The sequence below is a fragment of the Prionailurus bengalensis genome, chromosome B3 (assembly GCF_016509475.1).
Source record: "Prionailurus bengalensis isolate Pbe53 chromosome B3, Fcat_Pben_1.1_paternal_pri, whole genome shotgun sequence".
Lineage (NCBI taxonomy): Eukaryota > Metazoa > Chordata > Mammalia > Carnivora > Felidae > Prionailurus > Prionailurus bengalensis.
In genome coordinates this window covers 134,293,480-134,415,375 of record NC_057355.1, presented here as the reverse complement: position 1 = coordinate 134,415,375, position 121,896 = coordinate 134,293,480, and the positions used below count along the sequence as shown (strand labels likewise).

At 46.5% G+C, this 121,896-nt stretch overlaps 3 protein-coding genes across 7 annotated transcripts in view; 1 reads left to right on the top strand and 2 right to left on the bottom strand.

The window, feature by feature from the left end:
* The first annotated feature begins 1,344 nt into the window (after positions 1–1,344).
* Positions 1,345–52,855, top strand: NRDE2 (NRDE-2, necessary for RNA interference, domain containing). 5 transcript variants are annotated; one of them, XR_006293468.1, is made up of 15 exons: positions 1,347–1,546; positions 15,594–15,702; positions 18,021–18,251; positions 21,223–21,372; positions 27,193–27,643; positions 28,485–28,890; positions 30,988–31,121; positions 33,500–33,620; positions 39,148–39,323; positions 41,520–41,906; positions 42,641–43,569; positions 44,681–44,819; positions 47,879–47,950; positions 48,403–49,756; positions 50,792–52,855. XR_006293468.1 is itself a non-coding variant. In XM_043556828.1 (14 exons), exons 1-14 carry the CDS (start codon positions 1,483–1,485, stop codon positions 48,526–48,528), a joined length of 3,495 nt encoding a protein of 1,164 aa, XP_043412763.1. In that variant the 5' UTR covers positions 1,347–1,482; the 3' UTR covers positions 48,529–50,449. The 5 variants fall into 5 exon arrangements, 3 of the variants coding, with proteins under 3 accessions (XP_043412762.1, XP_043412764.1, XP_043412763.1); XM_043556828.1 differs by lacking the exon at positions 50,792–52,855 and having other exon boundaries at positions 48,403–50,449; XR_006293469.1 differs by lacking the exon at positions 15,594–15,702 and having other exon boundaries at positions 1,348–1,546.
* Positions 50,173–63,743, bottom strand: PSMC1 (proteasome 26S subunit, ATPase 1). Its single transcript, XM_043556830.1, has 11 exons — positions 63,670–63,743; positions 59,892–59,945; positions 58,541–58,637; positions 56,943–57,067; positions 56,508–56,693; positions 56,235–56,363; positions 55,316–55,412; positions 52,807–52,996; positions 52,164–52,315; positions 51,460–51,614; positions 50,173–50,524 (listed from the first exon to the last, which is right to left on the bottom strand). The coding sequence occupies exons 1-11, from the start codon at positions 63,670–63,672 to the stop codon at positions 50,390–50,392; spliced, it is 1,323 nt and encodes a 440-aa protein (XP_043412765.1). The 5' UTR covers positions 63,673–63,743; the 3' UTR covers positions 50,173–50,389.
* A 54,765-nt stretch (positions 63,744–118,508) lies between these two features.
* Positions 118,509–121,896, bottom strand: part of KCNK13 (potassium two pore domain channel subfamily K member 13) — a 106,764-nt gene continuing 103,376 nt past the window's right edge. The window contains exon 2 of the mRNA XM_043556826.1: positions 118,509–120,279. Coding sequence (XP_043412761.1) covers positions 119,387–120,279 — 893 coding nt within the window. The 3' untranslated portion in view covers positions 118,509–119,386. The remainder of the gene's footprint in view (positions 120,280–121,896) is intronic.

The window sequence follows — 121,896 nt, the reverse complement described above, 5'->3', positions numbered from 1 at the left end:
TGTACACTTTAAAGTGTTTTTTTAGGGGCGCCTGGGTGGCTCAGTTGGTTAAGCATCCAACTCCAGATTTCAGCTCAGGTCGTGATCTCACAGTTTGTGAGTTTGAGCAGTGCAGAGCCTTCTCGGGATCCGTTCTCTCTCCCTCTTCCTGCTCCTGCTCAGCTTCCTCTCTCTCTCTCTTTCTCAGCAAATAAATACCGCCCCCCCCAATTTACATTGTTTTTTAATTTTTTTCATTAATTATTTTGAAAGAGAGAGAACGAGCAGGGGAGAGAGGCAGAAGAAGAAAGAGAGAAGGGGGGGGGAGAATCTTAAGTAGGCTCCAGGCTCAGCATGGACTCTGGGATCATGACCTGTGCCAAAATCAAGAGTCCCGGATGTTCAACCAAGTAATCAACCCAGGCGCCCCTTTAAATTGTTCTTACAAGGGTGCTCTCTTAAGCCCAATTCTCCTATGCATTTGTAGCACCGAAAATATCTAACATGCCCAGATTCCTTCTGATTACAGAAACATTACTATTAAGGTTTGATTTTCCTAAACCTTCCATATAACTTATTTTCCTGGAGTAGAAAGACATGGAGCACTGGGGAGGACCATCAGCATCCCCGCTCTGCAGTCATCTGCTAAGGAGGCAGATGCTGCTCCAACTAATTGAGATAACTTAGAGCCAGAGGTTTTGGTAGAACCTGAGGTGTTTTTTTATTAAAAAAATTTTTTTTTAATGTTTATTTTTTGAGAGAGAGAGAGAGAGAGAGAGAGAGAGAGAGAGAGAGAGAGAACGCAAGCAGGGGAGGGGCAGAGAGAGAGAGACACACAGAATCCGAAGCAGGGTCCAGGCTCTGAGCTGTCAGCACAGGGCCCAGTGTGGGGCTTGAACTCACAAACTGGGAGATCATGACCTGAGCCGAAGTTGGACGCTTAACCCACTGAGCCACCCAGGCACCCTAAGGTATTTTAAATGGTAAACGGAATTCTGGATATCTCACGTGGCTTTAAGTTGGATTTGCAGTCACAACTCACATAATAGCTAACTTTCATCAAGTGCTTTCCATGGGCCAGTCACAATGCCAACCAAGCACCTTATTAAGGCTCATTTAATCTAACGAACATCTTGCAGATGAGGAAACTGAACCTCAGAGTTTGATTAATTTGACCCACTTAGTGACGGTGCGAGTTCAGGGGTCAACCGGAATCCCAGCTCCTACTACTTTCCGCTCTGAACAATTCCACATCCGGTCTCTGCACTTCCGGGTTCTAACACAAGCCTTCCAGTATCAATTACGGCGATGTGGCTCCGCCCCACCCCGCCCCGCCCCGCCCCGCCCCTCCTCGCCCTGCCAGGTCCCCGGGTCAAGCCCCAGGGAGTGCGAGTGGGAAAAACCACACTTCCCAGAGTGCACCGCAACCGCGAAGGCCTCACTACCGCCGTCCGCTCGCCGGCGCCATTTCTGGAGAGGGGGACGGCGGTGCGGCCTGCAGTCATGGCGCTGTTCCCGGCCTTTGCAGGCATTGGTGAGACTTCCGGTAGCGGCAGCGCCAGGAAAGGTAAGGAAACAGAAGGGGTGAAGAAGTCACCCGGCGAGATTACAAAGGAGTTTCTCGGTCTTAGGTCTCGGTCCTTGCCTTGGATTTGTTTATCCCTTTGTATCCCAGAGTTCTCAGCGGCGCTGCAAAGCCTTCTGGGAAGGGCTCCTGGCCTCGTCCTGGCTTCTGGGTTGGAGTTGCGGAGTAATGGATGGAGAAAAAGAGACCCAGGAGAGGCCCTGGAGCTGGGACTTGCATGTTGTCATGCTTTTGGACCTCATTCTTGGGCTCAGCCTCAGTTGCTTCATGTATAAAACGTAGATAATAGTACTCTACATTTCAAGGAGATACCTGATGTAGATGCTGGGTGTTCTTACCACATCTTTCTTCCTTTCCCGTGTTACTGATTTCTGAAATGCTTATTGGGTTCATAGCTTTTGTCAGACTCAGAGCTAGGGATTAGGGCCCAAAGCCTAATCAAAAAAAGCAAGTTCTTTCCGCAAGGGCGCAGGTGCTGGGAGTCAGAACTGTTTATTGAGGGTCTCCTGGGTGCCAGGTGATGGTATTACATATTCGTTCTAAGCCTTAAGCATTCCCAGGAAATCTGCATTATTAACAAATGAGGCACAGTGAATTGTAATGTAGAGTATTTAATCCTAAATCGTACACCCACGTGGCAGAGTCCAATTGTGTCTGGCACCTCTTTTTATATCCTTTCTAGTTCACACGCCTCTTTTTTGGTAATGCTTCTCGTAATTGTGAGTCATTTCTTATATACTTAGTGTAGTTTTTGGCTAGCCTTCGCTAGACCCTAACCTCCATGTGGTCAGGGACAGTGTCTATACAGGATAGCATACTTAGCCCCTAGCACAGGTCCAAAACGTGGTAGGGTATTCAATAAATGTTTGCTGAGTATACAGACCAATAATAGGTATTTCACAAAGTAACAGAAAAGGTAAGATGTTATAGGTGGCACAGGTGAGCTATTGCAACATGGGAATTTCAAAGAAGGCTTTATATAGGAGCTAACTTTTGCGAGGGGTCTTCAAGAAGGTAGGATTTGAACAAATGGAGATAGTGGAAGGGCATTCCAGGGCCTTCAAAGACATGCAGGAAGGAAATCATGGGACCTATGCAGAAAACTGCAAACAGCCCAGTTTGGAAATACAGAGGCATGAAGAGGAGCCTTGGGAAAGGTGATTGAGACTGATGGTGAGGAAGGGTGGTGACTTCAGTAACTGCCAAGGGGTTATCCTTTACTGGGGGAAGGTGAAATAGAAGGTTTAAAGGGGAGTGTTGCTCTTGTCATTTATCTTAAGATATTTATCGAATGTCTTCTGGGGGTCTTCAGCATCAGGATAATGTTTGTAAAAGAGCTTTTTATGAAAAAAAATCTAAGCATCACTTAATGGAATTAAGTGTAATTCTTTAATGTCATCTAATTTCTAGTCTGTTCAGATTTCCCGACTTGTCTTGCAAATGGTCTTTTAACGTTGGTTCAAGTCAGGATCCAAAAAAGATACAACAGTGTATTTTGTAGATATATCTCTTAAGTCTCTTTTTAATATAAAACAGTTTCTCCTTCCCCTCCATTTTCCCTTGTGATTTATTTGTTGAGGACACTGAGTCATCTGTCCTGTGGACATTTCCCACCAAATCCTCCTGGTGTCCTTTAGCATGCTTCTCTATCCCAGTATTTCCTGTGAGCTGGCAATTAGATCTAGAGAGTTAATTAGATTCGGGTATAATTTTTTTAACTGAAAATACTTCGTTGGGGTATTTGCTATTGACCGAGGTGACAATTATTCTATAAACTTCCTGTCAACACTATTGGGATACCCTGAAATACAGTTCAAGCAGGAACGACAATGCTTGATGTGTTCTGTTTGCCAATTTTCAGAAAATGAGTTGGGGTCCTTACAATTTTTAGAGGTGTCCAATTAGGTGTTTCTTTTTTTCCCTGCTTTCGTTACGAACTATTGAATTTTTAACACTTGTATTTCAATCCATTGCAGCTATTTTTTCTATTGCTCACATTGTCCCATCCGTGGCTAATGGGAGTCTAATTAAGTTGGTATGTGTTTTTTTGACATGACCCAGGTGTCTTTAATTGCTTTCTTGCTTTCTGGTCGAAAGGATGCCCAGGGCTCATCACTTATATGTTCCATTATGGCCTGGAACTAGCTGTTTCTCTACAAATCATTGTTTCTTTTAGTGGAAAATGGCTCGGGGAGGTTGAAACCATGTTCGGAGTGCTAGTTGCACTGGGTTGCCATTATTTCTAGGCATTTTGAGTGGTCAAAACCAGGAAGAGAAAAATACATCATGAATTCACAGTGATATTTCCGGGCCAAATTGAAGATCGTGAGATTTTTACTTAATTTCTTTTTATTATATAATATGTAATTTGTATATAAATTTGTAATTTAATATTTATATTTCTTCTTACACTGGAAATCTTAGTTCCTAATGCCATCAATACAATTATGTATGTGTTAAAAATAACACTAGTATTGTGATTAATACTAAATAGTTTGGGGCGCCTGGATGGCTCAGTAGGTTAAGCGTCCACCTCTTGATTTTGGCTCAGGTCATGATCCCTGGTTCGTGGGTTTGAGCCCCACGTCAGCTCCGTGCTGATGGTGCAGAGCCTGCTTGGGTTTCTCCTTCTCTCTCCGTCTCTCTCACCCCTTCCTCATGCATGCTGTCATGCTCTCTCTCTCCCTCTCTCAAGATAAATAAGCTTAAGGGGCGCCTGGGTGGCGCAGTCGGTTAAGCGGCCGACTTCAGCCAGGTCACGATCTCACGGTCCGTGAGTTCGAGCCCCGCGTCGGGCTCTGGGCTGACGGCTCGGAGCCTGGAGCCTGTTTCCGATTCTGTGTCTCCTTCTCTCTCTGCCCCTCCCCCGTTCATGCTCTGTCTCTCTCTGTCCCAAAAATAAATAAACGTTGAAAAAAAATTAAAAAAAAAAAAGATAAATAAGCTTAAAAAATAGTTTAGTATTTCTTTGTGATTCTTTTTGTCCTTAGGACCTATCCTGCAGCAGATGTGTGGTCAAATTACTGTGTTTTAAGATCACTTGAAGTGATTCTCTGTGGTGTTATCAACAGTTTGTTATACAGTTAGGTATATTTTTAATTTTTAGGGATTGCTTTTTCTTCTTTTTGAAGCGATCCTGTTTTATAGTGTTGTGAAACATTTACATGGTTCTGAGGTTGAAAATGTAAACCAGGTATATCCAGAGAAATAAAGGCTTCCATCTTTGTTCCTCCAGCCTGTTACTTTCCTTACTCTGCAAGTTAGAATTTTAATTAGTCAATGATATCCTTCCATTTTTTTTCTCCCTTAATATGAGTGACTATATTCCCTTCTCTTTCTTTAATGCCTACTGGTCTGCATTTTAGCTTGAATCCCAGAGATCACCGTACAGCGTAGTATGAGATCTTCCTCATTTCTTTTGACTGATGCACAGAACATCATCGTGTGATGTCACATGGTTTATTCAAACAACCCTCTATTAAGGGCATTTAGACTGTTTCTGGTCTTCTTTTGTACATAGAAGCACCGGACTTCCTTTTATATTTGGATTTCAGTTGACACACAATGTTACCTTAGTTTCAGATGTACAACATGGTGATTCAACAACTCCATACCTTACGCTATGCTCACTGCAAGTGTAGCCACCATCTGTCACAGTGCAACACTATTACAATCCCATTGACTACATTCTCTATGCTGTGCCTTTTCTTGCTGTGATTTATTCATCCCATAACTGTAAGCCTGTATCTCCCACTCCCCTTCACCCATTTTGCCCATCCTCCCATCACCCCATCCCCCTTTGGCAACATCAGATCTTTGTATTTAGAAGTTTGATTCTGCTTTTTGTTTGTTTTCTTTTTCTTTTTTTTTAAATTTTTAAAAAATGTTTTGTTTAGAGAGAGTGCAAGCAGGGGAGGGGCAGAGAGAGAGAGAGGCAGACAGAGGATCCAAAGCAAGCTCCGTGCTGACAGTAGCGAGCCCGATGTGGGGCTCGAACTCACAAATGGTGAGATCACGACCTGAGCCAAAGTCTGACGCTCCACTGACTGAGCCACACAGGAGCCCCTGCTTTTTGTTTGTTTATTCATTTGTCTTGTAGATTTTACATAGAAGTGAAATTGTGTGGTATTTTTGTTTCTCTGACTTCACTTAGCATGATAGCCCTTTTGGTCCATTTATGTTGTCCCAAATGGCAAGATCTCATCCTTCTTTATGGCCATCCTTTTTTAAGCCTCAGAACCAGGATCTGAGCTCAGGCAGTCTAGCTTCAAAACCCGTGCTCTTTTTTTCTTAATTTATTCTTTTATTTTTGAGAGAGAAAGCGGAAGTGGGGCAGGGGCAGAGAGATGGGGGGACAGAGGATCCGAAGTGGGCTCTGCACTGACAGCAGCGAGCCCGATGCGGGGCTCAAACTCATGAACCGTGAGATCATGGCTTGAGCCACCCAGGCACCCCCAAAACACGTGCTCTTAAGTACTCCTCTTGGCTGCTGATCTTTAGAATCCTGGCTCTGACTTTGTCACTCTTGTTCGGAGCTGTCTACTGTCTGTCTGTGGCTGTTGGGAGAAGCCCAAACTCTGACACCTTTTGAAGGCCCCTAACCTCTCCAGCTTCCTTTTGCCCCACTTGCTCTCCCCCCCAGGGGTCCAGACACAATAGCTTGCTGTTTCCCAGAGCCCTGTGTTTGCACTTCCGGGCCTTTGTAGCAGCCATGTCCTCTGCCCAGACTCTCCCTAGCAGATTACCCTCATCCTTCAGGTCTCGACGGAGCTGTTCTCCCAGGCAGCCTTCTCTGACCCATACCTGGTTGGGACCATGTGCTCTCCTTGTACCCTGTGTATTTTCTCTATCTTGACATTTGTCACGTTGTGTGTGACTGCCAGTGTGTCAGTACCCTGAGAGTCAGGTCGGGTTTGTCTTGTTTGCTTTGTGTTCCTAGCTCCTAGAAATAAAAAATAAAAATAAAATAAAATATGCCGAATGAAAGGAAAGAGAGACTTAGAGATTAAGTACTTTGTTAAGAGTTGCCCAACCAGTAAACGGTAAGGCCAGTATTTGAACACAGGTCCTTCTGACTCAAAAACTTGTGTTGTGAGTCACACTGTGATATTAGAGTGTTGGGGGTTGGGTCGTTTAAACACTACTTTTGGGGGGCGCCTGGGTGGCGCAGTCGGTTAAGCGTCCGACTTCAGCCAGGTCACGATCTCGCGGTCCGTGAGTTCGAGCCCCGCGTCAGGCTCTGGGCTGATGGCGCCTGTTTCTGATTCTGTGTCTCCCTCTCTGCCCCTCCCCCATTCATGCTCTGTCTCTCTCTGTCCCCAAAATAAATAAACGTTGCAAAAAAAAAAAATTTAAACACTACTTTTGGGATCCCTGGTTCTCTTCAAATTGTAGGTTAACTCTGTAGAAGGGCTGACTTTGGTTAGGTTCTCTGTAATCACCTTAAATTCAGTGCTTAGCCATGTTTGCTGGAGCTTTCTGAACAAATGTTTCCTCCCTCAGTTTCCTTGTCAGAAAATAAAGGTTTCGATCAAAATGAAGAGCCTGACTCAGTCTTACTAAAGGGACAATCCCCTTCCCTAATATATATGTTCGTTTGTTATACTCAGCCTTAGAAATGCCTTTTTGAATGATTCCTGGAGGGGTGGTGCTCACCTGAGTTCACTTAAACCAGTGAATCAGTGCTATTTTATTACAATAGAATGGGAAGGGGGTGAACTTGGATATTTCATCCAGTTGTGATTCAAAAAATGTTAAAAAATTTTTAAATCTGTTCGTGGTGATTTCTTCATCCCTGTATCCAGTGGAATTGAATTAAAGCATTTTCACTAGTGATGGAGAGATAGCATTATATAATAAACTTGTGATAAAAAGAATGTCAACTTACTGATGATTCATTATATAATTTTCTGTAAAATTACACATGCTGTGGTTCTTCTAGATACCTGCCTGGGTTTTGTTCGGCAGTAGTTTGGTTTTTTTGTTTGTTTGTTTGTTTATCTGGAGGGAGAGAGTGCGTGCATTTGATTAGGGTAGAGTCACAGAGAGGGAGAGAGAGAGAATCCCAAGCAGGCTCTGTGATGTCAGTGCAGAGCCGGACACGGGGCTCAAACTCACAAACTGTGAGAACATGACCTGAGCTGAAATCAAGAGTCAGATGCTTTACCGACTGAGCCAGCCAGGCTCTAAAGCTCCTAAAGTGGTTTTTTGCCTGATGCTTCCATGCTTCCTTTCTTAGGAGTGTGTGTGTGTGTGTGTGTGTGTGTGTGTGTGTGTGTAGCAGAGTGCTCATTTCCAGGCAGGTTCAACCTATGCTTATTTACTAGCCTGCAGGGACAAAAGGTTTGTCAGCCAGTCAGCTTCTCCATTTAAACCCAAGCATGTTGTATCCTGCTCAACCTGTCCGTAATATGTTACATCCTGCATGGTGTTGATGTAACTATCTAAATACATAATATTTGTTGATATAATTATCTAAATACATATTTGACTTCTGTCAAAGGAACTTGTAAATTGTGAGGATGTAAGTAAATATAGAAAAAGACTGCATTCTGATTAATAAAGCATTGTTTAATCTCAGATAACTTTCTCCAGGATTCCATATAACCAAAATTTAATTTCACAATGCACATGTGTTATGTGAACAGTAAAGTTATGATTAAGTATAAATACCATATGAGCAGAGAGACCTGGCTAGCCTTAGTCACACTCTACCCCGAAAGCCTAGGACTGTGCCTGGCCACTTAGTGGGTATTCAGTACTTTATTCTTTAATGATTCAATTTGCATTTGCAGTGAAGACTGGAAGAATTAAAATGGTTGTACTTTATACCTAGATAATGGCATGCTTTTGACAATCTCAAATTGCTTCACTTCAGTATATTAGGTGCTGGGGATACAAAGATAGGAAGATATGGCTCAGATCCTCACTCATTTTGTTTTTTCAACAAATATTTATTGATCCCAGTTGCTTTGTGCCAAGGCCCTGTGCTAGGGGTTGGGAATACAGGAGTGAGTAGTCATGACCTCTGCCCTCATGTTGCACTTAGCTTGGAAAGGAAGGAATAGGAGGAGGGTGGGAGCTGAAAACTCGGATGTAAGAGTTGGAAACCAATTTCCTTATTTGGCAAAATATTTTTGTCTTTTTCTTTTTTTCATTCTCTGTACTATCACAGGAATCATTACTAATCCAGTCTCTGTAGAGATTTTCTTTAGACAGCCTTTTTTTTTTTTCTTTTAATGTTTGTTTATTTGGGGGGGGGGCGGGAAGAGCAGAGAGAGAGAGGGGGACTAGAGGATTCAAAATGGGCTCAGTGCTGACAGCAGAGAGCGTGTTGCGGGGCTCCAACTTCGAACTGTGAGATCATGACCCGAGCTGGAGTCAGGTGCTTAACCAACTGAGCCACCCAGGCGCCCCTGGTCCCTGTAAGGATTTGAGTTGTGGACCTTAGAATGAAGTGGTAACACGGCCCCGCAGGTAATGAGATCACAGAATGAAAATCGCCACGGTGTATGGTGGAGAGAACTGGGCAGAGTGCAGATCGAGGCTTGGGTGTGTGCCCTTGGCCAGAGGACTGGACTTCTTCGGACCTCCCGTGTTGTTCTGTAAATGAGGGAGTGGTGCCCGGGCTGTGCTCTGGAGAGCCTTCTCAGACCTGCCCCCTCCCTCTGAACCCCAGGAAGCATCCCTGCTTTTGCTGTTCTGCAGGTTGGGCTTCTCGGGAAGATTTTGTTTGAGTGGCATTTTCTTTAGCTAAAAAAAAGTTTTAAAATTCCTCAACTGATTATCTCCAAAATTTCTGCATGTATAACATCCAGTGATGATTACTTCTAATATTCCATGCATGTTCACTGCTAATGTGTTACCAGGACCAAAAAAAAAAAAAAAAAAAAAAAGCAGTAGCAGTAACTTGTCAGGTAGAAATACTATTTGCCCCAACGAAAGGTCATTTGATTGAGATGAAGGTCACAGAGAAGGTCAGTTATGATTTGGGTTAGAACCCAAAGCGTTTTAGTTCTGTAAACATTACTTTTTTTCCCACAGTGGTCTCATTTGGCAAAGCCTTGATTGTTTCCTTAAAAACCCTTTTTCTTATTTTTGGAGGACTTCTGAAGGACTTTGGAGAGTTACACACTTTATGTTGTTTTGACCTCTGTGTTTCTTTACATTTCCTCCACGCTGTCCTCACTATCTCAAATATTTATGTAAAATATGTAATATGTATATGTATGTAAAATATATGTTGAGAGCATCTCTCGTTGCATATTGCTTGTTCCGTCTTTTCTTGCTTTTCCTTTGTTCATGACACAATGCGGTGGTTTTGGCAATAATCATGATCTCAGTGAGCTACAGAAACTTTTCACATACCTCTTGCCAGGGATCAGATCCAGACCACAGAAGGAAAAGGAAACAGTAGGAAAGAGACTGCACGAACAGCTGTGTAGCCCTCAGTGGGTATGACCTTACAAATTACCTAATTCCTTTGAGCTTTAGTTTCCTTCTGTACAATATAGATTGTAATACCTCCCAAAGAAGATTGTTTTGATGCTTAAAAGGTATAACAAGAATGTAAAGTGCTTTACCTGGTGTTTAGCCTACAGTAGGCACTTAAAGAGTTACAATCCTTCTCTTTCCCTTTTGTTTTAATGTCCCTTTCCTCCTTAGGAATTTTCCTCCCTCCCTCCCTGTCTCCCCTGTTTTCCACAAATATTTATTAAACGCCTCCTGATGTTATGCGAGGCATTGCTCATGGTCCCATGGATACAGCAGTTGAGTAAAACAAAGTACCTGTCATCACGGGGCACACATTCTGTTCCTTCCTCCTAAGATGCAGTAACCATCAGGGACTAGAACAAAGAATATGTAAAGCACTCTTCCAACCCAATACTAAAAAGACAACCCGATTAAAAAATGGGCAAAGTATTTGACTATCTCTGTTCAAATATTAGCCAGTAAACACATGAAAAGATGCTTAACATCATTAGTCACCAGAGAAATGGAAACCAGCAGCACAATGAGAAAAGACATCACACCTACTAGGATGACTATAATCTAAAACACAGACGGTAACAAGTTGCCAAGGATTTGGAGAAATTAGAATCCTTCTACGTTGTTAATGGGAACGTAAACTGGTGCAGCCAATTTGGAAACCAGTCTGGCATTTCCTTAAAATGCTAAGCATGAGTTACCACATGACCCGGCAATTCTGGCTGTCTAGCCAAGAGAAATGAAAACATATGTCCATATAAAAACTTGTACATGAATGTTTATAGCTGCATTGTCCATAATAACCAAAAAAGGGAAATAACCCAAGCGTCCATTAGCTGATCAGTGGACAAAATGTGATCTACCCATAAAATGGAATATTATTTGGCAATAAAAAGGAATGGCTACTAATACATGCTACAGTATGGATGAACCTTGAAAACATTATGCAAAGTAGAAGAAGCCAGTTACAAAAGACTGTATGCTGTATGATCTCATATTAAATGTCCTGGGGGCACCTGGGTGACTCAGTCAGTTAAGCATCTGACTCTTAATTTCAGCTTGGGTCATGATCTCGTAGTCATGAGATCAAGCCCTGTGTTGGACTCTGTGCTGAGTGTGGAGTCTGCTTAAGATTCTCTCCCTCCCTCTCCCCCTCTGTTTGTCTCAAATTAAAAAAAAAAAAATCATATTGTCCCAAACAGGCAAATTTGTAGAGACAGATTAGTGGTTGCCTGGGGGTGGGAGAGCCAGAGATGAGTGATGGTGACTGCCAGTAGGTCTGGGGTTTCTTTTTGGGATGATGAAAATGTTCTAAAATTATGGTGATAATTGAACAATTATATATATATATATATATATATACACACACACACACACACACATACACACATATATATATACGTGTATATACATGTATATATATGTGTGTGTGTACCTACATATATACATAATACATATCTATATCTACGTACATATATATGCATATACATATATACACACACAAGCATATATATATATATAATCTAAAACAGATATTTTTTACTTAAAATATATATATTTTTAAAAAAAAATTTTTTTTTCAACGTTTATTTATTTTTGGGACAGAGAGAGACAGAGCATGAACGGGGGAGGGGCAGAGAGAGAAGGAGACACAGAATCAGAAACAGGCTCCAGGCTCTGAGCCATCAGCCCAGAGCCTGACGCGGGGCTCGAACTCATGGACCGCGAGATCGTGACCTGGCTGAAGTCGGACGCTTAACCGACTGCGCCACCCAGGCGCCCCTAAAATATATATATTTTTAAGTAAACCTTATTATGCCCAACACGGAGCTGGAATTCATGACCCTGGGATTAAGAGTTGCACACTCCAGGGGCACCTGGGCGGCTCAGTCAGTTAAGTGTCTGACTTCGGCTCAGGTCATGATCTCACGGTTTGTGAGTTTGAGCCCCGCGTTGGACTCTGTGCTGACAGCTCAGAGCCTGGAGCCTGCTTCGGATTCTGTGTCTCCCCCTCTCTTTGTCTCTCCCATGCTCATGCTCTGTCTCCCTCTGTCTCTCAATAATAAATAAATGTTAAAATTTTTTTTTAATGTTTTGTTTTTTTTTTTCAACGCTTATTTATTTTTGGGACAGAGAGAGACAGAGCATGAACAGGGGAGGGGCAGAGAGAGAGGGAGACACAGAATCGGAAACAGGCTCCAGGCTCCGAGCCATCAGCCCAGAGCCTGACGCGGGGCTCGAACTCACGGACTGCGAGATCGTGACCTGGCTGAAGTCGGACGCTTAACCGACTGCACCACCCAGGCGCCCCTAAAATTTTTTTTTTAAAAAAGAGTTGCACACTCCACCGACTCAGCCAGCTAGGTGCCCTGCACAGTTCTAAATATAGTAAAACCTTGGTTTGCAAGTATAATTTGTTCCGGAAACATGGTTGTAATCCAAAGCACTTGTGTAGCAAAGTGAATCTCTTCATGAGAAATCATGGAAACTCAGATGATTCCACAACCCCAAAATATTCACATAAATGATACAGTACCATAATATAATACAAAATAATAAAGAAAACATATAAAGAAAAATAAATTAACCTGTACTTACCTTTGAAAACCCTCGTGGCTGGTGTGAGGGAGGCGAGAGAGGAGGATTATTGTGTAGGACGACATTCACTCTCACTAATGGAATCACTGCTGTCTGTTGGCTCAGTGGAATCTTTTTCTGCATGGGGCCATTTTATACGCTCACACGGAAGTTGACTACAGTATTAATGAACTCTTGTCATATACTGTATTTAATGTAACTGGCAATAAGGCAGCAGAGGAAAGCGTCTATATCTGCAAGGAGCCTGACCTAGAATGAAACTAAGCATTCCTAACCTTACTCTTGAATGGAAAAGCAGAGGACTGTCCATAGGTGCTTTGAAGTGACAAAAAATACACTAGTACCAGTCGTGGGCACCTTCCAGCGTTCTGAAAAATCACTGATTTCTTCCAGACACCACGGCCTGAGACCGAGCATGGGAGATCACCCACAATCCCTCAGTGAGAGAGAGAGAGAAGAGAGAGAGAGAGAGAGGAACCATTGGCTCAGTTGTGATCATGTGACATTCTGAATCACGTACTACTTGTATTGCAAGACACTGTTTGTTTATCAGGTTAAAATTTGCTAGAAATGTTTGCTTGTAGGAAACAACCAACAAAACTAAAAGGCAACCAACGGAATGGGAAAAGATATTTGCAAATGACATATCGGACAATGGGCTAGTATCCAAAATCTATAAAGCGCTCACCAAACTCCACACCCGAGAAACAGATAATCCAATGAAGAAATGGGCAGAAACCATGAACAGACACTTCTCTAAAGAAGACATCCAGATGGCTAACAGGCACATGAAAAGATGCTCAACGTTGCTCCTCATCAGGGAAATACAAATCAAAACCACACTCAGATATCACCTCATGCCAGAGTGGCCAAAATGAACAAATCAGGAGACTATAGATGCTGGCGAGGATGTGGAGAAACGGGAACCCTCTTGCACTGTTGGTGGGAATGCAAATTGGTGCAGCCACTCTGGAAAACGGTGTGGAGGTTCCTCAGAAAATTAAAAATAGACCTACCCTATGACCCAGCAGTAGCACTGCTAGGAATTTACCCAAGGGATACAGGAGTGCTGATGCAGAGGGGCACTTGTACCCCAATGTTCATAGCAGCACTCTCAACAATAGCCAAATTGTGGAAAGAGCCTAAATGTCCATCAACTGATGAATGGATAAAGAAATTGTGGTTTATATACACAATGGAGTACTACGTAGCAATGAGAGAGAACGAAATACGGCCCTTTGTAGCAACGTGGATGGAACTGGAGAGTGTTATGCTAAGTGAAGTAAGTCATACAGAGAAAGACAGATACCATATGGTTTCACTCTTATGTGGATCCTGAGAAAGTTAACAGAAACCCATGGGGGAGGGGAAGGAAAAAAAAAAAAGGTTAGAGTGGGAGAGAGCCAAAGCATAAGAGACTCTTAAAAACAGAACAAACTGAGGGCTGATGGGGGGTGGGAGGGAGGGGAGGGTAGGTGATGGGTATCGAGGAGGGCACCTTTTGGGATGAGCACTGGGTGTTGTATGGAAACCAATTTGACAATAAATTTCAAAAAAAAATGTTTGCTTGTCTTGCGGAACACTCACAGAACAAGTAACTTGCAATCCAATATTTTACTGTATACTAAAAACCATTGAATTGTACATTTAAAAAGAATGTTTATTTTGAGAGAGAGAATGTGAGCTGGGGGAGGGGCAGAGAGACAGAACCCCAAGCAAGCTCCCCACTGTCAGCGCAGAGCCCGACACAGGGCTTGGATCCATGAACCATGAGATCATGACCTGAGCCGAAATCAAGAATCAGACGCTTAACTGACCGAGCCACCCAGGCGCCCCTTGCATTGTACATTTTAAATGGGTGACCCTTATGGTATATAGATGATATCCCAGTATGACTGTTAGGAAGTGCATCTCCTCACTTAGCCATCTCACGGGTTCTTTCTCCTGAGCTCATGAACATGCTCTGGCCTCGTCCTAGAACAAAACAGGACAAAATATACCCCCCCCCCCCAGGAGCCCCCTTGCTGCCACCACCCCAGGGTTTGTTTTTTTTTTTGTCCTTCACAGCTAAGGCTCCTAAAAGGTTAGAAAATTAGTAATTAAGAAATAGTTCATTCCAGAGGACTTCAAAATTAATGGAGGAAAAATTTTGGACATTTAATCTCACCACCCCCAGAGATAATCATTGTTAACATTTTATTTAATTTTAGCATTGGAAAAGTTGACAGCTTGTGTTTTTATTTTCAAAGAGGAGTACTGTTTTTTTGTTTTGTTTTTGTTTTTTAAATGTTTATTTTTGAGAGAGGGACAGAGAGAGTGTGAGCAGGGAAGGGGCAGAGAGAGAGGGGGACACAGAATCCAAAGCAGGCTTCAGGCTCCCAGCTGTCAGCACAGAGCCCGATGCGGGGCTCGAACCCACGAGCAGTGAGATCATGACCTGAGCCGAAGTCAGATGCTTAACCGACTGAGCCACCCAGGTGCCCCCAAAACAGAATGTTTTTTAAAGAAAAATATCTTAATCTCCTGTAACAGTATCAAGCATGGCAGGCTTTTGTGCATGCTTTGATTTTTAAACTTTTTGGAATTGTCTGAATCAAATGCGAGGTCATTAAAACCCAGTGCTTTGGAAGCGTTCCTGCTCATTGAAGTGTGGATGGAATCCATAAAGCCTTGTTGCTTTTTAAGCCACGCTTGTTATGTGGCTTTTGCTTAAGCCACAGCCTGCTATCACAAGAGGATTTCAGTCTTAAATATTTTAGAGTGTGTTAAAGCCCCATGCCCCAGGAAATAAAAATTTCATGGATTCCCTTCGGCTTCTGAGGACTGTTCACGACGTGTGGCTGACACTGGCTGTGAATTAGGACGTCAGCTGGTAAGATGGATTGCCTGCTCTAGAAATCCCATCGAGCTCACTTCATTGATCTTTTTTCTTTCGCCTGTGCAGAATTAGACTGGCTGAGCAACCCAAGCTTTTGTGCTGGAGCCATAACCTCTCTGAGCCAACAAACTGAAGGGGCCACAGCCCTGGTTTCTGAAGGGTCACTTCTGACAAGGTAGGTTTTTATGAAAGATGGATTTTCAGTTTTTGTCAGTGTGTAGTCTGTAGCTTAGTTTGAATAATGCTTCTCCGTAAACCCTGTGATAAAAGAGCGAATTAGAACTCTTTTCACTTCAAGCAATGAGGTGATCTTTGACTGTTTTTCCTTACCTCATTCCTAAATTCTTTCTATTTTTCCCCCTGCGTTACAGTGGCAAGTGCGAGACACAGTTACTGCCAATAATTAAGCCCCAAGGGAAATGGCATCATTGTGATTCTTTAAGTAACTTGACTAACCTCATTAGTAACCTTTAGAATATTGTCACTCAGATATCTCTTCAGTTGCATTTTTAGCAGTTTTGGAAAAACAGAAGATGCTGGTGTGATAGAATGTAGGATAACATCTCCTGGAAACTTTGGGGAAAGCAGAATGGCACATATCTGGACTAAGCTTTGAAAGAAGTTGTTGGGGTGCCTGGGTGGCTCAGTCGGTTAAGCGTCCGACTTCAGCTGAGGTAATGATCTTACAGTTTGTGGGTTCGAGTCCCGCATCGGACTCTGTGCTGACAGCTCAGAGCCTGGAGCCTGCTTTGGATTCTCTCTCTGTCTCTCTCTGTGTCTCTCTCTCTCTCTCTCTCTTTCTGCCCCTCCCCCGTTTGCTCGTGCTCCTTCTCTCTCTCTCTCTCTCTCTCCCCCTCAAAAATAAACATTAAAAAAAGTTTTAAATTAAAAAAAAAAGAAAGACATTGTTGTAGATCATTGAATTGAGAAATGAGTTCTCTTGCAAATACGGACTAGATGGTCTCATTAATTAAGATGATGAACCCTGGGAAGCCAGGACTCTAAAAGTACAAGAAGCCTTTGGAAATTGAGAAGAGTTGATGCATGAGGCAGTTGTTTGTAGGTGTTTCAGTAATGCAGAAGAGCTCCTTGGAGCTTTTATTTATTTATTTATTTTTATTTTTTTATTTTTTAACATTTTTATTTATTTTTGGGACAGAGAGAGAGAGAGAGCATGAACGGGGGAGGGGCAGAGAGAGAGGGAGACACAGAATCAGAAACAGGCTCCAGGCTCCGAGCCATTAGCCCAGAGCCAGACGCGGGGCTCGAACTCACGGACCGCGAGATCGTGACCTGGCTGAAGTCGGATGTTTAACCGACTGCGCCACCCAGGCGCCCCTCCTTGGAGCTTTTAAACGCAAGGACCAGAATGAAGTCTTTTCTTTGGCATTAAGTGATGAAGTTTTGGGGTGATGGTGGGGTGGTCTGGAGCTGACAGCCAAGAACGAACTCTTGAAGACATCTTTGGTGCATAAAGCTGATTTTATTAAAGCATGGGGACAGGACCCATGGGCAGGAAGAGCTGCACTGGGGTCCTGATGGGGAGCTCATTATATACCCTCGGGTTGGGAGGGGGTCAGGGATAGAGTAAGTCTCTAAGGAATGTTGGAAGCAAGGTTTCCAGGACCTTGAGGGGCTGGCTGTTGCTAGGGAAATGCCGCTTACTACCGCTTAATAAAACCTCAGTCACGAGACCCTTCAGATGTATGGGGGGTGGGGCACAAGCTTGGAGTAGGATTGCCAGCATATATCTCGGGGCAGGTGGGATGAGGGAAGTCGACTTACAGGATCCTCAAGGTTGGGATAATGTTAAGCCAAGGTTGTCTTTTGCCCCCAGCAAAGCGTCATCCTGGAGGCAGCTGAGCTCCTAGAGGGAGGTCACCCTGCCTGTTTCAAGGACTTGTCAATGGGTTGTAGGCAGTAAGGGAATTTCAGTTTTCATTTGCCTTAGTGTCCCACATCACCATGGCAAGCACTTAAACACTTTCTCTGTTCTTGGGTAGCCAGGCGTGTCCCAGGCACATCACACATATCCCACGTTGGGGGGCGGGGTGCCAGCCCGTATTTTGCCCTCAGCTTGCCCCACCCTCCCTCATCATTAAGGACATATTGCCTTAATATGTAGGACTGAAAATAAACCTTTTATAATGTTATTTAAAAAAATACTGTATTTGATAAAATGACTGGTAGATTACTTTCCTTCAAAAATGTATAGATGTGGGGCACCTGGGTGGCTCCATCAGTTGAGCGTCCAGCTTCGGCTCAGGTCATGATCTTGCGGTTCATGAGTTTGAGCCCCACATCTAGGTTTAGAAACTGTTGAAATTAGGATTTCTTCACCTACTGTTGTTTTAGGTCCAACTCTTAAGTCCTTGAGGGGAGTTGTGACCCAGGAAGGCACTGCAGAGTTCCCTTTTACATATTTGCTTATTTACATAGTCTTCTTTCTAATTCTCTTTTGAAAATTACTCTGATGTTGATTTTCCCCAACAGGAGCCCTCTGAAATCAGAGCCTTCGGATGAAAGTGACACTAACAAAAAGCCCAAACAAACAAGCAGAAAAAAGAAGAAAGAGAAAAAGAAGAAAAGGAAGCATCACCACAAGAAAACCAGGAGAAAACATGGGCGGTCCAGTAGCAGTGGGTCTGAGCCAGATAGTGATTCTGAAAAGGATAAAGCTTCCAGAAGCATTAGAGACAGTAAAAAGGAATCCGAGAAACCAAAGTAGGTTTTCTGTTCGTAAATACCTATGACTTCAAAGTTTGAATTTTTCCCTCAGTTGTTGCCACAAATTAGACGTTTGAATGCCTGGTTAGCCACTTAGTCAACTGGAGTCCAAAAGACTCCAAAGAGAGCTCTACCATTAGGTTAGCATTTAGAAGAAAAGTTTCATTACAAAAAATTAGAGTCATGATTTTATTTGAGAAAAGTTATTGAGACACAGTAATGGTTGTGTCAAAATCTGATTCAGACAAAAAGTCTTTGGGGTTTTTGAAAGATGGCGGATGGGCCACGCACAGCCTGGGAATATGGGCCACTTTCCTGCGTCGTGTAGGGTCCCATCTGGGAGGGGCTGTTGGCCCCCACACTTCCGATCGCTTGCATCACCCCCACGTGTGCACATGCACGCGCGCGCGCGCACACACACACACACACACACACACACACACACTCTTTGGTTGAGGTTAATGTAGCACTCCATCGCTGCCTTTGTCCTTTTCTCCGCATTTATTTAGAACCCCTGTTGAAAGCGTGGACCAGCTCGTGACCACAGTGTCTCCTTTCCTGGGGGCTTTACTCTTCCACATTTTGCTCCACTGTCTGCCGTGAGCGTGTTGCCCACATTGTCCCACAGCGCGGCGGCTGCACAGGTGCTCACAGCTCCTCTCTGCCTCGTCTCCTGGCCTCCCACACAGGGAGGCACTTTTCCCTGTGGTGCCTGCGACAGGTGGCGTGTGGTGAAATTACCTGAGTGATTTCTCACTTCACTTTTTTCTTTCCTTTGTTCATATGGGCTAGAAGAGAGAAAATTTAAGACATACTTAAAAAAAAAAATGCAGTGCTCTTAAGAAGTTTTGACTCTTAGGGATGATTTGCTTTCATCGTATGCTTAGAAGTCTCACTGATGGTCAGTGAGAGCTCTGTGTTGGAGTAAGTCTGGACTCTGGCCCATAGAGTTGCCATCAGACAGGCAGACGCTGCTGTCTTCCTGGGTCCTGCCATCAGACCGTGGAGAACGTTGCAGGCCTCCATGGCTCAGAAGACACAGATTGATTTAGCTCTCTCTCTGTGTCTCAGGTGTTATACCTGTAACCCACGTTTGCTCTAGGAGGGGAGAATAAGGGAATCCAGCAAAAGGGCTCTGAATTTGACTGAATTTCTGTGGGCAGGAATCACTCCCGTCTTGCTTGCCATTGTGTTCTCTCAGTGCTTGGCACAGGGCCTGGTACATAGTAAGCGCTCAATACAGTTTTGTTACGTGAATGAGTGAATTACTGCTATTTTTGCTTTCAGTATGTCTTCAAAGAAAAATACATTAATCATCGTTTCTTCTGAAAACTCACCGTTAGCTACCTGTCCTTTTTTTCCCTACCGTCGAGGAAAGTGAATTTTAAAGGATTTCTTGAACCCACACAGGAACTACCGTTCGAACTTGAAAGGTAGTTATTTTCAGCCTGTGCTTAATCACATCGGAGGTGATCTTTACAGCCTCTTGATACTTCTGTGATCCAAATGGCATTTTTAAGTTCACTGATACTTTGCAGAATATCCCCATTAAGATCAAAATCGATTGTTGCTCTCTTATTTTCTCGATCTGAACTTCTGTAGCCTCTCCCTGGGAAGATGGCCTGGAGGAATTGTTTCCATAGAGACAAGGACTAAGATACTGATGCGTTGTGAGAGTACTTCCAGGATGTGGGGAAAGTAGGTTCTCAGGGGTATAGTCTACCCCACGGGACTCTATTTCAGGGTGATCAAGGGGCCACTTCCCCCAAGGCGACAGCTTCGCCTGGACCTTTGTTTCCTAGGGCGACCTCTTCATCTTCAGGTGAGGCAGACCCTTCCCTGCTCACAGCCCAGACCTCATCCTCCTTCTTGACCTCAGTACCTGGTAGGGGACGGATCAGACCTTGCCTCCTCCCCGGGAGTGGTCTGCAGCCGCCCCCCCCCACCCCCACCCCCGCCCCTGCCCCCGCCACAGGCTTTCCATTTCTTTCTGGAATGCATCCACCTCATTCCTTCCCTTTGCTGCCCCTTCCGGTGTTTGTCAACAGAAAACCCTCCGGGTGTTCCAGAGGGGACTATGTTAAAAATCGCTGTGTGTTGTGACCCGAGATGCTGTCATTCAGCAAATACTGATTGAAACCTACTCTGTGTCCCCGAAATGCCATTCCTTTGTATTCCCAGCCAAGAATGATTTAGAAGCCTCTAGAGTCGTTATTTCTCTCTGGGCAGAGCCAGACAGCAAAGAGAGCAAAGGTAATGCTGTTGCGACTCTGCCCTGGCAGCCTCTTGTGTGTCAGCAGCATTATGAGCTGATCTTGAGAGCAGGGAGGATGTTAGATGCCAGAAAGACTTGCCTTCACTCTCATTTGACTCCTGGGAAGTGATTCCATGCGCATCTTGGCAGGAAGTCTGCCCAATCTCTAGTTGGTTCTGGGGGTACCGAAGAGTCTTGTCTCATAGTGGACTCTCTCTGCCCTTTTGCAAGGGGGGTCAGCACACAAGGCTGAGGCACCGTCCACAGAGCCCAGCTGTCCAAACAAGACTCAGCCCGAGCCTCAGTGATGTCTGAGGCTGACCCATTCAGAGCTGCAGCTTTGCTGTTGTTGCCAAGATTCGGCTGGAATAACCGGAGCGCTTTTGGATGAGTTAGGCTAAGCAAGGGCAGCCCACTTGTTTACCACATATGCTCGAAATTCTAGTTACAGTCATTTAATGGAATACTTGAACAGCTATATCAGGTTAATTTCTGAGGTAGGCTGACTTCTTGGTAAGATGCCACTTAGCGTTGACAGTTTTTGCTTTATATTTTAAAGTTTTTTCCATCTTTGTGACACATGCACCTTTCATTTTATGCATTTAAGCACTTTGATGCCGTGCGGCGTTTGAAATGTTTACCTTCCGTACTTCCGAAAAGGTGGGCTGTGTAACTAGATGTCCCTTTTGTGCTTCACCTTCCTCTGCCCCACAGCCGAGAAGGGAACGCCGTCGCTGATACTGGGCACCGCTGCGTCTGGCTTGAGGACGTTCAGGCTCTCACAGGGGAAACCTTCAGAACAGATAAGAAACCGGATCCTGCAAACTGGGAGTACAAGTCTCTCTACCGAGGAGATATAGCAAGGTATCCGTCATGGTGTCTTTCCTGATTTTCACTGGTGGGAAGTAACTTGTCTCCCCCCGCCCCCCTTGAGCCCTCTCTGCATCGTCTCTGTCTGCTCCCATCCCTTCTAGATTCCGGGGGGTGGCCCCCATTGCCGAGGTGTTGACATATGTGTCTTATCTCTCACATTCTGAAATGAAAGCTTAAACCTTGAGGTTAGGATCCAGGTCTCCTTTGTAATAGGTTTTTAGTAAATATTTGTTGAACGAGTTACTCTAAAAATACCTTGAAGTAAGTAATTGTGACAAACTATCCAGAAACCATTTGGTCTGATCTGTATGCCATTTTTTTTTTTTAAATGTTTGTTTTTGAGAGAACGAGAGACAGAGGGTGAGCAGGGGAGGGGCAGAGAGAGAGGGAGACACAATCCGAAGCAGGCTCCAGGCTCTGAGCTGTCAGCACAGAGCCCGACGCGGGGCTCGGACCCACAAACCATGAGATCATGACCTGAGCTGAAATTGGACTCTGAACTGATTGAGCCACCCAGGTGCCCCTGATCTATAAGTTATGGAGACTGTTATTTCTCTCTCCCCCACGTAAGCCGTTTAAAAAAAAAGACATTAAATAGTAACGACTTTTTCAAAATGTTTCCAGTGTACATCACCAGATAAAAAATGGGTGATGGTATTTGCTTCAGTAATTAGTTCGTTAAACTTTTCTCTTCTAGCCTGCCAATCAAAAATATTTAAATGCTTCTTAAATCCCTTAGACACTTAGTAGTTGTAGGACACTGTCGGGACACAAAGAACAGTGACACCCAATCTCTGTTCCCAAACAGCTTACAGGTAATGAAAATTGAAGGTAGAGAATATTGGAATATAAAGCCAAGGGGAGACCATTATCGTTCTTTATAAGCTGATTACTTTTTAAACTAAATGTCAGTTTCCATTACTTTGCTGCACCTCCCAATTTTCATGGTTGCCATTCATCATGACGTTATTCCTCACCACATAAGTGATTCCAACAAAGATTTCCTTTACGATGTGTTTATATCCATAAGATTTTAGTGCGTATTTATAGCTGCGTACTGTCACGTCTGAGAGGCATGACTGTTCAAGTGTATTCATATATTTTTGAGTTATTTTCCTGCTCCTCAAAGTCTCGTTAGATTTTCCACGCCACAGACGTGGGAGGACCCAGCCAAAGATGGGGAGGCCAGCACACGCCGGCCCAGCCTGCTCTTTCACTCCCGTTAGCCTGTCTGACTCTCCAGCTGCTGTGTGAGGAGGGCCACACTCTTCTTTTCCAAACGAGGAAAGCAACCTCAGACAGGTTACGTAGCCTCCGGAGATCATACTGCCTGGAAGCAGCTTTTTTGGGAATCTGTGTTCCTCGAACCAGTAATGTTCTTTTGCTGTCCCCAAGTAAAGATGGGCCTGGTTGTCTGGTAGGCTGTGTTCTAGATTGGGAAATGGACTTTGCCGTTTACTAATAATGGAATCCCAGGTGAATCCCTTACCCTGTCTGAGCCTCTGTTTCTTCATTTGTTAACTCCTGCTGGGTCTTGCACTCAGATATCAGAAATAATGGATATGAATTAGAAATCGGTTTGCAAAAATAAAGAGGCATTATTTATTAATAGATGAAAAGGGAAAAGTATTCACAGTGAGTGGCTCTTAAATCTGTGCTAATGAACGGCCCAGATCTTAGGAAGAGAGTAATGAGACAAGTTTATTCATTTGAATTGCAAAGATACTATGGGAAGGGCTTGGGCATTGGTGTTATTTTCCAGTTAATTCCTAAAGTTTAGGGGAGATAAGTCTTGATCGGATTAATGGCTGTACAGCTGTTAAATGTCCAGATCTCGGAAGGTATTGATCCCACAGCATTGTGAGTTGGTCAGAGAACAGGGGGTGTTTTGTCAGGCTGTGAATTTTCACACTTAGGGGCAGTGACAACTCAGGAGCATTGAGAGGACTTGGCTAGCACTGTCCTGTGAGGACCAGATGAGGGCTTGTGGGTATTTGGCTTGTGACAGCAGCATGGTCACTGTCTTTTAAGCTTTGCTGGACCGTCTTTGGAAGGTGGGTTGGCAAGGTTCTGTGTGACTTGGGAAGGCAGAGCCAGGACCAATGAGTGGAAGTTCCAGAAAGATTGGGCTCGGTATCAGAGCAAATGTTCTCATCGTGGGAGCATCCCAGCAGTGACCTGGTGTGTGTTAGAGTATTGTAGTGAACGGGACCTAGGGTTTGTGTATAAGAGTCAGAATTACCTTCGGAAAATGCCTTAGGACTAACATCCTGGCTGTCAGTGAAGTTCAGCTCAGTTTTAATCCATTTTTGGAATGGATTGTTTCTTTGGCTGTATACCAGATGAAATAGTTGGCTTATGTTTAAGAGCCAAGTCTTATAAAATAATAATAACTTAAACTTATCTAGTCCTTATTATATGGCGAAGGACTTCAAATTTATAAACTTTTTTGATCGTCCCTGTGTTCTATGACATGGGTACCATTATTTCCGTTTCACAGATGAGGAAACTGAGGCACAGACAGGTTTTTGGTTTTTGTTTGAAATAGCTTGGTCAGGGTCATCTTGTTAGTAAATGATGGGGTTGGAATGTGGACCCAGGTGACTGCCACCATGAGAGCCATGTGTGAATTTAAGTCACTGAAAGAAAGGCAAATTTATTATTGCACAGCTCACTCTGGGACTCAGAGCCACTCAGTGGATTCAGGGCAGAATTATATGCTTGATTTAAATATATTCTTTTCCCATACCCTGTCCCTTTTTCTTTTCTTTCTTCCCTTCTCTTCCCCTCCCATCCCTTCCCTTTTCCTTATAGCTGAATTCATTTAAATTAAATGTCCATTGATATCCTTCACTGAATCTCCAATAATTCCTTCTGGAATTATTCAGGTAAGACCAGCTGACTATTTGATAAGGATTTTACAGGAAACATGCCTTCCTTTGGAGGAATATTGCATTAAATTACATCCTAGGTTTTGCCCAATTAAGATTCTATGACAAGTGATAAATTAGATAAAACCCAAATAGAAGGACGTTAACTTAAATGAGGGCTTACCCCTCCAGTGGGCCAATTTAAAGCTTTACAATAAAAATGATATTTGCTAAAACTAATGGTGTGGCAAAGTGCTTAAAGTAGGGAGGAAAGCCTGAAGCCATAATATTAACTATTTTTAACATTTATTTATTTTTGAGAGACAGAGCATGAGCAGGGGAGGGGCAGAGAGAGAAGACGACACAGAATCCGAACCAGGCTCCAGGCTCTGAGCTGTCAGCACAGAGCCCTACACAGGCCTCGAACCCACGAGCCTTGAGATGATGACCTGAGCCGAAGTCGGACGCTTAACTGACTGAGCCTCCCAGATGCCCCTAATATCAACTATTTTTTTTATAAATTATTATTATTATTATTATTTTTACATTTATTTTGTTTTTGAGAGACAGAGACAGAATGTGAGCAGGGGAGGGGCAGAGAGAGAGGGAGACACAGAATCAGAAGCAGGCTCCAGGCTCCAAGCTGTCAGCACAGAGCCCGATGCGGGGCTCGAACCCACAAACTGTGAGATCATGACCTGAGCCAAAGTCGGACGCTTAACCGACGGAGCCTCCCAGATGCCCCTAACATCAACTATTTTTAAAACTACTTTCACATATCTGAAAGTAGGCACTTGATATATATCAGTAAGATTCTTTTTTTTCTCCTTTATTCTTTTCATCTGTTATAAAGTGCAGCTCTTGAAATCGGTTTTACAAAATGCACTTTAACGTCAGAAAACTCTGTAAGCATTTTATAAGAGATTATGTGAATGTCATAATACCGTTCGTTTTTAGTGAAAACAAAATAGTCATGAAGGGGAGACCTTAAAATTGTTTTGACCACTCTATGGACTAGGCTGGGGAGAGACCGTCAGGAAGTAACCTAGGAGGAGCCAGGGGAGACGATAAAGAGAACGGGTGTGTGTGAGTGGTGAGGGAGGCTTCTCAGGCACCTGTTGACTATGGGGAGGCAAAGGAGCTGCTGGGCCTCCACCAGGAGATGGTGGAGACAGATTTTTCTGGAAGAGGACAGTAGACAGCGGCAGCTCTCTCCTCCTCATGCTGCTCCCCACAGCATTAGGTTAACGAAAATTAAAAAAAAAAAAAAAAAAAAATACAGCACCAGTTGAAAGAAGCTCGTATTCCCACCCTCTACGTTCTGCCATTAACATCTTGCTGCCCTCGCCTGATCACATATTTATCTGTTCGTCCGTCCTCTAACCCACCTTGTTCATTTGATGCCAGCATCAGTATGCTGCCCCCTCCATGCTTCAGAATGCATGTCATTAACTAGCATTCAAGATTTGTTTCATTTTTTTCTTTTGACTTAAAATTTGCATACAGTGTAACACACAAATCTTCATGATACACCTGTATAATCCAGCCCCCTATGAAAATATAGAACATTAACGTGACCCCGGAACGTCTCCTCACGCTCTTTTCCATTCAGTCCACTCCCCATCTCCCCAGGGGCAGTTGCTGTTCTGATTTTTTCCCCATCATTAACTAGCGTTGCCTGTTTTGGAATTCCGTCTAAATGAAATCATGGAGTCTACACCCTTTCGTGTCTGGCTCCTTTCACTCAGTGTGATGTTTTGGAGATTCAGCCACATTGTGGCATTTATCGGTACTTCGTTGCTTTTCGCTGCCGGTCGTCTTCTATTGTGTGGCCATACCGTTGTTTATCTGTTCTTTCATTGCTGAGCGTCTGGACTCTGCAGTATTTGGCTGTTATGAATAGAGCTACTGAGAATATTTGAGCACAAGTCTTTGTGTAGAAATGCAGTTTCCTTTTTCTTGGGTGAATACCTAAAATAGAATCGCTGGGTCACAGTTGGTAAGTCTAAGTTTAGTTTACAGACCTTTCCCCGAAGTGATTGTACCAACTCACATTCTCACTAACAGCACATGAGAGTCAGTGTTTAATTTTAGCAGTTCTGGTGGGTATGCCGTGTATCTCGTAGTTTTAACTTGCGTTTCCGTCATGACTAATGGTGTTGAGCAGTTCTGCGTGTGCTTATTGGCCATTCATGTCCTCTTTGGTGTGAATTCCTTCCAGATCTTTTGCCCATTTTTTACTTGACTGTTTGTATAACATGCGTACAGAAAAGTGCACACTTTCCCTTAGCTTTTGTGCAGATACTCGGTGGTCCTGTGTTTGTAATTCTGGGGACATCTACATGTCCCATAAAAGCATTTTAGAACCCAGACTCTTTTCCCCTAGAGTAGAAACTAGCCAAATGTAATTTTGTCCAACATACTTTTGTTTCAGGACTAAAACTACAATTTTAGCCCTCTCCGTTTCCTTCTTAAGTGGAGATGCAGGACCACATTGAAGAAAAGGGACTGGTCTAGGAGACAGATGACACATTACCACCCAGGGTTTCAGTGTCCTTAGCAATAGTGTGAAAGGGGATGAGGATTTCTCCCTTGCCTGGGTATGTATGATTGTGATGATCGATGACAAAACGTGTGGGGCAGTACTTTACAAAGCTCCAGGAAAATAGAAATTACTAGAATCTGGAGGACAGGCATGATCTTAAATTCATGAGATGTTAACAAAGAATTGAAGTGTTTAGGGGAATAAGTCAAACACAGAAAAAGTTAATTGCTAATTCTCATATTTCTCTAAATAGAAACAGTTTGAAGGTGAGGTGAATTTGAATACATGCAGTTAACTTGTCTAACGAGAGCTGAGGTCTGCTGAGCTGAGCCTTCGCCTGTGCAGAGGCCGTGCACATAACGCCCTCGGTGTCTTCTTTTCTTTTGCAAATATAAGATACAAGAGGAAAGGAGACTCCTGCCTTGGCATTAACCCTAAGAAGCAGTGCATATCCTGGGAGGGGGCTGCCACAGAAAAGAAGCACTCACACAAGCATGTCGAGCGCTATTTCACGAAGAAGAGCGTGGGACTGATGAACATTGACGGAGTCGCCGTTGGCGGTAAAACCGAACCTCCCTCATCTGAGCCGGTCTCATTTATCCCAGTGAAGGGCTCGGATGATGTGGTTCCTCCTGTTACGACCTGGTTGAACCCTCTGGGGATTTACGATCAGTCCACCACGCAGTGGTTACAAGGACAGGGTCCTTCAGAGCAAGAATCAAAGCAGCCAGACTCACAGACAGACCGAGAGCATGCCCTGCTCAAGGCCAAAGTGGAGGAGTTTAACAGGAGAGTTCGGGAGAATCCCCGGGATATTCAGCTGTGGATGGCATTTGTTGCTTTTCAGGTAAGTGTCGCCGTCCCAGTTCTCTTACTGGAGTGACTGTCCTAGTTTGGGGAAAACAGATTTGCTGTGCCGCGGTTTTCGAGCCCCTGGGAGGAACCCTGGCACTAGGCGTTTGAGGATGATTAGACTGGAGCCCTCGCCCTGAACTTGGTCAGACTGAATAAACGCAGTGTGGGGTAGCGCGTGCTTCCGTGCAGAACTTGGGGGTGGGATGAGGGAGTGACCTGCTACTTGGGAGTGAGAAAGGGCTTCCAGAAGAAGGTGAAATCTGACCCGAATCTGGAAAGAAGAGTAGACGTTCACCAGGCAGGGAGATGTACCCGTGAGGTATAGACAGCGTGCAAAACACGCAGAATCCAGGGGAGAAGGTGGTGTTCACACCATTCCCTGGTCAGAGCTGTGCTGCTCCCGTCCCAAAGTACGTGGCTTTGTCTTCGTCCTGCTTCTCTGTTGCTGAACCACGTGTACCATTATCCTATTTTGCCTCACATTTGGCTGTTTTATTGGTAAAGTTGGCTCTTGGGAAGCAGTTTCCGAGATACTGCACCCTGGCTATGGATACGTGATCGAAGTTTGAAATGCCGGAGCGTAGGCAGGGAAATAAACGCAAGATCAAACATATCAGGTGACACAGGTGCCCCAGTAGCAGAGTTTCCACTCAAAAACAAAACCAAAACAGAACCCTGATAAATGCTTATCAAGAAAGCAGGACTAACGATTGATTCTGAGAGGTGACGGGCGGTGCGGCCCGGAAGGGCTGTGAGCATCTCTGTCCGGGCGGTGAGCGTTTGGGGCTCCCCTACTGCCGTTCGCATTTGTAACTTGATGTTTTCGTCTGGAGGACGAGGTCATGAAGAGCCCTGGCCTGTATGCCATCGAGGAAGGAGAGCAGGAAAAGCGGAAGCGGTCTCTGAGGCTCATTCTGGAGAAGAAGCTGGCCATCCTGGAGCGGGCCATCGAAAGCAACCAGAGCAGCGTGGACCTGAAACTCGCCAAGCTGAAGCTCTGCTCCGAGTTCTGGGAGCCCTCCGCCCTGGCCAAAGAGTGGCAGAAACTGATCTTTCTGCATCCCAACGATACAGCCCTGTGGCAGAAATACCTTTTATTTTGCCAGAGCCAGTTTAGCACCTTCACGGTGTCAAAAATTCACAGTCTGTACGGCAAGTGCTTGAGCACCTTGTCTGCCGTGAAGGACGGCAGCATCTTATCGCACCCCGCCCTGCCGGGCACCGAGGACGCCATGTTTGGTAAGAAGCCGAGGACCAGATCCCTTTGTCTGGGGGGAGCTCTCCTTTCTTTCGGCTTTCGTCAGAAATGAACACTGAGTTTTGCTTTACTTTAGAAGTGTCGACATGGATAAAACTGATTTAAACAAAAAAGTATTGGAATTCCTTGTGATTACCACAGATGTTCCCCTTTCCAGCTTCTTGATCGGGGGGCGGGGGGTGGTGGGGTGGGCATTAGAGCCAGTAAAGTTAGAGAAGTGTCACTGGTCTGGAAGTTCCAGCCTTTATGCTTGTTAACCGAGGAAACCTAGAGAAGTCTGGAATGTTCTGGCTGTCCGTGACCTTCTCTGTGGAGGTGCTTGTCTGGCCGTCTCCCCCGTTCTAGGATCTCAGGCTTTGGTGTTCAGGGGGAAACCCCAGCTGACTGGAGGTCGTTGTGTAGATGCAGTTCTTTTTCTTTTTTTCTTTTCTTTTTTTTTTATCTTTATTTGAGAGAGAGAGAGAGAGGAACAGAGGGAGAGGGAGACACAGAATCTGAAGCAGGCTCCAGGCTCTGAGCTGTCAGCACAGAGCCCGACGCGAGGCTCAAACCCAAGAACTGCCGAGTTCATGGAATTCATGACCTGAGCTGAAGTTGGATGCTTAACCGACTGAGCCACCCAGGCGCTCCCCTCTTTTTAATGTTTATTTTTGAGAGAGAGACAGAGCGTGAGCGGGTGGAGGGGCGGGGTGGGGGGTGGGGGGAGACAGAATCGGAAGCAGGCTCCAGGCTCCGAGCTGTCAGCCCAGAGCCCAACACAGGGCTTGAACCCACAAACCGCGAGATCATGACCTGAGCCGAAGTCAGACGCTTAAACCGACTGAGCCACCCAGGTGCCCCTGCATAGCAGCAGCTCTTATTTTGCTGTTAACAGTTCTGGTGGGTCCCAAAGGAGGCTAGAACATAAACTGTGTCCAGTAGTGAGCTACCGAAGGCAGCATGTGAAGCAGGAGCTGGAGAATATCACTCTTGACTCGAACCCTGGGTTTGCCCTTCCCTGGTAACCTTGCCTGTTCCTGAACCTGGTTGAGTGCCAGTTTCTCCCTCAGCACCAGTGGCATAGTACTTGTTTTGGAGGGTTATTGAGCACATTACCTGCACATTACCTGAGACAGCTCAGTGTGTGGCACACAGCAGGCATTTATTTGATCAAAACCTTGCTATTTCTCTTACCTTCTAAAGATAGAAATATATTGCTCCAGAAATAATAAGCACTTGCCACGCTGACGTAGAGTCTCATGTTTGATACTGTTCGCGGTATGCTCATACAGCTTAGTAGTATTTAGTAAATGGAATTGTACCACAGTTGAGACAAACCAACGTCTTCGAGCATGGAACCCTGATTTGCTTACAGCCGACTCTGAAGAGATGATGAAAGCTGCCGATGGTTACTGCCATCTAGCTTTCGGCACACTGCTCTGCTTTCTGATGAAAATCTACGTCATCCTTTCCCGAGAATTTTTCATGGCATAATGAGCTTTGAATATTTGATTAACTGGTCAGACCAACCTTTTGCCTTCTTTTCCTATAACATATGTAGTCTTTGTATTTGTATTCCACGATGATTTCATATAAAAATTGGGATAAATGTACATCATTTTATTACAGTACCATTGTGAATCCTTTTAATAAGGACATGTGTTATTACAGCTTTGAAATTACCACAGTAACTAAATTTGGAGAAAAGATATTCTCAGTGTGGAAATGCACATTTTTGTTTATTTTTTTTATTTATTTTTAGAAAGTGTGAGTGAGTGTGCACAAGGAGGGTAGGGGGTAGGGGGCAGGGGGAGAGGGGGAGGGGGAAGGGCAGAGGGTGACGAGAGAGAGAGAGAGAGAGAGAGAGAGAGAGGGAGGGAGGGAGGGAAGGAGAGAATATCTCAAGCAGGTTCCATGCTGAGCACAGAGCCCGATGTGGGGCCCGATCCCATGACCCTGGGATCATGACCTGAGCCAAAATCAAGAGTCAGAGACAACCGACTGAGCTACCCAGGAGCCCCAGAATGCATGCTTTAGAAGCTGTGTTCTTTCCCTTTGATGCTGTTAACCAGGAGTCTCCCTTCTCTCCCCGTTTTCAGGTCTCTTTCTTCAGCAGTGCCACTTCCTGCGGCAGGCTGGTCACTCTGAGAAGGCGGTCTCTCTGTTCCAGGCCATGGTCGACTTCACCTTCTTCAAACCCGACAGTGTGAAAGACCTGCCCACCAAAGGACAGGTGGGGGTTCTGGTTGCGTGGCCCACCTCCCTCTCTCCTCCCTGTCCCGTTCTTCTCTCTTCTGGGGGCAAGTGTGGATCCTGGGAGATGGTGCTGGTATTTTTCAAATAGCCTGTCCTCCTTTGTATCAGTCTTGCTGAGAATTGTTTCTCAGAGTGTTGTGGTGATCCAAGGAAAATTCCATAATGAAGGTGGTGAAACATGGAGAGATGAAGGATTCCCCCCTTCCCCATATAAAGACTCACTATGTCCCCCCTTTTTTCTTAGGAGCTTTGTTTCAGTGCTCATTGTCCTCACCAGGCGGAGAAACAATTGTTACGCCTCTGAAGTCACATCTTACTCTGTCCTACCTTCGTGCCTTTGAAATTCGGTCTTCCGTCATTTCCCCAGTTAACATTTCCACCACCTAAGATCTTCGTGAGAATTGCAAACACTGTTACTTGGTGGTGGTTTGTCAACACACGTCCTAACGGGGGATCTGTTGTCATTTAGGTGACACATGAACATTGCCCATCTTTGTGATGTGGAAGCAGTAAAAACATCCTACCACAGAGCCGTATAAGAAAGCCTTCCTTTCCCTTTTTCCTTGGAAGAAATCTCAGTTTCCTGCTTTGCGAAGGGGCTCTGGTGGAAGATGGGTAGGATAGCTGAATTTATGGTGAACTTAAACAGAGGTCTTGAGAGGCTGAGGTCTCCATCTTGTGGAATGTCCGTGAATTGCATTTGAAGACTATTTTTATCATCATTATTTTGATCTGTTTTTTCCTAGGCAAAATTGGGTTAAAGAATATTGGTTAATATTAGTATAACTGGTTAGCAGTATGATAAGCCAGATAACAACATTATTTTAAGACGTGCTTTGCTAGTTTAGGAATATGCCGTGCCGTAGACATGAGTCTTAGCTGACTGCGGGGCACAGGGTGTGTGCTTGTGGGGGCAGGATCGGAATGGCCCTCATCGCCGCCCTTTGCCGACACTCGCTGTCTGTGATGAGGACAACGACTTGTGGGGAGGGCACTGCCCGGGACTGTGAAGCGTCAAGAGCCACTCACCCGGAGTGTCCACTGTTGCACACTCTGGAGATTTTAAATATTAGTAGCACATGTAGTCTCAAAGCACTTGCAAGGCAACTTTGAAATAAGGCTTTTTCTTTGATGACGTACCATATCTTTATAACTGAGAGACATCGTTACCATACACAGCATAACATCAAAGAAGCAGAGTCTGGTCTGTTTCAATGGGATGAATAAATTGGTTATCACCGTCACACTAAAAAAAAAAAGATACACTTCTTTTTCTTGAGTGACTTTCTTCGATCCCTCCTGTAACAAGACCTGTGGAGAGGGGGGTGGTCTTCCCAGCTCCCCTTCCCGAGGCGGCTGACGGGCCCTCGGTGCGGGGACCCAGCCCTCTTCCCGGTGTGTGTGGTGCTCCTCCAGGCTCAGGCTGGACGGTCCTGCGGCTCCTGGGCCGTGGGCCACCTCGTCCTCTTCAAAACGTTTCTTATAAAAGCTTCCATTGAGCAAGTCGTTGGTTCACTTTTAAAGTCCTTATTGTCAGCTGATGAGATGATTGCTCTCCTGTTCGTGGCTGTGATCACTTCTCTTCCACGGGGAATTACTGCACTGAACTGGGGTCCACACACAGCGGACCTAATGCCCCAAACGCATGAGAGCTGAGGTGTGATCCCAGGGCCTGGCTTTAACACGCAGGCCATTTTCTTCACCGGATGCCTGCCATGTGCCTTTCTCTGCCGACAAGCGTTTATTGAGTCCCTACCATGTATTGGGCACTGTGCCAGTTAGGAACACAGCGTTGAGAGGTCATGCCATCAGGAGCTCCCAGGCTGTCCTGTTGAAACTTTGAATCAACCCCCTTCCCCGCAGAAGGTCTGGAGAGCAACATGATTTCAGGTATTCAGGGGCCCAGTGGCTTTAAGGGAACTGGCAGTGTCACTGTTCCCAGTTAGACTGTTCTACAGCAGGGTCAGAGCTGGGAAACCGTTCCTCTCCCACTCAGCTGGAGGCACTTCTCGGTGACCACGGCTGGTCTTTTTGTCACTGGTTCTCAGAAGTGGTAGCTTGTCACTTTTTGCCGTATTGTGTTCGTTGTAAGTCACTGGGTCCAGCCCTCGCTCAGGGGTGTGAAAGCCACAGAGGAGGGGTCAGGGTCCTGGGGGGCTATTTTGGAGGCTGCCCACCACACTACGTAATTAGTTTTTTCTATTTTGGGGATGTACCCCATATCTACTAGGAAGACTGATGGCGAGCAAGATTTCTGCCATGAGCCCCTCTTAACGCCAGTCAGAACGCACTCTGCTCAGTGACTCAGCAGTTTTGTACAACTTAGGCTAACCTCCATATTTTCAACCTGAACAGGTGGAATTCTTTGAGCCCTTCTGGGACAGTGGGGAGCCCCGGGTTGGCGAGAAGGGCGCCCGAGGCTGGAGAGCGTGGATGCACCAGCAGGAGCGGGGCGGCTGGGTGGTCATCAGTCCAGGTAAGGCGCCTCTCAGGATGCGTATGCCTCCGCCTTTTTCTTCTGGAATGTGTTTTCATATCTTCGTGATTATTTCTTTATATGTGTAAGCTGTTTATTAGTCCTGAAGAACATTGAATGTCAAAAATACGTTAAGTGGTTGCATTTGGAGAATAGACTGTCCCTCACCCTTAGGGTCTTTCACCCCTGGGTCAACCCCCCAGGCCTTTGGAGGGTTCGAGTTTCTTTCCAAGGGCAGTAATTTTCATTTTTCCTTTTATAAGGTTGCTCCTGAAATCCCCCCTCTCCCTGCCCCATTTAGTGTGTACTTAAGTCAGTCTTTCTGTTTCCTTGGCAGTGGACAGACCAACAAATCCTTTGACAAACACTTGCCTGTTTAGGAATACTGTGAAATATTAACTAGCATTTGTGTAACTCATTCTAAGTGACCCCAAAGCACGTTCCAGATTTACACCCTAAGACACCACTGTCCAATAGAAACATAATTCAAGCCACAAAAATAACTTTACATTTTCTAGGAGCCACATTGAAAAGGTAAAATGGTGGGGCGCCTGTGTGGCTCAGTCGGTTAAGCGTCCAACTTTTGCTTTCGGCTCAGGTCATGGCCTCATGGTTTCGTGGGTTTGAGCCCCTCATCGGGCTCCATGCTGACAGTGCGAAGCCTGCTTGGGATTTCTCTCTCCCTCCCCCTCTCTCAAAAAAATAAATAAATAAACATAAAAAACTAAAAATAATAATAAAAAGGTAAAATGGTGAAATTAATGGGAATATATTTTGTTTAACCCAGTGTGTCAAAACCTTAATATTTCAACATGTAACTAATAATTTAAACATTGAGATAGTTTGCATTTTTTTTTTCATACAAGCTCTTTGAAGTCTGGTGTGTATCTTACACTTTCTAGCACATTTCAGTTCAGACTTGCCACTTCCAAGGGCCCCGTAGCCGCATGTGCACGGCTGTCGTACTGGCCAGCGCAGCTCTCAGCTCCTTGGGATTTCACACCCTGGTTTTGTTGAAAGTGCAAGGGGGTCCCTCCTCACACACGTCACCCTTCTGGCTGCGGCGTCTTCACCTGAGGCACGAAAACTCTGGATTAGCCGCGGTCAGTGTGTCTGTGCCGCGCTCCAGGCCGGGTGGCCTCTCTGGCCCTTCAGGTGCCCGGAGCAGCTTTGCTGGGGGCAGCGCCATCAGCGAAGGTCACGCTCGCTTGGCTCAGCTACTTTGACTCTCCCGGAGTGTTCTCTCCCAAAGAGAACTGGAACCTTCTTCAGGCTCACCAGGGGTTCCTATATGAAGAAAAATGACCTGCAGGGCAAAATGCTTGTAGGTGTTACCCTCTTAAGCCAGTGAGTCTGCAAGACCCATGAAGGACCAGAAAATGGAAGTCTTTCTGGTGGTAACTTCTCTTTGAGTTACCAGCTCAGCATGCCTCTCTGTGTTTTGGCTGCTTTTTTGTTTTTGTTTTAATGGGCAAGACTCTTAAAGTGCATGGAATTTATGTTCTAAGGTTTACCATGTTCTGTGAGAAGAAAGTAGAATTCTCCTAGCAGTTTCCAGGGACCAAGTTAACATTACTTCTCCGAAAAGTGCTCAAAGGCCCAATAGTTACTCATAATCAGATGTGAAGTTTGTTTTCCCAGAAAGTGGCAAAACCTTGATTTTTAATGTCAAGTTACGGACATAAGTTGGCGTTTCCGTTACGGAGAATCTTCTATTAAGTTAAGTGAATTTAGTGGGATCCTTCCAGAAAACCAGCAGGATCAGAAGAAAGGCTGACCGTTTCTTGTTTCCAGAAAAATGAAATGATAACTATTCTTTGTTTTTGCTTTATTTTTAAGTTTTCTTGTCCATCTTGACAAGGTCAGCATTTAGAGTGTAGTTGGTATTTATCATTGATTCTGAGGTGTTTCTTCTTCATACATCACAGCTTATTTCTTCTCTCTCACCCTCACTTTCTGTTAGTCTGTGTTGTTACATATTTATATATGTCTTTCCAAAACCATGTAATCTTTTGAATTTCTAATGTAATAAGTTCAGGTATCTAAGTCTGATGTGTGACTCACAGGTGATTTCTCTTAATGGTGAGAAGTTTTCAGTGTGGTTAAAGGGTTACCTTAAATGTAACTCTTTAGAAGGTGATAAATAGTTAAATTTTACCTTTCTTTGATAACTCAGAAGAGTGTTTAGATAGAATATTGAGTTTATTTTATTTATTTATTAAAAAAATTTTTTTAAACATTTTTATTTCTGAGAGACAGAGAGCATGAGTGGGGGAGGGACAGAGAGAGAGGGAGACACAGAATCCCAAGCAGGCTCCAGGCTCCGAGCTGTCAGCACAGAGCCCAATGCGGGGCTCGAACCCACAAACTGTGAGATCATGACCTGAGCCAAAGTCGGACACTCAACCGACTGAGCCATAGATAGAATATTGAGTTTATTTATTTATTTATTTTTTTTTTTTTAATTTTTTTTTTCAACGTTTATTTATTTTTGGGACAGAGAGAGACAGAGCATGAATGGGGGAGGGGCAGAGAGAGAGGGAGACACAGAATCGGAAACAGGCTCCAGGCTCTGAGCCATCAGCCCAGAGCCTGACGCGGGGCTCGAACTCACGGACCGCGAGATCGTGACCTGGCTGAAGTCGGACGCTTAACCGACTGCGCCACCCAGGCGCCCCAGAATATTGAGTTTAAAATGCAAATGTACAGGGGCGCCTGGGTGCTTAGTTGGTTGAGCATCTGACTTGGGCTCAGGTCATGATCTCATGGTTTGTGAGTTCAAGCCCCACATTGGGCTCTGTGCTGATAGTGTAGAGCCTGTTTGGGATTCTCTCTCTTTCTCTCTCTCTCCCCATCCTCCACTCGCACTCTTTCTCTCAGAATAAATAAATAAACTTTAAAATGCTAATATACACATCATGCCTTTAAATTCTCTGGAGTTCTTGTTACTCATTTATTTTGAAATAGAGATTCACAGGAAGTTGGAAAATACACAGGGAGGTTTTGTGCCCCCTCCCCCCGCCCCAGGGCCCACCAGCGACTGTGCAGTTGCACAGCCTGGAAGTGACCCTGGGGCGGTCCCCTGTGTGCGCGCGCGTGCGTGTGTGAGTGCGCGTGTGCACCCGCGCATCTCATGGCTTGACGAGCTCTCATTTGCTTGCGTGTTTGGTGCTGTGCAGCCTAATCGCAGGCATGGCTTCCTGTAGCCACCCCCGCTGTCGGAGAACGATTCGTCACCACCGGGCTCCCTGATGCTGTGCCTGATAGCCATGTCCGCCCCCACGCCCACCGCAGAGGACCACTGATCTGCCCTCCACCCCTGTTATTATGTTGTCACGTTATTTTACACGTTAGATACGTGGAATCATAGGGCGTGTGACTTTTTAAAACAATTTCCTGTTGTAAAATACACACAAAATGTACCACTTAAAAAACATTTTTAAATATATGGCTCAGTGGCATTAACTACATGCACACTCTTGTGCAACTGTCTTCACCTCTGTCCATCTCCTCAACCTCCTCATCTTGCCCAGCTGGCACTCTGTACCCATTAGGCAGTAACTCCCCATTCCTCTCCCCACCCTACCCCACCCCGGCTGACGGCCACCATGCTACTTCCTGTCTCTGAGTTTGACCATTTTAGGAACCTCAGATAAGTGGGATCAGACAGTACTTGTGTTGTGACTGGCTTATTCCACTTAGCATAATGTCTTGCAGGTTTGTCCAACGTGTAGCATGTGTTAGTGCCTCCTTTTTTTTTTTTTTTTTATTAAATTTTTTTTTTACTGTTTTTGAGAGAGACAGGACATGAGCAGGGAGGGGCAGAGAGAGAGGGAGACACCGAACTCAAAGCAGGCTCCAGGCTCAGAGCTGTCAGCACAGAGACTGATGAGGGGCTCGAACTCACAAACCGTGAGATCATGACCTGAGCTGAAGTCAGACGCTCAACCGACTGAGCCACCCAGGTGGCCCTCAGTACCCCCTTTTTAAGTCTGAATGACATCCGCATTTTACTTATCCGTTCACCTGTCCACGGACACTTGGGTTGCTTCACCTTTTGCAGCTCTGAACATGGAGCACGTGTCTCTGAGAACCTGCTTAGAGTTCTTCTGCACGTGTGCCCAGAAGCGGCAATGCTGGATCACGCGGTAGTTTTAAAAACTTCTCCGAGGCACCGCTATGTTGTTCTCCAGAGCACTGTACCATCTTCTGTTCTCCCCAACCTGTGCACAAGGGTTCCAGTTTCTTCACATCCTCACCAACATTTGTGTTCTGTGTGACTTCTTAAGATTGACTTTTTTTTTCACCTAGCATCATTCCCCTGAGATCCGTCTGAATTGTTGCACGCGTCCATAGTGTATTCACATTTACTGTGAATAGTAGGTGTAGACGAATCAGCTCGTTTCACCTACTACTGCGGGACATTTGGAGTGTTTGCAGGGCTTGGCCACTATGGATAAAGCTGCCGTGGGTGTTAGTGTGCAGGTGTTAGTGTGTACGTAGGTTTTCATTTTTCTGGGATCAGCACCAAAGACTGTATTTGCCAGGTCTTTGAATAAGTGCGTGTCTAGTTTTATAAGAAACTGCCAACTGTTTTCTGCGTGGCTGTACCAATGTATATATCCTGTTTGTTTATTTTTAAATATTGAACTTTTCTCCTCTTCCATTCTGCATGTTCAGAATTAGGAAACAAAATGAAAGTACAGGATAATCTTGAATTGCCTTTTTTTGAGAAGTGGACACCAGTTGTAGTCATAAGGCCACTGGCTGAAAATTCTGGTGGCTTTAGAAAGGCTGAACCAGTGCTGTCATTAAATATCATTTAGCGTTCTGGAACTGTGTTGTCCAAATACGTAGGCACTAGCCACATGTGATCATTTTATTTTAAGTTTATTTATTCTGAGAGAGAGCGAGCGAGCAGGGAAGGGGCAGAGAGAGAGAGAGAGAGAGAGTGGAAAAAGGGAGAAGCCCAAGCAGGTTCCACGCTGTCAGCGGCAGAACCTGATATAGGGCTCAAACCCATGAACCGTGAGATCATGACCTGAACCGAAACCAAGAGCCAGATGGTTCCAGACACGTAACCGACTGAGCCACCCAGGCGCCCCCACATGTGGCCATTTTAATTAAAATGAAATAAAAAATTTAGTTCTGGTATCAGCTACATTTCAGGGGCCCAGTAAGTCACATGGCTGGTTGCTACCGTATTAGACACATGGGTACATATTATGTCATTATCACAGAAAGTCCTCTTGGGCAGTGCTGTTCTGTAATGTGCGTATTCCCATTTAAATTGCTGTGATAGCATTAAAAATCATCTGATTTCATTGGCTGATCTTCCAGGGAGTTTTGGGGATTTGATGGATGATAGCAGAGTCCCTCGGTGCCTCTGAGTCCCTGAGTGTCCCAGAAGGCTGGGCCTGGGTCTTACTCATCATGGCATTCCAGGGCCCCCCACAGCAGCTGGCGTAGCAGAGCGGTTGGGTGTCCATGGCTGGTGAGGGGGGCTAAAAGTCCCGTTCTTGTCTAGATGATGATGATGATGAGCCAGAAGATGAGGACCAGGAAATAAAAGAGAAGAGTCTGCCCAGGTGGCAGATCTGGCTTGCCACCGAGCGGTCCCGAGACCAGAGGCACTGGCGGCCGTGGCGCCCTGATAAGACCAAGAAGCAAACCGAGGAAGACTGTGAGGATCCAGAGAGACAGGCAGGTCCCCCGGCCCAGGAGGGAGGCCGGCCTTGGGGTCTCTGCCTTCTCCCCGTTCCCCTGGGGTCTGGTCACCTGAAAGAAGCTTGCTGAGCTCACTGAGCACTCGCCTGGCTTGGGAGATGTTAGCTTTTGCTCCTGTTTCTGTCTGTGGGAACTTCCTGGGCCACTGGTGGCGTGGGAGCTTGGAGGAACTTGACCAGGTAGTTCCTGTCCCCAGGTAAGGAGGGCAGGCTTCCCCGGAGATTGTCTTCCAGGTTATTCAGTTACTTTTTCACACAGAAGCCTGAGGACTCAGGGTTTTAAAACGTGGTATCGCCGTCCTAGATTCTTTAACCGCGTCCACTTTCCCCGCAGCACTCTGGGATCCTCAGAGGTACAGCAGATAGGTTTGATTCTAGAAGACAAGAGGACCTGGATGGAGAGGTCGTGTCGGGACAGTCAGTGTACCGCTTGTCTTGCTGGGGAGGGAAGTAGCATTTACCGAGTCCTGGCTTACGTCTTGACTTACCGAGTCCTTGACTTACGTCTCACGTTATCTCACTTACTATCATCGAATGCCTTGGTCTGTGCTGCGCTGTGTCTAGTGACCAGCAGCTCTGACGATTTACATTAAAGGAAGAGATTCTATTTTGAGACCTGAAACTGACCCAGTTTCGTAAGACACCAACTATACTGCGTGGCTCACAGCATGTTCTAGGTACAGACCGGGGGGGTGTTTGCAGTGGCGAGGCTTGTTGGCTTCGGCCTGGTTTGTGGTCTGTGACCCTCACAACCTACCTGCCTTGAGGGTGGGGATTTTTGCCTGCTGCCGGGTCATAGTGCGTGGACGGTGCTTTTCTTGGGGCGAGTGCTAAAGCTAATGTTCCTGGATGGTGAGTGAATATTTGAAGCCAGATCTGCTCCAGGCAGAGGAGTCAGCATGGGTGCCTGGAATGTTTGGGGTGTGGCGAATGGGGTGGCCAGACTGCAGTTAAGATCAGGAAAGTGGGGAGCTCTGCGCAGGAAGGAGGGGCTGACTTCAGGGAAACCTCCACTCCACTCTCGGATGTTTGGTGAATGGCCCATCGCCAGGCGAGTCCCTTTTCCGGCTGAAGCTGATTGTGTCAGGAGGAGTAGGGTCTTGGTGTTTGGGTTTTATGGCGCTCGGGGTCACCCTTCCAGAAGTTCGTTCTCAAGGCTCAGAATTCCAGCCATTTTCTGGAAGTTCGTCTCTGGACCAAACTGCTGCTGTGAGCCGTTCCTTGTCCCTTAGCTTTTCCTCCAGTCAGAGCCTGGAGTAGAACAGCTTTCTGATTAACTGACGGTTCTGACGAGTAGAACCCCAGGGCGTCCAGTTTTATTATGCTCGTGCTTTGGTTTCCTCTTTGCTGAGAACCACAGGGACCAAGCAGGTCAGCAGCGCCCTCAGACAAAGGCTGGTCTCCGTGGCCTTACCTTTTCAAGTTACTGCATGAAATCATCTGTGGACATTTGCAGTTAGCGTTCTCTCTTCTTTTTTTTTTTTAATTTTTTTTTTCAACGTTTTTTATTTATTTTTGAGACAGAGACAGAGCATGAACGGGGGAGGGGCAGAGAGAGAGGGAGACACAGAATCGGAAACAGGCTCCAGGCTCCGAGCCATCAGCCCAGAGCCTGACACGGGGCTCGAACTCACGGACCGCGAGATCGTGATCTGGCTGAAGTCGGAGCGTTCTCTCTTCTAATTGCTCTTACCTCATGGTCCATGGCTGCTGCCTTTCCTTCCTGCCTTGCTACTTTTTATCTCCTTTTGGGCATAGTTTTCATTTCCGAAAACAATTTTGTACAAGGAAATCACCAAATAGTAAAATTATTTTCTATCTTAATAAACAGTGTTAACTATCGTTAACTTAGAGTAACCACAAAAGCAAATATGTGTGCTTTCAGAAGTGAGTATGATTCTAGATTTTCTGTGAATCCGTTAGGCTCCTTTGGAAGGTTTTGGCTTAAGCCTGCCAACAGTTCCCTCCAGCTCTCTGGAGCCCTGTGAGGCCTCTGACTTTTTTGTATCTTTCAGGAAACCTAGCTCTTGTCCGTTTAAAATTTAATTTGAATAATATCGAGTCATTAGCACATCGACGTAAAAAGAGCTGTGGGGAAAGTCATGAAGCCCTGTTTGTCACAGTAGACAACCCGAGCTCCCGAGCAGGCCCCTTCATCTCGTCTCTCTTGCAGGTGCTGTTTGATGACATCGCACAGTCTATGATCCGTCTTTCCAGCCAGGATCTTCAGTTTCAGCTGGTTGCGGCCTTTCTGCAGTTCCTGGGCGTGCCTTCTGGCCTCAGCCCTCCAGCCTCCTGCCTCTACCTGGCCATGGATGAGAACAGCATCTTCGATGACGGGCTTCATGACGAAATGCCACTGACTTTTCTCAACCTTTCCTTTTCCGGTGTCAGCTGTGTTGGCTGCTCAGACCCGCTGGGCCGCCGGCGCTGGACCCGGGGTCACAATCGAGAGGGCGAGGAGTTCATCCGCAACATCTTTCACCTTGTGATGCCTTTGTTTTCAGGCCGGGAGAGGTCTCAGCTCTGCTTCTCTTGGTTACGGTACGAGATCGAGAAGGTAACTCTGGCCTCCTCCACCCCACGTGGGGGCTTCGTACATGATCACGGGGCTCTTGGTGTTCCTCGGAGCACTGGGCCACACCACCTCCTTGTTCAGGGACCCCAGAGGCCCCTGGTGTGTGGCTGCCCCTGCTGAGGGGCCGCGGGGGTGGGCAGGAGGAAGGAGGGTGCAGCTTGCCAGTGACTGGGGCTGTTTGTGTTCGCACTTCTGCTGCCAGATGTCTGGGATTATAGAGCAGTTAGTGTGAACAGCCAGGCCTAAGCGTAAGCAGGGGTTAGAGGATTTCGGGGTTTATTAAAATAGATAAAATAAGCTACTTGACCCTGCTCCTCATATCCGTTTGCTAGAAATTTGTCTAGGGTGAGCTCTTCTGCCCTCTGCCGGTCACCAGTCAGTGGTGAATCTTAACACCCACGGTTCTGACGCCTGAGCTGCCGATCCACACACCAGGTTGTATCTGTCTGATAAGATGTGGTGGCCACCTCTCACGGGAGGAGACTACTCGGGCTGTACGAGCCTTGTTTATAGAGGTTCGGATGCAGTCGTGTGGGGGCGCCTGTGGCCTCGGTACAATCCTGAATTGTTTCCCAGCTCAGGGAGCCTCAGGGTTTACCAAACACGTGAGAAAGGCGGGAAGTGGCGACACCTGTGTGGCTTTCTAACACTGACGGTACAGGGGGGTTGCCATAAAATCCCAGGGCACTCGGGAGTCCTTTTCTTTTTACTTCTAGGTCATTTGGTGTCTGCACACTAAAAACAAGAAGAGGCTAAAGTCACAGGGAAAGAACTGCAAGAAACTAGCCAAAAATCTCCTGAAGGAGCCAGAAAACCGCAACAATTTTTGCCTCTGGAAGCAGTACGCACATCTGGAGTGGCTGCTTGGCAACACCGAGGACGCCAGGAAGGTGTTCGATGCGGCGCTCAGCATGGCGGGGGGCAGAGACCTGAGGGACCGTGAGCTGTGTGAGCTCGGCCTCCTCTACGCCGGGCTGGAGGCGGAGCTGTTGCAGGACCCGAGAGGGGCCGCCACGGCGCGAGCCGTTCACGTACTGACCAGGCTGACGGAGCAGGGGCCCTGCGGGCCCTACTCCGGACAGGCGCTGGCCGTTCACATCTTGAAAGCTCGGAAGGCATACGAACACGCGCTGCAGGACTGTTTGGGCGACAGCTGTGTCTCCGCTCCGGCTCCCAGCGACTCCTTCGACCGCCTGACTAGCCTGGTGAAATGCTTCATGCTCTTTCAGTACTTGACCGTAGGGATCGACGCGGCCGTGCGGGTGTACGACCAGGTGCTTGCAAAACTGAAGGGCTCTGTTCCTCCAGGGGCCTCCGGCCCGGAGGACGGTGCCCGCGCCCAGGGCCCCCACGGCGCGCTGGAGGCCGTGACGCTGATGCACACGAGCCTGCTCAGGTTCCACACGAAAGTCAGCCTTTACCCCCTGGCTCCTCTGCGACAGGCTCTCTCCGAGGCGTTAAGGTTGTACCCAGGCAACCAGGTGCTTTGGCGGGCATACGTGCAGATTCAGAGCAGGTCCCACACAGCCAGTGAGACCAGAAGATTTTTCGACGCGGTCACCAGGTCTACCAAACTCTTGGAGCCTTGGTTGTTTGCGATCGAGGCCGAGAAAATGAGGAAGAGACTGGTGGAAAGTGTTCAGAGGTGAGTACAGACATCTTGTTCGTGTGTCCACAGACCTTTGGGGCACGCCTGCCGGGTCTCCACTGCCCTGCTGGGCCCCAGGGATCCGGAAGTGAGTATGGGCCGGTGCTGGAGCGCCCGCCGTGGATGTTCCGGGTGATGGCGGATGACCTGTGGAAAGAGGAGTAAGAGCCTTGCAAGTGGCCACAGCTTTCATTAGGGGCCTTCGTGGCTGCCTCCCTAGGCCGTGCTTTTTGGGATCCTGAACCTTGCTTATGGCCTGTGGGTGGTGACGGTCAGGCTTTCGGCTGTCCGAGGAGCTGTGCTAAGAGCACATGGACCAAGAGCCCGGGCCTGGAGTAGGACTCTGGATCCAGATCCCAATTCCTCCGCTCACCAGCCGTGTGGCCTTGGGCAAGTCCAGTCACCTCTAACGGGCTCCCCTTTTGTAACGTGGGAACAGTTGAGAGCCTGCCTCTTAGGGCTGCTCAGAGGGGCCGCTGAGGTGAGTGCTGAGCCCAGAGGGAGCGGGAAAGAATTAACAGTGTCTGTTGTTGTTCCAGATGGTAATAGTATCAGGCTTAACTTACCTCTTGATACAGTGTCTGTGACTGAAGGTCGGGCGGTGGTCTTGGGGACACCTTAGCTTAGGCATTATTGTTCCTTCCAGATCTTTGCTGTCGCTTCACCCTGACCTCGTAGAAGCTGGCTACTCAGAGTTGCCTCTGAACGGTGTTTCACTTCGTTTTTTATTTCTTCCGTTGGGATTTTAGTCACTCTGTTTTCCTTAAATGGAAAGGACTTTCCTCCCCATAAGGTAGAATTTGCATTCCGCTGATCAGAGGGTAGGCTTTCTTTAGAAAACAGAGAGCAAGGAGTTTGCGGGTGACGTCTAGGCAGACTCTGGTGTAGAAAACACACAACCCTGGACGCTGCCTTCCTCTGGCCTCGGAGGGGCCACATCATGTCTGTACTCTGCACCCCTAGCGCCCCCACACCTGGGACAGCACCATCCCTGACACACTCTGGTCCTGCCGATGCTGCTGTCTGCCGTCACTAACGTACCTCTTCTTCCTGTGGCGCCGTGGGTGCGAGAAGTGGCCTCGGAGTCATGTGAGCCTGTGTCTTGCAGGGTAGATGGTAGAGAGGTCCACGCCACAATTCCCGAGACCGGCTTGACACATCGCATCAGAGCCCTGTTTGAAAATGCGTTGCGGAGCGACAACGGCAGCCAGTGCCCCTTACTGTGGAGGATGTACCTGAATTTTTTGGTAAGAGAATATGTAGAGTTTTTGTCTTTATGCCGAGCTTTGCTTCGTCACAAGTGAGAAGTTAGAGGCGTCCGGTCGCCACCTCCTGGCAAAGCTGGCAGGGGCTTGCTTTTGCCCTCACGCCTCCGTGGCCTCGCTTAATCCTCACGGGAACCCCAGTGACTAACGTCTGGTGTCTCAGGACTGGGCAAGAGGTCGCGGGTTGTGGATCTCTTGGAGTTGACTTTGTTGAGTCAGCAACTTGGAAGTGGTCTGAGCTTTCATTGGAAAGAGACCTTAGTTCTTTGCCATCTGTTCATAAGAGTTCCCAGATCCTGATTCTGTTCTGTCGCGAAAGGTAAGAGTCACCCTAGAATGTCGCTTTTACAACGACCTCTCCAGAGAAGCTTTGTCTCACTGAAAAGTACCGTGGTGATTGAACATGGTGCAGTGCCCTTTAATTTTGCTGCTGTGCGTGTGGGGGCTGCTGGGTGGGTCCTGGGCTTCAAGCGTCTGTGAGTCAACTTTGCCTTTGGTTCGGGACCTAGCCTCGGAACGGGCCTCATTTGCCACAACACGTCTACTGCCACGTTGCATGGCAGTTTAGAAACCTAGGCTTCTAGGCCACTTCAGTGTTTGAGCTGAAGGCTACTAAACCATGTGATCTGTAACGAACGTCGTAGCTTTCAGAAGCCAGGAGTGATCTTCTTTATCTGTTTCCACTGGGTAACTTAAGACAAAGTTTGTGGACTTTTCCACTTGACAAAGGACAGAGTCGGGTGTAAAGAGCAAGTAAGTTACGGATTAGGAGAGCTCTGGGCCTCCCCCCATCTTTGCAGATCTCAGAATTCATGTGGGTGTGCCCCCCCTCTCCCCCCGACCTCTGAAAGGCCCGAGTGGCAGGGAGGACGCGTGATCCCGGGACAGCCGCCTACTGGCCCACCGGGGACAAATAGGCACTTCCTTGTGGGCGGAAGTCGGCATCAAGATGAATTACCGCAAAAGTTTGTGTGTTTTTGTGACATTTAAAAAACCCCAGAGCTCAGATTTGGTCTTTTGACGCCCGTGTGTGACGTGGAAACCTTCAGAAGTCCAGGTGCTGGTGTGGTGTTCACGGCACACTCGTGGTGGCGGCCTGTTAACCGGGGGTGCAGCCAAGGCAGCGGCCAGAACGGGTTCCAGGCGCACCTCCGCTCCCGTGGGTGGAGCCACAGGAGCCACTCAGCTGAAGGAGATGAGACGCTCCCTAACATTTCCAGCGCCGTTACCACGCGAGCCTTGGTCAGCAAGTGAAAGACCTTGAAGCGTAAGAAGCGATGGCTCACGCGTCTGCCAGTTCTAACGTCTCCCGTCTTGGTCGGTAGAGATGGGTGGTGCGAGGTGGACCGGGTGTATTTTTTACAAAGATCTTCCATGAGCCAGATTCGGATTTTGGACAAAAAAACTCTTGTTGACTTGGGAGAAAAGAATGGGGGCCCTTGTGGGATTTCTCCTTCTAGAAAGGTTAGCACTGGACTGAGGGGGAGTTAGAGCCGAGTTAGAGCAGGACTTCTTCTCACAGCTCCTGAGGCATCCGGGTCGGTTCCCAGGGCTCTGATAACCCGGGAGAAAAATCAGAATAGGGCCAGAATGCTGGGGTGCAGGCCGCGTGTGCAGGGAGAGGCCGAAGGGAGCCGGCTCCATAAGGAGGGCTGGTGCTTTGGCTGGTTGTGTCTTTGTGCCTTTCCGGGTGCGTGTGCGCACGTGCGGATTTACTCCCTTATTTTCTTTGGGAGAACGATGGAAACAATTACAGTTTGTTGTTGGCCGTGGCGAGTACGGGAGAAGAAAGGAATTGGGGAAACAGTTAACTTTTCCCACTGAGGTTTGGACTTAGGTTAAAACCTGTTTGGGGGGCGCTTCCAAATGTGCTGTTCTCCCTACACAGTAACCAGCGCTTTCCCACGGAACCTTGTTGTTGTGGATAAAATTACAGTTCTTTTTTTTTTTTTTAAGTTTATCCATTTATTTGGAGAGAGCGAGGGAGCACAAGTTGGGGAGGGATAGAGAATCCCAAGCAGGCTCTGTATTAGCATGCAGAGCCTGACGTAGGACTTGAATTCACAAACTGTGGGAGATCAAGACCTGAGCTGAAGTCAGACACTTAACCAACTGAGCCACCCAGGCACCCCTCGTTCTTTTTTAAAAATTTTTAAGGGGCGCCTGGGTGGCGCAGTCGGTTAAGCGTCCGACTTCAGCCTGGTCACGATCTCGCGGTCTGCGGGTTCGAGCCCCGCGTCAGGCTCTGGGCTGATGGCTCAGAGCCTGGAGCCTGTTTCCGATTCTGTGTCTCCCTCTCTCTCTGCCCCTCCCCCGTTCATGCTCTGTCTCTCTCTGTCCCAAAAATAAATAAACTTTGAAAAAAAAAAATTAAAAAAAAATTTTTTTTTTTTAAGTGAATTCTACTCCCAACATGGTGCTCAAACTCACAGCCCCAAGATCAAGAGACACACACGCCATCGACTTAGCCAGCCAGGCGCCCCGAGATTGCCATCGTTTTCAAGATTCTTCGGGTGTTTTGATCACATACCTGCACAATCGGGAAAGAAACTAGAGTGTATAAAGCGGTCCGCTGGTGCCGTGGGCTCGATGAAGTCAGTCTTACTAACAGAAAAGGGAGCAGGGGCACCCAAGCCGGTGGTCACCGGATTGCATTTTACCCTCCGCTGCCATTTCTTCTTTCCCATTGACCACTAGCAGAAGTTAGAACATATTGAGGCCAGCATGTACGAGAGCCTCTTTGGTTCACCGCGCTGGTGCTGAGTACGTAAGCCTCCGGAGGGACCCTCGGAATCCCGGATCCACCCGAGCACCACACCCCTGCCCTCTGCTCCTCCACCAGCCGTGTCCTCTACAGTTCTGTGCTTGTCCTGTCCTGGTGCTGCGGGTCACGGAACACACGCCATAGTGGCGGTACCAGCCCTTCCCCACGGGCTGGCCCACTGCAGCCGAGCCCCCAGGTGGATTAGTACAGGGTAGTTTCTGTAGCCCTAGACTCTCTGCTTCAAGTAATCATTTCTGTGATTTGCCCCCTGCCTCAGGTTTCCTTAGGAAACAAAGAAAGGAGCAAAGGCGTGTTCTACAAAGCACTTCAGAATTGTCCCTGGGCGAAGGTAAGTTCCAGAGCCCCCGAGATCCGCACATTCCCAGGGACCTTCCCGCCAAGCCTCGGTGCCCGCCCCTCTCTCGTGTCCTTGTGGACAGGGCCCATGCCAGACCCTTTCATCGTGCAGCTGTCCCCCGTGGAGCCTCAGCTGATGGGCGATTGTTTCCTTTCCTTGCGCGTTGCTGTGGGCAAGGGGGTCCGTCATTTGCCCAAAGCTCAGCCCAGATGCTGAAAGCATTGGGGTCTGTGTCCCAAAGCCCGGTCAGGAGGTGTCAAACACAGGGACAGAGATGTCCACCTAGTCCTGACCCCACTTCGGGAAGAGAAGGCTTTGCTGGAGTTCACCCCTTCCACCCCACTTCTGTGAGTTGGGTGTCCTGCCCAGTGAGGCCGAAGGGGAGCGCAGGCTGTGGGGGGCGGCGTGGGGGCAGCTGGCTAGCGCTGGACCCCTGGCCCTAGGTGCTGTACCTGGACGCCGTGGAGCACTTCCCCGAAGAGATGCAAGAGGTCCTGGACCTGATGACGGAGAAGGAGCTCCGGGTGCGCCTGCCCGTCGAGGAGCTGGCGCTTCTGCTGGAGGACTAGACCAGGAGGGAACGGGCCCTGCCTTCCGGGCCTCTCGCCCGCCCCGCCCCCGACCCCCCCACCGGAGCCAGGATGCGCAGGACTGGGACGCATGTGTGTGAGCATGTGTCACGAGACCTCCGCTTTTCAAGTTTCTTAATTCTTAGTAATTTGGGTCTGGGTTATCAGTCTTTTACCTCTTGCACATTGTTTGGATGTGTGAAGGACACAAAACCATTGCTTACATATTGTATATGTGAATGTGTGTACGTAGGGAACAATCCTGCCAAGTGAAAACTAAACCCGTCGTGGCTGGTGTGCGGGAGGTCTGTTCCACTCTGCCCGGCCGTGAACGTTCCCCACTGGCACCCTTGGTGGTCCTGCCATCGTGGTAGGAAAGGTCTGGTTTCTGAGCACTCGGACCTCTCCCCGCAGCTGGTGAGGAGAGCAGCTTTTGCCCTTAAGAGCCGTTTAAAACTTGGTGTTCTGGCCTCGCTCCCATTTTAAAAGTTTCTCATTATTTGCTAGGCTCTTGATGCCACCTCCCTTCTGTGGACCAGGAGCATCACCTGGGGGCTTGTTAGAGATGCAGCCTCCGGGCCCACCTCAGCCCTTCTGAGTCAGGGCCTGCACTTGAACAGGACCCCCTGGGGACTCAGGTGCACCAAGTGTGGGGGGCACCGCCCAAAGGACCCCTGCGGCAGGGGAGTGTGCAGGCGGCCATCTGAGAAGGGCAGAGTGGAGCCAGCGCCTTCCCACCAAACCCACCCCTGCCTGGGGGCTGTGACACAGAGGCCCAGACCCAGACCTGCCAGGCCACATTCTTGTTTTGATTTCTGAGGGTATGAATGGAACGAAACGTAAATATCCACATTCAGACCACTTTCTTCTGAAAAGGACACGCCTTGCAGTCATTATTAAGGACACTGAACTGGGAGGAAATTGCTCTATCTTCCCTGAGGTCCTGCTCTAAGAGAAACGCGGACAGCTGCTGACTCTATCGTGATCTCTAGAATGGCTGAAGTTGTATTTCTTTGGCATCTCATCCAGAGAAGCCCGTGTCGTGGAAGAGAATCTTGCCTAGAAACCAGCGGACACTGGTTGGGGAGAAGGGCGGCGGGTCAGGGCACCCAAGGAAGGTGGCTGGCCAGCCAAGTGGACGCTTGCCTCAATCTGCCCCGCTTCCTTCGCGGCTTCAAGACTGAACTGTTCAAGAGAGGGGAGAAGTGCCGGAAATGGATGAAGAAAGGTAAGGGGGAGCTCTAACAGGTTTTGAGAACCCTTGAGGGGGGTGAGGTTTCTGAACCTAGGAACGAGCAGGCAGGGCAGATTCCTGTTGGGAACTTTGCTTAGCAACGCCAATACCTTCCTGCCCAAAGGATGCTAGAACCCTCATGCTCCACAGACCTTCCAGAAGGGAAAGCTGAGTTTCCTTCTGAAGCCAGAACCACACAGTCGGCCTCTGTTGCTTAAACAGCAGACACCGCTGGCTTTGCGGCTGCTGTTGTCCAGCCCTGCTGCCGGCTCTGGGGAGGAGAGCAGGGCAGGAGGTGTTCAGGTCTACACTCCTGGCCGTCGCCCAGAAGCCTCCCTAACGCCTTGGTCCACCTAATGCCGGACCGGCTGCTGAGCGGCTGGCGTGGAGGCTCCAGAAACGGGACAAACTGAGGAGGCGCTCACTTTATTGGGGGGAGAGCACTGCATGTGGCCAACACATGAAGGCAGCCTGGCGGGCACCCTACACACCGCGCTCAAAAAGGGACACGGGAGGTTTTGCTAAGAAAGACCAACGGGAACGTGGGTTCCTCTGGGCGGCTTCCCAGCCTCATCCCTTGGAGGAGTCGGGACACCCCGACCGTTTCCTTGAAGGCAGATGTGGTCGCTACAAGTAGAGCCCTTCAGGGGTGCCTTCTTGTTTTTTATAAAGAACGTTTTCTTTCGATTTTTTGAAGTCTTCATTTGTTACTTTCATTCTGCGTTCTCTCAAGGCCATCAGACCAGCTTCTGTACAGATAGCCTGTGAGAAAGAACAAACAGTATGTTCAGAAAATGAAATACTTTGTGTTCTAATGATTCCGAGAGCTACTTTGAAATAAGGTGTAAGACGCCCACACTAAAACTGCCTCAACCATTTGGGAAAAGATGAGATCTTGTGAATGTCTGAAGCCTTCTAATGATTTTCTCAGGGGATCTGAGGTGGCTTTGAGGAGGAGGACTGGCTCGGGGTCTACCCAGCGGAGTGGCTTGGGAGGGAAGCTGTACCAACGCCCCACTGTCGTTACAGGGAGCCACGTTCCCGGGCCACAGATGCCGTTACACCTGGAAACTTCGCGGCAACAGAGCACACGTCCAGTTCACCTACCTACACTGAGGAGAGAGCATGCGTTCTGGCTAAATGGTTGTCTCGCAACACTTGCCAAAAGTAAAACAACCCACACAACATGATGTGGTAAAACCACAATCTCAGCACTAAGTTTCTATCTGGTTGTGACCCTCAGGATATTTCAAATGGTTCAGCGAAAAAGAAAGTGAACAGAATGATAAAGCAAAGAGGTAAAACGGTAACACTTGGTGAACCGAGGTGATGGGTATGTGGGCATTCACTATTGTTGCAACTTTTCTGAAGACTTCAAATTTCCTAAAATACAAAGTTCATGCAAAATTTAAAAACTCTCTTTAAGTTGAAGTTGCCGACAAAGACCCTAACCTAGTTCTACAGATGCCAACGATACGCAGTTCAGTGCAGGCACCGGCGTGAAAAGGCCCCACACGCGCCGTCCCTACCTGACGGTGGCACTTACCCCTACCTGACAGAAACCCAGGTCCTCACATACAGAGCAGGCTGGCCCCACACTCAGTGCTGCCGAGCCTCGCCCTAATTCTGGACATCTGGGAAGAAACGTCCTCACGCGCACACACAACCAAGAGGTACAGTCCAGCCCAGGTTCTCACCTTGATGTCGGCCCCAGAGAGGTCATCTTTAGCCATGATCAAGTCGTCCAGGGTCACATCATCGGCCAGCGTCATCCTGCTTGTGTGGATCTGAAAGATGCGCCTCTTGGTCTTTTCATCGGGCAGGGGGAACTCAATTTTCCTGTCAATGCGGCCTGCGGGTATAAAAGGTTTCCAGTCACACCCCTGTGGCTCCCCCCAGGCTCCGCTGTGGCTCGGGAGGCCTGTCTCCTCACACCTGCAGCTTCAGAGGGAAACTTCCCTTGTGGGAAGGGTCCAAATCTTGAAAAGTGAACACTGCTCTTTGTAAATACCCACGTTTGAATTCATCCCGTTTAAAAGAAATCCTCTCTCCTCTGGTACCTTCAGAAACACACAAACTAGCTACTGCTGCTTTTGGTGCTACCCGAATGCGAAATTAACTGGAGCTACCAGAGGAGCTATTTCTTCAGAAAAAAGAGTATTCATTACGGGAAAGAGAAACGGTCACGACTTAAGACTGCGATGACAAGGGCCACACTACACCTACTACATCATGCTCTTAGCCATTACCTCAGTGGAACGCAGCTTTTGGGAAGTCATTCTACACTTCAATAATGTACTTGCCTTGACGTGTATCACTTTTAAATCCCCCGAAAGTGCACTTAAACACAAACACATATAAACACACTCACTCTCCGTGATGGGACAAAAGCAAATCTGACCTGGTCTGATAAGTGCTGGATCCAAAGTTTCTATCCGGTTTGTGGCCATGATAACTTTCACGTCACCCCTTGAATCAAATCCATCCAACTGGTTCAACAGTTCCAACATTGTTCGCTGGATTTCTCTTTCACCACCGGAATTTGAATCGTATCTTTGAAAAAGAAGAGAAGGGATGAAAACCGAACTGATCTCCTGCTGAAGGGGAATTATAAAAACACCTCTGATGCCCTCAATTCTAGCAACAAAATCAGCACAGCCTCCCAACCACCACATAATCTTAAACTGTAGATGTTTTGTGCCTGAGATGGCATCATTAATTCAGATTGCACGTTTGGTATCTGAGCCCCCGACCCAACCATGAGCTCCTGGAAAGCCTTGTGACAATGGCTGCGTCCCCAGAGTGCAGATGATGCCTGGCTCAGAGTGGAAACTCAAGGCATGGCTGCACACTAATCTCCAGACGGTCACGACTCCCGGGTGGTTGTCACCTGGCACCCCGGAGCAGAGCCTAAAGCGTCCACAGCCACGTACAGAAGGAGCCAAGGCAAACCCATGTGCGGGCCACGCAGGCAGTGCTCCGTGATCATTCTCAGACGAGCTACAAGGTCTTTACCTCTAAATGACACAAAGAGAAAAATGTACCTTTTTGTTCCAATGGCATCAATTTCATCGATAAACACGATGGATGGCGCGTGTTCTTCTGCAACTCGAAATAACTCCCGAACGAGTTTGGGCCCATCACCTAGGTACTTCTGAATAAGTTCAGAGCCAACCACTCTGAGGAAAGTGGCTGAGGTTTGGTTTGCTACTGCTTTGGCTAATAAGGTTTTACCTATTTTAGGTTAGGAAAAGAAAGACAAAGTGAAAAAACCCTCAAGTGCTGTCTTAACTTGAAAACCCTGTCACTACCACCTAAAACGGGCATAAAAAACGGGCAGATCCCTCCGATGAAAAGGCATGCCACCATTCCAGTGTCTTGACATTATGTTCTCCAAGGCAGATAAGAGGAAATTCAGAACGTTCTGATTATTTTTAACCATCTTCCTAAAGTCATCATCATAGTGTCAGAAAATACACTTTACTGGGTTATTCGAACTTGCATAGAAGTTGCAAGTTATTAACCCGACGCATGCCACCAGGGTTTGAGATCCAAACTCTACTCTGTGAAACAATCAGTGATGGAAAACGGCCTGAGAACCCTAGGTCTGACCTAAGGAAACACTCTTTAGCACCAGGCCTGCAGCCCCCGGGGCCACCAGAGGAGTCGTGGCTGTGCTGGCTGGGCTTCCCCGAGGCTCAGCTGAGACAGGGCCAGCTCCCAGTGAAACCCACAAATGATAGCTCTTCAGACTTTTCTCAGTCTCTGTTGTGTCCTTGTGAGGAACTTCCTCTCACCAATCTCAGGGAAGATCTCAAACATTTCCAGTCCTACCCCGTTCCTTGAGATTTCTATTTCAGGGCAAAACCAAGAGATCTGGCAGCCATTTTGTGAACTTTAGGGCTGGAAGACCTTGGCCCCTTTGATGGTGAGTGAGGACAGGGGCACAGGGCCAAGCACGAGCATCAGGACACAGTGGCAGTTAGAGCAGGGCCGGTAAAGGACCAACCTTAGGCCCGCGGGGGAAGGGGAGGAGGCTGCCGGGGAGTAACACGGAAGACTTAGTTCAAGTGGGAAGAAGGACGAGGCTACAAGATGTGGCCACGACATCCTTGTGGTGAGACAGACAGAGGGCTGGGTGTGAAGGCTTAAAGTGCGGAGACTCCCCGAGAGAACCGACTAGGGCTGGTGAACAGAAGACAAAAAGGACCTAAGTGGGTGGCATCTGTCAGTCCAGAAGCGGCCAAGGCCAGCTGCTGTGGCACTGCAGTAGCCAGAGGGCTCACCGAACCGGCTCCTTCCTCCTCCTGTCAGGCCCACCACCCTGTGCTTCACCCCAGCTCCTCAGATTGGTCCCCAGCAGTGCACATGCACCAAAGGAGGCCTCTCTTCCAGCCTCAGCCCTGTTGCCAGCTCACTCCCAGAGCGACCGCGGCCTTGGGCTAGTGGTCACTGGCCTGACACTTCATTTCCTGGGCTGTAAGAGGACAGGCTGCAGAAGCTCCATGCCTTCGGAGCTCGTCTCCACTTGTGTCCCAGTCCCTCCACTGTGGGCAGTCCCCAGTCCTCTCAGGATCCTCCTGGGAACGTGGTTTCAATTCACTCAAATAAATGTGCTTCCTCTGGAATTTACACAGCGATGTACTAAGTCCTGGACTGTACAACTTACTCAGGTCAACTAGTCGCACGGTGAACCAAATATATGTGTTTTTTATCTTCATCTATGTATACAGTATTATATTCATTCAGTACCAATGGACCAGAGAATGAACCTAATCTGAACAGCACAGAATAGGTTTTAAATCAGCGGTTCTCCACCATGGTTCTGATGTCTGGCCACACACTCCAGATGCAGATCCGGATTTTCAGGGTGGGACCAAATACTGGTATTTTTTAAAGCTCCAGGGTCTGGGCTGATGGCTCAGAGCCTGGAGCCTGTTTCCGATTCTGTGTCTCCCTCTCTCTCTGCCCCTCTCCCGTTCATGCTCTGTCTCTCTCTGTCCCAAAAATAAAAATAAACGTTGGATAAAGAAAATAAAGCTCCAGGGTGATCCTAGTGTACAGCCAAGGTTGAGCATCCTGGTTTATTTCCTGTCTTCTAAAGTATATTTAATAGACTCACACTAATCTTGAATCATGAATACTTGAAAGCCTTATGTTTTACAGCATGTAAATGAGGTATACAAGAGGAGTTCTAAGAAACTGTAAATGCATTCACACTGAGCAGGCATTTGGGGTGGGGGCTGCCTACTGGTGTTAGTTTTTTGTTGCAATTCCTACTACTGTTTTTAACACATTAAGTCTGTTAAGTCTACAATTTCAAGTCTAAGATAATTCAGTTTCTAGGCATCTACTATACAGATAAATATACTTTTGTGTAATAGGTATGTTTCCGTATTTATTCCAAAAACGTCCAAAATGCCGCTTAGAGAACTTTGTTTTAAACTAAGGAATTGTGGCATCATTACTCAAGAATTAATTATAACAAGCTAATACTGCAGCTCAGGAGATCAGCTGAGTGCCCAGAGAGTGTCAAACACGGAGCATACGTACCTGTGCCAGGTGGTCCATAGAGAATGACCCCTTTTGGGGGCTTTATACCCATCTCTTCATAATATTCAGGATGAGTGAGAGGAAGCTCCACAGATTCCTACAGAAAACAAACACTGGTAAAAATAAAACGCTTTCCTACTAAAATTACCAGATCCATTAACCGGCGTCAGGAATACAGCTCACTTTCAACAAAAATAAGCTAAAACCTCACTTACTACTGTTAGAGACACTGTGGGTGACTTCCTCTAGCAGCAAGGACACATTGAAGAGGACCTCTGTCCCGCCTGAGCTGCCGCCCCCTGCCTATTGCTCCCAATTTCCCTCTAACTTTCCAGAAGCCAGCCTTGAGCAACATTTAATAAGCTCTTCCTGAGCAAAAGAACTTCAAGTGAAAATACACCCTTTCCATTTAAACTACAGACAGGAGCTGGGATGATTTTCTGATTGCTGTTACACTGACGGACACGCTGGCTAGAGATCGAGCTGTCTGAGAGGTGCCGAGTGGAGACTGGGGACAGCTGTGCATGACCTCCCTACAGACGAGACGCCGTGCAGGTGGCTGGCCCACAGCCAACCTGAATGACCACTGCACTTCCCCGGACTCACACTGTCCCCACATCACTGGAGGTTTCCAGATGGCCACAGCTGAAGTTAACACAGATGGAAACATTATATATTCACACACACAATAAACACTGCATATAAAAAGGATTAAGCTGCAGCTGCTGAAGCAACAATCACCCAATTTATTTCCATTACCTAACTCGGTATTAACAACTACAAAAGAGCACACTGGCAAGCTCTGTTACTGTTTGATCAGTACAGAAAAAACAATATGCAAAATAACTCTAAGCACCCTAAATGAGGCAGCAGTAAGAAATCTAAAGTCTAAAAACCCAGAGCCGGTGCCTAGACCTACCTTAATTTCCTGGATTTGGTTGTCCAACCCCCCAATATCAGCATAGGTTTCCTGGGGGGCCTTTTCTACTTTCATCACCGTGACCAAGGGATCCGTGTCATCCATGAGCACCCCTATGACGGCATGTACCTACAGAGAACGTTAAGTTTTACTGCAGGGACGTGAGGTTTACACAATCCATTTACAACAGTGCAATGCCAGTCACCAGAATAGGCGGATCTGAAAGGAAGGAGAAAGCATCCCTAATTCGGGGCTTCGAGACCGGCAACTTGCCTTGTGGTTGAGCAGGACCGAACAGCCTGGCTCCAGCAGGTCCTTGTCTACAAAGGAGAGAATGCTGACGTAGTGTTCTGAGCCCACAGACGTGGACACGATGGCGTGATTGTCATCAATGATCTCTTCCAACGTTCCTACCGACATCGGGGTCCCCCTCAGATCATCCACCTTTGATCTCTCCTCCTATGTAAGAGTATGCCACGAAGGAAAAGCGGGTTAGACCTAAAAAGTAGACAATGCTGACAGTTTTACTAGAGTTACTAGATTTTACTACGTTTACAAAGCAGGTGGTGCTTTTAAAAGGCAGCTAATTTATGATTCACAAGAGGCTGCACAGGTCAACTGCTTGAATTTCACTTATTCACTGAATTCTATTTAATAACTAAAACCGTCAATTTGTAAAATCACAGTTACAGTAATTTCTCAGTTTACCTCTTGCTTTTCTTCTAAAGGCTTCATTTGTTCCTGATTTCTAATGAATTCTTCCTCCATGAGAAGATAGTCTTTAATTCTCTCTAACTTCAGTAATTTTAAGCGGCACTGAGTGTGAGGTGTCACTGTAATTAAAAAGGTTTTATTGTATGTGGAGCTTGACGTTCGCAATGAATTAAGTCCATCCATAAGAAAAAAAGGTTAAGACTTAAAATAAGCCAATAAGCAGGTGCCTAAATGCAAAGGGAAGAGAGACTTTGGCAGTTCTAAGTAAGCAGGTAAAAACGGGACGAGTTCTATGACCAGACAGCTAATACAAAATGACATACACTAAGTGAACTGTCTTTATATATAAGAAAAAAAGAACTCAAGGACCCAAAAGACAGTTTGCTTCGGTGTTTTATTCCCCATAGGTGCTAATAAAAGTAGCTACAAGTGCTGTTCAGTCAGAATACATGCTGCATGCTAGCTAGAACAAAAGCATCCACTTGTAGGAGGACCGTGAGATATCAGTGGTATTAACATAGGCAGCAAACATTTTTTCCACACTCTTCTGCGTTCTTTTGGCTTGAAGTCCCCTGCTGCACAGGAATTTTAGCATATATAGACAAAAATGCCAATCTTTTCTTTTGTGGTTCCTAGGTTTCTTCAAAATGTCTCTCCTTCCCTGAGGTTAAATATATTCCTGAATTTTTGTTCATTTACATATTTTCACGTCTGTACTACATCTGGCAAAAAGGGATCTAATTTCATTTTCCCTCAACAGCAAATAACATATGCCAGCCATTTATGTTAAATACTTCGTCCTCTTCCCACAGAACTCAGACATCACCTTACCATATAGTAATGACCCATGTAACCTGACTTCCTATGCTCTTCTGGCAATCTGAGGACCTAGTCTTTACAGATACCACATTGACTCATTATTCATTTTTTCAAATTGTCGGATTCCTTTCATTCTTAACCAACCAACATTTATTGAAATTATTTCATCTAAGCAGGAAGAGACTTGTTTAGATGGGGATGGGAGGGTTATGTAAGACGAAGTGATGAGAAGAAGGCAGCCATGGGAAGGAGTGGGGGAAGAACGTTTTTAAGCAAAGGGCAAAAGCCCTAATGTGGATAAGAGTCAAAGAACACAAGGCAGGGCCATGTGAATGACAGCAAGGGGAGTGACGGGCTGAGGACAGAGAGGTGGGCTGGGTCAGGTCACCTGCTCTGAATCTCAGTCTATGTTCAGTATGAAGCCACTGAAACAGCTGGTGTTCAGGAATCCCAAGACGGACGTTCCAACACAGTGGCGTTCCATTTCTTCGGGGAATAAGCTTGTTTTCTAAGTTATTGAAGCTCAATCTGACTTTTCTAATCTCAAACTACACTCTTCCATACCTCAGAGGAGCTGGCTGTTTAAGCGAGACATGGTTGTATACCGTCTGCACACTGCTAACACCAAAACACAGCTTTTACCGCAGCCCGGAGGAGGGCCACACCTGCGAGCAGAGCTGCAGCCACCCCGTTTCCTAACTCCACATTCCGACCTCTACGCTACACACACAGACGGCTCTCGTGGAACCGACACAGCAGGGAGGAACCATTACCCAGTGGCAGCTTGCTGGCAGCATCCGGTCCCTTTGTTTTCTTCTTCTTTTTCCCCACTCTGGTTGGTACAGGAGGTTCGTACTTCTTTTTCTTGTCCTTGAATTTTTAGAACAGCAGGAAAAAACAAAAACCACACCAATCATATCAAAACACAAACTTCTGTAGGGCCATCATCTATTTCTCAGGGCTGTAATTTTCCTTATCTTTCAGAATGCTATTAAAAACTCCTTTTACAAATAAAGCTAGGTTTACACTTCTGCAATTGGTGAATGTAACTGATCTTTTAATTTTTTTATTTTTAAAAGTTTATTTATTTTGAGGGAGTCTGTATCAGAGGCAGAGAGAGGGACAGAGAGAGAGAGAGAGAGAGAGAGAGAGAGAGAGAGAGAGAACCCCAAGCAGGCTCTCTACTGTGAGGGCGGAGCCTGATGTAGGGTTCAATCTCATGGACTGTGAGATCATGACCCGAGCTGAAATCAAGAGTCAGACGCTTAACTGACACCTCTTGATCTTTCTTTTTACAATACACAATGATAGACTATTCAATAAGGACTAGAGGTCAGAATTCAGAATTATATACCAAAAGTTTGAGCTGAAATAATGAGACAATTCTTCACATCTGAGGATATTAAACACTAATTTACTGGCAATCTATTTTAACACTCTGTAGTGTTATTTTACACATTTAAAAATCATTAATTCAGGGTGGGGGGCCTGAGTAGTTCAGTTGGTTAAACAAGCATTCGACTCTTGGTTTCGGCTCAGGTCACGATCTCACGGTTTGCGGGTTTGAGGCCTGTGTCATGCTCTATGCTGCTGGTGCGAAGCCTGCCTGGGATTCTATCTCCCTTTCTCTCTGCCTGTCCTACAACCACACTCCCTCTCAAAATAAATTAAAAAAAAAAATCATTAGTTCAGGGCACCTGGGTGGCTCAGTCATTTGAGCATCTGACTCTTGATTTCGGCTCAGATAATGATCCCAGTGTTGTGGGATCAAGTCCTGTGTCAGGCTCTGTACCGAGTGTGGAGCCTGCTTAAGATTCTCATTCTCATTCTCATTCTCTCTCTCTCCCCTCACCTCCCCTCTCCTCCCACTCACCCCCTTTCTCTCTCTAAAACGAAAATAAAAAAATAAAAATCATTAATTCATAATTACTTACTTGACAGGTCAATAATCTTCTACAACATGAAACAGATACTGTATGTGAGGCCAGGCTGGTTAAAAAACTACAGGATTACTTATTTTGCATTTTGACACTCACGAGTCCCCAAAGGACTTCTCAGCTGAGAGCCAAGATATGTTGCACAAGATATGTTTACTCACATCACAGACACATCTGGCTTATTTACCTTGTCATCCTTCTTGCCACCTCCAGGGCCATGACCACCACTCTGACTTTGACCCTGAAAAAAGAAATCAGAGGTATAAATTCGGAATGTGATCACTTCAAAAGAACATCCTTATATTCCCATGATTCCATGACACCATTTAACATTTCTGGACTTAAGATGTACCTTGCAGTCAACATGTACATTTAGCATCGTAGAAATTTCTTTTCTTCCTGAAAAGCTGTTAGTGGATCAATGGTGTGCCCTGCAACTGTTTGCATCTTAAATCAAGGACAAGTCTACTAAGAAACTGATGTATTGTAATGAGGTTGGGATTCTAAGACCACCCCTTTTTTGAGGGGAAGTAGAGCTTGACATTCTTTAATATAAAACTACTTGAGTGAGTATATTTCATGAAATTAGGCCATCAAAGCTAAGTCATTTTACCTATTTAACAATCATTTACCAATCGTTTACTCCTTACTACGATCACACCGAGACCCAGGAGACTTTCCTTTCAAAGGCAACTTACATACCTCCCATCTCTAAAGCCTGGGGCTCTCAGGCAGGTCTTTCTTCCCAACCTGAAAAGCTAAATCACCTTAAGGTATCAAGAACTCAAGTGTATTAATACACTCGTGGGATTTGGGGATTTTAAAACAGACCCCTCGGCTACAAGGGATGGCTTAATAAAGAACAGTATCTCAAAGCTGGTGGCATTTTAAACAATAGTGAACTTACTTGAATAGAGGAGCCCTCAGTCCCCTCAAATCACTTCCACGTAAGCACCTCTAAATTAATACACCACCAGTTTAATTATCAAGACAGAACAATGTATCATTGTTACCTAGAAGAGTTAGGGTCAAATATAGTTCCCCACCTGCAGGATTCTTAAAATTCTGTGCTTTATTCTGAAGAAGGTAATTGCAGGCTCTGAAACACTGTGGTTCACAGAGTTAGCTCTACCGCAGTAGGCTGTCCAAAGTACAGGCCTTTAATACTTACACCTCCTAAAGAAATATGCTGTTGGCTGGGGCAGCTAATGTTTGTGGGGTGCTTACTATGTGCCTAAGTCTCTGCCAGACATTTTCCTTTACTACTTCATTAATTCCACACCACCCTTCAAGGTAGGGTTTATCATTCCCACTTTTTAGACGAGGAACTGCGATGAGCCTAAGAACACGGGCTATGGAATCAGATGCATCTAGCTTTAAACTCCATCACGCAGGTCACCTCCCTGAGCCTCAGCATTCTTAACCAGAAAGTGGGGATGATTCTAGCTCCCCTTACTGAAGATGAGGTAGGGCACAGAAACCACTCAGCATGTGCATGACTCACAGTAACTCCTCAGCAATACAATATCACCAGTGAACAAGAAAACATTAGGGTCAGGATTTTAATGACCAGCCTGGTTACAAAACCTGGGCTCTGAAATAAATCTATCTGGTTCAGTTCTTCACTCTCATTTAACCCATCTCTGTTTTTATCCAGAACTCTGACCTCCCCCTCACCCTCCCACAGCATTTTCTCCCCTCACCAATCCAGCTGTTCCTTTGTAAAAGGAACTGATCCTTTAATTTTCCTCAACAACCTTCAGCTGCTCCCCAGCATTTATGGTGTCATGTCCACACTCTAGAGTGGCAGACGTGGCCCCTGCCACACTGGCTGCAGCTAACCTTTCCCAGGTTCGTCTACCACTCGCGATCCCGCAAGTCTGGCCCCACAGGACGGCATCTTCCTGTACAGGTCATAAACCTCTTCGTTTCTGGGGCATTTTACAAGATGTTTCTCAGTCTCAAATAACAATAACAAATATACCCATTTCAAGCCCTTACTCTATGCCAAACAGTGTGCATTCTCAGGGTATCATCTAGTTTACTTCTTACAGACCCTATGAAATTGGCACAATCATAACCCCTGGTTTACAGATACGGAAACCAAGGCCCAGAGATGTTAAGTGACTTGCCTATTATCACAAAGCTTGTCAGAGATGTAGCCAGGAATCACGGTCTATTGGACACCAATATCTTCCTGCATGGCCTCTAGCAAAGACTGGCAGGGTTTGTGTAATAGCACAGCCACTTAATGTGTCTCTGTTTCCTCCTTGGTAAAGTGAGGATGATAATAATTACCGTAAGGATAAGAAGAAAATGCTGGAATATAACCCTATGTCTATTGCAGCATTATTTACAGTAGCCAAGATATGGAAGCAAGCTAAGGGTCCATCAATAAATGAATGGATAAAGATGGTGAGGCGTGTAAATGCACACAAACACCATGGACATTACTCAGCCATTAAAAAAAAAAAAAAAGATCTTTCCATCTGTGACATTAACGGACCCAAAGGGTATTAAGTTAAATGAAGTCAGAGAAAGACAAATACAACACGATTTCACTTGTATGTGGCATCAAAAAACAAAGCAGAAACAGATCCATAAACACAGAGAACTGGTGGCTGCCAGAGGAAAGGGACAGTGGGTGGTGGGGAATGGAAGGCACAGGCTTCCAGTTATAAAAGGTATAAATCCCGGGGATAAAAGGTAAAAGGTACGGCACATAAAGCACATAAATATACAGACAGTGGCACTGGGATAGCACTGCACTGTAAAGGGACAGATGGCACCTACAGTGAGAGCACAGCAGAGAACAGACTCGTCCAATCACTGGGTTGTCCACCTGAAACTAATTTAACACTGCGCCAGCTCTACTTCAATAACAATAACAGTGACAAGGAGAATAACGCTGGAAAAGTACCTAGCCCATGCTTAGAACATTACCCCCGAAGTCCTTACAAGACCTAGAAGACTATGTGGTCGGCATTCTTGATGTCCAGGATACAGGCTAAACACACTGCCATCTCAGGCCCTTTGCGCTTACCTGTTCCTTCTGCCTGGAGCCCCTTCCCCTCAGATGTCTGCATAGGCTACTCTCATTTTGTTTAGACCCCTGCTCAAATCTCACCTCCTCAGAGGGGCCTTTGCTAACACCCTATGTAAAATAGCCATCCCATCCCTTTCTATAAACAACCATATAGCACTGGCCACCCACCCATCTCTCTCCCGTTCCCTGCCATCGTATTGCAAGTCTGCTTTTCGATGTGTGTGTGTGTGTGTGTGTTCGCCTTGTCTAGAATGTAAGCTCCTTGAAGGCAGAGACTTCGCCAATCACGCTCACCTCTTGCGCCCTCACCGCTTAGAGCAGAACTTGGCCAAAAAAAAAAAAGTTGCAGGTGCTCAATAAACACCTGCCTACTGAACTAACGAACAACTGCTAGCGGGAGGCTCCCCTCCGAGGTGCACCAGTCACAAAGACGTCAGTCTTGAATGCCTGCCCCAAGTGCCCCCACTCCCCGCGGCCGTCCACCGCCGCGCTCTCCCCTCCTCGGCCGGAACGAATCCCTCCCTCTTCTGCGGTCGCGCAGCCCTTCACCTGAGCGGCTCAGAAAGCACTGGTCCCAGGTGCTCAGGGAGGCTCCCGCCGGAACTCCCCGCGCCGGTCAGCGGGGCCCCGGGCGACGGCGGAGCAAAGCCGGGCGCCCTGACCCGCTCCGCCGCCCCACTAGCAGCCCTCCCGGGGGACCCTGCGCGCCAGGGGCCCCAGGAACCCCGGTCCGGGCCCGCTGGTCGGCCCCGGCGGACCTCAGCACTGTCTCCGGGAGCCCCCGACCCCCGAGGAGAGCGGGCCGGCGGGCAGGAAGGCGGGCGGGTCGAGTGCCTCGGGGAGCCGCCTCGCCCTCTCGTCTCGGGTCGCTTCGACCCCGTCGCACCGCCACCACCGGCCGAAACCCTTAGTCACTCACCATCTTGCTCCGGCCGCTTGAACCACCGCTACCGGATATGCATCTGCCAAGGCGGCCGACAGAAGCGGAAGTTGCCTAGTGACGCTACGGAAGCCGAGAGGAGCCAAATCCCTCCCTGACGGAGTCGCTCTCCGAAGGCTTGGTGGGGCAACGAAATATCTTAGGAGCAAAACGTGAATGTTGTAAAATATTTTACTTGAAAAAGAATTTTATTTTTTATTATTTTTTTTTCCAAAAGCGTTTATTTATTTTTGGGACAGAGAGAGACAGAACATGAACGGGGGAGGGGCAGAGAGAGGGAGACACAGAATCGGAAACAGGTTCCAGGCTCCGAGCCATCGGCCCAGAGCCTGACGCGGGGCTCGAACTCACGGACCGCGAGATCGTGACCTGGCTGAAGTCGGACGCTTAACCGACTGCGCCACCCAGGCGCCCCTGAAAAAGAATTTTAAATCGAAGTTGTTAGGCTGTTGTCAACAGTTTAAGAGGACGACGTAGACTTTGAAAGAAGTAAGACAATTGTGAAGATATAAAATATTTAAAATCTGCAAAAATCTTAACTGAGAAGAATTTCACGTGTTGCTCTAAGAACTGGAATGGAATTATAACGGCGAAGGTGACATAAACTTTTGGATCAACATTTAAGCTATTATTTGGGCTCTGGAATAGACGTGATCATCTGAGAGTATTTCCTTGTCTAATGAGTTACCTGGATGCGTTTTCTTTTTTCCTTTGATGCTTTGTGGCTTGTGATGATGTCACATGTTGTCTTAAAATAACTAGTCTTGCACCTGGTTGGTAACGTTGATCATTTATTACACCCACCAGGACATTAGAAAGATAGCAAGCATCCCTTTGGCCTCTGGAAACTTCCACAACTGGTGCTCAAAATGTTGCCTGTTGCTGAACTGGAGAGATGGAATTCATTCTTGTTTTTTGTTTTTTTCTCTGCTCCTGATTAGTTTAGGCATTTTAGTTGTGAAATGCTAAAAACATTTCACTAACACCCAACAGGTACAAAAATAGGAAATCACTCTTTCCTTTTCATCATCATCGATACAAACTATGTCTTGCCAACTGTTGATCTCTGCTAACAAATCTGGCATCTGCATGATATGTGAAACAGTATGATAGGTGAGGGGCAAGACAACTCCCCCTTCACGAATGCTGAGAGAAACGCCAGAGTTGTATGGAATGTCTAAGCAATCTGTGTATAACCCAAAGAAGTGTAGAGGTCCTGAGGTGGTGTCACATTCAAAGAAGCACAGACTGATAATACTTGAGAAAACAAATTCTGGAGGACTTGCATTAAGAAGCCCCTTAATGCACAGAAAACACATTCATTTCTTTTCTCCCTCCTGCTGGCCCCGTCACTATTCTCCACTCCAATGACAGCCAGCTCTGTAACCCCAACTCTTGCAGCTTCCAACCTCCCCAAGCACCACGTGCTCCAGTCTTTCCACCCCCTCCCTGCTTCTTAGCTATTCATTTTGTAGATAAATGTAACTACTCTCCTTAGTGTTAGCTCCCTTTTTCCAATTTCTTGGACTTCCCCTGAAAAGGGGGCACAGAAACTGACCCGGTCAGGGAATATCCATTTGCCTTAGGGGAAAAAAAAAAGGGTGGGGCTGGGAAGAAGATGAGAGATTATGAAGAATCACATTAGTGACTTTTGCCTTGCTCACAGAAGTAATATTTTGTTTGTAGTTAGCCTAGGCTGTGTTTAGGACATCCAGGAGTTGAAACACGATACTGAATATCACAATAGCGTATACATATAAATGTGTACAGTTGTATATGGACTTATACTTCTGCTTGTGTTTGAGTAGGTGTGCGTATCTATTGTCTTCTCTGTATCTCTGCACACACACATGCACACACACACACACACACACACACACACACACGTTGATGCCCTGCAAGTATCCAAGGCCAAACTTAGCGTCTTCCCCTAGGACCTCACATATATTTTATCCCGGCTAATGACACCATTCAGAGACCTAAGCCGGAAGCCTCCCCTCCAACCTCTCCCATTCCCCGGCCACCTCAGTGGTCAAGTCTTATAGCTTTGCTTCTGTCATGTTTCATCATCTCGTCCCTCTTTCCATCCCCACCTTGTCACCCCATCTCACAATTCATTCAGCAAATAATTACGGAGCACACCATGTGCCAGGCTCTCCTCTACGGTCTGAGGATACTGCGGTGAACAAACAGACAAAAATCCTTTTCCTAATGGATTTCACAATAAACAAGTAAATGAGTATATAGCATGCTACACGAAGATAAATGCTTTGGGGGAAATCAAATAGGAAGGAAGACTAGAGATCGTGCAGCAGTGGCGGTAGGTGCTTCTGACTTTAAATAGGATGTTATCTGAACAAAAACTTAAGGAATTAGAGAGTTAGCTATTCAGGTATCTGGAGGAAAGCTTTCCAGGCAAGGAATAGCAAGTGCAAAGGCCCTGAGGTGAGAGCGGCAAGTGATAGGGACTGGAGACACCATGTGGTGAAGAACTGAAAAACGGACACATAAGTCCCAATGGAGGCTTAAGGGGGGTTAGAGTCAAAGCAATATAACCCAATAGGGAATTAATAATAAAGTTTAATCATTAATACATTTATTATTAATACATTATTACCCAATAGGGAAGAGAGCAACGGATTTTGGCATCAGAACACTTGGGTCTGAAACTGGGCTCCATCGCTTACTGCTGTCTCGGCTTCCGATCGTTGCTCTAAGAAACTACTGCGAATTTAGTGTAGTCTTTTCTGGAAACTCGAGGGAGAATCCATTTCCTTGCCTTTTTCAGCTTCAAGAGGCCACCTGCATTCCTTGGCTTGTAGCCCTTCTTCTGTCCTAAAGCTGGTAACATTGCCCCTGCTTCTGCCCTCACATCTCTCTCTGACTCCACATCTGCCTCCCTCTTTCACTTTTAAGGACTTTGGCAATCACATCAGGCCCACCCAGGTAGTCCAGGATAATCTCCCTATCTTTAGATCAATTGATTAGTACCCATCATTCCATGCGTGACCCACCCCCTGGAGCGAGTTTACCACTTAACTTACCTTATTCACAGGTTACAGAGGTTAGGATGTGGACATCTTTGGGGAGTCCTTACTCCCCATGGGCATGTCACTTCCCTGTCTGTGCCTCAGTTTCCCCATATGTTCAAGAGGATAATATTAGTACCTCAGATCCATTCCTTTCCCTCTCCGGGCCACCGTATCAGCCAGGTCACGTCAATGAGCACAGCTCCAGTGGGAGACTGGAAGGGAGTAGACGGAGGAGTCAGAAATGTCTCTCTCTCTCTCTCTCTTTCAGCCTCCAGTGGCGGGGGCAGCGGCTGCCTGGCCACGGTGGCTTCAGTGCTCACCTGTCAGGACAACCATAGCTCCGGCTCCCACAGAGTGACAGGGCCCTGGGCCTGAAGTTCCCTTTGTCCTTCCGCCCCAGTGCCCACAGGGACTTCCTGCTGTTGCTAATTTCCAAGATACCTCCTTATCTGTGTTGGTTATTTTACAGAAAGAGAGCATGTGGGAACGGGGGCGGGGGCAGAGAGAGAGAAAGAGAGACAGAGAGAGGGAGAGGGAGATGGAGAGAGAGAGAGAGAGAGAGAGAGAGAGAGAGAGAGAGAGAGTCTTAAGCAGGCTTCACGCTCAGTGCAGAGCCCGAAGAGGGGCTCGATCCCACAACCCTGGGAGCATGACCTGAGCCAAAATCAAGAGTGAGGCAGTCAACCAACTGAGCCACCCAGGTGTCCCTAAACTTCTTAATATGTAACGCAGGGATATTCTTTGCAAAAACTGCTGAGATATGAATTATAGACTGTATCTGGTAAGAAGTGATCATAGGCAGTTAACATCAATTTGGAACAATTAATGTGTCCATTTTTTCACAATTTGTCTTGTTTCAAAACAAGGTAAATTAATCTTTGTTTCTCTTTGATTTTCAATAATGCAATGTAACAGAGCTAAAACTAAAAGTTCTCTGTGAAGCAAGGATTATGAGAAAATGTATGGCATTCCTTTGGTAAACGTGTGTATGTGTGCATTTTTCAAATTTTCTGGCACATAGAATTTCAGAAATAGGAAGCAGAAAATAGAAAACATTTTAAAAGAAGGTGAGGCTTGACTATGACTATAGTCAGAATCAATATTTCATATGACTAGATAAATTGGTTTCCATAACCTCATAAAAGAACATCCACTGAATCTGAAAGAAACCATGTTAAAATTCGATCTGTGGGTTTTTGTTTTTATCTAAAGTATCTTGCAATATTGAGTAGTCTCAGAAAACATTGTAACTACACTGAAAAGAGAGTCATAAACCAATCTTACTTTAGCTGTTCTAAATTATGTTTCATCCTAGGAGCAAGTATTGAGATTAACTGGAAAAAATTGCTAATATTTAAACACATTTTAAAGAGCTGTTTTCAGCTTCGGCATCTCTTACCACTGTTGGTTTGCTTTATTCTCCAGGGACACTCTGTCAGGAGTGATACATTTTATGTCTAACGTGTTTTATGACAGGGGACAGGCCATCAAATGAGACTTCTCCTCACTCCCACTTGGCCACCATCCCTGATGGTCTGCGGGGCCTCCTTCCCAATGCCAAACTTCACCCCCTGCAGAAATAGGTATATGATGGGGAAACCCTAAGCCCCAAGTATTTATGGTGCTTTGATTTTAGTCATCAAAGGAGCTTTCCCCAAAGCCATGTTCTCAGTCATTTCTGTGTGGGTCCCCCTGCCCAAGACATGGCAAGATACAGGTGGGTGAATGGGGTGGGCTTCCTTCTGTTAGGAGGGAGAAGAACTTTGGGAATGCAGGTTCAGCCTCGGAGAGAGCAGATTTTACCATGGAGAAAACATGGCCACTAGGGAACAAGAAACAGATTCCCAAATCCTAGCGGTCTGCATACCTCGCTTTGAAGACCTCTGCATGTGTATATAATAAATGCATGAATGGGGATTTGTTTACAAAAATAAATAAATACACAAATAGGACTTGATGCTCAACTCTTTTTCAAAAATCTTTACTGATGGCCGAGCCAGCAAGAAAGTTTGGAGAGGTGGCCTGCAGAAGAGAGGACATAGGTGCAGCATCTAAGGCAGCGACACCACCAGCCTCCATATTTGTTTCTCTACCCACCTCTCCTCTTCCCTCCAGGCCCCTTGGCCTCCCTCTCCTCCCCTCTGCCCTCTCCTTTCTTCCATGCCTGCATTTGCTGAGTGCCTGGGGCACTGTGCTAGGCACTGAGGCTGCAAAGATGGGCGCGTTTCCTGCAGGGTTTCCTTCTGGGTGAAGTCCACTTCGTGGACTGAGAACACCTGTCAGCCACACTGGCTGCCTTTGCTCTTGGTTCACGCGGCTCCCCCTGGAGGTGGCGCGGTGGGATAACAGTCTGGAAACCGTTCTTGAGTTTTACGAGCAAGCTTCAAGGGGTCAGGAAAGATCTTAGGATATAGAACGTAGATTTGGAAATGCAGCGAGCAAGATAGAGTCACTTGTCAAGCAGGCAGCCAAGGGTGTTGCCCCTAAGACCTGATCCCTGATGCATTTCTGTACCTGCCGGGGCTCTCGTGTTGGCTCCGTCAGCGCACGCGCGGAGTAATCGGTCTACATCAGACAGACTTTGTTGACAGAAATCTGCCCTAGGTTTTTGAAGCTCAGCACAAGTATATTCTCCATCTTCTGTTACTTTGCGGGTTAACCTTGACTGTGATTAAATTGAACACTCTTTCTTGTGATAATAGGTCTGCTTTGATAATCCTCCCGGCCAAACCCCTCCCTGGGTTACTATATAGTTTCCTGGATCCTCAGGATGGAAGGTCCCAAGGGTGTTTTGTCCTTTACATTTGAATTATTCATTGATTGGAACGTCCTCATTCCTCTATTAGTAAGAGAGTATTAATTTTTGCCCCTTTGTTGGTCCTGGTCTGGCTGTAAGATGGTTTTTGGGTTGTTGTTGTTGTTTTTTAGAGAGAGAGCAGAGGAGAGGGGCGGAGGGAGAGAAAGAGAATCCCAAGCAGGCTCCATCCACGCTGAGCGTGGAGCCCACCTCAGGGCTCGATCCCACAGCCCTGGGGTCATGACCTGAGCCAAAATCAAGAATCGGCTGCTCAACCGACTGAGCCACCCCAGCGCTCCTGCCAGATGGCTTTCACTGGTAAGATGGTGAAGTCTGCAGTAGACGCTTTATGTTTATGCAGTAGGGCTTTATGTTTTTAGGATCCCGGGGTCCTGGTAGTGAGTTTCTTTCTGACTTCTAACTCTGTGGGTACCACGGGTCTTCTACACCAAGTATGGTGTCCAGCATCTGGGCCCTTCCCGCTTTTGTAAGGCATTTACCTAGTGCCCGCACATTCCTTCCATTTTTGTACCCTCGCAGCTGCGATACACAATTTCCTAACTATGTAGAGCTCTATGCCCCACTTATACCTGGGATATGTGTACATATTTTTCCACGGTTTTTGTTCACGTCTTTCTGCCAAGCTATAGATTATTTTGGCCACTAGTGGCATGTATTTCTGCAATGTTTCCAAACGGCTTCATTTTTCTTAACCCTCTAACTGCCCTTCTGAAGTGGTGTCTCTTGGGTTCAGCTTTGGCTAGTTCCGCCTCCCGCCCTGCTTGCAAAGGGGTAAAGCCCAGGATAAGCTTTCACTGCCGGCTGCTCCCTGCATAGAACCGGTTTTGGTTTCCTCTGCCTTTGCTGATACCTTAGGATCTCACCCCAAGCAAGATGCCTGGAAAGTCTATATTCACACAAATCTACTCCCCAATTTATTATTGATTACTTCTGCTAGAGTCAATTCAAGCAATACTCAAGGAGCCTTTTCTGATTCTTCTAAATTGTCTAACACGCAGTGAGTCAATGGCACAGAATCCTGCCTACTGTGCAAACTGTCGTGAGCACGCTACGAGGGCGCACACACGAGTGTGTCTTTCCACAATGTCAAGTTGATTCCATCCTAAACCAAGGCTGCCATACTTGTAAAGCGGGTCCAGGATTCCAAATTCAATGACATTTCACTATGCATTTAAGTTGACGTCATATGTGTCACACAAAGCAAAGCACAAGACAAAGTCACATAGCACACAAGATACAAGAGGTAAGAAGTTAATGAACCCAATGCGCTCAGTCTGCGAGCACGCGGTTGTTGGGGTGAGGCCTCCGTCCGGCCCAGGGCCGCTCTTTGGCCCCCGCTGCTTTTTATGTCGAAGCAGTGGAGGATCTCCGGGTTCAGAGATCAATGGACAGGGCCTTTGGTGGCCGTCGTCTTTTTGATGTGGTCAGATGTGAAAACTCACCCTCTGGAGAGTCTGACAGTTTGCTCCAAAGTCTTCTCTTTTAAATGACGTTTAATTTGTCTTGAGCCTTTCCAGGTCTTCTCTGGTTCTGCTGGTCATCACTTCTGGCTGTTGTCACCTGTGCTGGTCTGGGCGCTATCTGGTCTCAGCTGCAACGCCTGTGGCTGCAGACGTCACTGCTTGACGTGAGCGAGACCATCTTGGTCTCTGCAGGAGCGTGATGGTTAAGGGCACAGACTGAAGTCAGGTCGCTCGGATTTGACCCCAGCTTGCCACTCACATAAGACATCAGTGTGTGGCCCCAGGCATGACTTTTCCCATCTGTAAAATGGGTGTACTAACACACCCTATCCACAGAACGACTTGACATTTGTAAAGTATTTACAACAGTGCCTGCCCCATGTGTTAAGTACGACATATGTTCGTTAAATACTTTTTTAAATGAAGCGTTTGGGCAAAATGACCTGAGGTTTGATCATCTGTCACCAAAAACGCCCCCCAGCTTTAGTGCCCAGGCTGCTTGTCACCGTGGGTATGTCTTCTGTGCTTGGTCACTGAAGGAGAAATGAACAGCGGCCAGTTGACTGACAGGCCCGTGGGTGCATGCAGCTCAGAGAGTCGCCGGCAGATGGAGCCATGCAACCAAATTCTGCACAGCGGCCAGTTTCTTCTGTCCGGACTAGAAATTCCTTCGGGACAGGTGCTGGGCTTCCAAATGACCCTGGGCGCTCCCCCCCTGCACCCTCTATTCACTCACTCTCTCCCCCTCCGCCCCCTGGGCTGGCCAAGTCCTCTTTCCTACGATGGCCTTTTTGGCCTGGCTGGGAAGCCTGCTAATTGGCCTCTATCTGGCTAAACCCTGGCCCCTGAAGGGGAGCAGAATTTGTCACCCTGAAACATGCCCCTCTGGCACAAGAATTATTTAAAGCTGGTTAATTTAAAAAACGTTAAAGTTTATTTATATTTATTTTGAGAGACAGGGAGGGAGAGCACAAGGTGGGGAGGAACAGAGAGAGGGAATCCGAAGCAGGCTCCACACTGTCAGTGCAAAGCCCGCCGTGGGGCTCAAACTCACAAACTGTGAGATCGTGACCTGAGCCGAAATCAAGAGTCAGACACTTAACAGCTTAACGGACTGAGCCACCCGGGAGCCCCCAAAGCTGGTTATTTTTAAGAAACCGCAGACACAGGAGCAACTCTGATAAGTGGGTAGAAGTTACCCTTTTGTAAGAGATGTTTACAAATACAAGGGAAATCTCCATTCGTAAGGGCATCTCCCTCATACCCAGAAGAGCTACAGAGCAAATCTCTAGGAACTCTTGTCAAACGAGAAGGCAAAGACTTAGATCTGCATAACAAGCATGCCCTTGCGTTCTGTGTTTCCCTGCTAACTTCCCATTTTGTCTTTAGCTGAAGATGATATCTAAGGGGGTGGCTTGGGCCACTTCAGCGAGATACTCGGTTTTCTCCCCAGTATATAGGAGGTACACATGTTATTAAACTTTTGTTTATTTTTCTCCTGTTAATCAGTCTTTTTATTACAGGGTGTCTCAGCCAAGAACCTAGAAGGGTATAGGGAAAATTATTTTCTCTCCCCCACACCCTTTAGGCACTTCTGGAATCTACTTCAGTGGCATCACTGTGCCACTCTCTGTCCCTCTCTGTTCAGGCTCCATCAGGCTGACCCCCCCATGCCAGAGGAAGGCCTGCCTGAGCTCCTCTTGGTGTTAGAACCAAGTCACCACATTGTCACTGGACCCCCGGTCCCACCCCTCCCCCCCTCCTCAACTTCATTTCTGTCTTGAGCTCTGGATCATCGGAGATGAACTAAAGCTGAAGACTTCAGATTCCACCTGCACTTTTACTGGGTGCCCAGTGGCTCCCATCTTAGACTTGTGCCCAGATGATGCACAGCAATGCTTTGACTTCCATGTGTTACCGAAACAGGACTCAGTTGTTGCCTTAACTACCTTCATTTTGACCTCAGTCTGTGTTTTCTAACTGTTTAAGTTCTTCCCAGCTTACCTTTTAACTCAGGCAGAAGACCAGGCGGGCAAAGCATCCCATGGTAGGAACCGAAACTACCCCCTCCGGCAATAACAACTGTCCTCACACCAGCAAGACCCCGCGTGATTGACCCCAACACAATGACCAACCTGACCTCTGCTGCCCAGCTGCATGGACCCACCGACCTTGGCCCCACAGTTTTCTTACATAACCCAACAAGTATTTCCAGCACTCTGGAGACATTGGGACACTAGTCCACTGTCTTCCCAGTGTCGGCCTCACCGAAATCAATCCCTTTCTTGTTTTGCCACCGTTTGTCTCTCTGCTTCTGGACTTTATCCTCGGCAAGTGGATGAACCTGGTCTGTTTGGGCCCCACTAACAACACTGCACTCAGTTGTACAAGTGCAAGTTACCACTGGCAGAAGCTGGCAAAGCACCTGCAAGGTCTCTCGGTTTGATTTCTAACAGTTGCACGTGAATTCCTAATTATTTCAAAATTAAAAGTTTAATTTTTAGAAAAGTAGATCACTACCACTGATCAAGTCATTACTATGTGAACCCACTTTGCACACTTCCATCTCAAGTCTGAGATCTGAGGAAAAGGTATCATCACCCCTATTTTATGAGGACACTGAGGTTCAGAGAAGTTAGGCAGACTTGCCTAGGAAGTGGAGTGGGTCGAGATTGGAATTGCTCAAAAGCCCAAGCACCTCCCTAGGTGGGTTCAGTGGGTAGGAGAAAGAACCCACGTATTTAAAGAAAGATGAATAGAAACAAACAATCCAGAGGACAGGAAAGAGTGAAAAAATAAAAGGAACAGAGCCTCAGAGGCCTGGGATAGAATCTAGTGTTACAACATACACAGAAATGCAGTCCTACAAGGAAAGGGGAATAAAAGAGGCCAAAAAATTGTGGAAATGAATTGTCAATAACACCTCCAGTTTGGCGAAAAACATTAACTCAGAGATCCAAGAAGTTCGATGAACTCCAGGTAAGATGGTCACAAATTGAGAGAGAAGGTGGAAGCGGCCGTGGATGTGTCTTCACAGAGGTGCTGGCCGCAGTCACGGGACCTTCCAAGGCGGGGGACGTGGAGGAAGGAGCCAGTCAGCCCAGGACTGACTCTGGGGAATGGCTATCAGTAGAGAGGAGTCAGGGGGGCATGAGGAGGGGCAGCGAGAGGGCAAGAGGGGAGTCCTGGTAGTGTATATGTCAAGGAAGCGATGGGAAGAGAATTCTCAAGGGGGTCAATGGTGTCAGGTGCACAGAGCAGCATTGAGGAATAGGACAGGGAACCCAAAGGCCACCGGATATGGCCCTTAAGGAGATCCCTGGGGCACGGTCCACCAATGCCTCCGACCCTACCAATGGGAGTGTCACCTTCCTTGGGGCAATGTGGCAATATGTCAATGTTTTACAAATGCTAACTTCGACCCACCTCATTCTAATTCTAGGAGTTTATCCTGCAAAAATTACTGAGCATGGGCACATGGATTTCTGTTCCTTTGTTGCAATAAAAATAACAGCTGACTTGTGTTAAGTGATTACCAGGTGCTGAGTGCTTTGCAGGCAGTGCTAGTTTTACACCCATTTTACAGATGAGGAAACTGACACAGGAAGAGGTTAAGTAACTTATCAAAGGCACAAAGGTAAAGCTCAGATCTTTCTGATACAGAACCCCTGCTCCTGAATGTGAAAGCAGCATAAAGTCCAAAAATAAAGGCTCGTATACATAATGGCATATCTAACAACCAAAATATCACCTTGTCATAGCTTTTTTCCCTCCCGAAGTTCAGCTCCATGAGAGTGGAGACTTCATCTGACTTGTTTTAGTGCCTAAAACAGTGCTTGGCACATAATAGATGTTCAGTAAATACTCGTTGGATGAGGGAAGTAAACCTATATAATAGAATGTTATAGATTATGAAAATTCATCTCTTTCAGAGAATAGTTAATGACATGAGAAAAATATTCATGATCAATGATTGTGATACTATTTTACATAGAGAAGGAAAATATAACATTAAATATATTGTATGGTCTCAATTTTGCTCACTTACTTATTATACATTAAAAAAAAAGAAAAGCTTGGGGCACCTGGGTGGGTCAGTCGGTTGAGCGTCTGGGTTGAGCATCTGACTTCGGCTCGGGTCATGACCTCGCGGTTTGTGAGTTCGAGCCCCGCATCAGGCTCTGTGCTGACAGCTTGGAGCCTGGAGCCGGCTTTGGATTCTGTGTCTCCCTCTCTCTCTGCCCCTCCCCTGCTCATGCTCTGTCTCTCTCTGTCTCAAAAATACATAAAACATTAAAAAAAATTTTTATATATATAAAAAAAAGCTTAAAAAAACACACCAAACTTTTAACTGGGGTTGTATCTATCTGGTGGTAGAAAAATGACATGCTTATATTTTCTTCGTTATATATTTTTTCTCTACTTTTTAATTTCCTATAATGAACATGTTACTTTCAGAAGTAGAAAAAAAGAAACATTATGTATGATGAGCAGGGATAGGAGAATGGAGGGCATGGAAGTCACAGCAGGATGGGACGTTCTGGAGAAGTAAAGTCTGGGGACGTGGAGTAGTGGCTGATTCAGCAGTCCTGCTGCAAAAATGAGATGAGTCAGACAGGAACAGAAACCGAAGCTGGGTCAGATGATGAGGCTTTTTCAAGGTGATGAGGATCCTGTGAACCTAAGAGTAAGAGGGAAAGAAGCCTGAAGAGCCAAGTTTGAAAACACTGGAGGGGTGTGGAAGTGATTGCAGTTTAGATGTGTCTGCACTTGGCCAGACACAGTGGAGAACAGCAGAGCTGTTCACAGCTGAGCAGGACACCCCACTCCTTCAACCAGTAAACAGGGAAGCCCCAGCAGGCACCTGAGGCAGGGATGCAGTGATACAGGGATACAGGGGGTGAGTAGTAGATGTGGCAACCAAAAGACAGTGTCTGGGCATTATAAACCTCTGTCCCCAATAATAACCATCTAACTCTTGTGGGATAAGCGCTCAGAGAATAGGGTGAATAGATATGGCCAGGGTAGAGATCAGATATGAGGGTCAGGGACAAGATGTCCTGGGGTGGATGCTGTTGTGGGAGAGGAAGAACTTTTCCTCTACCCTCTTAGATTCAGTCGGTGGGGGCATGCAAATTAAACTGCCATAGTAACAGGAGACAAAAGGCTTATTTGTATGCATACCAAAAGGAGCTAACAAAAGAAATAGGTAGCTCAATAAATATGTAAAGTTAGAGGCTTATAGACCTAACTTAGTGGGACAAAAGTGGGGGGAGAACAAACAGATTTCTTTGGGAAAGACAAATGGATTTTTAGGAAAACAAATGGGAGATGATGTTTCTATACAGGTATGTGTAGTCTTTCCATCTTCTTCAGGACTGTGAAACTCCCCCCGCACCCCCCCCCCCAGAGGGGTTTAGTGTAGGTTTATCTTCGGTCTCTCTCCTGGAAGTAGACTTGTCCCAAAGAGGGAATTCATGGAAGCCTCATTTCCTAGAAGTTGCTGCTGTTCATCAGATAAGGGAGGCTGAGAAGGCTTCTTTCTGCCATCTGTTGAATGTCAAATGTTTTCAGCTTAAAATAATCTTTACCCTAACTCTGGGGTTCTGAGTGGGGCCCGATAGTGTTTTTAAGACAAGATTTGAAAGTAGGTGGGAGCCAGGCAGAGATGTCTCCAAGCAAAAGTGGTGGGGTCCCCAGCAGCTAGTGAGGTGCACAACAGCTGGATGGAAAGTTGTAGAATGTGGACTTAGGGTGCATCCCAACCCAAAGGCTCTCTGAATTTTCTGGGGATAAAAAGGCAAAGAAAATACAGGTTGGGAGCCAGAATGTCTAAGTTGGACTGACTGCCCATCAGCTGTATGGTTTCTGAGCCCCAATTTCTCTCATCTTTAGTTGGGGGTGATTTACCAAAGACCAAGAGCACCTGGGTCCAGGGGTCCCAAACAGACCAGGTTTGGTCACTTGCCCTAGTAAATCTAGAGGCAGAGGGACAGAAAGAGAGGGAGAGAGAGAGAGAGAGAGAGAGAGAGAGGTTAGGGGCAGTGGTAAAACAAGACAGGGGTTTATTTCAGTGGGTCCATCATGTGGAAGACAGTGGACTAGTGTCCTAAAGCATGTCTCCAGAGTGCTGAAAATACTTGTTAGGTTATGTAAGAAAACTGTGGGGCCAAGGTCAGTGGGTCCATGCAGCTGGGCAGTAGAGGTCAGGTTGGTCATTGTCTTGGGGTCAATCATGCAGGGTCTTTCTTGATGGCATGAAGACAGTTGTTATTGCTAGAGGGGGTAGTTATGGTTCCCACCATGGGATGCTTTGCCCGCCTGGTCTTCTGCCCGAGTTAAAAGATAAACTGGGATGTAATCAGTTCAAAAGTATAGACTGAGGTCAAGACGGAGGTCTTTCAGTATCACGACCAGGATACTGGCATTGATGGAGGCGACACACAGGACATGCCCATCACCACCAGCATCCTGTTTACAGCCACACTCATTTTGCGTTCAGCCCCACCCCCTCCTCAGCCCCTAGCAATCACGAATCTGTTCTGATTTCCATAATTTTGTCATTTCAAGAGTGCTAATAGAATTATACAGACTGTGACCTTGGGGATTTTTTTTTCACTCAGCATATGATTAGCTTCCTAGGACTACTGTGGAAACCAGGTACCACAAACTGGGTGGCTTAACATACCAGAAATGTACTGCCTCACAATTTTGAAGGTGAGAAGTCCAAACTCAAGGTGTTGGAGGGACCTCACTCTCAGGAAAGCTTTGGGAGAATCTGTTCCATGCCCGCCACCCCTCCCCCCGCCCCATCGTCCTCTGGTGTGTCTCTTGGCTGTGGCTACACAACTTCTGTCTCTGTGTCTCTGTCTTCCTGGGGCCATCTTTTTATAAGGACACCAGTCATATTGGATTAGAGGCCCACCCTAGTCCGGCATGACCTCATTTTAATTATATCTGCAATGACTATTTCCAAGTAAGACCACATCCCAAGGTACTGGGAGTTAAGGCTTAAACATATCTTTTATGGAAGGGAACACAATTCAACCTGTAACAACATAATTCCCTAGAGACTCATTATTAGCTTATCTTAAAAAAAGAAACAACTCCCCGCCCCTGCCAATATAGAATTATCTGTCCATACATGTCTTTCTTCTAACACATTGTGAGCTATAGGTCTTTCCTGTCTCTGTGCCCCAGCACTATTTCTGGTATACAGTAGGCACTCAGTAAATATCTGTGGATGAGGCATGGCTGAGGCCCCCCAGATCTATCATGTCTGTCTCATGCCCACCAAGCTCGGTAATGCCCTTCATCAGCTGCCAATCCCAATGTCACTGCTGGTGGTGGCATTAGCGATGTGTGCAGGTGTGAGCTCCTTTGTCCCTCCCTCCTTCTTTCCATTTCCCCTTTGACTGCCTCCAGGCGTCTGTCTTTCCTCTCCTCTCCAGTCTGACCAGTCTCTGAAAGCAAGGACTGGAATGGAATAGACAGTAGAAAGAAAAAAAAAATATGGGCAAGAATCCATTTTTTAGAAATATAATGAATAATTATGAAAATGATCAGAAATTTACGGCAAAATGGCATTCTGCACCCGTTTTACAAGTGAAGCAAGCATGAATCTGATGTTGATTGTTTGGAGGTGTCTCCTTCGAGTAATTACTGTGGCAGGCTATACGAGAGTTTGATACTAAATCTCTCACTTCTCAGTTGGTTTTCATGGCACAATCAGGTCATTCTTGTCAAAGCTCTGGCCCTGGGGTGTTCGCTGGGCACATCCTCAGCACATCCTCCAGGGGCCAGGCATTTGCAGGAGGTGTGAGCAGCTCCCTGGAGCCCTGGTCATCAACTTCCCAAAGTCCTGCACTGTTGGCACGATTTGCGGTTCTGCTGGTGCCTCTGGATGGCAGCATCTGACAATCAGACATCAGCAAGAGACTGAGGACAGACCTAATGACCCAACATACCAGGAAGAGGCCACAGGGGAACAATGGTTGAGTGGGGACTGGTTCTATAAGGGCTGAACTCATTAGTAAAATGGTAGCATGACTTCCTGCAGCCTGGGACTGGTGGCTGCTGGGATAACAAACATGGGCATAATGAGGACCCCTCTGAGCCCATCCTCAGGGCTTTGTGGTCCAGGCTGCTGGCAGGATGGATCTTCCCGGGACTTCACTCAATGAGACCAGAGGTTCAGAGCATGGCATTCCTGAGCCACCTTGGTTCACAGCCCAGCCCCTCGACCTCACAGCTGGGTGAACTTGGGCAAGTCCCCTGACCTCTTTGGGCTTCAATTTCCTTCTCTGTAAAATTAGGTTTTAACCGAGATGACGTATTGGAAGCCCATACTGTAGAGTTTAGCACATAAACGTCACTTACTACACATATTCCAGGATTCCACCTGACTCATTTACTCTCATCTACTCTACATACAACCTGATTTCTGGGCTCAGAGATCTACTTACTGTTTCCCAAAGAACTGTGCTTGTTCATTCGTTTGTAAAGGGAAGTGGAAAAAGATATTAGTAGCAGTTCCAGAAGTTGGGAGAAACCCTAAAATGGAAGGTAGATGAGTTCTTCCACCTGCTAAGAGAGATGTCAGATACATCCCTTAGGGCTCAATCCTCTAAACTCCCACCAGCAGCCATAATGGCAGCTATCATGGAAGAGTAGACATTGGAAAGAGGAGGGCACCCATGGAAGCAGGAAGCACTCTAGATTTTCCCTTCTACCTTCCAAGTGAAGTGAGCAAAACTCAAGTAGATAGAGACAGGTGGTTCCTGTGAAAACAGGGACTGTGTCTTATTCCCTGGCCACAGGTCTGCTAAATTGCAGACATGTCTGCAGGTTGTAACATGGGAGAGAGTAATTTTGGTGGGAACTTGACATGTGTGCCTGGAGATGGGGAACCCACATGGGAGCATGACTGGGGCAGCTCACTATGGCAATTGGAAAGAGATGACAGTCACGGGTAGCCTGTATACCTCTTGCTCGTCACAGCACAAGTGGCTGCGACAGAAAGTAGCTGGCTTGATCCTTCAGTGGATCCTGACCAAGAAGCTGTGTGCCAGCATGAGGAAGCCCTGGCAGGGACAGTCTTCATGGCAGACTCCCAGGGGGGTCGTGAGAGGTCAGCTGGAGAATGCAAAGCCAAAGTCAGGGGACAGGGCATGGTGGAGGTATCCACAGGGAGCCTCAGCAGAAGTCCAGTGTGCTTCATGGAATAGCTGGCATTTTGACCAGTGAATGTCAGCCAAAAGAGGATGACAAATAGCCCCAGCTAAGGCTCACTTCTCAAAATAAGATAATATCACTCCCTAGGGGAGCATCTGTAAGCATGAAGATGCTTACAGTCATTGTCACAATGACTGGGTGGGGTTGCCCTGGAATTTAGTGGGCAGGGATTCTGGACATCTTGTGTGGCATGACACAGTCCAGCTTAAAGAAGGATGGCCCTTCTAAAATGCAGCACACTCTGGAACCACAAAAGACCCCAAAGAGCCGAAACAATCATGGGAAAGAGGGACACAGCTGGAGGGAATCACTCTTTCTGATTTCAAAGTATATTACAAAGCTATACTATTTAAAACAGTATGGTGTTGGCATAAAAGCAGACACATGGGTCAATGGAGCAGAATAGAAAGCCCAGGAATTAACCCACACATATATGGTCTATTAGCTTTGATTTGGAAAAGCAACCAGGAATACACAATGGGGAAAGACAATCTCTTTAATAAATGGTGTTGGGAAAACTGGACAGTCACATGCAAAAGAAAATTCACTAAAAATGGAGTAAAGATTTGAATGCAAAAGAAAAACAAAAAGGACTTGAATGCAAGACCTGAAACCTGAAACTCCTAGAAGAAATGATTGAGGGTAAGCCCCTTGAAACTGGTCTTAGAGATGATTATTTGGATTTGGTACCAAAAACAAAGGCCATAGAGCAAAACTAAGCAAGTAAAAGGACTACATCAAACAAAAAAGTTTCTGCACAGTGAAGAAAACCATCAGCAAAATGAAAAGGCAGCCTACTGAATGGGAGAAAATATTTGCAAACAATCTCTGATTAAAAGGTTAATATCTAAAATATATAAAGAACTTACACAACTCAGTAGCAAAACAAAACAAAACCAAACAAAAACAAGCAATCCGATTAAAAATGAGCAAATTATCTGAACAGACATTTTTCCAAAGAAGACACCCAGAGGGCCACAAACAGATGCTCAACATCACGCACCATCAGGGAAATGAAAATCAAAACCACAATGAGGTATCACTGCTAAAAGGGATAGTATCAAAAAGACAAGAGGTAACAAATGCTGGTGAGGATGTGGAGAAAAGGGAAGCCTCGTGCACCGCTGGTGGGAACATAAACTGGTGCAGCCGCTATAGAGAACAGCACAGAGGTTCCTCAAAAATTTAAAAATAGAGCTACCATATGATCTGGCAATCCTATTTCTGGGTATTTGTCTGAAGGAAATGAAACCACTAACTTAAAAAGATATCTGCCCCCCTCCAAGCCAAGACACAGAAGCAACCTAAGTGTCCGTTGATGGATGAGGGGGTAAAGAAAATGTGTTTATAGTATGATGTGCGCGCACACACACACACACACACACGGGAATATTATTCAGCCATAAAAAAGAAGGAACTCTTGCCATTTGGAATAACATGGACAGACTTGGAGGGTATTATGCTGAGTGAAATAAGTCAGACAGAAAGAGACAAATGCAATATGCTCTCACTTATATGTGGAATCTTAAAAATAAGAAACCACCTGAACCCATACATACAGAGAAAAGCTTGGGGGTTGCCAGAGGCAGGGGGTGGGTAAGGAAGGCTGTGAAAAGGGTGAAGGGGGTCAAAGGTCCAAACTTCCGTTATAAAATAAGTAAGTCCTAAGGAGGGAATGCACAGCATGGTGATTCTAGTCAACAATACCGTATTTATATCGGAAAGTTGCTAAGAGAGTAGATCCTAAAAGTTCTCATCACAAGAAAACAATTTTGTCTTTACTGTGTGATCATTTCATAATATATACAAATAGAGACTCATTATGTTGCACACATGAAACTGATGTTATATGCCAACTCTGTCTCCATAAAAGAATAATATGCAACACACGCCCTTGAGGAGCTCAGATTTGATAACAGACTTTTGCGGCATCCCTGTAATCCCCCCTCCCAGGTGGTGTCAGCAGCAGAATGGGAGGAGGGACGGCAAAAAAGGAAAGGCCCTGCCCCTTCCCACTGCTGCGGGGGAGGGGTCTTGAGCTGTGAACTGGGTCTGAGTTAGGGGAATGGGGGGTGCTTTAGACTGGAGCAGGCTTTTTAATCAGAGTGACTCTTCCGAAAATAGGACTGTTCTTAATACTAGAAATGACCAAAAATGCTGGGATCTGCCTAAGATATCCAGGGGTGGGAAGGAGGCTTTTTCAAGGCATGGGCCAAAGCACAGGTTTGGAGGAAATTAAAACCATTTCTGGTTTGAACTCTCCCTGAATTTTAGTAAACTAGCTGTTCATTCACTCACTCATTCGGTATGCACTGAGCAATTACTATGGGCTGGACACTGGGCCTGGGGATGGGTGGACACAGTTCCTATTCTTGTGGAACATACGTTCTAGTTGATTTGCTTTTCATTCCTCTGTGCCTTTGCACAGGCTGTTCCCTCTGCCCAGAGTTCCTGGCTCTTTTCATCCGGATGCTCCCGATGAGATTCTTCCAGACTCAGGTCAGGCTTCACTGCCAGAGTGGCATCAGGAGCCCCTCCTTCCCATTCCCTCAGGACAAGTACCAGCTGCTCCAGTCACTGGCTCATGTGTCAGCTCCTCTCCCAGCCTCGTTACCCCCAGCACCTCAATGAAAACGCGTTCTGGATGATGGAAGAAAACTCTGCAATGACTGTAAGGTCATTGGGAAAAATCTGCCTCCCTTTAGTTGCTAAGCATGCCATTCTCTACTTCGAAACCCTGGGCCTCACCTTTCCCATCTGTGAAGTGGGTTTACAACCCTTGCGTTCTCAGGTGCAGTGAGGATGGAAGGAATGGGACTGGCTGGATGGGCAGCCCGTTCTGGGGGCTAGGCTGCTGGGTGCTTCACCCCAGGGGGTGCAGGATGCAAGGGCCTTGACGGGCCCTTCCTAAACAATGATGATGGCTTCTGAATTATCCATCACATTGCAAACTCAGGACTCTGATGAGCTTGTAGGCATTTTCTAGAGCTTGCAGATTTCTGGAGTGACTCCTCAGAGGGGATTATTATCATTATTACTATTTATCACCTCGCTAGTTGCTTCTGCCATAATTTCCTGCTTTTCAGCCAAATTGGACCAGTTCTTGTTTCTTGTACCTGCCCTGGGCTTCTCACCTCCTTGACTTTACTCATACTTCTAACTCCGCCACTAGCTGTTGAACTCTTACTCAACCTGCAAGACCCACTAGATGCCACCTGCCAATAAAGCTTTTCCTGATACCCTCCCCCTGCCCCCAAAGCTGTGCTCCTGTGCTCCTCTCTTAGGACTTTTTTATTCGTTGACTTAATTAGGGAGGTTGTACATGTCACATCTCTTTTCTGCGCCTGGAAGCTCCTGGAGTAGGGACCATAACTGTTTTGTGTGTGTGTCCTGCGACCTGTACCTGACTCAGTGGCTTGTGTACAGGGGAAATTTGCACTTTTCAGAGAATGAAGCTGAGATCATGGGGGACACGGGTGAGTCCTGGGGCAGAAGCCAAGCTGACCACTGCCCCAAGTCTGCTTGGGTCTGGCTTTACCTGAACTTACGCACATCATGGCAGCAAAGCCACCCACCAATGCATGCCCATCCATTCCCATAGGCTCCCCCACAACTCGCGGGAGAAATCAGCTGTGTGCCTGGGGAAGCCCTCGTGGAGGTAAGATTAGCTACAATTTGTTAACAAGAGCGTTCCCCCAAATGTCAAAACTGGGCTTTCTCTGTCTCAGCAAAGCCTTCTTGACAGAGCAAAGTCCCTGGGAAGGCAGCAGTCCCTGCGGCTTTGCAACAGCTGAAAAGCCAGCTGCTGGAAAAACTCCAGCCAAACGGCTGCCAGCAGCGGATTGACTAATTCGTGGAATCCAATTTGCAATATTAATGGTAAACATCCTTCCCCAGGTGTGTCGGTTCAACCCACTAGACAGAGAGCAGTGGAATTAGGAGCTGATTTCAAAGACAGCTGAGAGGCTGGGAGCCAGCTTGCAGGGTGGAGGTGGAGGTGGAGGCGGGGGGGGGGGGGGGGGGGGGGCGCTGTTCCGGCAGGGGGCTCGGGCTCCAGGCCCTCCAGGTTCCATCTCCTTTCATCCTGGAGTGGTCACAGGGCTCCACGGCTTGGTTTGTGCCCACTGGATTTCAAGTTGTTGTCATGGAGCATTTATTGGGCACCTACTGTATGCATGGCACACTGGCTCAGGAATTAAAGAACCTGGCTCTGCCATGTATGAGATGGCAACCAATTTTGCCTGTCTGGACTTTGTTTCCCTCACTGTAAAGTGGGGATGATGGTGACAGTGACATGAAAGCTTCTGTTTGATGAGCACTTTTAATGTGCCAGGCTCTGTGCCAAAAGCTTTCCGGCTATACCTTACCCAGTCCTCCTAAGATAGAACCCACTAACAGCGCCATTTTATAGATAGAAAAGAAAAAACAAGGCTTTGAGTGTGGACTGGTTTGGGTAGTGTCTCCTCTGTCCCCCACCCCCCATTCATGTCCTTCCTGGAACTTCAGAACATGACCTTATTTGGTTATTTGGAAATAGGTGCTTTGCACATGTCATTAGTTAAATTGGGTGTGTTAATACTGGAGTTTATATTGGAGTAAGGTTGGCCCTTACTCCAGTATGACTAGTGTCCTTATAAAAAGAGGATTTTCAGCCTCACAGATCTGGAGGTTAGATTTTGGTTGTTTTAAGCCATCCAGTTTGTGGTAATTTGTTATGGCATCTTTAGGAAACCAACACAGAGATGCAGAGAGGTTAAATAAGTTGCCCAAGGGCACACAGCTGGGAAACAGAAACCCTGGGATTCCATAGCAGACTCTGATTCCAGAGCCCCTGTGAGAAGCAATGAGTCTTTCTTAAATGAGTCAGTTGTGTAAATCTGCTCCTGGAATACAGCAAGAGCTAAGGAAATTTTAGTTGTTATTAGAGTTGTTGCTATTAGTTATAAGTTATCATGGGCTCTTTCCCTCCTCTGCACACTTCACGGGGTTGAGGGAGGGTCAGGAAGATAATGAACGCTTGGAAATCTTCAAGATCCAGACAACTGTAAATTATATTATTGTTTTGTTTTGTTTTTAGTTCTGTTTGTAATTTTTTAAATATGAAATTTATTGTCAAATTGGTTTCCATACAACACCCAGTGCTCATCCCAAAAGGTGCCCTCCTCAATACCCATCACCCACCCTCCTCTCCCTCCCACCCCCCATCAACCCTCAGTTTGTTCTCAGTTTTTAAGAGTCTCTTATGTTTTGGCTCCCTCCCTCTCTAACCTTTTTTTTATCCTTCCCCTCTCCCATGATCTTCTGTTAAGTTTCTCAGGATCCACATAAGAGTGAAAACATATGGTATCTGTCTTTCCTGTATGACTTATTTCACTTAGCATAACACTCTCCAGTTCTATCCACGTTGCTACAAAAGGCCATATTTCATTCTTTCTCATTGCCATGTAGTATTCCATTGTGTATATAAACCACAATTTCTTTATCCATTCACCAGTTGATGGACATTTAGGCTCTTTCCATAATTTGGCTATTGTTGAAAGTGCCGCTATAAACATTGGGGTACAAGTGCCCCTATGCATCAGCACTCCTGTATCCCTTGGGTAAATTTCTAGCAGTGCTGTTGCTGGGTCATAGGGTAGATCTATTTTTAATTTTTCAAGCAACCTCCACACTGTTTTCCAGAGTGGCTGCACCAGTTTGCATTCCCACCAACAGTGCAAGAGGGTTTCCGTTTCTCCACATCCTCGCCCGCATCTATAGTTTCCTAATTTGTTCATTTTAGCCACTCCGACTGGCGTGAGGTGGTATCTCAGTGTGGTTTTGATTTGTATTTTCCTGATGAGGAGCGACGTTGAGCATCTTTTCATGTGCCTGTTGGCCATCCGGATGTCTTCTTTAGAGAAATGTCTATTCGTGTTTTCTGCCCATTTCTTCACTGGATTATTTGTTTTTCGGGTATGGAGTTTGGTGAGCTCTTTATAGATTTTGGATACTAGCCCTTTGTCTGATATGTCATTTGCAAATATCTTTTCCTATTCCATTGGTTGCCTTTTAGTTTTGTTGATTGTTTCCTTTGCAGTGCAGAAGCTTTTTATCTTCATGAGGTCCCAATAGTTCATTTTTGCTTTTAATTCCCTTGCCTTTGGAGATGTGTCAAGTAAGAAATTGCTGCGGCTGAAGTCAGAGAGGTTTTATCCTGCTTTCTCCTCTAGGGTTTTGATGGTTTCCTGTCTCACATTCAGGCCCTTTATCCATTTTGAGTTTATTTTTGTGAATGGTGTAAGAAAGTGGTCTAGTTTCATTCTTCTGCATGTTGCTGCCCAGTTCTCCCAGCACCATTTGTTAAAGAGACTGTTTTTTTTTTTCCATTGGATATTCTTTCCTGCTTTGTCAAAGATGAGTTGGCCATACTTTTGTGGGTCTAGTTCTGGGGTTTCTATTCTATTCCATTGGTCTATGTGTCTGTTTTTGTGCCAATACCATGCTGTCTTGATGATTACAGCTTTGTAGTAGAGGCTAAAGTCTGGGATTGTGATGCCTCCTGCTTTGGTCTTCTTCAAAATTACTTTGGCTATTCGGGGCCTTTTGTGGTTCCATATGAATTTTAGGATTGCTTGTTCTAGCTTCGAGAAGAATACTGGTGCAATTTTGATTGAGATTGCATTGAATGTGTAGATAGCTTTGGGTAGTATCGACATTTTGACAATATTCTTCCAATCCATGAGCACAGAATGTTTTTCCTTTTCTTTATATCTTCTTCAATTTCCTTCATAAGCTTTCTATAGTTTTCAGCATACAGATCTTTTACATCTTTGGTTAGGTTTATTCCTAGGTATTTTATGCTTCTTGGTGCAATTGTGAATGGGATCAGTTTATTTGTTTTTCTGTTGCTTCATTATTCGTGTATAAGAATGCAACTGATTTCTGTACATTGATTTTGTCTCCTGCAACCTTGCTGAATTCATGTATCAGTTCTAGCAGACTTTTGGTGGAGTCTATCGGGTTTTCCATGTATAATATCATGTCATCTGCAAAAAAGGAAAGCTTGACTTCATCTTTGCCAATTTTGATGCCTTTGATTTCCTTTTGTTGTCTGATGGCACACTTCCAACACTATGTTAAACAACAGTGGTGAGAGTGGACATCCCTGTCGTGTTCCTGATCTCAGGGGGAAAGCTCTCAGTTTTTCCCCATTGAGGTATATTATTGTTAATATTATCAGAGACAACGAGGTCCAGAAATTCACAGCCCACCCAAGCATGTTTCGTCAAAGCGACACCAGTCCGTTGCAATGGGAGGGAGGTGGGCGACAAACCACACACTGTTGTCTTCTAGAGAGAACTTGAGCTTCTCCTCATCTATGTGCCTAAATGCTGCCACCTACAGGGACAGAGGGGGAGGGAATGGCTCCCCAAGGCCACCCCTTCTGCCACATGACCATGCAGTTCTTCTCACCTCCGTGGGTGGTGCATGCTTCCCTGGCCTTTGGGTTGGGGTGTCACTTGCTACCCAGTGGAATGAGACAGAAATGACGGTGTGCTGAATCTTTCGCATTTCTACCTGCTCGCTTGTGCCTCTGTCATCAGCACAGGAAGAGTGTCCTGGGGAAGCTTGCTGATTCCAGGAGGACAATGAGAGACACCTGGAGCACAGCCACTGCCAGGGAGCACAGCCTGGCTCAGCCAACCCCCAGCCGTGCACGCCTGAGGGAAATCAGTGCTCATCCTTGTACGCCATTGAAGTTTTGAGGTTGTTTGTTATGTAGCGTTATTACAGCCAAAGCAAACTGATACAACCTCCCATCCCCCCGGGGACTTCCTCCTTTACAAATCTAGGTGTGCAAATGATGGTCACCTGGAGCTTTGACACACGGTGAGACTCAGATAGCAGTGATGGTGTGCCCTTGAGCTTCCCTGGGGATTTGAGGATTAACAATGTGGTCACGTGAATGACACCTAATGATTGTATGACCTTAGCTTCCTTAAACTCCCTGACTCAGATTTCCATCTGTAAAATGGCAACGGAAGTCTGTAGGATTGCTTGGAGTATTAAATGAAATAGAATAGGGATAGCGCAGCACCTGACACACAGTAGGTCTCAGTAGTTCTGTAGAAAGTGAAATGGTTAGAGACCTCACACTGATTAGGCTTCAGTACGGGGGTGTGGACGTGTGTCTGTCTGTCTGTCTGTCTGCCAGCTGCCTGCCGCAACTGCACAAGGGCTCGGGGCCTGAGGGAGGCTTATTTGCCTATGAACCTGGACGCCCTTCATTCATGTCCTTGGAGAGTCTGGGCCCTTCCCCTTGCCCATGCTTCATGATGCAGCTTGTTCTGTGTGACACTGAGAGGTTAAAGAACAGTTAGGTTGGGGCGCCTGGGTGGCGCAGTCGGTTAAGCGTCCGACTTCAGCCAGGTCACAATCTCGCGGTCCGTGAGTTCGAGCCCCGCGTCGGGCTCTGGGCTGATGGCTCGGAGCCTGGAGCCTGTTTCCGATTCTGTGTCTCCCTCTCTCTCTGCCCCTCCCCCGTTCATGCTCTGTCTCTCTCTGTCCCAAAAATAAATAAACGTTGAAAAAAAAATTAAAAAAAAATAAAGAACAGTTAGGTTTTGGGGGTGGGGGCTGGATTTGAGACCCTGATGCAGCACCGGGGAAAGGCATGATCTCAGGCAAGTTAAACTCTTAGGGCCTCTGTTTCCTCATCTGGGAAGTATAGGCCATTATTCCTGCCACACCGTTCAGTACAGGGGAGGGTCAGACGTCCTCATGTCCTCACCTGTGGCAGTGTTTAGGACGGCGCCTCCTATCACTAACATCTGTGGGCTAGGCCAGACCAGGCGCTCTCATCCTGGGGTCTTACCTGAAACCCTTACCTGAACTCACCTGCTGGTCCCACCCACAGAAGCACATCCCTCTGGTGGCTCCATGTGGCAAGAAGGAAGAGGGAGTGTGAACCACGTTTTGCTTCAAACACCCACCCCCCTCAACAGAGGGTTCTCTCTGAAATGCCTCTGGCACAGAAACAGCCCATCACCATCTCCGTTCTCTCCCGTTCGTGCCTCCCTCCCTCCCTCCGCACACTGACCCTATGACCCCTGTTGGGATTCATCTAGAGTTGATTCCAGAGCTCAGCGTCTGACCTCAAAACTCACAATGAAATAGAGGGAATTAGGTGCAAACACAGAAATAAGAAATTATAAGAAATAAGAAATAAGAAAACAGTTGTCTGACTGCCATTTTACCAAACACTATGGGCCTGACATCAGGCTAAGCAATTTCTCTGCTTCATCTCACTGAATCCCCCCCAACAGCCCATGAGACGGGGACATGGGTGGTGTCATATCTACTTCTACAGATGAGGAAACAGAGGCTCTGTGCAAAGCCCTCCAGAGGACTGACGGAAGCGGGGAGGGAGCAGAGGGGAGGAGGGTCGCTTCTGGTAGATGGTGGTAGTGGTGGGGCTGGGAAGCCCTCAGAAAGAGAGCATGCTTAAAGTGCCTTTGAGGATGACGAGTTAGGAGGGGCGGAAGAGAGAAACAGGGAGACAGAGACAGACAGAGAGATACAGAGGTACAGACAGAGAGATGAGAGACAGAGAGACAGATGGAGAGAGACAGAGAGGGGACCAGGAAAAAGCAGAATGGCACACAGATGATTCTCACAGGCCACAGCCCTAAGTGGCTTTCCATCTGAAGGGGAATTTAGCAGCTGAGGTAGGAGCAGTTGTCTTTATGACATTCAGTTCAAACAAGAGATTCTTTGGGGCTGTAGTAATAATGATAACAGTTCATAAAGTGCCTTTTTATTATTAATGACATGATAATTTTAACGGTAGTAATAACAGCAGCCACCTCTGCTGGGTGCCCGCTTCATGCCAGGCACTGTGTCAGGTGCTCTCATTATGTTCAGTGCTCACAGCAATTTAGAGGGTAGGTCTTTTCACCCCCTGCCCACCCCGGCCACAAATGAGGAAATTGAAGCCTAGATGGTCATACAAATGGCCTAAGTGACACAGCAATGAGTGGCAGAATCAGGACTTGAGCACAGGTTTCCTAATGCTCAGAAAAGGGTGACAAAGGGTAGTCAGAGTTTGAGCAGGTGCAGAGACCATGCCCCCCACCTCCGCTGCTTCCCACTCCTCCTTGGGGCTCCAGGTCAGGGCTGGCGGGCTGCCTGGGCCAGGGACTGGGGCTGGCAGTGATCCCCTTGAAGGTCCAGCTGACTCTGCACTTGTGTTCAGGATCTGGCTATGTTCCGTCTCTGCCCACTTCTCCCACCCACCTCCCAGGGCTCCCACCTGCCTCCTCCCGGCTCCATCCTCCAGGGACCACTACTGGGAGCCTTTATTGAACCTTTAACAGCATCTCGAATGGGGCCATACTCATAGCTCTGCTCTGAGTTCTCCCTGCAATGGGCCTGTGATTTTCCCCAACCATCCATCCATCCAACCATCCATCCATCCATCCATCCAACCATCCATCCATCCTCCATCCATCCATCCATCCATCCAACCATCCATCCATCCATCAATCCAACCATCCATCCATCCATCCAACCATCCATCCATCCATCCATCCAACCATCCATCCATCCATCCAACCATCCATCCATCCATCCATCCAACCATTCATCCATCCATCCAACCATCCATCCATCCATCCATCCATCCATCCATCCATCTAACCATCCATCCATCTATCCATCCATCCATCCATCCATCCATCCATCCATCCTACCATGCATCCATCCATCCAACCATCCATCCATCCATCCATCCATCCGCCCTAAATATGTTTATGGAGTACATACTGTGTGTCAGGTGCTCTGCTAGATACTGGCTTCACTGCAGTGAACAAGACAAAGAGCCCACCCTCACCAGACCTCATGTTCTAGTGGGGAGACATGATGGAGAGGTAAGCCCATTGATAAATACCGTTAGTGTATGTGCAGGGCCAGATATGATCAGTTGGCTCTCAGCGCCATTCTCTTACTTCCTCTTCCCAGTAATGACAGAAAGAATAAGGATGATGACAGCAGAAATAATAGGGGCGCCTGGGTGGCTCAGTCGGTTAAGCGGCCGACTTCGGCTCAGGTCATGGTCTCACAGTCCGTGAGTTCGAGCCCCACGTTGGGCTCTGTGTTGACAGCTCAGAGCCTGGAGCCTGCTTCGAATTCTGTGTCTCCCTCTCTCTCTGACCCTCCCCCGTTCATGCTCTGTCTCTCTCTGTCTCAAAAATAAATAAACATTAAAAAAAATTAAAAAAAAAAAGAAATAATAGCTACCACTTACTGATGGCTCATGGTGTGCTGGGCATTTCGCATGCCTTAGCTCATTGTACCATCATGACAGCCGTACATGGTGGTGCTGTTATTATCCCCATTTTATAGTTGCAGAGAAGCTTTATAACTAGTCCAGTATCACACTGTTGGCAAGTCAAGGATGGGAAGAAATTCAAACTCAGGGTCTTTGGACCCCCAAAACCTTCCAACACATCCTCTCCCCAACCTTTGTGTGACTCATCCCTCCAACATATTTTTATACATACCCTCAAATTCCTTTTTTTTTGAGGGGGGCTGGGGGGAAGGGCAGAGGGAGAGGGAGAGGGAGAGGGAGAGAGAAAATCTTAAGAAGGCTCCATGCACAGGGCGGAGTCCCACATGGGGTTCAATCTTACGACTGTGAGACCACAACCTGAGCCGAAATCAAGAGTTGGACATTAACTGATGAGCCACCCAGGCATCCCATATACCCTCAACTTCTAATGCACCCACTATTTACAAGAAGCCTAGTGAGTGCTGGGCAGCTCCTGGATAGTATATGTACCAAGGATGTCTCGTGTTAGATATCTTATAGGCAGGGGAGCTGAGTCTCAGAGGCTAAATAACTTGTCTCTGGTTACACTAATAGTAAAGAATGGAGCTGGGATTTTAGCTTTGGTCTTCTTGGCTCCAAAACCCTTGCTCTTTCACCATTTCACAGTGTCACCCAGCAAGCTCCTACACATCCATCAAGACCCAGTCTAAGTGTAAGCTCTTTGTGAAATCATTCTTGACTCTCTGAGGCATGGTTTTTCCACTGTGTATTCTCATAATCCCTTTAATGTAATGTTAGTTTGTGGTTATTTGTTTACTTCTGTGTCTTTTTCCCTAGGCAGGGGGCTCCCCAAAGGTATGGCATGCCTGGCTGTGCTCCATTAACAATAATCTTGCCTCTTCCTCCAGAGACTGGGGCTCTGTGCATTTAATTTCACTTCTGATTTTAAACTAATTTAACCTGTTAGCTAATTGTCTATTTGTTTCTGCCATTTACCACTGATCTGGTTAGTGTGGAACAGGAATTCAGTCCCAGTGGAGCTAATGGAACAAGCGTTCTCAAGGTCAAGCCCAGCCCTTAGCAGTATTGTGGACTCTGCCTTTAATTGCTCCTTCTCCCCTTCTCTGTGGGCACCTCAGTCTCTCTGGCTGTATCTTTCCCTTCTTATTAGAGACACTGGCTGATAAACATTCACCCCAAGTTAAAGTCCCTGGAACTCTGTTCTTCAGGGGCCTGCATTCAATCCAGGGATACCAAAGAGTGGAATTTCACTTGCCTGCACTTGGAGTAGCATTGCGACATGACTTTTGGGACCTCTCCTCTGTAAAACATATTAAAAATTATATTTTATGCGGTGCCTGGGTGGCTCAGTCAGTTAAGCATCTGACTTTGGCTCAGGTCATGATTGCACAGTTCATGAATTTGAGCCCTACATCGGGCTCTCTGCTGTCAGCACAGAGCCCACTTCGGATCCTCTGTCTCCCTCTCTCTCTGCCCCTCCTCTGCTCACTCTCTGTCTCTCAAAAATAAATAAACATTAAAGTTTTTCAAAAAATTATATGGTATAAAGTCAAATATAGTCCAGGGTGATTTATATTTTTTTCCTTCCCTCCCTCTTTCCTTCTTCCCTCCCTTCCCCCCTCCCTCCCTCCCTTCCCCCCCTTCCTTCCATCCTTCCTGCCTTCCTGCCTCCCTCCCTCCCTTCCTTTTTTTTTTTTTTTTTTGACACGAGATGCATCCTTATTGTAGAAGATCTGAGTTGGCAGAAGTCTCTAACCAGAATGTTTGGCCTCTCTCTCTCTTCTTTTTTAATGTTTACTTATTTTTGAGACAGAGAGAGACAGAGCATGAACAGGGGAGGGACAGAGAGAGAGGGAGACACAGAACCTGAAGCAGGCTCCAGGCTCCGAGCTGTCTGCACGGAGCCTGACATGGGGCTCAAACTCACGGACCGTGAGATCATGACCTGAGCCAAAGCCGGATGCTTAACCGACTGAGCCACCAGGCGCCCCTGGCCTATTTACTCCGTGTGTACAGGGGCTGTGGTTTCCCACATACAGCTAGCCATGTCCCCCCTCAGCCTCAGACATATGTATCTCCTTCAGCAATGACCCACTCCTTCCTCTGGCCCTGGGACTGCCACTGGCCACAAAACAGACACAGGTCTTCAGGATGACATCCCATCATGTAGTTCCTGGGCACTGTCTCCTAATCCCCCCAGGCTCCCTTCCCAGTCTGTGGCTCCTGCAGAGCCCTCTGGGGGTCCGCCCGCTTGGTGGAGGTGTTACTGGGACACCTCAGACATTGACTATTCCCCCAAACCCACAACCTCTGTCTAATTGTGACAAAACACCAGACAAGCCCAGGCTGACGGACATTCTGCAAAATACCTGACCAGTATTCTTCAAAATGGTCAAGGACATAAAAAGCAAGGAAAGACTGGGAGACTGTCATAGATCAGAGCAGACTAGGGAGACACAATGACCACAGGCAGTGTTGTTTCCTGGACTGGATTCTGGAACAGAGAAAGAACATCAGGGGAAAAACTAGTGAAACCCGAATAGGATGGTTTAGTTAACAGTAAAGTACCAATGTTAATGTCTTAGTTTTGACACTTGTACCAGGGTTGGGTAAGAGGTTGCCATTCAAGGAAGCTGGCTGAGGGGTATATGGGAACTCTGAACTATCTGGGCAACTTTTCTTTTCTTTTTTTTTTTTTTAATTTTTTTAACGTTTATTTACCTTTGAGACATAGAGAGACAGAGCATGAACGGCGGAGGGTCAGAGAGAGAGGGAGACACAGAATCTGAAACAGGCTCCAGGCTCTGAGCAGTCAGCACAGAGCCCGACATGGGGCTCGAAGCCACGGACAGTGAGATCGTGACCTGAGCCGAAGTCGGATGCTCAACCGGCTGAGCCACCCAGGCGCCCCTCTGGGCAACTTTTTTTTCTTTCTTTCTTTTTAAAAATTTTTAAAATGTTTATTTATTTATTTTGAGAGAGTCAGAGCGTGAGCAGGGGAGGGACAGAGAGAGAGGGAGACACAGAATCCGAAGCAGGCTCCAGGCTCTGAGCTGTCAGCACAGAGCCCGACGCGGGGCTCGAACCCATGAACTACGAGATCATGACCTGAGCTGAAGTTGGACGCTTAACTGACTGAGCCACCCAGGCGCCCCTGGGCAACTTATCTATAAATCTAAAATTATTCCAAAGTAGAACATTTATTTTTAAAAATATCACAAAACATCCACAGGTAGGACATTTTTTTTTGACCTTGGATTCTATCCTTTCCAAAGGGAGTATTGTATACCAAAAGCTAATCTTGTATTCATTGAATGTCAGGTCCTTTTGATGACTCTGGGCAGCTTGTGGTGTTTGGGGGCAGGGAGGAGCCCTATGACCCCATTCACACAACCCCTATGGGGGGTATGTGATCATGAAAGCAAGTCTCACGCCAAATTCTGCCAAGCATGCAGGCCTTTATTAGTAAACTACCTAGATCGTCTCACAAATGTTTGGAATTTCAGGAAAGGTGTCTCTTTTTCAGGGACACAGATCTACCCCAGACACAAAAACTTTGAGCAACAAATATGCTTATGGCAGGGTAGGCAAGCCCTGTGGTCAAACCAGAGGTCCAGAGGTTTCCTGATCATAAGGGCTGGCCAGCGTTCACCCTTTAATCACCCAAGGGGTCCCGATACCTCACCTATAACTCCATTAACCAAAGTACGCTTCTGTCATCGCTTATGCAAATCAGGTAACCCTAAGGAGTTGTTACAGGTTTGGATGAACTTGTGGATGTAGCCTTGTCCACTACACTTCTCATCCTATAGCGTTTACAATATTACAGGGAGACAGTGTCTGCATAGAAAGCATCCCTGGGGAGCCTGGGTGGCTGAGTAGGTTAAGCCTCTGACTTCGGCTTAGGTCTCTGTCTCTGTCTCTCTCTCTCTCAACAATACATAAACAAACAAACAAAAATTTTTTAATGTCTCTTAAAAAAAAAAGAAAAAGAAAACATCCCTTACTTACACAGGTTCAAACCTACTTTGCTTCTTTTTTTTTCCACAACCCTGAGGACAAGTTAATAATATCAACGGAGCTCTAGAGTTCCGCAGAGCAGAAGTGAAAGCCACTTGGGTGCATGTGAGCAAATCCTGGAGTATGTTTACAGGATGGATGAGAAAAAGGTGTCTTGAGGAGGCACCATGCCCAGAGAAGTAGGGACAAAATGGCAGACACAATCTCAGGGAGCCTGGGGCCCACAGAATCGATACTTCCAGGAGACGGAGTAAGTTCTGTGCAGAAGCGTCCCTCAGATCTGGTGATATGGAGGCTGTTGGTGAGCATATCTCATTGGTGACTACAGTGGTGTGCCGGAGGCAAAGCCTAAGCGTGGTAGGATGGGAGGGGATGGGTAGAGAAAGGAATGGCCACGCCAGACCTTGTTTGGGCAAGAGTGGCTCTGAAGGGAAGGAGAGAGACGTGGTGGCCAATCAAAAGGATTTCTTTTGTTTCTTGCTTCTTGTTTACTTTGTTTTATGGGGACTGGACTTGCATGTGGTGCAGGTTAAATACAGTGTGTGGTTAAGTGTTTAAAGCTTTGGACTCAGCCAGACCTACCTCTTCGTTCCTCTCACTTTGGCACCTTTATTTCTGTAACCTGGCACACGTCACCCCTCTGAGTCACCCCAACTGAGTTCCTTGGTTGTAAAACAGGAATCCTAAGTGTCTCTATGGCACATGCCCCCAGTGTTTACAGCAGCGCTATCAACAACAGCCAAAGTATGGCAAGAGCCCAAATGTCCATCGGCTGAAGAATGGATAAAGAAGGTGTGCTATATAGATACAATGGAATATTACTCAGCAATCAAAAAGAATGAACTTGCCATTTGCAACAACATGGATGGAGCTAGAATGTATGATGCTAAGCAAAATAAGTCAGCCAGAGAAAGACAAATACCATATGATTTCACTCACATGTGGAATTTAAGAAACAAAACAGATGAACACGGGGAATGGAAGGGGAAAAAAAAGATAAAAACAAAGAGGGAGGCAAACCATAAGAGACTATTCAATACAGAGAACAAACTGAGGGCTGCTGGAGGGGTGTTAGGTCGGGGAATAGGCTAAATGGGAGATGGGCATTAAGAAGGGCACTTGTTGGGATGAGCAGTGGCCGTTATAGGTAAGTGGTGAATCACTAAGTTTGACTCCTGAAACCATTATTACACCATATGGTAACTAACTTGGATTTAAATGAAATAAGAAAAAAACAGTTCCCAAGTCATATGGTTATTATGGAGACTGCATAAAATGATGTACATAATACACTTAGCACAATGCCTGGCACACAGCAAGAACTCAGTGTCGGCGGTCATCCCAGACAGAGCCAATCAAAGAAACCAAATGTGCACGAGAGAAAGGGATAACGATGAAGCCCAGTCCTCAGCCAAGCCCCTAGACAGCCTCGCGTCTAACACAGAGGGCCTGACTACCTCGTGCTGACTGTTGGTCTATCTGTCTTGTTGAATGTTTGATGAGGAGTGTGGTCAGAGAATGTGAAGGGCAGAAGCTGGGACTTCATCGAGCTCACGGAACAGGCAGGTTTGGGACCGGCACACTACTAAGTAGTTATTCAATAAATGTCTATTTGTAGGGTGGGCATCTGGTCTAAGAGAGGTGGAAAGGTTATAACATCTGCCAGTCAATCTCTTCCTTTACTTGGCAGTGGAGTCAAAGGGCGCTTTGTGGCGGAAATGCCCCCAACCGACTGCACTAACAGTGACACTGGGAACTGCCCTGCAGTGAGCCTGTCAATGCTGCTTAGGCTAAGACACTTATCAAGTAACTGGATTATGATTGTCCAGTGAGTGGCATCCACTCCCCACCCCAGCCCACCCATTATAGCTTCTACTCATGGAATAATTGAGGGCTCTAAGAGTCCTTTTATGTAAGGCTTTAAAGATGGAACTGGTTGGGGGAACGTTTCTTAAATTTTTCCTTGAGAGCTTCTGGGTAAGAGGCGATTTCTGTAGAAATGAAGAACAATTGTCTCTACAACTTTCGGCACAGAGAATGGATACTTGAAACGTCCAACAAGAAGCTGTCTGTCACTTTACACAAGGGGTTGTGAATCAACTCCCACCACTAATCTGAGAAGAAAGTAAAATAGGAAATAGGAAATTTTTAAAAAATGTTTATTTATTTTGAGACAGAGAGCGTGCAGAAGTGGGAGAGAGGGAAAGAGAGAGAGAGAGTCCCAAGCAGGCTCCACACTCAGCAGAATCCAATGCGGGGCTTGACCTCATGACCTCGGGATCACGACCTGAGCTGAAATCAAGAGTCAGACGCTCAACTGACTGAGCCACCCAGGTGCCCCAAGGAAATGTTTTGAATCAACACACGTGGTTGTAACTGGATATTCCCACCCCCAATAACTCCGTATTTGAGAAATGTCTTTGACTTTTAATATATAATGGCATCCTTACTAGGAGTAATTTGAAGAACTCTTTTCCTTTGTGAAGCTAACTAGAGATATTTATTAGATTCAGCGATGGTGGGAGGGAGGGGAGGGTGGGTGATGGGTATCGAAGAGGGCATCTTTTGGGAAGAGCCCTGGGTGTTGTATGGAAACCAATTTGACAATAAATGTCATATATTTAAAAAAAATAGATTCAGCGATAGGCTGAGTCTCATTGAAGGGGTATCGTTCAAAAGGGAAGGACAAGGAAGAAAACCTTGGGTTGTAAGTAACTTGTTCTGTGAGTGTTCTGCAAGACAAGCAAACATTTCTCTTTTTTTACAATTTTTAAAATATTTTATTTATTTTTGAGAGAGCGAGCGAGCAGGGGAGGATCAGAGAGAGAGGGAGACGCAGAATTGGAAGCGGGCTCCAGTCTCCGAGCTGTCAGCACAGAGCCCGACGCAGGGCTTGAACCCACGAACCGTGAGATCAGGACCTGAGCCAAAGCTGGACGCTTAACCGACTGAGCCACCCAGGCACCCCAAAGAGGAAACATTTCTCATACATTTTAACTTGATAAACAAGTGATGTCTTGCCATACACGTAGTACGAAACGCTGAATGTCACACGATCACAACTGAGCCAATGGTTCTTGAAGTTCACTTTGATACACAAGTGCTTTGGGTTACAAGCATGTTTCCGGAATGAATTATGCTTGCAAATTTTTGTAAGGTTTTACTGTACTACAATTCACAAAATTTACAATTTTACTGTGTTACATTTCACAGAAGGTTAGAGGAACTGATAGTTCCCCAGAATAATCCAGGAGAGGATGAGAATATGAGGTGGGAAGGTGTATTAGTCAGGGTGTCCAGAGAAACAGAGCCCATAGGAGATAGATGGATGAATGATAGATAGACATAATACAAAGAGATTTAGTATGAGGAACTGACACATGTGATTCTGGAGGCTGAGAAGTCCCCCAGCCTGTCATCTGCAAGCTGGAGAACCAGCTAGAAGGCTAGAGAACCAGAGACTCTGAGGGGAGGAGACCGACGCCCCAGCTCCAGTAGCCAGGCAGACAGCAAATTCCACCTTCCTCCACCTTTTTGTTCTACTGGGACCTTCAAGGGATAGGATGATGCCCACCCACACGCGGGAGGTCAATCTGCTTTACTCAGTCTGTGGATTCAAATGCTAACCTCTTCCAGGAACACCCTCACAGACACACCCGGAAAGGTTGTTTAACCAGATATCGGGGCATCCGGTGGCCCCATCAAGCTGACACATAAAATTAACCATCACAGAAGGCAGGAGGGAGAGAGAAGACAGAAAAAATAGTATTATGTGCTTTTGGGTGGGGGGGACACATATCAGGAATCACAAACGCATTCATTCACACAGGAAGGCATTTAAGGACCCATTAAAAAAAAAAGAGAATTCTGGGGCACCTGGGTGTCTCAGTCAGCTGAGTGTCCGACCCTTGATTTTGGCTCAGATCATGATCCCAGGGTCATGGGGTTGAACCCTACGTTGGGCTCCACGCTGAGCATGGAACCTGCTTAAGATTCTCCCTCTCTCTCCTTTTCTCTCTCCACCCCCCTTCTCCCCTGCTTGTGCTCTCTCCCTCTAAAAAAAGAAGATGAAAAAGAAAGAGAGAGAATGCTAATTAGATTACTAAGAATCTCAGAACCAGATGACTACAAACATTAGTCCCTCTAGAATTCACAGCAACCTTGGGAGTAAGGAGGGGAGAGCTTTGAACTGATCTCATCTAGATCTTAAGAGGCCAGAGGAATTCACATTAACATTGATCTAAGCATCTGAGGCCAAGTTTTTGACAAGTTCCATAGTGTAGAATAAAGTCTAAAGTCCACGAATCTCAAAAGAGTGGACTACGCCTCATTCATCTTTCTACTTCTAATGCCCAGGACAGTAGCTGACACGTGGTAGAACTCACTAAATGTTTTCTAAATGAGAGAGTGATTGCATGAACACAGCATTGCACAGATCCGGCGCGAAAATGCTTGGATGAGCCGCCATAAAACCCCAACAGTAAAGCTGGCATCCCTGTTTAGAGCCTCTTTCAGTTCCATTAACTCATATTTAATAAATAATTTAAAATACACTGGATACCCTGGATACTTGGAGAGGCATCCATTTTAGGAGCACTAATTAGGAGAGGCAGTGGAGAGTGGCTGGTCCAATAGGTAGAGTGACAGCTCAGAAAGTTTCCAGGGGCGCCTGGGTGGCTCAGTCGGTTAAGCGTCTGACTCTTGATTTCGGCTCAAGTCATGATCTCACAGTTTGTGAGTTTGAGCCCCACGTCAGGCTTGGGATTCTCTCTCTCTCCCTCTCTCTCTGCCCCTCCCCTGCTCCTTCTCTCTCTCCCTCAAAATAAATGAATAAAACTTAAAAAAAGAGAGAGAGAGAGAGACAGAGAGCTTTCAGGATGACTGTTAAGGCAAGAGGGAGACAGTCAAATGTCCATAAACACAGCATGGAGTCTTCAAGAACAGAGCAAAAGTTAATCCTTTCATTGTGTGCTTACTCCGAGTCAGGAATTTCTGGTCATATTACAGTCTTTAAGCTGCGTGGCTCAGCTGTAAGGTTAGGTTCATTATTCTGTTTCACTGATGGGGACGCTAAAAGTCAGGGAAATTAACAGACTTGCCAATATTCAAATCCGAATCTGTCTGATTTTTCCACCCCTTAGTACTGAACCTGTTTTATTTTATATTTTTATTTTAATTGTTGGATATTTAAAACCAACAGATAACTACAAAGAAGCAACTGAGAGTGAACCATATTGCAACTCAGAATTAATTACCGTTAGCATCGTAGTATATTTGTTTCCAGGGATGGTTGGTCTGTTTGTTTGTGTTTTGGTCTCTTAAGAAAAATCCCTCTACTGGATTTATAAAAATGAGCCGTTAGCATTCACCAGCTTTGTATCTAATTTTTTTTTCAACGTTTATTTATTTTTTGGGACAGAGAGAGACAGAGCATGAACGGGGGAGGGGCAGAGAGAGAGGGAGACACAGAATCGGAAACAGGCTCCAGGCTCTGAGCCATCAGCCCAGAGCCCGACTCGGGGCTCGAACTCCCGGACCGCGAGATCGTGACCGGGCTGAAGTCGGACGCTTAACCGACTGCGCCACCCAGGCTCCCCGTCACCAGCTTTGTATCTAATTTAGCAATCTTGTTCTGGCAGCCTTTCCTTCTCGGTGTGTGTGAGTGTGTGTGTGTGTGTGTGCGTGTGTGTGTGTGTGTGTGTGTGTGTATGTATACACGCACGATATATCTCCTATTGTCTCTTCAGGCAGGTTTGTTGTCCCCCATTGTCTGTCTCCTCTTGTTTGTTTTCACTGAGTTAAAGACATCTTTGGGGAGCCTGGTGGCTCAGTCAGTTAAGCGACCGACTCTTGATTTCGGCTCAGGTCAGGATCTCACGGTTCGTGGGTTCAAGCCCCGCACCGGGCTCTGCGCTGTCAGCACGGAACCTGCTTGGGATTCTCTCTCTTCCTCTCTTTCTACCTCTCCCTCTCGCTTTCTGTCTCAAAAAATAAACTAAAAAAAAAAAAGAAATCTAATATTTTTGCGCACTGTATGTTTGTAGGAGACATAGGATTTTCCTGTTTCGAAAATTATGTTTCAACACATGGGCCACACCAAGAAGAGCGTGTAGGAGACAATGTAGGAGCTGCGGTAGGAGACAATGGACGGGTGTCTGATCTGAATCTTGTACTCACACTGTTCCCTCTAGGCGGGGAGGACAAATCCACCTCTCTCCTCAGCCAGGCTAAAATTTTCCAAACCAATCTTGCAAAATATAGTAGCTCAGGGTAAATTTAAAAATATATAAAAAACACACTATATAGTAAGTTATTATAGAGGATATGTGTAGAGCTTCATGAAAATCTCTCTTGTAACAATTATGGAAGCTGTTAAAAAATACTCATGACCGAGTGTCATCCGAGACCAACTGAGCCAGAATCTCTGGAGACAGGAATGGGGCATCATGTTCTTTTAAAGCTCTCAAATGATTCTGGAGAATGCCCTGTTCCAGGGGAAACACTGGATGGGGGAGCTGTAGACAGCAGCTTCCCTCTCCACAGAGGACAGAGTTTTCTCTCTTCTTTCCTTCCCCTCAGCCTCCCCCCTCAGGCTGTGTTAGGGAAGGGAAGGATCAGAGGCCATCTCCTTAGGGCTCTCCTCCGATTTACTTGGCGTCCATTTGGAGACAGAAACCACACTGGCAGTTTGAACTGGGAAAACTGAACAGAAATCATTGTTACGTGATGAAAGGTGGTTACTCAAGGCAGGGAAAGAGGGCTCTCGGGTGTGGAGGCCGTGGATGAACCCCTAGAGCTGAGGGGGTGGTCAAGGGAGGTCCCTGGAAACTGGGAGGAGTGCTCATCCCTCCCTCAAAGCTGACATTGAGTCCTCCCAAGCGAGAGTATGCCATTTGGTGAGCCCAAAGTAGAGAGGGATTTCAGGGCTTAGGATGGTTTCTGATTTTTTTTTCTTTAGGCTCTGAGGGGTTTAATGCATGAGATGATTAATTTAGTGTGTGAACTTGGCCAGGCCAAGGTACCCCAATATTTGGTCAAACACCAGTCTGGATGTTTCTATGAAAGTATTTTAAAGAGGAGATTAACATTTATTTATTTATTTATTTATTTATTTTTATTTTTTTATTTTTGAATGTTTATTTTATTTTGAGAAAGAGTGTGAGTGGGGTAAGAGCAGAGAGGGAGAGAGGGAGAGAGGAAGAGAGAGAAAATCCTAAGCAGGCTTCATGCTGTCAGCATAGAGCCTGACACAGGACTCTATCTCAAGAACCATCAGATCATGACCTGAGCCGAAATCAAGAGTTGGGTCCTTAACCGACTGAGTCATCCAGGTGCCCCAATGAGATGAACATTTAAATGGGTGGACTTTGAGTAAAGCAGATTTCCCTCTAGGGTGTGGGTGGGCCTCATCTAATCAGTTGAAGACACAGAGAAAGTAACTGGTGTCACTGGAGGAAGAGGCAATTCTGTCTCTGGACTGTCTTCGGACAAGAGCTCCAACATCATCTCCTCCCTGGGTCTCTAGACTGCTGGTCTAACCCTGCAGATCTGAACGTGTCAGCCCCCACAATTGCGTGAGCCAATTCCTTAAGATAAATCTCTGTCTTGTGTATCTACCATGCCACTGGTTCCTTCTCTGCAGATCCCTGGCTGACACAATGGGCCGCTGCCTGTCCATCTTGCCCAGGTTGGTGCCTCTCAGCTCAGCACTCCTCTGTCCCACTCTTTCTCCTCTGGCAGTATGAGGCATTGATGCTGGTTACTGCTCTCTACCCCACTAGGTACAGCGTAAGTAGCTCCGTGGAAGTTTAAAGAGCCCTTGCAGTTCGTGAATATCCCGGAGGGGCCAGGGTAACCGGGAAGAAAAGAGCCAGAGACTCCAGTAAAGGGAGAAGAGTGGGAGCAGATGGTCCTTAGAGGAGGGAGAATTAGGAACAAGCAGTTTTCCCCTAGCTCTTGCCTCTCACTCCTGACTTCCTTGCACAGAGGGAGATGCTCACAAACAGTCTCTCTCCTTGGAATCCTTGATCTCCCTTCTTCCTTTCTTACCTCCTTATGCCTTCAGCAGAGAGCTTTTTGCTTCTTGTATCCATTCTCCCAGTCCTAGCCCTCATCTACCTCTTCCATGCAGACCTCCCTGACTTTCCCAGTCTACATGGACTCCCACCCCTTCCTGATCACCCTGGGAATTTGTTTTTATAGTTTGTTTCAGCCCTTAGTTATGTAATGTGTTCTCGCAGTGTTCACTGTGTTCCTGAAGTCAGGGACTGCCCTGGGATTTGTTCCGCACTTTCAAACAGCGCACACAGGGCAGGCTTTGATATTTATTGAATATTGAACTGACTTAAAGAGCGTGTGAGACAGCAGGGGTGAATGCTGGGACAAGTGGGTGGGGTGGTGCCCAAGTTCACACACGGGTCAGAGAATGCCAGGAATCAATCATGGGGACAGATGCACCATGCAGGTTTTCGGGCATCTCAGTGGCCATCAGCCTAACCAGCCTGGATGCAAAAATCTCTGCTGTAGTTATCTCCGGTGTCCATAAATCCTTCTCACCACATCTGAGGCTGGTCCTGTATCCTCTTTAAGTCTATACCTTTCTTCAGCCCCCTCCCCCCATCCCCCAAAGCAGTGGTTCTCAAATGTTAATATGCAGAAAAACTGATTTTCATTGGGGGAAGGCAGGAAATGCATATTAAAAATGCAGATTCCCTGGCCTATAGAGATTCTGATTGAGAAGGTCTGGGAATAGCCTGAAAATCTGCATTAAAAAAAATCTCCCATGGCGATTCTGAGGATTTTGAGGAAGGTGGTACATATTGGATGGACAGCTTCTGCTGCTGGTAGGTCATTCTGTAATGACTTAAATCCAAGGGCAGCTTCTGGGAAGACTAAACAAAATTCATTCATCAAATGCCCTAGGAATACACAGAAATCTACCAAGGACAGCTATGAGGTGATTACAAAAAAATCCCTTAAAAAAAGTGCTACCTTCTGCATAATTCCGGGATGCTAAATCATTACCTTCATCTAATAGCTTACTGGAAGCATAGTTTTCAGCGTAGTTATTTTGCATCCGGGCAATTCAAAATAATTAGAAATGGCTCTGAGATGCAGAAAAGAGATTCAGGGCTGGGAGGCATTGGGATCTGGCCACAGAGGCATAGCCTGAGGGGGATACAGGCAGGATGGGGGGGGGGGGGGAGTCTCCTACCCGTCCTTCCGAGCTCATGCTCAGGACAGCACTCTTCACTGGAAAAAAACTGCCTGGAGGACTTGTTAAAACACAGATGGCCTGGCCCTACCCTCAGAGCTTCTGATCCCTGAAGTTGGGTGGAGGCCTGAGAATCTGCATTTCCAACAACTTCCCAGGTGCAGGGGCTGCTGGTGCCCTTGAGGGGGCACTCTCAGAACCACTGATTTACTTTTACAAACTTGTTTTTAATGCTTATTTATTTTTGAGAGAGACAGAGCTGAGCAGGGGAAGGGCAGAGAGAGAGGGAGACACAGAATCCGAAGCAGGCTCCAGGCTCTGGGCTGCCAGCACAGAGCCTGACTCGGGGCTGGAACTCACATACCATGAGATCATGACCTGAGCCGAAGCTTAACCGGCTGAGTGACCCAGGTGCCCCAGAGAGAGAGAGAGAATCTTATGCAGGTTCGACACTCAGCATGGAGTCCAATGTGAGGCCTGAACTAACGACCTTGAGATCATGACCTGAGCAGAAATCAAGAGTCGGACGCTTAACCAACTGAGCCACCCGGGCGTCCCTTGTTTTGTTTCTTTTTAACTTTTTACTTTGAGATAATTTTACACTTCCAGTCCAGTTGTAAAAATAGTACAAGGGTTTCCATATATACCTTTCACCCAACTTCTCCTGTTAACTTCGTAACCACAGGACCATTGTCAATACTAAGACGTTCACCTTAGTACAATACTATGAACTAGACTACAAAATTTACTGGGTTCCACAAATGTCCTTGTCAGGTGCTAGAATCTGGGGTCCTATTTAGTTGTCATGACTCCTTACGCTTCCCTGTAATCTGTAACAGTTCTTTTTTACTTCTCTTTCATGAGCTTCAGACTTTTGAAGAATTCTCGTCCCTGTTTTGTAGAACGTCCCTCGGTTTGGGTCTGTCTGATGTTTTCTTTCGATTAGACTGCAGTTGGTGTGACGGATGCCTCAGAGATGCCGTGCCCTTCACGATGCATCATTTCCGTGGCACATGGCGTTGGTATGTACTATTGTGGTTGCTCATTCTGTTCACTTGATTCATCTGGTGTCTGCCAGAATTCTCCACTGCAAAGTTCCTGTTGCTTCTTTTTGTAATTGCTAAATATTTGGTGGAGATCCTTTTAGACTATGAATATCCTGATTCTGCTTCAACTCTAACCTTATTAATTTTAGCATCAACAGTCGATCTTGTCTGTGGCAGTGCTTACTTTCATGTTCTTTATTTTAGGTCTTTTTAAAAAGTTTTTATTTATTTTTGAGAGAGAGAGAGAGCATGAGCAGGGGAGGGACAAACAGAGAGGGAGACAGGGGATCTGAAGCGGGCTCTGTGCTGACAGCAGACAGCCTGATGCGGGGCTCGAACTCACAAACCGCGAGATCATGACCCAAGCCGAAGTCAGATGCTTAGCCGACTGAGCTACCCAGGTGCCCCTCTCCTTCATTTTTGAAAGATAAGTTTGATGGATATAGAACTCTGGATTGAAAGACTTCCTTTTTTAAATTTCAGCATTTTCAAGCTGTCACACTATAGTCTTATGACTTGCATGGTTTCTGATGAGAGATCTGCTACAATTCTTACGTTGTTCTTGTGAGCATAATGTCCTTTTTTTCTCCAGGTGTGCTTTTTTACTTTCTTTTCCTCTTGTTTCTGTAATTTGAGTGTGGTGTGTGTGTGTGGGGGGGTATATTTACATAAATCACCTGCTAGACATTCTGGGAGTGTCTTGGATCTTAGTTTCTGTCATTAATTTGGGGGAAATTCTCAGCTATTATTTCTTTGCATATTTCTTCTGCTCTGTTCTCTTTTCTCCTTCTTGGATTCCTTGTGTGCAAGTCCATTTTTTTTTAATTAAAAATTTTTTTAAAAAAATATTTATTTATATTTGAAAGAGAGAGAGAGAGTGGGGGAGGGGTACTGAGAGAAGGACACAGAAACTGAAGCAGGCTCCAGGCTGTGAGCCATCAGCACAGAACCCAATGCGGGGCTCGAACTCACGAACTATGAGGTCATGACCTGAGCCGAAGTCAGACGCTCAACCGACTGAGCCACCCGAACACCCCAGTCATAGTTATTTAAGATTTCCTACCAGGGTGTTTCCAACATCTGTTTCAAGTCTGAGTCTGGGTCCAATTATTGCTTTGTTTCTAGAGAATGTTTTTGAATTGTGTGCCTCATAATTTTTTGTCGTTGAAAGCTGACATCTTGCCAGCAGAGACTGGGGTAAAGAGTCTGTATGCCTACATATGAGCATGCCTTTCCTACTAATAAACAGTGTGGATATTCGAATTCATCTACTCAGGACTTGGGACGGATTTGAGGTTTATTCATGCTGTAGTTACCCTCTGTGCTTCATGTTCCTGCAGCTATATCTTTTTTTTTTTTAAGTTTACTTAATTATTTTGAGAGAGAGAGAGAGAGAGAGAGAGAAAGAGTGCAGGAGCAGGGGAGGGGCAGAGAGAGAGAGAGAGAGAGAAAGAACCCTGAGCAGGCCCCAGGCTGACAGTCTTGGGCCCGATGCAGAACTTGAACCCAAGAACCATGAGATCATGACCTGAGCCAAATCAACAGTCAGACACCTAACTGTCAGAGCCACCCAGGTGCCACCCACCCCCCCGCCCCCAGCAGCAATGTCTTAGGCGTGGGTGTAACTGAATTTGCCAAAGCCATGTCCGTTGGTGTGAGCTTTAGGTCTTGCACTGTGTCTCAGAGAGGGTTTCTCTCATCTTCTCAGCTGTATTCTGTTAATTGTTTCAGTTTTGTTTGTTTGTTTTTGTTTTTGAGAGAGAACACAAGTGGGGGAGAGGGGCCGACAGAGAGAGAATCTTAAGTAGGCTTCATGCTCAGCTCAGAGCCCATCTCGGGGCTTGATCCCATGATCCTGGGATCATGACCTGAGCTGCAATCAAGGGTTGAACACTCAACCCACTGAGCCACCCCGCTGTTAATTGTTAATTGTTACCTGCACTGGTTAGCTCGGTAGAGAGGATGCTGGGAGTGTTTCTGTGGTCCTGCTTCAGCCTCAGTTTTAGGTGGACACTGTGTCCTTGGCTGTCAGGGGTGTGGTCTTCTCCCCTCTCCTGCCTGTTCCCTGGCTGTAGCTGTTGGTGCTGCATAGTCCTGCCTTTCCCCCCAGGAGTAGGGATTCTTGACCCCTGCCTCAGTGATTTTTCACCAGTGCCCAAAATAAGCAGATCTCGTTGCCCTCCCTTCCCCTCATTGATGTTTTTGTTCCTTAGAAAAGACATGAGAGCAAAGTCCTGGTAGACTTTCTTCTCCCACATGGCTGCCGTGCCCCTCCCCCAGGATTGCACCATCGTGGACATTTTCTTGGAGCTCAGGCTGGACTTTGCTGTGAGCACCCCGTGAAGTCTAGGAGGAGAAGACCTACAAGAAATGGTGTGTTCCCAATTTCTGTGGCTGTCAGAGGCTTCACGCTGCCTCCCCCCCCCCCCCACCAGGCTGCATTCATCAATTCACAATTATCCACAATTCATACTTGCTCTAAACTCTTCCGCCCCAGGTAAGTGAGCCCTTGTGATTCCTCCCTCTCTGTAGATGCCTGTTTCTCCTCGTACTTTGGGCCTGCCGGTTGCCCTGCAACCTCAGCTCACTGATGGCTTCCCCCAAAGATGGTGAATGTGAAACTAATACAGCTCTTTTTCATTGTTTGTCCAGGAGTGACGCTCCCTCTAGCTCTCCCCATCTAGGAACAGAGGGAGCACAAGTCATCAAGCCATTACATTTTCCCGAGCCTCGCTCTCCTCACCAGCAAAATGGAAATGGTGATGCCTCCTTCACAGGACTGTTGTCACAATTAACAGACTCATGGAACACATGGAAAGTCTTCACGAAGTATGAAAGATTATGTCAGGTAAAGTACTGTTCTCATTAGATCCTCATTATTAATAAGATATAGTAATTTCTTGAGCCTGAGATAATAAGCTCCCACGTGGGGGGGTCTCAACCTTGGCTGCACATCAAAATCACTAATGAAAATTGTGCAAAGTATACTTCTGGGGTTCCAGTGTCAGAATATTTTTCGGTTAGGTCTGGGATAGGACCTGGGGATCTGTCATGTTAATAGAGGTCCCCACATGATGCTGATGTTCTCAGGGGTGAGAACTCCCATCTCATCTGGCATGCTTCCTTCCCACATCATTAGCAACCAGTGTGTACCCAGGAAGCAGTAGCTAAATGTTTTTGAGAAGATGCCAAGATAATCTATCAAAGTAATTGGGTCACTTTTCTGTATCAGAAAACTGAATATTCCAGTACACTCTTCTGTTTAAATGAGGGGTGGGAATGTCCTTGTTGTGCCCCATGTGTTAGGTACATGGCTACAGATAACGCCATTCCTGTGGGATCACGGGGAGTATGGCTTGTTTTGGAGGAAACTCCAAGAGGGCTGATCTTCAGTTGTAGTGGGGAGTCTGAGAAAATAAGGGAAAAGTCCACGTCCTGTGCTAAGCCTTTCCAGAGAAACGTTCTTGTCCAACCATGCTAGCCCAGGAATGGAGACTTCTGTTGCAGGCAGCCTGGATCCACTGATCCCTGAGAGAGGGGCCAGACCTGTAAATCAGAAGAAATGATGTGACTCCAAGGGCAATGTTCTCTGGCCTCCTCCTTTTAACGTTCAAAATTCATCTGGAAATGGGTGGAGGTTTAAGATTGGGTGTTCTTTCTTCAGGTCTAGAATCAAGAGCCTGAAATGCAGAAGAGGTAGGCTGTAATCTTCCTTCCACTATGTCCCGGTGTGATTTTGAGATCACTTAATAAAAACAAGAACCACGCCTGGGTGGCGTAGTCGGTTAAGCGTCCGACTTCAGCCAGGTCACGATCTCGCGGTCCGGGAGTTCGAGCCCCGCGTCGGGCTCTGGGCTGATGGCTCAGAGCCTGGAGCCTGTTTCCGATTCTGTGTCTCCCTCTCTCTCTGCCCCTCCCCCGTTCATGCTCTGTCTCTCTCTGTCCCAAAAATAAATAAACTTTGAAAAAAAAAACAAAAACAAAAACAAAAAAAAACAAGAACCACCATAGGGAGCCATTCACTGTGGCTCAGGGAGTATCTTAAGCCCTTTATTTATAAGGGTGCCTCTCACATATTTCCATCAAAGTACCCTAAGGTGGGAAAACAGTAGATTAACTTCCAGGAGACTGGCAGTTCAGCCCAATGCAGCCTTAAAATTTCCTAGAGGTCTTCTGTTTTATCATAAAAATTAACGTGAATTACATATTTTGTTCTGTATTTTTTTAATGTTTTAGCAAAAAAATGTCCTAGCTTTACGAGATACAACTGATGTATAACATTGTGTGAGTTTAAGGCGTACAACGTGATCATTTGCTCCATGTATATATTATGAACTGATCACTGCAATAGAATTAGTTAACTCCTCCACCCCCTCACATAGTTACCATCCTTTTTTGTGTGGTGAAAACATTTAAGATCTCCTGTTTTAACAACTTTTAAGTATATAACACTTGTAAACTATAGTCACCGTGCTGTACGTCAGATCCCCAGAACTTATCCACCTTATTCTTGGAAGTTTGCCCTTTAACCAACATCCTTCTATTCCCCCCACCCCTCAGCCTCTGGAAACCACCAATCTACTTTTCTGTTTTTGAGTTTGGCTTTTTCGGGTTCCACCTGTAAGTGGAATCATATAATATTTGTCTTTCTCTGATGTATTTCACTAGTTTAATGTCCACCCACACTGTCACAAACGGAGGGATTTCCTTCTTTCTCATGGCTGAATAATATTCCATTTATCAATAGATCTAATATATATAAACTATATATATATATAAACTATATATATATATGCTATATATAAGGTAGTTATTGTAAATAATGCTGCAATGAACATGGGCTTCAGACATCTCTTCATGAAAATGACTTTGTTTCCTTTGGATATATATAATCAGAAATAGAATTGTTGGATCCCATGGTAATTCTATTTTAAAATTTTTTGAGGAACCTCTGTACCGTTTTCCATAGTGGCTGTACCAATTTATATTCACACCAGCAGTGCATAAGGGTTTCCCTTTCTCCACATCCTGTCCAGCATTTGTTATCTCTTGTCTTTTTGATAATAGATATTGTAGCAGGTAGGATATCTCATTGTGGTTTTGAGTTGCATTTCCCTAGTGATTAGTGATGGTGAGCACCTTCCCATATGTTGGCCATCTGTATGTCTTCTTTGAAAACATGTTTTCTCATGGTCCTTTGCCCACTTTTATTTTTTTAAGTAACCTTTACACCCAACATGGGGCTCAAACCATGATCAAGAGTCGCATGCTGCACCAACCGAGCCAGCCAAGTGCCCCCCTTTGCCCATTTTTAAGTCAGATTGTTTGCCTCTTTGCTAGTGAGTTGTATGAATTCCTTATATTTTTGGGGTAGATGGATGGCAAATGTTTTTTCCCATTATGCATGTTGCCTTTTCATTTCGTTGTTTCCTTTGCTGTGCAGAAGCTTTTTAGTTTGACGTAGTCCCACTTGTTTATTTGTAGTTTTGTGGCTTGTCCTGTTGGTGTCATACCCCCCAAAATTGTTGCCAAGACCAATGTCAAGGAGCTTTTCCCCTATGTCTCCTTCTGGGAGTTTTGTGGGTTCAGGTCTTACATTTAAGCTTTTCATCCCTTTTGAGTTGATTTTTGTGAGTGGTGTAAGACAGGAATCTAATTTCATTCTTTTACATGTGAATATCTAATTGTCCCAGTGTCATTTAAAGACTGTCCTTTCTCCCTTGAGTATTCTTTGCACGTTATCAAAGGATTATATATGCACAGGTTTATTTCTGGGCTCCCTATTCTGCTCCATTGTTCTATGTGTTTGTTTTAATGCCATTAGCATACTGTTGATTACTATAACTTTGTAATATAGTTTGAACTCAGAAATGTGATGCCTTCAGCTTTGCTCTTCTTTCTCAGGATTGCTTTGGCTATTTGGAATCTTTTGTGGTTTCCTACAAATTTTAGGGTTGTTATTTTCTATTTCAGTGAAAAATGCCATTAGAAATTCAACAGGGGAGCATTGAATCTATAGGCAGCTTTGGGTAGTAAGGACATTTTTAGCAGTATTAATTCTTCTATTCCATCAACACAGAATATTTTTCCATTTGTGTCTTATTCAATTTCTATCATCAGAGTCTCATAGTTTCCAGTGCACAGATCTTTCACCTCTTTGGCTAAATTCATTCCTAAGTATTTTATTGTTTTTGATGTTCTTGTAAATGGAATTTTATTTCTTTTTCAGACATTTCATTGTTTACGTACAGAAACACAGTTGATTTCTATGTTAATTTTGTATCCTGCAGCCTTAGTGAATTCACTGACTAGTTGTGTGTGTGTGTGTGTGTGTGTGTGGTCTTGGATTTTCTACATATAAGATCGTATAATTTTCCATCTTCCTTTCTGATTGGGATGCTTTTTTTGTCTTGCCGGATTGTTCTGGCTAAGACTTCCAGGATTATGTCAAATAACAACAGTGAGAATGGGCATCCTTGTCTTGCTTCTGGTCTTAGAGGATTAGCTTTCAACCTTTCACTGTTGAGTACGATGTTAGCTGAGGGTTTATCATATGTGGCCTTTATTATGTTGAGGTATATTTCTTCCAGTCCCAATTTGTTAAGGTGTTTTTACAAGGAAAGGATGCTGTGTTTTGTCAGGTGTTTTTCCTACAGCTATTGGGAAGATCTTTTGATTTTTATCTTTTATTCTCTTAATAGGGTGTATCACATTTATTGATTTGCGAATGCTGAACCATCCTTGCATCTCAGGGATAAATGCCACTTGATCATAAAAGAATGTATTAAATTAATTAAAATAAGCTTCCTTTTCTTCTCAAATCTTGGAATAAAATGGGCTCTTCTAGAAGCCAATCTTGTTTATTCTTTGGCTTCCGGAGTGCCGTAATACATCACCTTCACCTTCAGGGACTTAGGTACCACACGAGAGCCCAGACCCAGATCATGCCATTTATCTGCTGATGCTGTAATGCACATACAACTATTCCCACACTGCACATGAAGAGAGACTAGGCTTTGAAACACGACGCTACTTTAAAGTTCTTAGAGCTGAAACTCAAACCCAGTCTGTGTAATTTTAAAGCTTATTCTCCAATCTACTGTCAATCTGAACCTCAGTTACTTTTTATGTAAAGTGTGATTATTTATTACTCTTATTTCAGAAAAGGCTAACGGTCGTTTGAAGATAAGTGCCCTGCCTACTTCACAACGTGATAATGAAGGTAAAAATATTACCATTGTAGATGGATAAGCCTTAAAAGCCATGAAGTTCTAGCAATATACAAGATATTATAGCTTTCCCCAAACATTTTACCATGTCGAATTGTACAAGCTAACTCAGCTAATCCTGAGGTGAAAGGACTCAGTGGAACAGAAATGAAGTTATTGTAGTCTTTTGGTTTAATATAAAACCATCACCAAGAGTGATGCCATTTAATAACCGAGAACCACTAATAAAGCACAGTGTGGCAAGCACTGGAAGTCGGGGCAGGAACAAAACAAAATCCTTCACTGTTGGATTTAATGTCCTCCTCACCCTCGTCCCCAGCCCCCCAGCATGTGGACAGCCAGTGCCTGCTGCCTGAGCAGCTCCTTAGGGGCCACAGAGCCCTGCTCTGAGCATCACCCCGTTTGATCTGATGTTCTTACCATTTGCACATCACAGGTGCAGGAGAACTGGGGCACAGGGAGACTTGCCCACCCTGTGTCACATTGGAACTGGTATTCGTGGGCTGGTGTTCAAGCCCAAGAACTATTCTTCCCCAGATGGCTAGCCTGACCTCAGAAACTACTGCACTTTGTTACTTTTTTTATATACAAAATTTTTAAGATTAAAAAAATGTTTATTTCATTAAAAAAAAATTTTAATGTTTATTTTTGAGAGAGAGAGAGAGAGAGAGACAGAACGAGCAGGGGAGGAGCAGAGAGAGAGGGAGACAGAATCTGAAACAGGTTCTAGGCTCTGAGCTGTCAGCACAGAGCCTGATGCGGGGCTCAAAGCCACAAACCACAAGATCATAACCTGAGCCGAAGTTGGACGCTTAACTGACTGAGCCACCCAGGCGCCCTATGTACTTTGTTACTTTTTTTTTTTTTAATTTTTTTTTCAACATTTATTTTTGGGACAGAGAGAGACAGAGCATGAACGGGGGAGGGGCAGAGAGAGAGGGAGACTCAGAATCGGAAACAGGCTCCAGGCTCTGAGCCATCAGCCCAGAGCCCGACGCGGGGCTCGAACTCCCGGACCGCGAGATCGTGACCTGGCTGAAGTCAGACGCTCAACCGACTGCGCCACCCAGGCGCCCCTGTACTTTGTTACTTTTATGTAGCCCCCAGTGTGGGATGTGCACCAATGATCTAGGTGAATGTGGAATGATTTTAGGGGCCCTCAGAGGTGGGATGCATTCACACAGAAGCACAGAATGAGGAAGTTATCCCCTTTTCCATTGTCTCCTAGTCATCGTTCCATCACATGTCTGGTGCTGGCATCTTTCACACCTCTCCCACACATGCCAATCTGCGCTTCTAACCGAGGGAAAAGGTCCCAGGGTTCGAGTCTTCGCTAGGATACAGGATCTGGATAGAATCTAATGATAATTTTATCTTCACTTTATTGGTTTTTACAAAGACTGTATTTTCTATTTATAACAAGTGATATGAGCCCTCCATTTAGTGAGACACATTTCTTCTTAAAACAAAACTGGTCAAAAAACAGTTGATTAAAAATATTAAGAAGATATTACTTCAGGTGGTACGGGAATATGGAAAAACTTGTGCAAGTAAGTAGTGTAGGATGAGGGTCCCCTGAGACACCACATGTCTTGGGTCCATGGCCTCCCATGAAAGGCCAGTTCACGATCACAGCACCACAGACAACTGAGGACAGGCTAGCTGCGAGCCCAGCCACGGATGAAGTCCGAGAGCTTCATGGACGTCGAGTCAGCGGGTCCCTTCATCACCTTGGGGAGTCTCTGGGTTCCCGGACAGAGGCGTCCAGGCCAACCTTCTGCTGATGGTCACTCTCTCCTGGCCAGTAAACTGCCAGGGCAGCCGAGCATGACTTCTGATGACGAGGCCACATGACACAGTCCAGAGAGAAGGGGACAGAGAGAATCAGTGAGGAGGCTAGAGACGTGCAGAGTGGGGACAGAGGTGACAAGAGAAAACAGCAATAAACATTCTAAGTGAGGACGGAAGGACCGCCTTGGAAACGTGAAGAAAAACCCATGAAGCTCATTACGCCCACGGACGTCCACGTGTCTGCTCCCTCTCACACCTGCGTGTGCAGCCATGCCTCATTTTATTGCGCCACACTGCTCTTCGCAGGTACTGTGGTTTTCAGAAATTACAGGTTTGTGGCAACCCTGCATTGAGCATGTCTGTCAACACCATCGTCCCAACAGCGTTTGCTCACTGGCCCTGGGTCACATTTTGGCAATTTTCACAATATTTCAAACTTTTCCATCATTAGTAGATTTTTAATGATGATCTGTGATCAGCGCTCTTGGAAGTTCCTACTGTAATTGTCTCGGGGTGCCACAGACCACGCCCATGTAAGAAGGCGAACTCTATGGATAGATGTTGTATGTGTTCTGACTGCAGATGTGGAAATAGCAAGAGAATGAGAATTAGAAGGGGAGCCCGAAGATGGGACTGATTTGCTGGAATCTCATGATAAAAACCTAATGGATGAGGGGCACCTGGCTGACTCAGTCAGTGGAGCATGTGACTCTTGATCTCAGGGCTGCGAGTTCAAGCCCCACATCGGGTACAGAGTTTGCTTAAAAATAAAATCTTGGGGCACCTGGTTGGTTAAGCGGCCGACTTCAGCCCAGGTCATGATCTCACGGTTCATGAGTTCTAGCCTCGCTCTGGGCTCTGTGCTGACAGCTCAGAGCCTGGAGGCTGCTTCGACTTCTGTGTCTCCCTCTCTCTCTCGGCCCTTCCCCTGCTCGCACTCTGTCCCTCTCTCAAAAATAAATAAACATTAAAAAAAATGATTAAAACTTTTTCACTTTAAAAAATAAAATCTTGGGGTGCCTGGGTGGCGCAGTCGGTTAAGCGTCCGACTTCAGCCAGGTCATGATCTCACGATCCGTGAGTTCGAGCCCTGCGTCAGGCTCTGGGCTGATGGCTCAGAGCCTGGAGCCTGTTTCAGATTCTGTGTCTCCCTCTCTCTCTGCCCCTCCCCCGTTCATGCTCTGTCTCTCTCTGTCCCAAAAATAAATAAACGTTGAAAAAATAAATAAATAAATAAAATCTTTAAGAAATATTAATGGATGAAGAGTTGCTTATTACGGATGAACCAAGAAAGTGGTTTCTTCAGATGGACTCTATTCCTGGTGAAGATGCCGTGAAGATTATTAAAATGACAACAAAGGACTAGAAACGTAGTTGACAAAGCAGCAGCAGGGTTTGAGAGGCTCGACTCCAGTTTGGAAAGAAGTTTTACTGTGGGTAAAACGCTATCAAACAGCCTCACACACCACGGAGAAACATCCGTGAAAGAAAGAGTCACCCCATGCAGCAAACTTTATTGCTGTCTTATTTTAGGAAATTGTCACAGCACCCCCAACCTTCAGCAACCGTCACCCCTCTCCGTCAGCCGCCGTCGACACGGAGGCAAGACCTTGCAGCAGCAAAAAGATTACAACTCATGAAAGCTCAGATGATGGTCAGCGGTTTTTAGCAGTCAAGTATTTCTAAATTGACGTACTTTAAAAAAAATTTTTTTTAACGTTTATTTTTGAGAGACAGAACAAGACAGAGCGTGAGTGGGGAAGGGGCAGAGAGAGAGGGAGACACAGAATCCGAAGCAGGCTCCAGGCCCCGAGCTGTCAGCACAGAGCCCGACACGGGGCCCGAACTCATGGACTGTGAGATCGTGACCTGAGCCGAAGTCGGACACCCAACTGACTGAGCCACCCGGGCTCCACAAATTGATGTACTTTCAAAAAGACACAATGCGTTGCATACTTAATATACTATAGTACGTGGCAAACATAACTTCCATCTGCACTGGGAGGCCAAAAGTTGATCTGATTGGCTTTACTGCGATATTCACCATACTGCAGTGGTCTGGGACCTAACCCATCGCACCTCTGAGGTGTGCCCGTACATACACCACAACGTTAGAGGATTTGTGGGCTCCAGATTTTGAACTCCAGCTTTACATTCATACCTAGAAATTCCCTCGTTGAACCAATTCGTGCCTAAGAGTAACTACAGAGACACCTAGTTTTGCCATTTTGGGGACATACGTTATTCCCACTCATCCATCGTGAACGTACCACACTTCTCTCCTTCCGCCGGTGCTCAGATGTTTCCATCAGGGAACCTCAACCCAGAGCAAAACAAACGCATTCTCCAGGACCCTGAGAGGACTCCTCTGGAAACTCCTCAAAAGTTCAAAAAACGTTTTTTTCGTGTTTAGCTCAAAAATTGACTCCAGTTTTGGATCCTACTGACAAAGAGCCGTGCGTTTTGACATAACATTTCTCTGCAAAGATCACCTAGTACAGTGACCTTCTGGGAAGATGACGCCTGCTGATACAAATGCTCCTTGGCCCCCTGGCTGGGACATGTGCCAGGGGGCCAAGGAGCATTTGTATCAGCAGGCGTCATCTATCCCAGAAGGTCACTGTACTGGATTGGAGAAGCAAGGACCTGCTTTGTGCCAGTCCCTGTCCCAGGCATGTGGTGATAAAGAAATCTCCTAGGGCAGGGACCTAGCTCCTCTCCCTATGCCCATGGTGCCTTCCCCCAGAGCAGAGCCCCCCGGGAGCTTGGTTTTGCAGTAGCTACAGGATGCTTCCTTTGAGAGCAACACAAAGTAAGACTTGAAGATCTCTGACTTTGGAGCCGCACAGCCCTTAGTTCGAAGCCCAGGCTGCTGTTTATAGGACTCCTGCCGTTGAGTACATTCAGCATTGTAAAAAAAAAAGGGGGGGGGGGGGGTAGGGTGCCAGCTGGAAGGAAAAGGCAACTCAGCTTAGGAGGGAGCAGTTGAGGGAGGTTCTAAGGCTGTGGGGAGCATGGGTGATGAGCCCAGACGTCGCCATCAGGACACCTGGGTTCTCCTAGCTGTATGCTGTCAGCCTTGAGAGTTCGGATAGGGAGCATTCCCTTCACGCCTCTGTGTCTTTCTTGTGTTTCTTTCTTGTGTATGGGATGGTCCCTAAGGTCCTCCCAGCTCTGATGAGTTCTGCTCAACATTTCAGTTTCACTGGGTATCGTTCTCGGCTTTATTGTCTTTACGATGCCGACTTTCTTCATCGTTTCTAAAACTGCCGCATGTACACCATCCCCATCTTATAAAAATAACAGCTATCTCTTATTAATGCTGCTCTCGGGTCTCAAAATGTTCTCTCCTGAATATACGAAGATCCAGAGTCCCTGTTCCCAGCACGGATGTTTTAACTGCTCAGGAGGTTATGTAACTAGACTTGTTATACTCCCAGGAGGCAGAGCCGAAACAAATTACACAAAGAGAAGCCATTCCTTATCTGGCCTAGAATGTTTCTCTAGCCAAGAATCCAAGATCATGCTCATATCCCCAAGGGTTAATTTCTTGTTTCTTTTTTCACTGTGCACAATAAATGCCTGTTTAGCTAGGCACTGCCCCCAGCCCCGCTGTCCATAATGAGCACTCATGTAATCTTAGTTAATAAAGTGAGGATTTATTCAGTTTTCAGTTCTAATAAATAGTCAGCCATTATCTTTCCAATGGGCTCCATGCCCTGGTTAAAAAAAAAAAAAAAAATGAAATGGTCTCTGTGACCACTGGAAGGAAGAACGTTAAGCTATATTCTTTCCTTGCAAAAAAAAAAAAAAAAAAAAAAAGAGCCTGTCCACTACTTGGCTGCAGTTTAAAGGCCTGAAGCTTTCTTCTTACCACGCCGAGGTCCCACAGACACCTTAGCCCAGCATTGGGATCTTAAAAATAAAAGAAAGGAAAAACAAAACGCAGAGAAGCAGACACAGAGAGCAGACCAGGTGATTTCCCCATCCGTCGAACCGTGGACATATCTGCTCTGAAGGAAGCCCACGGCCCAGGCACCTTCTGAAGCATCCCCCCCCCCCCCCTCTTTTCTGAAGGGGCTGGGAAGGGCAGTGGGTCCAGCCATTCAGGGTTCCAGGGGGGAAAATGAGGATTTCTGTTCAGGATTTTAATTTCCAAACGAAGACCAGAGCAGCAGGGAAATAGAGACTTACTTAAATCCCCTTCCCTTAGGCAGTTAAAGCCCTGGAGGAAGGGGAGTAAGACAACTGTGCAATGTCTTAGGCTGCCTCTGGGATTCATTCTCAAGACTGAATTCAGACCTCACAGAATAAAGACAAGGAGAAGGGCCTCCGGCCTCGGTATGCAGCCCTAGAAGGTGGCTGGCTGCCCGAGGAGAAGAGCTTTCTAAGGCTGGGCCTGCAGAGGGTGACAGGACAACTCCAGAGGGAACCCGCCCCGGCACAGAGCTGAGCCGGTGCCAATCCCCCCATCGCCCACTCTCCTGGCCTCCACGCCCAGCGGCCGCTCCTCGCTCCTACCTGTCCCCACTGGTCTCCGCCAACCTGTTGTTCATTATGGCAAAGGCCCCCACCCCCCCTGAGAACTCGTTGTCCCGGGACGGCGCGCTGGCCTGGGGCGGGCAGCCGTTGGCCGTCTCAGACAGCTGCTTCTGGAGGATGGCCAGCGAGACCTTGTTGGCGGCCAAGAAGTCCTTCATGGAGATCATCTCCCCCGAGAGACGCCGCCCGTCCGTGTCGCTGTCCATCACCCCATCCGTGTCTATGGAGATGTTGCCCCGGTCCTGGATGTTGCCCGGCATGACCACGTTCCTCCGGGACCTCAGGAGCCTCCTTTGGCATCGTCGGCAGCACCCGCCATCCATTTTCCTCAGGATCCAGTTCACGGACTGTTTGATGAGGATGGAGATGACATTGAACAAGGAGTAGATGCAGCAGACGCCCATGAGGATGAACATGAAGTTGGCAAAGCGGTAGAGGCCTTGGCTGTCATACTGGGCGTTCTGGCTGCTGACGAGGTCCCCGAAGCCAATGGTGCTGAAGGCCACAAAGCAGAAGTAGAGTGAGTCGAAGTAGCTCCAGCCTTCGATGGAGGTGTACATGGCCGATGCGCAGCAGGAGATGAGCAGGGAGGCCAGGCACAGGATCAGCATCACGTAGTACACGGAGGGCTTCCAGCCGGCCGAGCTATCCCCCTCGCACCTGCCCGGGGGCTTCAGGCTCTCCCGGGACAGGGCCCCTCGTCTCCGGAGCCGTCGCTGGTGGCACGACTTCATGATGTAGGCAATGACGGTGATGAGGCGCTCCAGGAAGAGGTTGAAGAACAGGATGGTGCTCGCGCACCCAATGAGGCCGTAGAAGATCAGAAAGATTTTTCCTCCCACCGTCGCCGGAGTGGTCATCCCAAACCCTGCGGGAGACAAAAATCAGAGGAGAGAAGAGTGAGGGAGGCCTTTGCTGGGAATGCGGCCAGGGTCTCGGCATAGATGACTGGCCAAAGATCCGAAGAAAGAGTTTCGTAAAAGCACTCAGTCCTAGCCGTTCTAGGAACAAAGGAGAGGACACTCCCTTCCTTTTGAAGACGCTACATGTTTCTCTGGAGCTGCCCGGTTGAAAGTGTGTATGGTGCCATCGTACAGATCAGAAAAAGGCATCTCTTCCTCCGGGTGGATACAGTCAGCGAAAAATGGCCGGGCGATGAGAATGCAAGCTGGATTTCAGCCTCCCCTCCCGACCGGGCTGGACGTCCTGTACAGTGCACAGCCTGAGCCACCATACTCAGCAGACATTGTTCAGACAAACAACAGCTCGTACGAAGGAAAGGCTCAGACAGACTCCTCAGAATTCATTTATTCTACAAATACTTATTCAGTGCCATTCCAGGAACGGGGGATTGAACTCTAAAAAAGCCAGATCTGGTCCCTGCCCTCATGGAGCTCTAGCCCAGTGAGGGGATTACTACATCGTATAGGAAGGAGGTGCAGGGTCCTATGGGAGCGGCTAAGAGGGGGAACCCAGCTCAGGCTTGGGATTCTGAGAAGACTAAGCAGGGATACTTGAAAGCTAAAGAGGAGTGAGGCAGGCAGGGAGGAGTGTGTGCGTGTGCATGTGTGTGTGCGTGTGCGTGTGGGTGTGGTGGTGCTCCAGGCAGAGAAACAGCAAATGCCAGCATACGTAGAAATGACAAATTTGCTCAAGATTTTCCCATCTTTTATTTTTATTATTTTTTTATGCTTATTTATTTTTAAAGGGGAGAGAGTGAGCAAGCGAGCATGAGCAGGGGAGGGGCAGAGAGAGAGAGAGAGAGAGAGAGAGAGAGAGACACAGAATCCGAAGCAGGCTCCAGCCTCCGAGCTGTCAGCACACAGTCTGACACGGGGCCATGAGATCATGAGATCATGGCCTAAGCCGAAGTCAAAAGCTCAACCAACTGAGCCACCCAGGCGCCCCTGTTTTTCCCGTCTTTTAAACAAAATCCTTCAAACACACACCTTATGCTTTGGGAGTGGAAACCGAGGTGTTGGTTTTTATAGTTTGATAAAAGAGAAAATGTCTTTCTTGCCTTTGCCTCTGACTGTTCACAATTTCCACCTTCTTGATCTTTCTACCTAGGCACACAGACATGTTACTAAGAATACCAGCTGTAGGACAACGGACATCACTAAGAACAAGGAGAAAAAGAAAGGAGCAGTGATACATTCAGTATTTCTCACTGAGGGGTACCAAGGGTCAGCCCACTTGGAGGGACGTGGAATCCTTCCAAGCAAATGATTCAGTAACCATGAGAAGTCTGATCTGTTTGAACGGAAGGGCATCAAAGTCTCGGAACACAAATGCCATTCAAAAAGTAAGTACTGAACATGCCTCCCTGGGTGCAGCCTTGTATTTGAACCAAACCTTCTTGTTTCCATTTTTTCTTTATTAGCAGGTTCAGGTTCCTAACCTGAGCCCCATCATTGGGATCTTGAGGACTCATCCCTTATCCTCTTTACGATGACACCCTGCTTGTCCCCAAGCCAGCACTTTT

What these genes read in the sequence shown, in the direction of transcription:
- NRDE2 (XM_043556827.1), top strand. Translation starts at nt 1,483, where the DNA reads ATGGCGCTGTTCCCGGCCTTTGCAGGCATTGGTGAGACTTCCGGTAGC. An exon ending in GAAGGGTCACTTCTGACAAG is followed by an intron (nt 15,703 to 18,020) that starts GTAGGTTTTTAT and finishes TTTCCCCAACAG; the next exon opens with GAGCCCTCTGAAATCAGAGC. An exon ending in GGATGTACCTGAATTTTTTG is followed by an intron (nt 44,820 to 47,878) that starts GTAAGAGAATAT and finishes CCCCTGCCTCAG; the next exon opens with GTTTCCTTAGGAAACAAAGA.
- PSMC1 (XM_043556830.1), bottom strand. An exon ending in CTTTAGAAGAAAAGCAAGAG is followed by an intron (nt 56,694 to 56,942) that starts GTAAACTGAGAA and finishes ACTCTTACATAG; the next exon opens with GAGGAGAGATCAAAGGTGGA. An exon ending in GATGCCATTGGAACAAAAAG is followed by an intron (nt 52,316 to 52,806) that starts GTACATTTTTCT and finishes TCTTTTTCAAAG; the next exon opens with ATACGATTCAAATTCCGGTG.